General features: G+C 40.2%; 6 protein-coding genes and 1 long non-coding RNA gene across 17 annotated transcripts; 5 read left to right on the top strand and 2 right to left on the bottom strand.

The window, feature by feature from the left end:
- Positions 1-2,859: 2,859 nt before the first annotated feature.
- On the bottom strand, positions 2,860-23,473 carry LOC100706021 (NLR family CARD domain-containing protein 3). 4 transcript variants are annotated; one of them, XM_025903134.1, is made up of 13 exons: positions 23,110-23,473; positions 22,047-23,002; positions 21,269-21,849; positions 14,746-14,790; positions 14,103-14,180; positions 13,318-13,431; positions 11,097-11,175; positions 7,833-8,037; positions 5,871-7,650; positions 5,600-5,773; positions 5,265-5,420; positions 4,865-4,911; positions 2,860-4,341 (listed from the first exon to the last, which is right to left on the bottom strand). In XM_025903134.1, the coding sequence occupies exons 4-13, from the start codon at positions 14,751-14,753 to the stop codon at positions 3,785-3,787; spliced, it is 3,198 nt and encodes a 1,065-aa protein (XP_025758919.1). In that variant the 5' UTR covers positions 14,754-14,790; positions 21,269-21,849; positions 22,047-23,002; positions 23,110-23,473; the 3' UTR covers positions 2,860-3,784. The 4 variants fall into 4 exon arrangements, with proteins under 4 accessions (XP_025758919.1, XP_025758920.1, XP_019207670.1 ...); XM_025903135.1 differs by having other exon boundaries at positions 21,269-21,684; positions 21,799-21,849; positions 22,047-23,473; XM_019352125.2 differs by having other exon boundaries at positions 21,269-21,684; positions 21,791-21,849; positions 22,047-23,473.
- On the top strand, positions 16,375-17,345 carry LOC109197058 (uncharacterized). Its single transcript, XR_002058364.1, has 3 exons — positions 16,375-16,398; positions 16,806-16,871; positions 17,061-17,345. It is a non-coding gene; the product is annotated as an uncharacterized LOC109197058 (long non-coding RNA).
- A 202-nt stretch (positions 23,474-23,675) lies between the features above and the next one.
- On the top strand, positions 23,676-26,481 carry LOC100696093 (growth/differentiation factor 8). Its single transcript, XM_003446535.5, has 3 exons — positions 23,676-24,068; positions 24,918-25,285; positions 25,550-26,481. Exons 1-3 carry the CDS (start codon positions 23,729-23,731, stop codon positions 25,928-25,930), a joined length of 1,089 nt encoding a protein of 362 aa, XP_003446583.1. The 5' UTR covers positions 23,676-23,728; the 3' UTR covers positions 25,931-26,481.
- Positions 26,482-32,187: 5,706 nt separating this feature from the next.
- shroom2b (shroom family member 2b) lies at positions 32,188-69,280 on the top strand. Of its 7 annotated transcripts, none has more exons than XM_013272197.3 (11): positions 32,188-32,447; positions 34,753-35,009; positions 38,574-38,722; positions 54,953-55,069; positions 55,143-57,405; positions 57,711-57,766; positions 60,756-61,385; positions 64,552-65,043; positions 66,789-66,963; positions 67,061-67,333; positions 68,628-69,280. In XM_013272197.3, the coding sequence occupies exons 2-11, from the start codon at positions 34,794-34,796 to the stop codon at positions 68,898-68,900; spliced, it is 4,644 nt and encodes a 1,547-aa protein (XP_013127651.1). In that variant the 5' UTR covers positions 32,188-32,447; positions 34,753-34,793; the 3' UTR covers positions 68,901-69,280. The 7 variants fall into 7 exon arrangements, with proteins under 7 accessions (XP_013127651.1, XP_019207748.1, XP_019207750.1 ...); XM_019352203.2 differs by having other exon boundaries at positions 32,188-32,436; XM_019352205.2 differs by lacking the exon at positions 32,188-32,447 and having other exon boundaries at positions 34,889-35,009; positions 38,574-38,627.
- Positions 69,281-75,941: 6,661 nt separating this feature from the next.
- Positions 75,942-80,539, top strand: LOC102076489 (claudin-34). Of its 2 annotated transcripts, XM_025902680.1 has the most exons (3): positions 75,942-76,389; positions 76,918-77,562; positions 79,061-80,539. In XM_025902680.1, exon 3 carries the CDS (start codon positions 79,266-79,268, stop codon positions 79,965-79,967), a length of 702 nt encoding a protein of 233 aa, XP_025758465.1. In that variant the 5' UTR covers positions 75,942-76,389; positions 76,918-77,562; positions 79,061-79,265; the 3' UTR covers positions 79,968-80,539. The 2 variants fall into 2 exon arrangements, with proteins under 2 accessions (XP_025758465.1, XP_005452356.1); XM_005452299.4 differs by having other exon boundaries at positions 75,942-77,562.
- Positions 80,540-81,522: 983 nt separating this feature from the next.
- sumo1 (small ubiquitin like modifier 1) lies at positions 81,523-96,139 on the bottom strand. The gene is made up of 5 exons (XM_003446534.5): positions 95,993-96,139; positions 95,530-95,604; positions 85,895-85,972; positions 85,680-85,751; positions 81,523-83,872 (listed from the first exon to the last, which is right to left on the bottom strand). Exons 1-5 carry the CDS (start codon positions 96,002-96,004, stop codon positions 83,804-83,806), a joined length of 306 nt encoding a protein of 101 aa, XP_003446582.1. The 5' UTR covers positions 96,005-96,139; the 3' UTR covers positions 81,523-83,803.
- A 5,450-nt stretch (positions 96,140-101,589) lies between these two features.
- Positions 101,590-119,656, top strand: map3k2 (mitogen-activated protein kinase kinase kinase 2). The gene is made up of 17 exons (XM_005452298.4): positions 101,590-101,944; positions 104,959-105,031; positions 105,264-105,382; positions 105,465-105,505; positions 105,603-105,702; positions 107,659-107,772; positions 108,007-108,103; positions 109,560-109,690; positions 110,508-110,587; positions 110,678-110,742; positions 111,209-111,301; positions 111,394-111,633; positions 111,715-111,863; positions 112,247-112,378; positions 112,600-112,729; positions 112,823-113,000; positions 114,881-119,656. Exons 2-17 carry the CDS (start codon positions 104,977-104,979, stop codon positions 115,098-115,100), a joined length of 1,944 nt encoding a protein of 647 aa, XP_005452355.1. The 5' UTR covers positions 101,590-101,944; positions 104,959-104,976; the 3' UTR covers positions 115,101-119,656.
- Positions 119,657-121,455: the final 1,799 nt, after the last annotated feature.

Raw genomic sequence — 121,455 nt, forward strand, 5'->3', positions numbered from 1 at the left:
AGCCACCTCACTATCAGCCAAGCCTGGGTGGTTTTTCACGAAGGGGCGCTAGCTAGCTAAGCTAGCGGCGCTAGCTAGCTAGCCGGCTATCAGCAACACTTAAGAGAATTGTCGCTAATATGGGATGTCTTGATAAAATGAGCAGATATTTGAAGTTTACACACCTACATTCTCGCCTGAAAATATCTTAAAAGTGTATTTTGTGACCTAGAAACACGAATAAAAGACATATAAAACGAAGTGGTGTCCGCCATTGTTTGACTCGGTAGAGGCATGCTATGAATTGTGGGATATGTAGTTTTCACCAAGCATGGCACCCTTTAGGCCGTACTACTCCCGGTATACCACTAGAGAGAGCCAACACACCACAAATGAAGTCTGTTTCTATGGCGCCAAAAGCAGAATCTTTCTCAGGAGCCTAGAAATTGGCCTAAATTTGCACTAAAATCTAAATATTTCAAAAACTATAAAAGTTATAAACACCAAAAGTCACACCATACTAGCCCAGCTCCAGCCGCACAAAATGATGTAACATATGTACCCCTATTGTCAAAACTGTTTGGCAGAGGAGCGCGGGAAAATTTTCACTAAAATATTAATATTTAAAAAACTATAATATTCATAAACACCAAAAGTCATAGCACACCATTCCAGATCCAGCCGCACAAAATGAGGTAACATATATGAAGCTTGTCTCAAAACTGCGGGTCGAGATACACTGCAAAATTTCAGGCGGAAAAAGGAAAATAATAATAATAATAATAAGAATAATAAATCCGAGGAATAGTAATATGTGTGCCTCTTGGCATAGGCACACATAATAAATCCGAGGAATAGTAATATGTGTGCCTCTTGGCATAGGCACACATAATAAATCAACCACCTGTTTCTTATTATCCTAGTAGAAATAAGGGTTGGTACCTTGTTTCCTCGTTCTATGCTAGGAACCTTCTAGAGTAGGGGTGGGGAACTCCAGGCCTTAAGGGCCGGTGTCCTTTCTGTTGTGAAAGGGTCTTTATGCTGCGCAGTGTGACTCACAACACTGGTCCCTGGTCAGCCCTGACTTTGTATTAAAGTAATACTAAAGTAATAATGGTATTTCTGACCACTGATATACCCCAACTTTATCCTTTCAGCAGCTACAGAAAGTTAAGGGACCTAGCTTGTATGAGCCTTATGGGATATTCATATAGAGATCCTTCAGCTTCAAACTGTATTTCCCGTTCAGGACCTGAAGCTCAGTAAAGTGCCTCACCGACAGCCAAACAAAAAAAATTGTAACTTTTTGTACAAACACAAATCTTTTTTACACACACAAATTCTCATCTATACATGCACAAACATAAAATTTTCAGATATTATGGTTTACAAGGTTACAAAACTCAGTTCACAACTACACATTTGATTTACAAGTACAAAATATTTATGACCACAATTTGAGCCCATACCAGTTTTTCATCACATACTTTCATCACGACTGATATAAAAAATTATTGATGTGAACTAATTTACCTGCTCCTCACATTTACATTTCCACATTTATGTCCCAGGTGCAGTTTCAAAACACATGAAGGACTGAAAGTATTTTGTTAATTAATTATTGTGGAAAGTAAAAATCACAGCGATTTAGTGGTCATTAAAAGGTCTTCAGAATTTGCAAATTGATGATGATTCATCTCATAAGTCATGGCACATTGCTCTTCCCTACATAAGCTGCCTTTTCAGATTAAAAGTATTGGTATTAGTATTTTTATCAGCAATACTGGGCCTGTGTTTAATTCATGCACTAGTGCTGTTGCTTATTTAACACACTTTTAATATATTAAGAAATATTGTACCGGGCCATAGGTAGGAGCCACTAGCCCAAAGACTCATGGAATCAGACTTGATCTGACATTTACGTGTTAAATTACAGTGTTACAGCTATTCCAGTTATCTTGTGTTGATCTATAGTTGTTATTGTTGATTTATTGCGGCTGTTTGTTCTGTATTGAGTGTGGCTAGCAATGGCCACCATGACTGAGATTGCTGTGCCAGTTAATGACTTATGTTCTGTTTGGGATGTTATTCTAATAAAGCTGCATTACTGTAGTTGAGTGGTGTAAGGAACGGAGCACCACTGCCTCTACTTTCTCAGGAGACTGAGGCATGTTGGACTTGGCAGTTTAGTCCTGAACTTAATCTACAGATGTGTCATGGCAACTGTCCTGCATCACTATGTGGCATGGCAGCTGCTCTGTAGCAGAGAAGAAGAAAGCTCTGTTGAAGGTGAGGAATTGTAGGCAGCAGCTTCCCAGCCTTCATAGAAATCTACACCAGTAGATCCAGAAAAAGAGCCTCCTCCATCATGAAAGACCCTAGTCTTCCAGCAAATGCATCAATAGGAGCACCACCAGCCTGAAGAATAGCATCTTCATGGAGGATGCCAGACTGTTGAACACTGGTGATGCTCCGTAGGCTCTGCTGCTCCCAGACATAAAAAAAACTTTTACACTATCCACTGCACACAGTTCTGACATTTGGAAATTGACTTGTCATTACTTACTTACTGTAAATATGTTTTTTTTGTATATATTGTTCTTGATGTGTGATATTCTTGTTGGCCATAATTGGGCTCTGATTGCCAATATTTGTTTCACTTCATGTGGATATGTGTTATGGAGTCACAATAAAAACTTTTCAATACTTGAACAAATGACATTGTATGGTTCAGTCTTATAAATATCTCAATACAGCCTAAAACATTTGTCTGTGTTTTTTGTGTGTACACAGAATAAATCTGGTTGTCAGCCACTGCCCTTGTCTCTCATTGTGTTGCAGGTCAGACAGGGTAAAGAGAGACAACATACAGGCAGGCACTGCTCGTCTCATTTGGGATTTTATTGCTCAAAATCACAAATTACAGGAACAAAGGGCTTGTGTTGACAAATCAAAGAAAAGAATACAGATAAATGCCGACAAACATTTTCCATATTGACTTACAAAATTACATAAGAATTAAAAGTTACAACATCCCCCCCCCCCCCCCCCCCCCCCAGCTGACCGTGAGCCTCTTTGACTCACGGTCAGCTGTTTGGTCGGAAAACTTTGCTAATTGGAGTCATTATCTGAACCTCCACAATCCTGTTTGTGCTTCTGGAAATGTTTAGATCATTTTTAAGTGTATTTATTTGTTTATGTATGTATGTATGTATGTATGTATGTATGTATGTATGTATATATGTAAAATAATATAGGATTCTTTTAGGTACGTTGTACTAATTTGGAATCATATGTGTCTGCCCAATGCAACCATACAGTTTATAGAAGGGCACTGCTAACCAAGCTAACTATCCTTAGCTAATAACTTGGCACTCTACTCTCATCCAAATATGGTTATGTCTGGATCTGAAGAACAACCATGTCTGCAGCCAAAAAGCAGGACTGAAACCTTTAAAATGAGGAATCTGGGTGCCGGTTTTTGCTCAGTGTGTTGAGCGGGCGACCACATGCCATACGGCTGAGAGTGGCCGGCCCAAGTTCTGAGTCCGACCTGTGGCCCTTTGCCGCATGTCTTCCGCCTTCTCTCTCTGCCCCTGCTTTCCTGTCCTTTCCTCACTGAGTGTATCAAATAAAGCTCAAAAAGGCCAATAAAAAAAATATATATATATTTTAAAGTGGAATCCAAAACCAGTGAATTATAGGCTATCTTCTATATACAGTCTAATCTACACGTGCAATGGTGGGGCACATAGGTGCAAAAATGGCCAAAGCATTAGTACATTTTCTTTTTAACACTTTTAATCTATGCAAATGCTGGCTCTCTTTCTTCAAGCTCACATAAGTACAACGATGAACCGTAACCAAGCTTAAATGCTGGGAACACAGGTTTTTTGAATGAACACTGGAAACTGTGGAGGTGAATCAGATTGTCATTCGAGACACTATAAAAGGACAGAGTACCAGCAGGCCAGTCCACATACACTGCAACTTTGAAAGATTCAGTCTTTGGGGGTGCTGGCAAACGTTTTGCTTTATTATTGTGCCAGGCAAAACAACCTTGATTGGTGTATTCCAAACTCCAAGACTGATCATTTCCCCCCAACCAACAGTATAAACCAGCTCCTCTTCTTTCAATTTCTCTGTAAGTCACTGCTATCCCAAATGTTCCCTGACATTGAACCTCCCAGTAACAGTTACTAGTTATGCCATTTTTACACATTAGCTGGCACCAGCAGTCAAATCTTTCTGGATGGTTAGGATATCGCTCTTCCTCTCTGACCATGGTCACCTGTCTGTAGTTGTTTGATAGCTTTAACTTTCTGTGAGCTGAGTTTTGTTCCAGTGTGAGTTCACAAGCATCTGATGGGAAGAAATGACACAATGCAATAAATAGCTGACAACAGCTTTTTGACATTTTTGCATAAAAATAACTTAAAACACTGGCAGATTAAAGTGTATTGAAGTAGTAGTACAGTATTAAAGTAGAAAGAGAGAAGCCTAACAAAAAAATTAAATGAAACTAATTAAAAAAAAATCATCCATTATACATCAGTGAGAGAAAAAGTATGTGAATCTCAGGGATCAGAACAGTTTTTAACCATTCATGTTGTGGGTTGCCATATCTGTGCAGCTTCTATGGGTGTGCATGTAGCCCACAACTTTTGTCTATGAGGTGTGTCTTTGACAGGTTTAGACTCTGACAGAGTACAAATAGATTCAATTAGAGATCACAAAGGAACCCATATTAACTTAGTCTGTCTATGGTTAATATTTGGATTGACTGAAGTCTGAAATCTATGTATATAATCTATATATCATCTTAATAATTCTATCAACACTACTATGCTTCCATGTTATGAAACTAAATTAAAAATATTCTTACACTTTTTCACACCAGGTTTCAACCTCCAGGCTCCACAGTGCTCCGCTCTGGAGGAAGATATACATAAAGTCATCAGGATATCCTTTGGAGCATACTCTTTCAACTTTTCTTTAATAAAAAAGCTGAATAACATACCAAAGCAAACAGCAAAATTATTATGAGACTGGTAAACATGTTAAACATGGTAAACTCCTCTGAAGTTAAAATGTGGCATAATATACTTTCCTGTTTATGTCTTAGTTTTTTGTTTGTTTGTTTTGCCACCAAGGTAACTTGTTTTACAGGTATACATTTACCAAATAGATTGTTTGGAGCAGTTTGTCAACAGCTGGACAGCAAGATAGCAAAGCAATTCTACTGTAACTCTCCTATCTGATTTTGCCTTTAGCAAGCTTGGTACCTGAGTATTCGTTTTAAATCCTCAGAGAGATGCTTTAGTCCTTCCTCTCCTGGATGATTATAGCTCAGGTCAAGCTCTCTCAGATGGGTGGGGTTGTTGTTTAGAGCTGAAGCCAGAGCATCACAGCCAATCTCTGAGACCACACAGCCAGATAAACTACAAAGCCAAGCAACAACCCATATATCTTAGATATTTTTATTAGAACTGACATGAATTTGCTGAAATCATGAATCATAGATTGAAAAGAAAATTTTCAACAACAAAATATACAAGCAAAATACTAAATCAAATAACATTTTAATCTTCAAGTTTTCCTTAGACTGAGGAATCCTGACCTGAGAGTTTCCAATTTGCAATCCGGACTCTGCAGTCCTTCAGAAAGCAGCTTCACGCCTCTATCCTGCAGGTCATTGTTACTCAGATCCAACTCTCTCAGATTAGATGACGGAGAGCTAAGAACTGAGGCTAGGGCTTCACAGCTTTTATGTGACAGATTACAGCCACTCAACCTAAGGAAAACAACAAAGAACACAAGGAAATGTTATGCTTTAGCCTTTCCCCCATTTAATATATATCATAACTTCTTTGAGACTGCTATAGACCTACAATGTTTTCTTTGAAGCTTTGACCACTGGTAGTAGCCTCAGAAGAACATCCTCCGAAGCCGAGTACTTCTTCAGGTCAAACACATCTATCTCTTTTCCTGATGACAGTAAGATGAAGGCCAGGGCTGACCACTGATCAGGAGAAAGTTGATCTGGAGAAAATTTTGTGGAACTGACATACTGTTGGATCTCTTCTGCTATAGACCCATCCATCAGTTCATTCAAACAGTGAAAAAGATTAATGCTTCTGTCTGAAAACTGATTCTTTCTGATCTTCTCCTTTAGGTACTGCACAGTTTTCTCATTTGATTTTAAGATTCTCCCTGTCTTTGTCAACAGATCTTTCAGGAGGTTCTGATTGTTCGGCAGTGAAAGGCCAAGAAGAAACCGGAGGACCATGTCCAGGTGTCCATTTGGACTCTGTAAAGCTTTTTCCACAGCACTCTGGTAGAAGTTTACTTCAAAATGAAATTTTTTTTTATCCTTCTTAGTTTGTTGTTCTTCCAGCAGATTGACTCCAGAGCTGATAAATGTCTCATGTATATAAAGAGCAGCCAGAAACTCTTGGACACTCAGATGGACAAAGCAGAACACCCTGTCTTGATATAGCCCTTTCTCCTCTCTAAACACCTGTGTGAACACTCCTGAGTAAATTGAGGCTTCTCTGATTTCAATGCCACACTCTGTCAGATCTGAATCATAGAAGATCAAGTTACCTTTCTGCAGCTGCTGAAAAGCTAGTTTTCCCAGGGATTTAATCATCTCCATGCTCTCTGGACTCCAGTGCGGATCTGTCTCAGCACCCTTTTCATATTTGACCTTCTTCACTTTGGACTGAACAACCAGGAAATGGATGTATAACTCAGTTAAGGTTTTGGGAAGCTCTTCTCCCACTTTGGTTTTCAGAACTGTTGCAATGATCCAGCAGAAGACTGGGATGTAGCACATGTTGTGGAGGCTTCGTGAAGTCTTGATATGGGAGATGATCCTGTTGGCCTGCTCCTCATCTTGTATTCTCTTCTTGAAGTACTCGTCTTTCTGTGGGTCAGTGAACCCTCTGACCTCTGTCACCATGTCAACACACTCAGGAGGGATCTGACTGGCTGCTGCAGGTCTTGTGGTTATCCAGAGGCGAGCAGTAGGTAGTAGATTACCTCTGATGAGGTTTGTCAGCAGCACATGTACTGAGGTGGTCTCTGTAACGTCACTCAAGATGTCAGTATTGTGGAAGTCCAGAGGAAGTCGACACTCATCCAGACCATCAAAGATGAACACAACCTGGAAGTCTTCAAAGTTGTAGATTCCTGCTTCTTTGATTTCAGTAAAGAAGTGATGAACAAGTTCTACCAAGCTGAACTTTTTCTCTTTCAGCACATTTAGCTCTCTGAAAGTGAATGGAAACATGAACTGGATGTCTTGGTTGGGTTTATTTTCAGCCCAGTCTAGAGTGAGCTTCTGTGTTAATAGTGTTTTCCCAATTCCAGCAACACCTTTTGTCAGCACTGTTCTAACTGGTTTAGCGCTTCCAGGTGAGCCTTTAAAGATATCTTCTTGTTTGATTCTTATTTCTGGTCTGTGTGGTTTTCGGGAAGCTGCTTCAATTTGTCTGACTTCATGTTCAAAAATCACTTCTGGAGCTCCCCCCTCTGTGATGTAGAGGTCTGTGTAAATCTCATTGAGAAGGGTTGAATGTCCAGCTTTAGCAATTCCCTCAAACACACGCTGAAACCTGTTCTTCAGCTTTGATTTGAGTTTGTATTGGCACCTGAGAGCAAAGGATTCTAGATGGGAAATAAGAATTGAAATTGGTGAGTGGATCTTTTTGTTGACCTGTATCTCTCACTAGTTTAACAAAACACTGGCTATTTCTACATTTACAATAATTTAAAAATGCAAATATGCACAAATTTTCCCACTTTCTTTTGGGATATTTTCATCACATACAGCATTTAAAGCCTCTTACTGTTCTGCAGAAGGTCAGCCCATGTATTCAGCTGCATTCTCTTTAGGACGTGCACTGTCATCTTCAGAACTGCCTCTCTGTTGGTCCTGCTCTGCTCTTCATTCTCAATGTCTTTATCTTCCCTGTAATCATCTTGGCCCATCACAATATTCTTGAATGACTTTAGTTCATTCTTCACAAGTGTGTTGATTTCCTTTTCAATTTGCTGGAACAGAGAGCAGCAGTATTTCATAACAGGAGGTACAATGGATCTAACCAGTGGCGGTCCTAGCCTGTTTGGCGCCCTGGGCGAACACTCCCTCTGGCGCCCCCCCCCCCCCACACACACACACACAAAACATGTTAAGGATTGTACATTAACATAAAACTGTTGTCCACACACACATATGAAGAGAGAGAGAGAGAGTATGCATAGTATGCAAACGGCAACCAAACAGCCATCATAATTCGTCATACAATGAGAACAGGACAAATCAACAACTGACAATGACTAATTAATATTAAAATCTGTAACATAATGTATTGTTTGGAGTTTAGTCTGTTACTGTTACTATTTTTACCATTTCTTCTTGGGGCAACTGTAACCCACATTATTTCCTTAGGGATTAATAAAGTATTCTGATTCTGATTGTTTCAGGATGACCTGCCATTATCCAATGACACATCTGTTTACCTGTATCATTTGTTCGTTTCTTCTCCTCTTCTTTTCTCTTTTTTCTAAACTGAGCACCTGATGGCTTTGAACTTTTCTTGTCCATCTTCCATTGGTTTTAATTTTGCACTCCAGTATGAACACCCATCCCTCAACCAGAGGATCACCACAACATAACCTAATAGACCTACGCCTTAGTTCACAGATTAACTTTGTCTAGGGTGTATTTCTGGGATTTCACACAACCCAGGATTCAAATCATGAATACATAATGGGCTTGGATTTACAACATTATGAATGAAATGTGCTCTCTTTGGAAGCAGCAGGTCTCCCTCCCCTTTCGACGGGTTATGTGTGAGACTTTAAATCATCAAACTGTAAATTATAAATTTTAAATTGTTATTGATCCCGTTACCCCGAGTCCTAAAGTGTATATTTATTTTCTTACTCTACTATATTTATTGTTCGTTTATTTGCACTGCTGTAACTGGAGCCTCGTCGTCTCGTCTCTCTATATACTGGACTGTATTTAGCGGAGATGACAATAAAGTTTACTTTGACTTCAGCAGCGCGCAGGCGCACCGAGGGCTCTCGCACTCAGTTTTCATGTATAGAATTTCGAAAAAACATCGGTGCAAATTATAAGTCTGTATCATAATGTCCGGTGTTTTCGTGTTTGTTGTTTTGTTTTTATTTTGTTTTATTTTGCGAGTTGGTTATTAGATGCTGCTCCAGCCAGCCAGAGAATCCCCCGCCGCCCCGCCCTCTCCTCCCTGTGCCGCAAGCAGCAGGCGCACCTCGCAAACGGAGGGCGCCCTTACTCCCAGCAAATGGGCGATAGAAAACCGATCGGTGCCTATGACATTCCTAATATGCGCTGGCTGCCGTCGGGGCAGCATGAGTACGAGCATTTTTTTTTTTTTTTTTTTTTTTTGCCGATGCCACCCCCATCACGATGCCGCCCCGGGCAACCGCCCGTGTCGCCCGTATCTAAAACCGCTACTGGATCTAACAAAAAGTCACAATGGGACATTTTTTTTCTGAATTGCTTTTGTGCTGTTATGATCCATACAAGCTGTTTGCATGCTGGTCACTATGGATTTTATTTGCTGCCAGTCAAGAGAAAGACTCCACTGACACTTTTAAAGGGAGAAATGATGTTTAGAGATTTTGATTTATTCTCCATTACTATTTATTTTGTTTTTGTTTTGTTTTATTTTGTGCCTCAACCTAAATAAGTTGCTTCATTGGTAAGGCAATGGGTTAGAGAATGAGTTAGGTCTAAATCTAATTCAAGAGTTTTGTTCAATTTAGAAAAATAATGTATGTATAGGTCTAGAACTTTTGCAAGTACCAAGGCTACAATCATAATTATTGTGGCAGGTTTTTTGAGGAATTTTGGATCACTTTTGTTTAAAACGTTTCTTCAATGTGTTGACGTTTGAGGACATTTGTTTATGCACAGCTCTCTTAAGGTCCAATCACACATTTCAGTCGGGTTAAGGGCTTGACTTTGACTGGACAATTGCATCATAGACAAAACATATTCACTTTAGTTTGGTCTGTTCAAAGGACATTGTTCTGGAAATCTTGTGGTTTGTTCAGATGTAACTTCGCAAACCTAAGCAGTGGTGCTCTGTTCTTTTCAGAGAGAAAAGGCTATCCCCTGGAAACCTTTCCAAACAAGCCAAGTCTTTTTCAATGTGTTGTGTCTATGTGCTGTCATGAAATTGGCATTTAACAAACTAACTGAGAGCTGCAGACTCTGAGATGTAGCGCTTGTTTTTTTTGTGTGTGTGTTTACAGTTTCTCTGAGTATTTTACAGTCTGTCCTTGGAATGGTAAATGCACTGCATTTTAAAAAGTGCTTTTCTACTCACACTTAAAGCATTTTACATTCATATTCCAATGGTTGAATCAGAGAGCAACTTGGGGGTTAGTATCTTACTCAGAGATGTTTGGCATACAGACTGGAGCAGCCAGTAGATGACTTGCTCTACCTCCTGAGCTACAGGCATCCCAATATAGAGGAATTTACATTCATTTACATTTGAATGTACATTATTGGACAGATTGTTGTATTGTGTTAAAACACACCTGAATGCTCCAGACCAGATAAATGCCAAAACCTCTGCTTTTATAGAGGTGATCACATGTTTTGAGGATTAATTAGTCAAATGCATTTGATTAACTTTGATTAGTAACAGCTGGATGCTACTTATCCTTTTAATTCCTATGTTCCTATGTTTTTCACAAAACTGCTTAGGATTTTAGGTTAATCTTTGCTAAATACATAATGATATGATGTGTATATTTAAGTAATTTTAAAACCAGATAATGTTTTAATTATGTCCTTATATGTAAATCCTTTGAGTTGAAAGGCTGATTAGGGAGCTTATAACTTGTTCAGCACATGTTTTGATACACATATTGATGTTTATCTGTGGGCTTGCTTCATTACACAAAGTATGCAGTCATAATCACAGATAATCTTAATCTCAGGAATTTAGCTTTAGCACTTTACTATGTCATAGATATATCCCTGTAATAATACAACACTTCTGTTTTATATGTCAGAAAAAAAATCAAACAATTACTGTTCATATACAGACCTCAAATATGGAGTTCAGCTTTTGTTGATTCATTTGGCTTGGCTGAGGAGGCTTGACGAGCTTTAAATCACCTGGAAAACTGGGCAGAAAGAATTACGTTCTGTACCAAATAGATTAAATTTTATTTCCCAGCTCCCCTTTTTGCCACCCTTTTGTCATGGGCTTCACAAATTCTTCAGATTTCTCACTTTGTTTTTGAAATGTAATAAAACTTTCTTTTTAAAATGTGTCCTTCCTTGAGGTCATTTTTGTCTTACATAATTCTCTTAGATTGGATATAATCTAAACTAAGGAGGACCAGACGAAAATCATATTTGGCATGGTTGGATCTTAACAAGGTTCCAAGTAGAGCTTCAACATGCAACAAGAAGCAATGGGAGTGAGGCAAAACATTTTTTGAGCATGCAATTTATTGAAAACACCGCTTAAACTGAAACAGGCCATGTAAAATATGATTTTTTGTCATTTTTCAAGTGGTCTTAAACTTTTGATTGGGACTGTACACATATATACATAGACGTGTGTGTGTGTGTGCGCGCGTGCGCTTGCGTACCCTTAACCATGCAGTTTCAACGTTTTCTGTTGACTTACACAATAATTTTGTAAAGCCAATATTAAGTCTAATTCTAGATGCTAGACATGCACTGTAAATGTTGAAAACTTTGCTTTTTTTAAAATTAGTTTTTTTTAAATTAAAAATATTGGATCTATAGCAAATTGTTTTGCTAAATGTTGAACATACAATACAATACTCCCCTCATATGAGGAATATAGTACTATGAAAATGTCTTGAACCACATCTTGTTTATATTTTGGTGTGACCACCTTTATCCTTCAGCACAGTCTGAACTCTCTTATTCAACTTTCTCAACATTTCTTTAAGTAGTCTTCAGGAATAGTTCTCCAGGCTTCTTGAAGGACATTCAAAGCTCTTCTTTGGATGTTTCCATCTTTTGTTCTGTTCTCTGTCAACATGATCCCACACTGCTTCAATAATGTTGAGGTCCGGGCTCTGGGGAGGCCGATCCATGACTGATAGTGTTACACTGTGTGTTTTTCTATCCAGGTATGATTTTACTGCATTGGTAGTGTGTTTGGCATCCTTGTCATGAAAGATGAAGCTGTTACCAATCAGATGCTTTCCAGGTGGTATTACATGGTGGAACAAAATCTGATGGTACTTTTCTGTGTTGATAATTCATCAATTTTGACAAGATCTCCAACAGCATTGACTTAAATGCAGCTCAAACCATGACAGAGCCTCCACTGTGTTCTACAGGTAGCTGTAGAAAATCACTGCTGCACCTCTCTCCTGACCTTCTCCAAACACACTGATGATTTGAATGTAAAATGTCAGTGGATTTATCACTCCATCAGAGCTGTTGTCATTGATTTTCAGTCCAGTTCTTGTGTAATTTTCATACCTCAGCCTCTTCCCCTGTTTCCCTTCCTTAAGAGCGGCTTCTTGATAGCCACCCCTCCACTGAAACCATTTTTGATAAGGCTTCAATGAACAGTAGATGGATCAGCTGAAGGTATATAAGCATCTCTCAGGGCCTGTGTCAGGTCTTTGCTAGATTTTTTTTTCCTGGTTCTTAAGGTCTTGACTTTCAGATACTGTTCATCTATTGTAGATATTCTTTTAGGCCTTTTGTTCCCCACTTGTCCAGTTTCCTCACATTTGTACGAACACAGTGCACACCATGCTGAGATATGCCAAGCTATCAGTTAACAGCTATTTGGGAATCACATTCTTGGTCCAAAAATACTGTTTTGTGTCTGTCAAACCGTGTTTTCATTGACATTTTCTATTGATTCAATATAAGATATGTGAACAAATGATGTCATTTTGTGACAAGCTGCTCGTAACAAAGTACCTAAAAAATAAAATTAAAACAGCTTCTTTGGTAAGTTGTCTGTTTTGTGTAGTCATAACAGTGGTTCATCCCTTGAGTTAGGAGCCTTTTTTTTATGCTTGAATGATTCATGATTCATGTCCTCAGCATTCATCTGAAAATGAAAATGGTCAGGTCCAGTCCAAGGACTGGAATGAAAATGACTGAAAAAAAGCAATGGAACCTGCTTCATGCTAATAACAATTCATGGCACTGTTGAACATAAATGTGTTTAGTGTATAATGTGCTTAGGAGTTGTCCTGACCATTTCCCACCTAAAGAATTAGTGGGTGAGCATATTTAAAATAATCTTAGAATAACCTTACTTTGGTCCAGTGGAAGAATGATCTGTTTTGAAGTTAATAAGGCTTTGTTTAGATCCATCACTCTTCAGGGACACACTGCTGGGCTCAGAACAAGCAGACCTCTTGTTGTGGATCCTAGACAACAGTTATATACACATACACCATAAATGTCCAGTGTTATCACGCACTTCATGTATATAATAAAGATCAAAGGTTCTGTAAGTGAAATGATCTCAGTCATAAAATTAGTACCAAAGTCCACATTTAGCAAGACTAATTGCAAGTTTTATTACTTGTTCGTAAAATGTCGTCTAAAGTGCATCTGACACGTAATGGGCTTGTTTTTTCTTTTTCAACTACGTTGACTTTTAATTCTTTAAATGACCTCCTTTATTATATTTTAATTTATTTTTCCTATTTACCTGAGTTCTTTTGTGTAATTTTTCATTAATTCTTTAAATCTTACAAAACTATTATTTTTTGCCATCTTATGTTTTTTTTAAATTGAGCTTGGTTTAAAAAACAAACAAATAAACTAACAAACAAATAAACAAACATTGACTGACTTTGTAATAAAGTAAAAAAGTTATTACTACATTAGTTGATTATTATTTATTTTAAAACCTACAAAATAAGAAGTAACCAGTTTTAAAATAAAGTAAAAGTAAAATATTTGACTTCAGACTACAGTTAAGAAGACTTACAAAGCAACATAACATAGAATGCTTGTACTTTATGTAATTGTACATAAAACTGTACTTAAGGTCCACTTCTGGCATGAGTGTCATATTGAGGTGAAAGCTTACATTTTCTCAGGGGAAAGCTGATGCTCCTTGATGTCAACAAGACCTTGCTTTGGGGACTCTGATCCTTCATTCCATTCACTATGCAGACATTCATAGACACAGAGTTGTACAGGAAGATGTAGCATGTATCATAGCATGTGGAAAATTGAGAGAGAGCAAAATCAATTGACAGACAATTGACATTTGCTCTTGCAGAGACAATTTTAAAGAAACTCTTAAACACTTTGGCACTGTAGCAAAGTGCAAGGTTATTAAAACATTAAAAAAAAAGCTGTGCTACTAGTCTTTGATTTAAAATCTCAGATTTTTGTCAGAATTCTTCTGTCTGGATCCATTAGTACTGGTGTATAGTAGATCACTAGTTCACTAGACAAAAAAGAAACTGTGCCAGTAAATTATTGTATAACTTTTCCATAATTACAGGTGTTATAGACACTACTGACATTAACATTTTTCAGATCAAAGTGGGTTCCAGTGTTATAACTGAGATTTTAAATTATTTTTAAATGATACCAGATACAAGGGAGTCCCATGGTATCTGGTATATGTAATATAAATGTATAATTAATTATGATAATTGTTTAAGTGTAGATATAACTCTAGGGTGATAGTGAGCTATTACAAAAACCTTTGACCAGTGTACCTTTCCATTTTGTAGATACTCAGCAGCCACTGCAATCCGAGACAACTAGAGAGTGAAAATGGTTGGGTTAATGTGGTCATTACCAAGCACTTAACAAATGGTTATGATGAAAAATGCACACACACAAAACTACAGTCTAGACTTGCACCACACAATCTAGCTACAATCTAGCTGCTTGTAACTGAGTTGTGTATTATTAAATTTAAACCCACACACATTATTACACACATGCTTTCTGTCATGACTGCAAAGAGTTTGGATTAATACTGGAAAACAGTTTAATGTACCAAGTGTTCAGTAAGTCTGTGTGACTTTATTAAAGACAGCTAACTAAACTGCAGGGTTGCTGCAGTCTTTCTATTTATTTTTTTTAATAGTCCTTTATTTATCCAGGTAAGAAATCTCATTGAGATTAAAAATCTCATTTCCAAGAGAGACCTGGCAAAAGACTCCTGACTAGACTTCTAACAAAAGACGTACGCATACTTGACTAAGACATGCTAACACTTCATAATATCTTTTACAAAGGACATCTTATGACATGAACAGCCAAAATGAAACCCAGTAACTTTGGTTTCATCTGAGATCTACTCAGCTTGTTTTCATATGGATGCAAAGCATGAGACTAAAGATTTCGTAGAGAAATGTTGAGAAATGGTTTTTACAAATTGAGAAGTTAATTTTTGTGCCATTTTTTTCAGTAAAAGGACTAGATGTTAAAATCCCTGATAATGCATTGCTTCAAATGGAGAAAGTCTTGAGGGATGGCTGCTATGAATATAAATAGTATAAATATAAATATATAAATAGTGATTCCTCAAATAAAAGTGAAAGTAATATTGCTAAGCAACAATTGCTATTGTTATATATTAATAAAAGGGGGACAAAACTACCATGCCAGGTAGGTACTGTAAGAACAGGAAACTGCAGCTACAATTCACACAGGCTGATGAGTCTTAATTTTTGCTTTGAGATTTAGATGGTAGTTTCAGAATTTGACACAAAAGGATGGCTTCATCCTCCCTTGTGGTATAATAATGTGGAGAATATGTTTTTGGCACACTTTGGGCTCCTTAGCACCAAATGAGCATAATTTAAACACCACAGCCTACCTGAGTATTGTTGCTGACCACAACCATGCCTTTAGGACCACACTGTACCATCTTCTAATGGCTGCTTTGAGCAGGATAACACACCATGTCTCAAAGCTCAGATCATCTCACACTAGTTTCTTGAACATGAGAGTGAGTTCACTGTATTCAAATGACCTCCACAATCACCAGATTTCAATCCAGTAGAGCACCTTTGGGATTTGGTGGTACAGTAGATTCAGCAGCAACTGTTTGCTGTTTGATGCTGTCATATCAACAAGGTACAAAATCTCCGAGGAATTTTTCCCACATAAGTGTACTCATGCCAAACGCCTTTTTCCAAAAGGAAGTTAAGAAAAGCTAAATGTCTTTGTGGCTTAGTAGGATAACTGAAATTTGTGAAATAAAAGACAACGCCTCTTTCTTCACCTGCTGAATTCACCTTTTTCCTACTGATGCAGGAAAAAAAAAAAATGCAGCCGAACCAGCCCATGCCTATAAACCTCAGAGCATCTGCTGCACACACACAGAAAGTAGAGTTGGTGTCTCCCCTTCACATCAAGTAAGTAAACTCATTTATCTTCTTTCATTACGAGTTTGATATTTAAGGGAAGGTTTTGGAAGTTTTGCAGAGCTAGAGATCCAAGTTAAATTTATCTTGCAGAGGGAGCGAGACAGTTTTAGTTAGACCTGCTAAAAGTAATCTTGAACACAGCAGTGAGCTAAATGCAGCTATTTGTCATTATTCATCCTAAAGTGTATACTTTTTCTTTGACTGCTAAACTTAAAATAACTACAACATGAACGATCATACGATTGAAAAGTTCTTTTTCAAACTTAGATGAAAAAACTGTAAACAAAATCTCTTTTTGGTTAATACAAAGATTGACACTGTAATTACACAGCTATTCAGCCAAACTGGTTTAACTGAGAAGTGAACGGGTCCCCGCCCTGCTTTCTTTCATTTAGCACCATAATAAGCGGATCATCCGTCACAAAGTCTGACACTGACAAGCATGTTCAGCTCCAGTACAGGTAAGACACGCAGCTTATCCCCCATTTCCTGATCCTGTGCAGTGGGGCACAAATTAAAAGCCTCGCCTTTCCAGGTGAATGCATTAAACGTTTAAAAAGATCAAATCTGCTGGCTTGTTTTGTGAAAAAAAATATGTTGACATAGTTGATTTTTTAATTTTTAAAAATTATTTTCTGATGTTTGCACAGACAACCACCCCTCAGGATACAACCTGGGCCCACAGGCGGGTGACCAGGGGTCTCGTGGGGGCCACAAGCCTGAAGGAGACCACGGAAAAGAGGAGCGCTACAGCGGAGATGGTCACCATGGAGGGGATGATCGCCATGGAGATGATCACCATAGAGATGAGCCCCATGGAGGTGACTACCATAAAAGATCTTTTTTTCAGTAATCTGGGATAGTGAAAAGTGCTATATAAGAATCAGTCCATTCACTGTCTGAACAGAGTTTCGTCATGTTACTTTTGCACTATTATGCACATGTTGTTATTACATGGCTTGATTAAAGTACACATTAGGCTGACATCTGGGGCCAGAGCTGAAACTGTTCTGGGCCAGCAGTGTGTCTACAACTGGTCTTGTGCTGGCCCATGTGTTGGCCACCGCTGGCAAACCAGATCTGGGCCACCAAAGGCCCGTCATTCTTTGCGGTATGTGGGCCATGTGTAAGCACATTGTGTGGGCCAGATCTGATCCATACCAATTTTGCTATGTGGGATACAGTAGATTATCAGAATTCCTCTCGCTGAAAATGATCTTTGTAAAGATCAGATAATCAGATAATTACATAAAAAGCCACCAACAGTCAAAACCTGGTCCACCTACAATCGCCTCAACATCTGTCTTTTAAAGCAGCTTTGCTCCTAATGTTAAACCTCAGCAAAATCCAAATGTATGAGCTAAATTATTATGAAGGGTGAAACTATCCGTAGACACTGTAAACATGTTTATTTCTGCTGTAAAGTTGGACATTTTAACATAGGAGTGTATGGGAATTGACTCATGTTGCCATGTGGCCATTAGAGGAACTGAAGCTTTTGGTGCTCTAGCATTGGATTTAATTTTGAAGTCAAAATGTTTCCTGCTTGTTTCTTTCATTCAGTTTAGGGTGCGCAGGGCAAAATACCTTCTAGAAGCAGTTCTGAAATTTATTTTAAAGGATAATTTAAACTGACGTTAATTTAACTAAGTCTTAAAACCTTTTTTCTCCCCAAAAGTTACACTTCTACCACAATCTTCCCCCAACATATTTCCATTCAGGATTCTTTTCAATGCCACATCTCTTTTATGAATCGTCTGGCGCTGCTCAGTATGAAGATAATGTCATATTTCTTCAGGCCAACTGGTGGGTTGTTTAACTGTCAATAAAACCTATATACTTATATATATGATAAAATTAACCTAGTAGATGGGTTACTTTACATATGCCAAAGGTCTGCAAAAGTTTGCAAATTCAAGTCAAAACAGCAAATCAGTCAACAAAAATAATGGTTAAAAACATAGATTATCTTAATAGCTTAATAAAATGCAATATTATAAAACAAAAACAAAAAAATTTAAAAACTAAAAGAAAAAAATATAAAAGTGAAATAAAACAAACAAGCAAAATATTAGTTTACACTGAGAGAAAATTTTTAAAAAATCAATACAATAATAATAATAATAATAATAATGATAATAATAATAATAATAATGATAATAATGATAATAATAATATATTAAAATAAACTTAGAAATAAAATAATTTAGTATAATAAATTAATACATTTACATTAAATAAAAATAGAATAAAAATGATGCTGTATAGAGTACAATAAAATATAAAACAAGTCAAAGTTATAAATAGAATAACGAATAACTACTACAATTTTTAAAAAGTTGCTGGATTTTTCTTTATTGAATAAAATGTACAATAGTCAATCAACCCACATAGCAAAATTGGTATGGCCCGGATCTGGCCCACACAGTGTGGTTACACATGGCCCACACACTGCAAAGAATGACGGCCCTTTGGTGGCCCAGACCTGGTTTGCCAGAGGTGGCCTACACATGGGCCAGCACAAGGCCAGTTGCAGACATGCTGGTGGTCCAGCTTGATGCCAGATCCGGGCTAGACCTGTTTTCCATGAGCCTGGGCCACATAAACCAAACCACAATCGAGCCAGATATGGCATGCATCACATAGACAGTGCCATCTATGCCAGGCCTGGCCCATATCTGGATGACATACATCTTATCATGCCAGAAGTCAGCCAGCAGTGCCGACTTGATACCAGATCCGGGCCAGACCTGCTTGCTATGTGGGAATTAGCTCTAGTGACCTAAATTTAAAATGAAATAAAATAAAATTTAACCTCTTCCATGGCATGCATTTTTAATTTCTCTTTGATATTTGGGCATGTTGGGACCTGCTGAATGTAAAAACAATGAATTTCCAGATTTTGTTTTTTTTTACCTGTTTTTTGTTTCTGAGAAAAATTAGATTCACATATGAGGACATATGTTTAAATTTAGATGGAACAGTGGCAGTATGATGTCCTTGTAAGTGGATATCAGGCCCTTGTAGAGCAGAATTTATTATTTTGGTCTAGACATCCCAAAATGTGATGTCCGCATATGTGGATGCCAGGTCCTAGGAGGTTAAATAAAATAAAAACTAAAAAGCTTCAAAAGCCACATGGAAGAAAATGACAAGCTCCCTGGGGTAAGTAAAGAACAACAAAGAAAAGCCTGTGAAGCAAACTCAAAAATTTTTAAAAAGCATCTTTTCATGAATGTGTTCAAGAGTTCACTTTTCCCTGGATGTGGTCTCTCAGGCACAAACGATCAGGTCTGTCACTCCACCTCTGGGTGGAGCTGCAGGGTCAGTTAAGGTTACCTTGTGGATTTGGTTTGGCTCCGCCCACCAAACTGACGCAGGTGAGGCGACAGAGTGTGACAAAGTAAACAGAGATAATCACGTGTGGAAAAGAGAGTGTAACTATTTGTACTCTTATTTGCACTTATGTGTACAACTCAAACATTAAACTAACCATATTAAATACTGAAATACTTAACACATCCTCCTTTAAATCCACACTCTAAGTGCAGACGTGTGTCTCTCTGTGTATGTTCAAAGTCCAGGCTGCTGATATGAAACATGAAGTCAACCTGCGCTCAGCTCTCACTGGGCTTTCACATCCACAGAAACTCTGAGAAGGTTGAGCTGGTGAACGCACATATTTGTAGGTCAAAGGTCAACAATTTCAGTTCTCATGAAAGAAAACAAGAAAGAGGCGGATTTCTGAAATGAGCAGAAACCAACTTTTAAAACTTTGATGCTTTACTGACGGTGTGCATGCTAACATGCAGATACAGACTGCACATGTAGCTCTGATAGCTCTTTTATACATTACAGCTAGCAACATACTCCTGATCCTGGCCTCCAAGTCATCATTAATACCAGCCCAGCCTCTGGGGCTGTCCCAGCACACTGTGACCTCAGCCTTTATTTACAGTGTTTATTTAAAGGGTCCAGATAATTCAAATCCAGTCTGCTCAACTATTGCTCATTTCTAAAGTTCTAAAGCAAAATATAAAGAACTGGAGGATGGCTCAGGACTTTTGCACAATACTGAATATGAGATCGAGGAGAATCGATAAAAGGGTTTCTCTAAATTCTCTAAATACAATTTTGTTTTACAAAAAAGTAAAAAACAGTAGTAAAGCACATTATCGATTTTTCTTTTTAATTATTAAATGTCAAATTACAGTTATTTAAATGCATTCCCGAACAGAAAAATATAATAGTATTAAAATGTGAATTTGGTTTAACAAATTTTAAGTTTTAAACAATATAATTTGAGGGATTTTTAAAAAACAATTGTGTTTCCTGTTTTTATAACAGGCGGTTTTATAAATTACTTAAGTGGTGTTAGTGAATTTAAGTTTTCAGTGTATTCATGCACTGCAGAGTCTGAAATCATGCCTATTGTTAGCTAATTTTTAAAATCCTGTATTTATTTCCTGTTGAATCCTCTGATTTCACATGACCTGTTTTTTGTTCCTGGTTTCCCCTGTGCCACCGTGTTTCTGAATCTTGACATCGAAGCTGCTGTTTGTTGTCAAAACACATGTAAGAGATATAACAGGAGCCAGCATAAGGATGTCTCAAGGTGAGTTTAGTGTCAAAGTAAAAAGATTTAGTTCACCTGATGTTGGAATAAGGTGAAAAAAGGTCTAATTAAAAATGAAAGAAAGAAAAAATTGCTCTGCTGTTATCCCACAAACTGAATTCTACAAAATTTAAAAGAAAAAAAGGAAAACAGAAAAGTTATGAACAAATAAACAGCATAAAAAAATTTCCAATCCACACCTCAGATTTTTGCTGTGGACAGAAACTAAGATCTGAACTTCACCTGTTTCATGCAGTCTGGGTGGATGTTCAGGCAGATTTCAAGTAAAGAAATGTTGTGGTTCATTAACATAATCTGCGTCGCTGTCAATGAAAGGCAGCTCGTTGTATCGGATCGCCGCCTCCCAGCAGAGATGCAGAGCCTGGGCGACAATGTCCTCCGACATCCTCTGAGCAAAGTCCAACAGAGCTCTGCTGGCTGGAGAGGGATCCCGGAAGCTGCCGTCAGCTGAGCCTGCAACACCTTCAGAGTCGCTTGTATCCTTCAGAAACCCCTCAGCCTCGTCGGTGACGCCCTCAACCGGTTTGTCAGAACGGGCTCCAAACCAGCATCTTGACCTGTTACATCCCATTTCACAGAGACGCTGACGTAGCTGTTGAATCTTCAGCAGCACAAGTTTCTACTGGTGACCTTCATGTCTGCAGAAACAATCAGCAGAACAAAGACATGTTGGTTCTAAACACTTCCAGGTGGTGTTTGACCCAACAAGAGGTGTTTATCCTTTCTGGAGAAAGATATCATCACCTTCCGACCTCTGTTTATCCGACAACAGCAACACCAGAGACACCGGGCTCTACGAAACACTGGAGGAAACAAGCCTTTTTAAAATGGGAGAAATTTCATACACAGTCACATATAAAGTTTCTGTCAGACTCTGGACTAAATAAGGCATTTGAAGGCATTAAAAATACACACATGGGTGGCAAATCAAAATAAGAGCCTTCTACAACACACAGTGATATTACAAAATGTGAAAATTTAATTATTTTTTTCAAGTTACCCTCTCTCCTGTGCTGCAGTTCCTCTCCAACCTCCAGAGCTGCTGATAACCAGGCTGCTGAACCAGTTTCCACTTGCTGCTGGTTTGTGGGAGGAGCGAATCGCTGGACACCATCCAAAACAAACTGTTTACCCCCTGAAAGCCCTTAAAGTGCACCTATTCTGCTCATTACCAGCGCCATGCTTTTATTCTTGGACTCATAGTAGCTTTGCATGAATCAGTTGGTGAATGAATTCAGAATAATCCTTCTTTATCTTACGCTGGGCCTTGGTTCAGCTCTTCGGGCCATCCTCTGTTTGAAACACGCTGTTTCAGCTCCTCGTCCTTGAAACCAACTTTCTTAGCAGAGTGTGTGAGCAGCAGATGGAGCTTCTGTGCCTGAGATGACCATATTAGGAATACCTATGACATCATACAGAGCGGAGAGTAGAAAAAAACAGTATGAAACTGAGCATTTAGATCTGGATCTGTCACTGCCAGCTTGTTACTTTGGTGAATTGGTGTGTTTCATCCTAAATCATGACCTTTTAACACCTTTTTAAAAGGGACTGTTATTTTCTGGGTGGCTGATGCTGCCACTGCCAGTGCATCAATGGCAATGACGTTACAGGACACTTGGCTTCGATGCAGATGCAGGAGCTACCTGACAAAACAGGATTAGGATGTGAGTGCACTGGCTCTGGCTCTGTGTGAAACCTTCTGTTTGTGAGGGGCAGCCAATCAGAAGAAAGTCAGCTGCAGGCCAAAAACATAAAGAGAAACTAATGGGCCAGACCCTGCAGGCTTAAAGGGAGAGGAGCTACAAAGCTGGTTTCACACAGAGGATGAACTGAGGGGCAACACTGGGGCCCAATGCAAGAAAAAGAATGATTATTTTGAACTGTGATTCATGCAAAGCTACTATAGGAGAGTCCAAGAATAGAAACGTGTAGCTAGAAATGAGCAGGATAGATTCTCTTTAAAATAAAAACAACAACATAGTGTTATATCATTCTGCATGTGTCATCTAATAAACAACAAGCGCAAATTAAACTGTAGATTTAGCTTTCCAGTTAACACTTACAGCTGAGAGTGATTTTTAAGCCCCAGCAAACAGGAAGCAACAACTTCGAGTAAAATGTAAATGTGGGTCATGCGCAGGTGACGGTGCCTTCAGAGTCCTGCAGAGTGGGAGTTTGTGCAGCTCAGAATGTGGGCACAGAGTCAGCGGCGCTCTCTGGTGGCAAAACAAAATAAAATACAAACAAGAGGGTTTGGAGAGGAAAATGCAATGCGCAGCTGTCAATTCACCTTTTAAAACTCCCTCTGTGTTGATGTTACCAAAAACTAAGAAAAGAAAAGAAAGAAAAAGCTTATTCTAAGAGATCCAGCTAGCTGACTTACCCGTGTGCATGACTGAGACGTTTAGAGATGTTTATATCTCTGTGTTTAGGCTGTATCACACTGTAGTGTGGCATTGTTTCATTTGTCCCGCTTTGCCTTTTTAAACCTTGTTATAAACACACTTCAATCAAACGTATTTGATTATTTCACATCTGAAAAGTTCTCCTACCTCTTTAAATGTCACTTCTAAAAAAAAAAAAAAAAAAAAAAAAAAAAAAAAAAAATGCAGCCAATCATAAAGTCCTGGGGGGACAGGCTCACATCAGACGGCGTCACTGCGCTCACTTCTTCTCTCCAGCATGCTCCTCTCGCTCTGCCTGAGCGTCTCCGTTATCTTCTTTTCCTCATCGGGTTTTGCCATGGAGATGAACCAGACCTCCAAGCTGCTGGGGGAGAGCGGAGAGCAGTGTTCGGCCTGCGACTTCCGGGAGCACAGCAAGCAGATGAGGCTCCACAGCATCAAGTCGCAAATCCTCAGCATCCTGCGGCTGGAGCAGGCGCCCAACATCAGCCGCGATATGATCCGCCAGCTGATCCCCAAAGCGCCTCCTCTGACACAGCTGCTGGACCAGTATGATCCGCGGGTGGAGGACGAGGACCACGCAACCACGGAGACCATCATCACAATGGCAACAACGCGTAACTAAACAAACCACTAAGGGGTTTATACCTAAAATAAAAAAAATATTAAATACATGAATACATAAATAAATTGTTTTGCACTTTTTTGTGCGTAAATCCTGTGCGTAAAGAGGCGCAGTAAAATAGGATACTGCTGAGGCGCAAACGACCAAACAGACCTGAGTTACGACTTTAAGGCCGTAAATGTTTATATGATACGATGTTTATATTTACATTAGCCATGAAATCTTAATGGCAGGTGACCAACAGTTATCTTTAATGAGGATTTGTATTTGGTATTACTGGTGTTGAGCGTTTGAGGGAGCCTCCCAGCCTTCACATGCTCAATTGGGGTGGTTAGCACCAGATTTCTGTCGTTTTAATCTGGAGAATTTTAATCTTAGATTAAGTAGTTGATGAATTTAGAAGTTATGGTGATGCAAAATACCATTATTGAAGGACAAATGAAACATTTAAGGAGTTATCGTGCTAATACCACTCATATCTTAAATCACCATTAAAGTCTAGCGACAGAATTTCTCCAAATTTGTTAATTTAATTTTCCAAAAAGGAGACAAAACAGACAACTGACTGACAGCACTAACTGGAATAACGTCGTTCAAATGATCAGGGGCACCTCCAGAATTTTTTCATAGGGGTGGCCACATGGGGGGGGGGGCACTAAAAATATTGTAGTGGCACAGCAAAAACAGAATTTCCAGTTTTAATAAATATTTTTAATAATTATAATAATATCCTTTCGTGAATGTCTGCATGCATGACAACCAAAAGTTTATGTGAAAATGTTTTTAATGCAACAGCATAATGTTTTTGTTTTTGTTTTTTTATATGACTCACTTCTTCCAGACAATCCAATCGCCCAGGACGAATTGTCCTGTTGTCTGTTCAGTCTCAGTCCAAAGATTCAGCCCAAAAACATCCTGAGCGCTCAGCTGTGGGTTCACCTGCGGCCTGCCGACGTGGTTACCACCGTCTTCCTGCAGGTCTCCCGCCTCAAACCTGGCAAGGAGGGAAACAACACCCGCGTCCGGGTTCGCTCCCTGAAGATTGACACCGACGCTGGTGCTGGCTCCTGGCAGAGCATCGACATCAAGTCTCTGCTGCAGGCTTGGCTTCGTCAACCAGAAACCCACTACGGCATAGAAATCAACGCCTATGACTCCAAAGGAGAAGATCTGGCCGTTACTTCAGCAGAGCCTGGAGAGGAAGGACTGGTGAGTCTATTTCCTCTATGACTCTATAAGTATTGGTTTGTTGTAGCAGCTATTTTTATGCATTACACTTAAGCAATGGTTAATTATTGGCTAAATTTCAAGTGAACTCAGTACCTATGATCATTTTTATAATGAAACAAAATTATTACTTAATAAAGTGAGGCACCAAAAACTATGTGGTCAGGTATAGGCACTATAAACTATAAACCTTCCAGCCTGTCTTATGCATTACTGTTTAATTTTCCATTTACAACTCCTTCCTAGCAACCCTTCATCGAGGTCAAGATCCTCGACAACCTCAAGAGATCCCGTCGTGACTCGGGCCTCAACTGTGATGAAGAGTCTGTGGAGACACGCTGCTGTAGATACCCACTCACCGTTGACTTTGAGGAGTTCGGTTGGGACTGGATTATCGCGCCCAAACGCTACCGAGCAAACTACTGCTCGGGGGAGTGTGAGTTCCTGCACCTGCAGCAGTACCCACATGCACACCTGGTGAACAAGGCTAACCCACGGGGTACAGCTGGGCCCTGCTGCACGCCCACCAAGATGTCGCCCATTAACATGCTCTACTTCAACCGCAAAGAGCAGATCATCTATGGAAAGATCTCCTCCATGGTGGTTGACCACTGTGGCTGCTCTTGAGGATATCAGGCATCCTTGAGGATGAAATGTCTAACAGAAATGATGCAAAGATTTCAAATATTGCACTTTTTTTTTCAGTATGATTTAGTAGTTTAAGAAAAGCAGCCAATAAACAGGTTCCGAAGATGTTAAAAAACATCCAAAACTATGAAATAAGTCATTTCAGTTATTCAGTTTTGGTCTTTGTGTTCTAATCCAAACAAAAATTGACCAAACAGGACGCAAACACGCAACAAAAACAAAAAAATTTTAAAAATGTATTTCAACAGAAAGACAATTTCAAATGTGCAAAAAGAGCATTTAGACAAAAATCTAAATATATTAAATGCTAAGTATATCTCATATCTCATATATATAACGCATTTAGACAGGATTCAAAACTGAATACAAGAGTAAAAGTTAGTAAAAGTATAGTATTACAAGTGACTCTTTAGCACAGTTTTTGGTCTCCTCTGGGAAAATGTCTGTATTTTTAGCTGCTAAATGCTGCACTATGTTCTCTAACTGCGTGCGTGTGTGTCTGCTGTTAGCTTTGTAGAGCTGTTTTTCTCTTTAAACTGCTCCATGAGGAGTGCTAATCAAATAGTAAAGTTTAAACCATAACAGTTTTTACACAACCTTTACAAATAGTCATTGACTATATTGTTATACAAGACTTATTGAATATAAGTTATTGTTTTTAGTTTAATCTTTAAGGCTTTTGAGATAATCACTGTTAATATATTCACTTTTTCAGAAAATACCAGAAGATGCAGTCTTACACACATACGTCTTTTTTTTAATGGTGTGTTTACCCACTTTCAGGCCTTTTCGCACATTAAAGTGTAAGGCAATGTTTGAACATGAATATCTCAAAATATTAACAATAAAAGCCTAAAATATTCACTGGTATTTCTTACCATCAAAATAATTCAGGTAAATTGGGACAGAGTCATTAAAAAATGTCTGAGTATTGGCTGGCTAAAATGCAAAAAAATATTTGAGTGCACGCTATTAAAAAAACTTTACATTGCAAAAGAAAACTAGTGACAATTTTTGAATGATATATAGTTATATTTTACAATAATGAAAAGTAAAACGTAAAATATTCTTTAACATTAAATCGTTAGTCACAAAAATGAAGAAAATTCTTGTTTTTAAAAATTAGAATACCATCTGGAAGCACCAGAATTTTTGATGTATTCAAATTTTGATCTGGACTAGCTGCTGATATTTTTTTGTTTTTAGGGTACAACGTGTCATATTTGCTCGATTCAACATGGAATTTGAATGAAAAAAAAAAGGTTAAACAGGACTTTAAAAAAAAAGTAAATATCTAAAAGTAAGTATTTGCCATATAAAGATGAAATTTCACAACAGTCATTTTATATGTCCAAACGTTGGGCCATTAATTTATTATGCAATTTGAAGATGATAAAAATGAGTCATTTTTTAATGAATCTGTCCCAAATTAAAGATCCTGATTCATTTTCATGGTAAATGTGAAGCTGAAATTTAACAGCAGTCACAAACTCAAAGTCAAACTTTGGACCATAAAAGTTTTATTTAAAAGATGGTTGAGCAGATGAAGGACCCCTGTGTAACTCCCCGATGAAGGCGTCTTTGCTGAAATTAGTTTTGTAGGTTAAAACTAATTTCATCATGTTTAATTGTTATTTACAGAGTGCTTTGCAGAGCTTGGATTTGTAAGTAGTTTAACTAGCTGAAGCCAGAGAGTTTGGCTCTATGATTACATACATACTAACTGCATTAATTCAAACTTGGCCATGTTTAATATGAACATTCACCATTGAAATGGGCTAAATATAGCAGGAAATAAGAAAAAGCAGAATAGGCCGCCTTTGAAGAAAAACATGGCTTATCCAGCTGTTACTTTTCAGTTACAGTATTGTGCACAATCAGAAATCTGTATTATTGTTAATGTTACCTTCATATCTCCAGTGTTTGTTAAATGTTCTGTATGCACATAAAAATGCATTTTTAACTTAATCAGCACTTTGTACTTTGGTGGAATCACTATGGGGGTCTAAACACAGTAGTATCAGACAATCATATGTGAAAATGTCTGGAATTTTTATGCCATCCTAACTCAACTTTCACACAAAACACGACTTTCAGACTCAGTAGATGGACCCCTGCTGCTTCCCGTCCTCTTTTATGAAATCGTGTCCTGACATGAGCCTTGACCAGAGCAAACCCTGCAGGGCATCTTCCACGTGCGCCTTTATTTTGAAAAACATGAACTGAATGACTCTGATCTGACACTTTGTCCCTCTCCCTGTTCCAGCGCTCATTTGAGAGGAAAAGAGTTGCTCTTTTTTTCCCTTTTCTTTTTTTTGAGGACGTTGTTGCAGGTGTGTTATTCAATGTTGGAATTTTATACTGCTGTTGTATTTTTGTCGTGGTGGATTGTGTGCAGAGACTTACTCACGTGTTAACTGGAGGCAGGAGAAAAAGCTATTGTGGGGTAATTTGGGGCGAAGATTTGTCATAAATGAATATAGTCTCTTTATTCTGAGTCTAAACGTTGAATGTAATCACTGCCTCATAAAGTACTGTCACATTTTGGTACATAATTTCTTTGCCATGTTCTCTTCGCTGAGCTTTGTGACTTCAGTATTTATTTTTTATCAGCAGAATTAGCTTAGAGAAGTCCCAGTGTACTGTGCAAAAGTCTTGTGAAACTCATTTCCTTATATGGTAAAAGGGAAATATATCATTTCTTCAGGAATAGGAAAGTAGTCTTCAGGAATAGTTCTTCATGCTTCCTGAACGAGATTCAAAGCTCTTCTTTGGATATTTCTGCCTTTCGTTGGAATCTAGGATCTGTTTGGGATCTGTGTCAGGTCTTTGCTGGATTATGTTCCTTTTACTTGACATGAATATACATTGCTAGGCTTGATACTTCTGCTTTTGTCCTCCCCTTGTCCAGTTTCCTCAACTTTTTAGAGATACGCTGCACACCATCCTGAGATATGTTAAGTTTTCTGCTAACAGTAGTTTATTATAAGCAGCCTGTTAGAAAAACTTGAATCTATGAAAAATGCTAACAATAACACAGGTTGACAGAATTAAATGGCATTTTTATACCAACAAGGTGATTCCTAAACTACCAAAAGATTAGTTTAAATCAATTCTTTGTTGTCATCCTCTCAAAATGTCCAGGTAGAAGGAGTGAACTGAAAATGAGTGAAAAAGGAGCCAGTATCAAAAGAAACACTTTGAAAGACCTTCAGAAAGTCTGGAGAACTGTTGCTCAAGAGCACTTAAAAGAATTACAACAAAGTCTGTCTAACTGGAGGTAAAGCAGAAAGAAATGAGGGTTTTTGCACTTTTGCACAGTACTGTATACCACTACATCGTTGCAGTGATGTGAACCAACACTGTTGGTCAGGAAAAATAAGAAATTTAAAGGTGTGTTAAGTTCAGGAAGATCCATAAAAGGATCCATAAAAAATGAATCAGCTTCATTGTGTGACAGTTTGTAATGACTGCGGTGTCAAAGTACTTTATTATGTAAAATCTGAAAACTAAACCTATAACAGAACTCCTGCAGTATGTCAAACTCAATCTCATTAAGGACCTGACGTGTGAAATACTTTACTGGGATGCTTTTATTCAACAAGAAAACACCACAGGTTATTATATAGCATGCTCTTACAAACATTTTGATTCAAAAATTAACAAGCTGCCTATACATTACCATAAAGACCACAGTCATGCTTCTGAATATGACTGGTCATATGGAGCATTTGATAAAATCAAATACAATTTTCTGAACGACCTCTCGCCAAATGGAAGATCTGACCGAACGGTTTCCTCTGCTGTGAAGCATCTTGTCTTTGTGACTCCATCATTTACATGCATTTATGCTGTTCAGCGACTTTCTGAAGACTCTGTTCTCCTGTTCTTGTGTCAGATATATACTGTGAGTTTAAAAAAAATACTGTAAAAATTTAAAGCAAAACTGGGTTGTTATCTCACTGTAGACCTTAATGTAAAAAAGTCTCACACCTCCTAATTTTTAGTCTCCACCACCTCCTCGGGGAGATTTCTGTGTTTTTAGCTGCTAATCAGACGGTGAGCGTTGTTGTTTTTTAGAGCTTTGATCTGAAAACTGCTCGATGAAAGTTTGGTTGTAATACTTTTTTCAGTTTTGCAGATGAACAGTAAGAGGTGGAATTTATGATGTGAATGACGGTGGTGGAAAATCTGTTGTGCTTATTGCCAGCTCTATGTCCTTTCATTATTGGGCTCTTTTAGAGTAGCTCGAACTCTCCTCGGTCTGAAACAAGCAGTTTTGACTCCTACCCCTGAGTTTATTGTGCCTGAGCTGACAATATTAGGGATATCTCCCCCCTCTATGACATCACACAGAGCCAGTGTAGAAAAAACTCAAGCAGATTGAATTCTGGGTTTTGGCTCAGAGCGAGGACTTGTACATCCCCTGACCTCGTGGGTTGTTTTTTTTTTTAACTTTGCCCATGTTTAGCCTTAACAAGCATTCAAACAGTTTATATAAACAGAATAACTTTCAGCCTCCTTCCATGGAGGACAAATCGGGAGAAAGTCACTGACTGGTCCAATAGTGTGTAAATAATCAGGAAACTTTGGCTCTGTCAGCCAAAATTCAAGTGTGAGAACAGAAAGCGTGACTTAGCAGGGAGGTTTCAGCTCAATTTGAAGCCGCGTGCAGATGTCCTGACTGTTGTTGTGCTTCACGGGGGTTTCTGACCCAAACGTCTTTGTCCCGCTGTTGGAACAGAGCGTCCACGGGTGACACATATCCACGTGGGTGACTGTGCAGTGAACTGAAGTAAACTCATCACACTTATTTAGTCTCTTGTTAAAATTGCATATGCAGGTGGCAGGTGCATTTAACAAACAAAGATGGGTTTTTTCCCCCTGCAAAAAGGGTGCTAACTTCCAGCTCTGAGTTTCCCACTTTGAGGTCTAAACATCAGGCTGTGTTGCTGCATTTGAGGACCAGAAATGTGTGAAACTCTAACTGCTAGTTTTTGCGTAGTGTTGCTGATGAAGAGAGACACGCTGAGCTTTTCTTTCTGCCACACTTGGTCTGTAAATGTGGGTTCATTTGTCACCTTTATTGTAAATTATATCCAAAATGGAAGATAACCTTGAAAGAGTATAATAAAATAGAGTATCTTGAATAATGTAGAGTATTGTTATTAATCACAGATATTTTTTTTCCAAAATCATAAGAATAAAATTATGGAATCAGCTTTTTAAAACAAGTAGTCACAAACCTAAATATGCAGTTTGTCTGCAGTTAAAACCCTCAATGAGCTGTTGTACCTGGCTGATCGAAAGGAAGGATGGAGCTAATAAGAGAGTAATCACTAAAATATTTACTTCATGACTAAGGTTTAAGAACAGAAAAGGAAAGATGTAGATTTAAGTCTGTGAAGTTTCTCAGTCATCCAGGTCATCGTAGTCTAAGGAGCTTGGAAAGAAAAGCGTCTGGACTTCTTTGAGTTGCTTGAAGACGTTTCACCTCTCATCCAAGAAGCTTCTTCAGTTCTAGGGTCAATGGTGGAGAGTCCCAGATTTAAGCCCAGTGGGAGTTTCCCCCCAAAGAGGGACAAAGGACCCCCGGATGATCCTCTACCTAATCACATGAGCCAAGGTGTGAAAGTGGGTGTGGGTCCCAATCAGCCAGGGTTTCAGGTGAGCTCATTGTGAAACCTGGCAACACCCTATCATGTGATTTCCTGAGGTCAGATGGCCCAGGGTGTGAGTGGGCGTTAAGGCGTCTGGGAAGGGAACTCAAAACTGGATTATAGATGGCAGACAGTTGGTGTCGTAAACCACCGCCTCTGTTCAAAGATGGTCGCTCACAGTGGACGTAAATGGCTTCTTTCACTCCTCTTTCAAACCATCTGTCCTCTCTGTCCAAAATGTGAATGTTGGCATCCTCGAAAGAGTGACCTTTGTCCTTTAGATGCAGATGAACTACTGAGTCTTGTCCCGTGGAGGTGGCTCTTCTATGCGCTTGTGAAGTGGCTGTTTGGTCTCTCCGATGTAGAGGTCTGGGCATTCCTCGCTGCACTGTACAGCATACACCACATTGTTAAGTCTGTGTTTAGGAGTTTTGTCTTTCGCGTGAACCAGTTTCTGTCTGAGTGTGTTGCTGGGTCTGAAGTACACTGGGATGTTGTGTTTGGAGAAAACTCTCCTGAGTTTCTCTGATACACCTGCTACATAGGGGATGACAAATGTCAGTAAATGAAAGGTTCATTGGAGAATGAAGTTTATAGGAGCAAGTGAAGGCATCAAACGGTGAGACGCCGCCGCTAGGGGGCGTAGTGACATCATAAGACAGGTGTAAGAAGACCGAGGGAGAAACGATTGAGAGTCTCTGAGGAGGGTTGAAGTTTTCTGAAAAGCCGTTCAGGACGAGCAGCGGTTCGAGTTTCTTCAGGTTAAAAGAAAAGACCGGAGAAAGCAGAGCGAGACCATCACCTGCTGGAGGCTGTGGAGAGAAGGTTCGTTTACAGTAAGTCAAAGGTGTCGAAATTATATAAATCATAAAATAAGGGTTACATTTTCAACTTTCTTCGATTTTAGCTCATTTTAATTTCTAATACAATCATAATTGATTTTTATCTGCCGTAATATGGTTAGTGGTGTTTTCACATTTATATAGTGGTAAAATATGCGATATTTTGTATATCTAAAACATATTTAAAAACATAAAAGACATAAGGCTGATTGGGGCAGTTTATGTGACATGTATGTCAGCATTTGTAACACTGAAGGTGCTGCCTGTCAGTTTAACGTTGTATCATATTCTATGGGGGTGTGGCAAACTGACCACAACAAGCTTTGGTACGGTTGTGTGGTTGGAACAGCTTGTTTTATCACTGATTTAGGCTCTGGGTAAACATTTCTAATACACTTTAGTGTTAAAGGTTTAAAAACCATCACTGACCGGGGTTTTCAAACTGTTTGGAAATCGCTGGATGAAAACAGCCCTTTTTTTTCTTTTTTTTTAAACTAGATGCTTTAATGGTATTAACACTTCCCCCCAGTAATACATCACATTCACTCACTTTAAAAGGTTTTCAGTGTAAAACATTAGCCATTACAATTTTATGACCTTATCATAACACTATAGACTGTACATAAAAGATGGTAAGATGGTAATTATAATGTTAATGTTTACTTACTGCCATGTTGGAGCCAAAAGTCACCAAACCTCAACGAGTGGGTGATGGGCTAAATTATCAGCTAATGCTAGCTTGGTTAGCAGATTGCACCTATAAACAGTGTTGGTCAAGTTACTTGAAAAAAGTAATCAGTTACTAATTACTGATTGCTTCCCCCAAAAAGTAATCCCGTTACTTTACTGATTACTTATTTTCAAAAGTAATTAGTTACTTAGTTACTTTTTAAAAACACGATTTACAACCTGAATAGGTGATAAAGCGATAGATCTTTCAGCCCAATTCTACTTTTTCTGCATAATCCATCATACAAAATGTAATCAAATGGAAATGTCTCCTTTTAAAACTTGTTTTATTAGTTTTAATCTTTTAACTTTATGCATCAAGCAAAAATTAAATTATATGCAACATTCTCTGACTGGAAGAAATTTGTTTAACATTTAAACCTATTTTCTGCACATTCCAGCACATAAAATAAAATATTTTTTTGTGTTTACACTCAGTCTTTCAAATAGATGCAAGTAAAACACAGCAGAAAATAAATAAAGTCAAAGGCTAGTTGCTCTATTTTCACCTGTAAAGTAGGACGGGAGTAGGCGGAGGTTTAGCCTGGTGCAGGTGTGCCGCAGCGGTCAGTTGAAGACTCCGCGAGTTTCTCTGTGAGTTTCACATTACGTCGTAGCGCACTCGGCGCTTGCTTGGAAGTTAAGGGGGTTTTTTCGCTGTAAAAAGAAGTTTTCTTCCCACGCACAACGGACGCTAATGTTTTTGTCACTTTTTATGGAATCAAACTCAAAATAAGGTCAGTACTTCCACGCTTTAAACGCTGCATGCTACACTCTGTTGCGCACTCGATATATTATGATCTGCAGACAGCTGTTGTCATGAACGTCGCACTCGCTTACGTCACTGTCATGAGACGTTCTCGCAAAAAATCACGGTTTTAGTAACGCAGTAACGCAGCGTTCCTACGTGAAAGTAACAGTAATCTAATTACCGTTTTTGCAATAGTAATCCCTTACATTACTCGTTACTTTAAAAAAGTAATCAGATTACAGTAACGCGTTACAAGTAACGCGTTACTGCCCATCTCTGCCTATAAACTGTACAGGTATAAGACATAGACCCATTTACCTGCTAACCAGTTTCAGACATTCTCAAACTTCACAAATAAAATCCATATTATTTGTCAAATAACTTTATTAAAAATGCAACAAAGACACAAACAGAGTCCAGCGATCCTATTCAGTGGCTAGATGTAGCCTAGCAGACAGCTAACAGCTATTTAATTATTGCCGTTTGGCTCTGTAAACAGGAGCACCTCCAGAACGTTTTCATTGGGGTGGCCATATGGGGGCCAATAAAATACAGGGGAGCGGTGACGGGAAATTGTGAGGGAGATATAACGTGACACAATATGAATGACAGAAATTGTTTATGCAAAAATAAATAACAAGTTAAGGTTTCAACTCATTGTACAGTGTCTTCCTCTCACTTATCCTCACGTTTATCAAAATTATTACCAACATAGGACATTCTTGCCCAGAGGGAGCCAACAAACTTTGTGGGGGTGGCCCGTGCCCCCCCGGCCCCCTTGGTGGTGCCCCTGTCTTTAAATGCTCCGTCTTTCCTTAGAGTGAGCTGGTGTTGATGGAGCTCACTGAACCAGAGGCGTCATGCATGCTGTGGACTACAGAGATGACCTGAAGCTCTCAGCAGGGAAGATGAAGTGGTGGAGAGAGGTGGACAAATGGAGAGGTACAGTAAAGGAGAAGAACGTAGAGGAAGAGGAGGACAGGGAGCTGGTGGAGGTGCTGCTCCAAGGCAGAGCTCCGTGGGGCTTCACACTGAGGGGAGGCACTGAACACAGAGAACCCCTGATAATCACAAAGGTAACATGCAGAACTTTGTGCTTTTTGTACAGTGATTTAAAAGAACATGTAATCATTTTTTTACTCATTAACCTTATTTACCTGTGAAGGGCAGATTCAGTTGCCCGTCTCTTGGTGTTAAAGGACTGCCGTCAGGATTTAGTTAAACTAAGTAGTGTCCATTTTGAGCCAGAAAGGCATGGACTGATTGTGTATGTATTTGTCAGATACATTTTTAGGGAGGAGAGTATTTAAATGAATAATAAAAACACAACATAAAGTTAATTTATTGCAAATTGCACTGTAATGAATGCATTAAAATGTCTTTTTTTGTGCGTGATTACAATAGTTATTGCTAGGAGTGTTTATTCAAATGAAACAACAAAGGTCGATGGTGTTACCAGAAAGATTTGGGAGGACTGGCACTACAGATAATTGTTACACTGGGTTTAAGTGTTTCAGGTTTTTAATTATGTTTCTGCCCCCAAGCACATCTCCATATCCTTTCTCAGCAGTGCATACACACAGAGCTCTGCAACATCACAACTGGTAGTAGATCGGTTACATATCATATCACTATAGTTTTTAAAATACAGCTGTTGATGGGAGTCAGACACATCTGAAGTTTTTTTAATTAATGTCTGAAATGTTTAACTAGATGTTCAAACGTCTGGTTTGAACAATACATTCCCAATATACTAGCTAGTAAAACTAATTATTCTTATTTTATGAATGTGCAGTGCTTAAATAGGAAATGAATGGCTAAGCTGTATGTTGCGTTTGCCTTTAGGCTACGTTCACACTGCAGGTCTTAATGCTCAATTCCAATTTTTTTATCAAATCCGATTTTTTTGTCTGCTTGTTCACACTACACATAAAACGCGACAGCAAACGCGCTCTAGTGTGAACGCTCAAAGCGGCCCGCATGCGCAAAAGAAGACGTCACACACAACGCGCTCTGTTTAGACCCAGAGCAAACAATATTGTTTGACTGATGAGCCTTAATATAAAGACTTCGGACTTTACGTTTCCCAATTTTTGCTTTAAGTTATTTTGTTATTTACATAATAATGTAAATAACCTAATAATGATCCTTATTGCTGTTTTAGAGGAGCGGTGCTTCAAAGGATAGTTGCAGATTTCTGTCAGAATCTGCAGATTATACAGTACAAATAAAATGTTCACGTTGTCTTCCCAACAGTTTCACTGACATCTACACTGGATGGCCAGGAAGCGTTCGCGATGTCTTCTCGGGCGCTTCTCCGGCGCTGATAATTGGCGTCTGTCTTGTGTCAGTGACGTAAAAGACAGATTTAATGCGACATGACCGTTCAAACAGCAGTCGCTTTCTAAAACATCGGATATGTATCGGATTCAGTACCACATACGAAAGTGACCCAGATCGGATTTGAAAATATCGGATTTGTGCCGTTCACACTGTCATACCATGATCGGATATGGGTCGCATAGGGTCAAAAAAATCGGATTTGATGCGCTTTCGCCTGCAGTGTGAACGTAGCCTTAGCCTCACCCATTGTGGCTGCATTTAAAATATGATTTATGATATGATTAAGAAAATAATCTAATTAACAGTTTCGAATGCATAATTTGTACATCTGTAAAACTTGACTAAATGCTAACTGTTTTCCAAGAATTTTCAGATTTTTAGACTTGTTGGTTTTTAAGATTTTTTTTGTTATTCTGTTTAAATAATTAGTAACCTATTCAGCAGAAACATCCATTTTCTCTTCAGTATTTCATAGTTTGCAGTATTTACAGTAATAAACACCTGCAAGCCTCACAGGGCATGCAGAAAACACGTGCATGTGACACAGTAAGAGTGTTTTCACAGTAAGAGTGTTTTCTGATGGTCAATAATGCTTACATTCTTCAGTGCATCTTCTAAATGATTTCTGGTTTATTTGGTGTCAAAGTTTGTTTTTTAAACCTCATGTCTGCCACACTTAGTAACTCTGGCCCTTAATTTTTAAGAAATACTTTTGTATATTGGCTGTAGATATTCAACGCATTGGAGAATATGTCAAACTCTCGTGCCAGAGCACATTTTTTGCAGTTTCCTTACACTGTAACGGGTAATATTTGAGATTTGGAATGGGAAGGATGGACTGATGAACAGGAATCCCCTTGATCTGTTTCATTTCAGTTAGATGTCTGGTGCAGAATTTAAACCCTCTCTGTGCCTGAATCATTGGACTTTAATTAGAGCCGCTGAAAGCAGTGTGAGATGTTACACCTGAGGTTGAAATGTGCCCTCAGCGGTTGCAGAGTAACTTAACTTCAAATTACTTGGAAATTTAGGGTCATATTCCTGAGAGCGTTGAAGCTTTTGTCTGCCTGCTGATCAGCGGGGCAGCAGCAGCCTTTTCCGTCTGCTGCTGCATGAAGAGGTACATCTCAGGGTACCTCAGATTACAGGTGGCTCAGGGTTTTAATATTAATCAGAGCACTCGGGTTGCAGCCAACACAGGTTCTCCTGGATAATGAAACAGTTTACCGAGTGAACTATCCACCTAAAAAATAAAAGAAAATAAGAAAATATAATTTGGTGTGATGCCTTGTGTTTCTGGGATTTTTTTGCTGGTTGTATCAGGTGGTTTAATCATGCGTGTCTTTCTATTCTTGCCTATGAAATAATAATAAGTCTGTACTACAATGGTAAACTTTATCCAGGGGATGGTGCCAAAGGTGCAGCAATGTTCAACCAAACCATAGATGTATGTAAAAGATGGACGTTGCCAGTTGTAATGGAGAAAGGGAAGGTGGAGCAGTCGTCAGATACACAGATATTTGATACCTGAATATGAAGATGTTCTTTTGAGACAAAGTTTGAGTTCAGTTTGTCGCACTCTCTGTTTAGACAGCTTTGTGTGTCAGGTTTTGTGTTGGTGCTCTGATTGGTGTATTCGTGGAGGATTTTTTAGCCCTAATATACTGAAGATAACATACTGAAAATTTCAGTGCTGAGGCGTAGAGACTGGTCAGTGTATTGGCCACTGAGCTAACATGTATTGGCTGAGTGGTTGTTGAGTAGTTGCTGACTGTTGCCAAGTGAAATTGGTAACATAGAGAGTTGTTTGGCTTGGTTGCTAGCAGGTTGTCACTGCCACCCAGAGTTTACATAGTTTGAAAATTGAAAAAGTTTAACACATACCAAAAACAGAGATTATTCGCTTTCAGAGTAAAGGTAGTATGTTACTGTTGCAACCAATACATTACAAAAGAGGGGAACTTTTACTTTGAAGACAAACAGTTTCCAGTTTGGTTTATAAATTTCACAATTTTACTACCACTTAACTAAGTCACCGTCTTCCATGGAAGCTACTGCTGACTGAAGCAACCTACCAGCAACCAAAGAGGTATATTTAGGTGTGACTAGTTTCACCCAAGCGACTGCAACCTTTGCCAAATGTAATGATGGTGAAAACTAAAAGAGATTTTCTTGTATAGCAAATGATGCATTTAGTGATATTGTGATTCTGTGGAGCAGTATCCACACACAGGTTTGGGTCACAGAGTGGCCTGTTATGCAGTAACTTCCATGTGTGTTACCCTCGTGTTGCCCAGGTGGAGGATGGCAGCGTGGCTGCAGCAGTCCGTCTTCAGGCCGGCGATGAGATGGTGAGTGTGAACGCGGTTCCCCTTAGCGGCTCTCGGCAGGAGGCCATATGCCTGGTGAAGAGCTCCCACAAGACCCTGACCTTGGTGGTCCGAAGGTACCGCAACAGCGAAAATGACAGATACTTCTTTATATTTTTATTTTTATGGAACAAAAGAGGAACTTTCTTAGGATTTGGGGGGTTTGATACCAGTTTTTGCTATGTTTGACTGCTTTCTTGGCTCATGTGTAGCTTGTTGGGGCTGAGCAGCAGCCAGCCGGTCAGCAGGAGTTCAGCAGGAGGTCAGAGGTCAAAACCACAGTGCCGGAGTCTGACGGTATATATCAGAAAGAAAATGCAGACACAAGTAATATGTGGTTCAGAAGCACACGTTGTCCCCTGAAAATGCTAAAGCCCTGCAGTGTTTCTTCTACAAACACGAGCTTGTGGGATCGAGAGGAAGGTCGGCTGCAGCCTGACAGCCTCTTACGCGGGCCTCTCGCTGTTTGTTTGCTCCTGAGGCTTAAACAAAAGCTGGTATTGTGGAGGCAGCAGGGCTCCGGCCAGTGCTGTTATTCCAGAGCACAGATAACGACTTGTAAATTACACCGAGAGAACCACCAAACGCCCCCCCCCCCAAACTTCTGTCAAGGCAGCCTGACTGGGAGACGGTAAGTGACCAGTTTAACCTGCAGGTCAGCAGCTCATCAGATTTCTTTTATCTAACTTTTGAAAAGTCTGTAAATAATGCTAACAGTAAAATGCAGACATGATGTCAGAAATGAAAATTGTCTGAATGAAAAATCCAGGGATCCAAAAGCAACACTAGAAGAGTGAATCAGCGTAACAGGCTTCCAAACAGTAACATGAACTCCAACACAACAAGAACTAATGCTCAAGATGCTGAAATTATAAATCAAAAACTCGACCTAACAACAATCAAAAATGTTAAGCACGAGAGGAAGAGTGAAGCAAAGCAGAATAATAATATAATAAATGATCATATCAGCATAAATATATCAGCACAGACAAGGTCCAGAGGTCCAGCTCAGCAAGTCTTAGTAGTGACAACTGCTTGTCACAGCTGTCAATCAAACCAGTCATGCCAACTTAAAGCTTTTTTTTTTTTTAAATGACCTCCTGTACAGTTTGTGTGAAGGTGGAAAATATCCATAAAGACAAAGAATGCTTGTTGTATCAGGCTGTAAACATGTTTATTTCTGCTGTAAATTTGGACTTTTTAACATGGGAGTCTATAGGGACTGGCTCACTTTGGGGACAGCCTCTAGTGGACATCAGAGGAACTGCAGGTTTTCACCCTGGCAGTTGCTGCTTAATTTTTTGATGAGCATCTAAACTTTAATAAAGATGCGATATGCCTGTAGATATAAAAATGAGGACTCATTTACAGTTTTGGGTAAAAGTATCTGCCCCTTCTTGATTCCTTAATTTTTGCATATTTGTTACATTTGCATTTTATTAGCTTTAGGGGGCAATTTCTTTTTTACACAGGCCCAGGTTTTTAGGATTTTTTCCTAATAAATGAACTCATTTGCCAAATATTAAGATTTGTTTCATGACTTAAAACATGTAAGTGTATAAATATGCAAGAAAAAAAAACCCCTCTAAGAAATCAGGAATACAAATACATTCTCACAGCGCTATGGACCCGTACAGATAACCTTTTTGATTACATGTGTCATGATGTCCTGTCCTGTCAGAAGAACATGCTCGTCTCTTTGCTTGCAAATGGCAACAGAGTCTTAGAGCTTGAATCCAATTACTCCCTGCAAAGCCACAGCGTGGACCCAGCTTTGCAGAGTGGGTTGAGTCAACAGGAGGGAAAGGTGGACTGGTGGTGTTTCAACAAGCTGCTGATGGGAAGACCTTTAATCTGAGCAGGTTTAGAGAGCAAACGACGGGCTCAGAACAACAAGACGACATTTAAAGCTCTCTCTGAGACACCATTGAATTGCCGTGGGAGCTCCTTCAGTGCAGGCGTCCTCCCCTGTTTGCAGTAGGAGTGGTATAGTCCATGTTGCCTAGGTGAGTTGACACTGCTTAGTGGGATAGGCCGTATCAGCAGAGCCCATTGTTTTCAGGGGCTTTGGCTACTCAGACAAGAGTGGGCGCTCCTATGTGTGTGTGTAGGTTTCCAATCTCTGGACATGTGTGGTTTTTAGAAGATAAAGAGAAGATTTCCACTCCCAGGTACTTCCTCTTTTCCTCTCTCTCTGTTTCTGTCTTTTTTCTTTTTTTACTTCATCATCTCCTCTGATTCAATCAGTTGGTTTCCTCTCAAGTGGGATTAAATCAGGAAGCGGTGAATAACTTTGAGATAACGGCAGCTTTTCTCTGCCTAGATGATATATAAAGGTTGAGAAGCTGAGGCACATTTTACCAAAGCCTAACAAACAGCTTGAGGGGGATTTTTTCTGTTTTCCTTCATTTCCTGTGGATTCGCATTGAGGTGGAAAGAAGGTGGATGGCATTAATGCAGGTAAACCATATCTGTGTGGGTAACTGATTCTCCGCTTTAGCGGATATGCTCGGTGTGGATTTAAGAGGCAAGTAATGTGTGTGGAGTCTTAAACCTGTTGCTCTGTTACCACAAAGATAAGTAAGCTGTTTTTTTTGAGCCTGTGTTCACATTTGTTGGCAGGATTTTAGAGGAAAAAGGACATTTTTGATTTTACAGGGACTTTCCAAAAACCCCATCCCCTGACATTTATATAATTCAAAGTTAAACTGATGTGATGTTTTAAAGGCTTATCGTTAGCTTAAAATGTTCACAGGTTTGAGAGCCTGTTACACAGTTCTTAGATTTTAAAAGCTGCAATGATACAAAATGCTAAAAAAAGACACCCATAAAAAGAGAATGAAATCAAGCGCATCTTCAGGGATTGTTTCTTAGATGCTGTTGGAAATAAATAGTACATAAACATCATTTTTAGGAGACTGGTTTGCTGCTTAACAGCTGGAGTTTAATGGAAGCTTCTGAAAACAACTTCAGTTTCCTCTGCATCTAAATGCTAATTTCCTGGGGAAAGCTTCAGGTTTCAGAACATTTTTCTTCACTTTACACTAAAACAATATTTATGCCCAAAGTGCTGACTTTAAGTAATTTGATTACATATAGTGTGAAATGTTACATTTAATGGAAACTGGTCAGATGAAATTTACTTGATTGGTATACATTCAGTTTATAACAAGCACATGTTCCTTAATGATTCATTTTTTAATAAATAGCATTTTGATTTTATATATTAAGTTGTATAAAGTTATATTAATCAGAATTATTGCTTTGTGTTTCTTGAGACTGAATAAAGTAATGTTAGTGAGCACAGGATCACAGCGGTGTCCTGGATACAAACATATTGCAAACATCTTTGTGGACTTTGTTCGCTGCAGTTTGCTGTTGTCATTTCAGCCTCCTGGACTCTTTTGCTTTGCTTTTTTATCTGTATTCATATTAGACTTTAAAAAAAAGCAACAAAGTCCTGAGCAATAATAAAGGCAACAAACATGAAAACTTAAAATAGTAAAATGGAGTTAAAAGCAATTTCAGATTCAATGCAACGGGGAAAAAGAAGGAATAACTGGCACATATACACAAGTATAGTAGCAAGTATATAAAATAAAAAAAAATTACTATGTTAAGTAAAGTGATTAAGTGTTTTTCACAGACAGCCACAAAGCGCTGTACAAAAAAAGAGTAAAATAAATGAAAAAATTAAGTGTCATAGTAGCTAATGTACAGAGACAGTAAGACACAATAAAATAAACAGGTTTTTAAAAATACTACTACTAATAATAATAACAATAATAATAATGATGATAATGATAATAATAATAATAATCATAATAATAAACGTTAAAGAAAAATGCACAATAGAAATCCTGTTTAAACAAAACAGGAGTGCAGAAAGTCAGCTAAATGGTAGTAGCTAATGGTAGTGCTAGCCCGGGTTCCACACACTGAAAAGCTCTGTCCTGCCCAGTCTTTAATTGTGTACGAGGAACAACTAACAAATTCTTAGCCTGCAAATGAAGAGATTTCCCAACAGTTTAAAGGCTCTTCTAGCCACAAAGGCTCAATCACCTTTAGTGACTAGAAGAGCCTTTGGGACTAGTCCAAAGTCACGCCAGAAGATCTCAAGCAGCATCCGGGCTCAAGCTCAAACTAACAGGTAGCCAGTGAAGGCTGCAAGGCCTGGTGTGGTGTGGTTGTTCCTTTTGCTACATGTTAAAAGCCTGGCAGCAGCATTCTGTGTGCTTTAGGATAACTGATAACTGGATCCTGTTCGACATATTCAGGTTATCTTCCCTTTATCTGTTTTCACTTATCCTAACATTGGTAATCAGGCTCAGCGGTCACATGAAGATCATTATCAGCTCAATGATTGTGTTCACATGAAAGTGTTAAGTTCAGGTCTGCTGGCAGCCACATTTTAACTTTACGCCATAACAAAAAGATCTCATTTAGACCCACAAAACTTAATGTGCCACGGCGCCTGGCAATCACCTAAAAGCAGTAACAGCAGAACCTCAACATTGCACAGGACCCATCACAAAACTGGCTAATTATGATACTGAATCACATTTTGTCACTGCTATTAAGTATATCAGTTTGACAACAGCATGAAAACAAATAGAAAAATAAAGCTGTAGCATGGGTAGTAGAATTAAATTGTATATTTATTGTTAAAGCTCATAGTAAAGAGTATAAAGTTTATCTGATCTGCTGTTTTCTGGAGATTTGAGAGATCAGCAGGAGGTGATTTCATATTTACTAATGCCTAAATTTGATCAGGTTAAGACTAAAATTAGGTTGCTGGGGTTTTTGTAAAGATACTTGAGACTGTGACTCTGAATTAGTCAAAATTGAAGATGTTCCAGATGTTTGGTGATCCCATATTTAAACAAAGTTTTTGCACTTTTCTCGGCACTGCATTCGATTCCTCTTCTCTCCTCTTTGTTGTTCTTTTTAAAAAAAAAAACTATTTCTTTGTTTCGCGTGGTGGGCAGTGACACATCGATAAGCCCAGCTGTGATGACGCTGGCACTTTCTTTTGTGTGGGCAGCGTTCACAGCTCAACGGGGCGAGATCGGCCCCGCAGACGCCCGCTTGTTTGGGTTCCACTGTCAGCGAGATGGTGAATCAGCAGCATGTGAAAGGGTGAGGGAGGAATGGAGTGACACAGGGAGTGGTGATGTCATATGAGTGATAAATAATCAAACATTTCTTGCATATGTCAGTATCCTGCTGTGGGTCAGCTAATTAATTACAAATACAAAGGTTTGTTTGTTTTTTTGTTGGGAAAACAAAAATAAATTGGGTACTGAGCTGTCTCAGTTACAAAGTTGAACTTTTTAAAGAAGCTATTCAGAAGGTTCCCGGTGCAAATACTGACACTTCTGGGTATGATGCATCAGGGAAAAACATGTGAAAAAAATCTTCTGCCTTTTTATTCCCTGAGGACAAGATTATTATGAAACAGTCCTAAAAAGCAGAAACTGAGGTTTCAAAAATAGAAGAAACTGCAGTTCCTCTAGTGGCCACTTGGGGCTTGATTCAAGTCTCAAGAGTCTCCATAGTTAAAACGTCCATCTTTACAGCAAAAGTAAACGTGTTTCCATCCTACTACAAAAAAGATTTCAATCTCTAAGTTTCGCCTTTCATAACATCTCTGAGAAAGGTGAATTTTATTATAACTAATTAATTAACAAGAGTACTGAGAGCACACTCGCCCATAAAATAATTAACTGGAATTCAAATGTTTATTTTACCACTCTCTGCACTAAATCCCAAGACTCATGATTTTCTGGAGCATTAATCTTGCCTTTGCAACAGTGTTGTATTTTTATGTTCTTTATAGAGTTTTATCACCATTTTATCATCATTACACAATAATGTCTCTGATTGGAGTAGGTGGTGCTCATAGGGATCATTTATGCAGAAAAAAAGTCACATGACACGTGAAATCCCCGTTGTTATGTGAGCGTGCACAGAGCCTGACGTAGACAGCGTGGCTTAACAGAAAAAGTTGATAACCACCTTCATGATACTTGTTATCTCCAACTGTGGTTTTAGGATTTGCCAAAACTGCCTGGCTGTGTTGATCTTCCTAATGTGCACCTCGGATTTACCTCCAAACAACATCCATGCATGTCTGGTATTTGTGGGTTCAAACTAGAGATGGCACGATACCACTTTTTTATGTCCGATACCGATACCGATATCATAAATTTGGATATCTGCCGATACCGATATGAATCCGATATAGTGTGTTTTTTAATCAATAAAACTGTTTTTTTAATATCTTGCTGCATTTTGTATAAGTTCATACTCAAGTTTAAATAAACAATAACACTACAGCTATTCTGTTATACCTGTATGTAAAAAATACACTGCACCCAAAATATTTCATAGTTCACCAACACTGATCAATCTAATAAACTTAATTCTCCCTATTCTGGTATTTTAAAGAGTACTTAGCAGAAATATTAAGCAACCTAATTAATAGGGTTGCAAACTCCCAGCAAAAGAAAATAGGGAACCACCCCCCACCCTCCACCTCATGATGCTTAATCGATGTAATCAACTTTAATTTGATGCAGGGTGAGAAAAAAAATGCACAGAAATAAATTATTTTTCAAGAATAATTAAATAGATTCAACATCTTTCTTCAACAGAATTGCAGAATTCACAGATGGTACCTTCTCAAAGAAAAAAGTACTATAGCTTACTAGGGTATATAGACTTAACAGTTACTATATACAGTAATGGACTTCTATACATTTTACATCAGATTAAAACTTTGGGTGTAAGATTCAGATAATTATTTATTAAAAGCTCGACATTTGAAATGAGAAAAAGAAAGAAAAGTATGTCTTTGTGCCCTCTTTTCCCTGTTCATGCCCTATCGGCCCCCCTGGCTAAACTTTGCTAGATCCGCCCCTGCACAGTTACCAGCCGTCAGCTACGTAGAAAAGGATCCTGGTGTAGAAAGTAATATTAAATAAATTCTAACAACAGCTTATCAAGCTTAAACGTGCTGCTGTTGTTCAGCCGCTGGTTTCCTCTTTCTGGTGCAAAGTGGACCAAAAACAAAGAAGAGAGACGGACTCGCGACAGAAAAGCCGATCAGCTGATCATTAAGCAGTTTCACGATTGAAGTAGCAGCAGGAAGGTGAGGGAGAGAGAGAAGCAGTCGCTCCATGTATCGGTTGTTAAGCTTAACATGGGAACGCTTTACAAACATTCAGAGATGAACTTACACACTTGCTTTACTTCTCTCTGGGATAACTTCCTCGGAGAGGAAATGCTGGTTTGGTAGCAACGCTCCAACTACACACAGCCGCTCTATCACGTGATGCATACTGCTGCAACGTGCTACGGTTATGAGCCGAGTTACGCCGTGTCGCAAGTTTTGTGAGGTGTTTTTTTTTTTTATATTTAATGGATCGGATTACATTTTTTATTTCTCACCGATATCCGATCCAGTAATTTAGGTCAGTATCGGACCGATACCGATACATAATATCGGATCGGTCCATCTCTAGTTCAAACACTGCTATAATTGAAGGCTCACATGTGCTTTTGCCAGTTTTAAATGCAATGCAGTCTAACACATGTTGTGAATCAAATATAAAGATCAGACTTGGCTTTGCTTTTCTGACTTTTTAAATCATAAGTTGGACAATAGTAGATCGTCTGGGTCTGAATTAGCTGTGAAATTGTTTAAAGTTAAACTAACTGGACACATACATCAGTATTGGTCAACCTAGCAAATTAAATTAATGGTGCATTCATCAAAAGCTCCCATAAACACCTGAAACCTATCTTTACTGTTTTGCCTCGTTGGCCTAAAACAGCAAGAATTGGAGTAAAGATTGGCTCTTGGAATAAAAGCATATACTCACTGTATGGCTATAGCTAAGCAGACTCAGACCTTTGTGTGGTTCCTATGGTGTTTTAAAGTTGGCGTATCAAAACTGTCACCTGAACAGTAACGTGCCTTCACACACAGTTTTTAAACTGCTGCAGAGTTGGCAGCGTCTCCTCCCCCTCTCTGGAGGAGTTATCTCAGGGTGAGGCAGTCACTCAGCCTCTGCCCCCTCAGTCTGACATTTGCTGGTATCTCTCAAAACAGACGTGGACCTGAGCCAAACATTCCTGTCTGTGCAGCAGTTCCTGGGAAGGACACTGAAGGAGACAGTCAGCAGTGGGAAAAAACAAGGGTTGTGTGAGAAACAGAAAAACCTTTCACAGAAAAATGTGTTAGTTTTGGAGGTTAAAACTCAAGAATGTTTTTGAGAGGTTGACATGAGCCACTGATTTCTAGACTTTTTGACCACCATGTTTTATTTTATTGAGCCAGAAGTGATCGTTTTTGAATGATCACTGGCTCCTGTCCAGTTGGGCATTTTAGCTTCAGATACTACAGGGATTGACTCCTTTTTAAAGATGGCCTCAAGTGGCCACTAGAGGAACTGTGGATTTTGGCACTGAAGTTTTTCCTCTCAGCTAAAATTTAGTGGCATGTTTTCAAACCACATCATCCAGGTAGTGTCACATTTTATGACCTGAATGGCTTAATCCCGCCCTCCCATGATCGTGCTTGCTCTGTCTTCATTTACTTTCCCAGCAGCCTCAGTGGCTCTCTGCAGAGGCAGAAACTCCCAGACCAAACACTAGATTACAGCAAGGACGCCGGACAGGACAATAACTCCTCCTCCCCTCCATTTTCTCAAATCCCCCACTTTATAATCCTCAAGGAAATCTCCTCCCCCGAGGAGGAGTGTGTTTGTGTGTGTGTGTTCAGACTGGGAGCAGCAGGAGCAGGAGGAGGAGGAGGCAGTAGCTCTTGAGTCATGGAGTTGTCAGATTCCTCAGGGTGCTCGTCTCCATCAGGCTGGTGGGAGTAGTCATGTTTAAGTGCGTCTTTTTTTGTCCTCAAGTGTTTTTTAAAAAGAAGCGGGTGTGGAGAAATGGAGGGAAAGTGTGCACTGTGAACCAAAACTATCAGCTTACACGTACACATGACACAACCTGTTTCATGTAGCTGGTAAGTTACAATGTTTAGTCATTCATTAATATCATTGTTTAGTTAAAATAATAGTCCTAATTTCTGCACTGTGTCAGACAGATCTGAAGACTTGCTGCTGTCTGGAGCAGGTGTGTTTTAGATATTTATAAGTTTTTGACCTTCTAAGCCTCTCTCGACAGATACTTGGGGATTTTATTGTAAGTTTGAGCATTTCTTTCAGATGCAAGCTCCCTTTTAGGTCATTGAAAGCTGACCGCCTGCAAAAAAAACCCCAAATAAAATCCCTCCAGGGTACACAGACTTTTGGAAACAGTGACAGAGATACCTGTGTTTGCTTCCTGATGTCATCACACTGTGTCCTCCCCTGGCTCCAACTAAGCAACCAACCCTCTGCTTCCTCTGTACATCATGTGATGATGCAGAGATTATTACTGAAACTCGATGAAATGCTGCTCGGCTCTGAAAGGTGCTGGAGAGAGGATTCAAATGCGGGTTACAACTGTGAGCAGAGTAGTAGAATTAGCACTGAATTAGTGGTGGGGACAATTTTGAGCAATCAGAAAAAGGATATAAATTATGACCATAGTGGGTTGCAAAGCAGCTTGCAGAGGCAGCAGAAATGGTTTTCACACTGAAGCAACTTAAAACTATGAGATATACCAACTGAATATAAAGAAGAAGACAAGTACTGGCACTGAGATCAGCTGAAGCGTGCTCCATACTAGGATAAAGGTAATGGTAAAGTTCAGAGTTAACAGCAGATACACGTTATTAATAATTGAGGAGATCAGAAATAAATCGCTGAATCTGTTTCAATCATTTTTAATTAATTAACAACATGTTATTACAGGAAAGCTTTAACACAGTGCTGTGCAAAAGTCTTGAGCCACTCATCTTTTCTTTATATTTTGCTTCCAAGGAGCCAGACTTTCTTCTTTTTTTAAAGTCCCCTTGAGGAGTGTTTCTTGGGACATTGGCTGCTTTTTCACTCATTTTCATTCCAGTCCTCACACCTGACCATTTTCATAGGAATATTTTTTGTTTGTAAAGCCACTTAACTCTGACCTATGAATCAACACGACAATGATCACAGACACGCGTCAATGCTCGGATAGAAAAACACACAGTGGAACACTAGCAGTCATGGATTTTGCTTTTCCTAGCAAATATAAAGAAATGAAGGCTGGTTCGAGACATATGCACAGCACGGTCTCTAATGATTAACATATGGTCATAATGTGGAGTCGTGGTTATCGTCGTGACTCTATTATTTGCAATAGAAGTGACAGTATCAGAGCATCACAGCTGGTTACTAAGGGACTGAACTCTTTGTTTGTGTAACTGTTGTAGCACCTTTATTGCACCCTGTAAAAATCTTATCTTAAAGCATCAGCTGTTCTGTTTCTACACTGACTGCTAACTTTTGCAGATAGTGTAGCCTTAGTTCATCCTCAATACTCAAACGTTAATCTACAAAAACTCTGCATTTTCTTATTTATTTATTTTTTTACCAAAGATTTACATTAGAAGATTCTGCTCCATGATTGGCACGGATTGGCTTTAACTCAGTAACCAATCAGGTGGGAATATTATCAGTTCTTCCTTTGACTGTAACTTCCATCTCTTTCACATGGTCCAACAAAGCTCTCGCTGTGTTTTTTTTTCAGATCCAGATTTTATTTACAGTAGTCAAATATTCACTAAGAAATCAAGACGAGTAGCTTCTAAAGATCACTTGTTACTTTTCATGTGGTTCAAATGATAATGCTTGCTTGCATCCCAGGGTACATCTGCACTGTAGCTGGGTCGGAGAGCCAAATCATTTTATTATTAATCGTTTGGTAATCGGGCTGGTTCTTACTGTATTTACTTTTCCATTCTAATTGTCCTCTTGGAGCACTTTACACAACATGCCTCATTTAAGGCAAGCATTTTTTTTTAGCATTTGCCCTCTGATGAACATGAATGCATGGGAAGCAACTTTAAGTCCAGTATCTTGCCCAAGAGCACGTTAGCATGCAGACTGGAGCAGCCAGGGATCGTCCCACCAACCTCCCGAGTAGTAGAACACCTGCTGTTCCTCCTGAGCTACACCCTTTTACAAAAATGCTTAATATCAGCCATCCACTGCAAGTGACTGGGAGCCAGCAGCTTCTGTTCTGCTTCAGCAATAGGCCCAACTGGAAGCTGGCTGTATCGCTCTCGCAGCCATGTGGGTCAGCCACGTTTCAGTTTCAGGTTCAGTTCTTCCTGAATGAACGCAGTGTGGCTCGTATTTCCTGGAAGCAATATCTGTGACAGCACAGCTGCGCCCCCCTGACAATAGACCCTCAGCGCTTTAGAAAGGGGGATATTTGCATTTTCTTTGTGCAGCAGCTTGTTTGGAGCTCTCAGTTTTTGTGTCGCATGGAGGCGAGGCAGTGTTGGTGATTAAATACAGATATCGACTCTGTAGAAACAGCAAATGATTGTGCAGATTTGGAAAAACGTAAAGAAATATGGGAGGCTAATATTAAAATAAATTCACCCAGGCCCAACACTAGTCACTCATATCTCAGCTGTATTTATTTTGATCCTCTGTTTTCTAATTTATGTTCTGTTACAATGTAAAAACAGAATTTCTGCATTCCCATCACGGTGCTCCATGGCTCAACTCTACTGCACTACAGGCTCAGCTCAGGTTGAAAGTATGAAACCTTCAGCAGAGAATATCACACTTAGTGTTGCCAGACCCAAAATGTTTGACGCTGATCTTCAGGAAATGATGTGAAGCAAACAGGGAAAGTGTCGATTGTTGATTAGATACCAGTGAAACCAGTGAAGATAAGACAGGGAGCAGGACTTAAAACAAGTTATAATGTTAATATAGCCAGGCAACAAAATACCTCGCTATCCCATTAATCTGGCTTCATAGTGCACTCCTCAGATCTTAAGAAAGCTGCTTATAAACTCCAAACACTCCATTTTTACCAAACTGTACAATAAATAAAGTTTACCAGATTTGTAGTAGGAAAGATTTTTGAACCTCCAAATCACAAAAAAACACAGCAAAGGGCACCAAAGACCAAAAACCAAAACTTTAGATGAATCAATCGAACCTTTGGATGCTTATAAACACATAAAAAAACATAAGTAAGTTTTAAAAATTAATACAATTTGAAAAAAAAATCTCATTATTATCTGAAAAATTTTGACTTACTAAACTTCTGAGAAAATAATAAGAAAAGTCTGAATATTGAGATAATGCTCTAAAATTTGTTCCATCACAGTGAATCATGGAAGACGGCCAGTATCGCTGTCCCACTTGAAGCGAGGGAAAATACCTCCCTGCATTCCTTTGCTGAAAGAATGTGGCGTCTACATCGCAGCCTGGCAGGGTTAATGTTTGGCTCAGGGCAGGTAAAAGTCTGTTCTGGTCCAGATATTTAGTTCCTGGACAAATAAACAGCACTGCGTGTTTTAAAGCACCAGCTAAGATGAAAAAGAAAGCTAGTTTGATATCAAGGAGTGTTATCAAAGAGAGGTTTGGGGGTGTCCAACTCAGATCTGATTTTTCTAAGCTGCTAAGCTCCATCGCGACCATATGTCTCTGACAGATCCGTCTCTTAATTTGAAAGTCCTTCACAGTAAGAGACGGATCAAGTCCAGGAGCCAGTAAACCTGCTCGCTTGACCTTTAGACATCATTCTGGATTAAATGTTCCTCACAAGTTAACAGCTTACACTTGAAAACAATGACAAGACGGCTCAGTTAAATGTCACACATCACAGTCCAACTTGTTTCTCACAAAGACTGCAAATAAACGACAGCTGTAGCTTTAAACTTGCATTATTTTTAAGGACCAGCAGGGGCCAACTGCGAGCTAGACAAGTAAAATATAAAAGTGCACAATTTTATTATAGCCTTTCATTTATATTTATTATCAAACATATTTTGGCTAAAAATAAAAGAAAGAAAAATCCCCAAATTTTCTTAATCCTTTTGTGTATTTTGTGTAAATTGGTATGAACCAATTAAAAAAAAAAAAAAAAAAAATCTAACGCAGATAGCGGAAAAAACTTTTTTCACTAGGTGTAGCATGAGTGACTGTGAGTCATGTTTGACTCTGTAAAAGTTATGAAAATACAGTTTATGCTGTCCTTCACATTTTCCAAAGTTGTAGAAGATTGGAGTCTCTGCCAGGCCGATTCTGGCCTCCAGGCCTCATGTTTGACACCTGTGTCCTAGAGCAGCAGTCCCCAACCGGACGGACTGGTTTAATGTCAGACAATATTTTTACAGACCGGCCTTTAAGGTGTACAACAAAATAAAATGATACGACCAAGACAAAAACTGTGTTATTTTGTAAATATAATAATAAAAGTGAATTCACTGTGTAATTGTGTAACTTTATTAGCAGCGTCCTCCTGAAATGCGCCAACAACATTGACAGGAACATCCTCCTCTCTGCCCCTTAATGCTCTCTGGTCGCTATGGTAACGTGTAAATATTTCTTTCAAAATAAGACACACAACTACAACACGGGAAAAGACCCAGGGAAACCGAGTTAATGATAAAATCCCTGAAAAACATAAATTTCACACCCGAGCCTCAACTCTCGTGGCTCGGTACCAAACGACTCACGGACTGGTACTGGTCTGTTGCCCGGGGGTTGGGGACCGCTGTCCTAGAGTATTGGTCAGATGTTGGTGGAAGTTGCACACTGTGAGCTCATTGTATTATTTTACGGGCAATAACCTGTGAATCGTGAAGAATCGTGTGCCGGATCAGAGTCACTGACATTCTGGTTAAAAGCTGCTGTATAACTAATATTATCCTTATATGCTGAGGTTAGTTATTAGCCAGCTAGAAACTGATGAGAGCGGGGTAGTCACAGTGAAGAAATAAAACTAAAAGGAATCCACGAGAACCAGTGATTACCAAATAAAACAGGAAATAGATTTAAGCATAACTATCCAGAACCAGTTAGAGGTTTATGGGAAAACCGTCCTCAGCACCCTCACTCTGTCACCTCAGTGAACACTTTCCAGATGACTTCATGAGCTCAACTGCTAGTTTCAGATCATTCTGGGGAAAAATGTGAAGCTTATTTTGTAAATTAAGGTCACGTGTAGACTGAAAAAGGAAAGGAGGTGTACGTGTCTTCGAACTGTGGGAAAAACCAGAGCATCTGGAAATTAATAAGTAAAAAACTACATTTGATTGACATCTTTTATTCTAACTTTTGACTTTTCCTCCACCTTTTCTTCTTCCTGCTTCTCTTCTTCGCCCACTGCCCATCAGGGTTAAAATGGTAGATGTTGTGTCACCAAGTACAATGCCGTCAGAAAATGAGGTGCATGTGGCGAGGAGCTTTCTCACCAAGATTTTGCGAAGTTCTATGAGGTACCATCCAGTTAGCTTGTGTCTGGCTGTGTTTGCTGGTAGTTTTTTGGTGGACCTACATGGCGTCAGATCATTGAGCTTTGTGCTTTGTGTTCTTTTGTGGTATTTTAATGTGTATGGTGCTAGCTGTCCAAGTATCTTTAGTTTACTTGCACATTTGTGTCTGTCATCAGTTCTGTGATGTGGGATTTACTAGATTTTACACGTACAGCGCATTAACATGACTTGCTTGCATGGTTTTCTTGTGGTTTGATATGTTGTGGAAAAATTAATGTCTATGATCCTTTTTCAACATGCTCTCCAGGAAGAACCGCTTCAAGGGGTACGTGCATGTTTGGTGTGAGCAAAATGAAACTGTGAAGCTGTCAATTTACCTTTGTGGGGTCTTACCTATCAAGGTACTGATGATGTTTGCAGGCCTGAGGCACACAGTGAGACCCCCCCCCCCCCCCCCCCCAAAAAAAAACCCAAAACAAATAATACCCATATAATAATCATTTGTTATTCGAGATCACAAATGTGTTACTAAAAATAATACATTTTTTCATCTGCAAAAGTTGCTTTAGCTGTCTACAGTTTAAACAAACAGCATATCTGAATATTAGGAATGATCATGATTTTTAATTATTCAAATATTCATTAAACTTCAAGTCACCGAGTGCCCTGTCATTCTAGGTGTTGTTGTGATATTGTTAATTATAAAAATGTTTCCTATCATGTGTTTATGAATCTGCTTCTACTTTTCATAGCTTTTCCCATTAATTAGTATGGACAATAGAAATGAAACATGGCAGGTTTTTTTATTTTATTGTAGAAAATGTATTTTAGGAAAAATATTAGCTCGTACTGAATCTGATGGCAGCGACACGTTTCAAAAAAGTTGGGATGGGGTCATGTTTACCACTGTGTAGCATCCCCTCTTTTTTAACAAGTCTACAAACATCTGGGAATTGAGGAGACCTTCTTCTGGACTTTTGTCCTTGATATGCAAGGCCTTCCCTGAAAGAGACGTCAGGCATATGTTGCTCTAAAACATGTAGATACCTTTCAGCACTGCTGGTGGCTTTCCAGATGTGCAAGCTGCCAGTTTTCATTTAAAAGTATAGTTAATAACATTAAATTTTTGAATATCTCTCATAGAGATATGAGAAAGACAACAGAGCTATTAAAATATTAAGACCCCACTCAGTCATTTTAGTCAACACAATAGCTTGGTCACTTCAGTGTTAAGTTATAGCAAATACTAAACAATATGTAAGTATATTTTCTCCAGAAATATATATTTTCCCCTGGTTTTGCTATTGCCTGTTAAGATGTAAAATGCTAGTACTTCCAGAGTGTGCAACTACAACCAACAAAACGGGCCATCATTGAATAACATCCCACTACTTGCTATCAGGCATCAGACCGCTAAATCATATATGGTGCTGTGAGATTAGATTCTGCTGACGATTTTAGCTGTCAAAAAGTGTCACTGAAAGAGGAACTCATTCAAAAAATGATTAAAACGTGGGTCCAGAGCAAACGCTGCCAGGTCACAAGTCTGCTACAACTATAGTTATTAATTTTAGTGTTTTTGGACAGTGTAGCTATATAATTCTTACCAGTTCTTTGTAAATATCTGTGTTTGTAATGGTGCCATAAATTTTATCTAATGATCATGGGTTGTTTTTTTTTTTTTAAATTTTCCTTGCATTTCTGTGGAATTGGAGTAATAAGACTATTTACGCTGTTTAAAATACTCATTGTCCTGAATCGATTGAATACACAGTGGTATCAGGGGGAAGGATTTGAATGGTGGTGGCCTGCAAAGCCCATGAAGAAATGTTAACTCTGTGAACTCTTGTCTTCTATGAAAGAATTTGAGAAAGAGTATTGAGAAATTGTTTGCTGTGCTTCTGCTTTGCAGGAAGAATGACCCAGGCTCACGTCCTCATTCCTGGTACGCCTCGAAGCTGACAGAGGAGGAGCCTCCTGAGAGAGAGGCTACCCAAGCCCCAGTCTGGCAGCCAAAGCATGAAGCAAGGTGAGCTTTTTTGGTGGTTTATCTTGTCTTTAGTAGACAGATCACAATATTTTTTTCTTATCATCCTCTCCAGGCCCAAAGAGTCGTCCACTCAAGGAGATCAGAACATTCAGCTTCAGCAAACCAGTCAGATCAGCTCAGTGAAAAACATGGAGAAACTTGAGCGTCCCTCACATCCCTACCCAGCAGGTCGTCTTTCCCCAAATAAATACACCAGCAGTGCTGAGCCAATCTGTGGACCGGGACCAGGCAAGAGGGACTCTGGGTTCAGCTGTTTCTCAAGTGGCTCCAGCCCCCCTGTTCATGACCTTAATGCATCTGGTAGAAAGGGAACAAGCACTGAAAGCTTTTTCTTCAAGGGTGTTCACAATGAAGGACCTCAGCCGAATGAGCGGCCCAGATATCTGCAGCCAGCACTGGGGAACGGAGGCTGGAAGGAGCAGCCAGCATCTCGTGTTTCCATTGCAGGGAGACCCAACGTAGGCCCAGTGTGGCAGGTACCAGACAGGAAAAAGTCTCAGTCTCCTCCTCCGCCACCTCCTCCCCTGCGTAGTGACAGTTTTGCAGCTACAAAGGTGTTTCCATACTCTGAAGGTCCAGCAAAAAGCCAAGGCACATCATTTGAAAAGCTGCCAGAAAGTAACCACCACAATGGCATCAGATCCCATCAGGAGAAATCCTCAGAAACCAGACGTAGCTTCAACCCAATGCCTGCCAAAGACTTCCTCCATCCAAACATGCCGGCTGATTACAACCACAACCAGCTCAACCCCAACAAACACTTCTCTTTGTCCAGCAGTGATGTCAGACAGTTTCATTACACCCAACCACCTGCCCACCAGAGGCAGTTCAGTGATGAAAGTCCCTTCTACTTCCTGCAGACTAGAAAGGCTCCTCCCACCAAGACTCAAAGTGTAGGAAGCTACTACCGCAGCCTCCAGGATCTGCCCACAAATGCTTTCAGCCGCAGGCAGATGCCGCACTCTGCAGCATCCATGGTAAGCACTGCTGCAAACCCAAACCTGGAGAGTGGAGGGCATAAGAGATACTACGGTCTTGCAAGTAAGACTGCGGAGTACAAGGCTAGGCAGGGCAAAACTGAAAGCCGGATGACAGAAACAGGGTACCCAAGTTCTCTGAAGACTAACACTAAGGCAAAGTACTCACTGCCTCAGTCCCAAATGCCTTATATTGAAAATAAGGAATGCCATACCCATTCCCACTTTGGGAATGGACTTCACTACAACCACCAGACCTCTGAAATTTCTGTTCAAAGACGTAGTCCAGAGGATACTGCAAAGAGAGGCGAAGGTCACACTAATGACATGAAAATACAGTTTCCAGTACATCAAGTCAAAGATCACAAGGCTAGTCTTCCAAGACATCAAGACCCATGGGTCCCTCAAGAAGACCAACGAATAACCGCCCTGAAAACTCCACTCCTCCACTCCCTGACTCTGGAAAACAAGACCCTGGCAGCAACAACTACAACTGTCTTGTCCACCCAGGACACCAGTGACACCATGGCTGCTAGCAGTGGAAAAGCAAATCGCCGCAGTGACCGTTATGCCACCACTCTTCGGAAAGAGATCCAGCAGAAGCGAGCCCAGCTGCAAAAGAGCCGCAGTGCTGCAACTCTGACTTGTGATGCAGAGGATGAGGATGCAGAGGAATGGAGATCTACGGAAGCTTCTGCATCTTCTGCTGCTTCCTATTCAAATACTTACAAGGACCACCTGAAAGAGGCGCAGGCCAGGGTCCTCCAGGCCACTTCATTCCAGAGACGAGACCTAGAACCCCAGGGACCAGAGGCCTCTGTGCTTAAAACCTCAAATGGGCGCGCTAGAGGACGTAAGCGATGTCAACTGGCAAAGAGGACGCACTCGTTTTCAGAGCCTGACAAAATGGACAAAGTGGGAGTGGAAAGAGAATCCCAAACAGGCTCATTTGGGGAGCGGAGGAAGTTCTTTGAGGCGAAACCAGCCTTTTCCAGGCCTGTACTGAAGTCAAGTCAGAGTGCAAACTTGAACACAGACCTGGATGAGTTGGGCAAACCCAAAGAGAGAGCACCTTCTATAGGGTCTGTTGAGCCTCATCCATCCACAGACTCCAACCACCTCAACCCTGGACATAACGAAGTCTTACTAGAGCAGCAGAGGCTCGGAACATTTGCTGAGTATCAGGCCACATGGAACAAGCAGAAGAAGTCATCGGAAGGCAAGACACAAGGGCGGTATCACTCAGCGGAGAATATCTTAGATGCAGGTGCAGAAGAGAAGGCCATCTGCATCCATGAGAGATCCAGATCTTCGCCTTCTGCAGACTTCTATACACAGGTGAACAAGATTAGGATGATTTTATATTCTAGACCTCCAAACAACAAAAAAGTACAAAAGTCAGTTGGAAGATAACCTTAAGTTGTAAAGCATATTTGGCTGTTGGTTAGGTTTGGGCAACTAAAAAGTCCTATTTAAGATAAGGGGAAAATGGAGTCACAGTTATAAGAAGCCTTTATGACACTACTCTTGAGAAGTAAAAATATGCACAACAAATACCTTAAAGTGTACTAAGTATTCAAATGAGCAAACTGATGCTGATGTTTTCTATGAATGGCACACTAAACCTCACCTTCTTATTGCAGAAAATTCCTTCTTCTTGGAGAGACACTCAGGCCCAAAAGGGCAGTTTAGCTACCAGGTAAGATTAATTTTTGATTGTACTACTAATATACAGATTAATATACTAATGTACCACTAATATACAGAAAGAGAAAAACAGCACTGGGTTTTGATTCACGAAAACTGATACTAAGTGCATCTACAGTTAGAGTACTGTGCAGGTCTTGAGACACCTCTCATTTCTTTATATTTTGCCAGAAAAATGGAAGCTATGTGCAGCAATTTAGTGAAGCACGTGTAAACATACATGAAAATGCCTTATATTAAGCCAAAACAAAATATTCTTTTCATTTCTTTAAGTAGTCTTCAGGAATAGTTCTCCAGGCTTCTTGAAGGACATTCAAAGCTCTTCTTTGGATGTTTCTGCCTTTTGTTCTGTTCTCTGTCAACATGATCCCACACTGCTTCAATAATGTTGAGGTCCGGGCTCTGGGGAGGCCAATCCATGATTGATAGTGTTTCACTGCGTATTTTTCTATCCACGTATGCTTTTACTGCATTGGCAGTGTGTTTGGGATTATTCGCATGCTTGAAAATAAAGCTGTTGTTAATCAGATGTTTTCCAGATGGTATTGCATGGTGGCTCAAAATGTGATGGTACTTTTCTGTGTTCATAATTCATCAAACTTGCCAAGTTCTCCAACAATAGTGAGTAGAGACTGTTGTACATATGTCCTGACCTCCTCTGTACATACTGATGACATTTGGAGCAAAAAATTTGGATTCATCACTCCATTAGACCTGTTCCGACTGATTTTCAGTGCAGTTCTTGAGCAATTGTGCATACCTCAGCTTTTTCTCCCCGTTTCCTTTTTTTGAGAAAGCCAATGTCCAAAGAAACTTTGACTGACCTTCAGACCACCAAAAGACCACTTTTAAAAATCACAAAAAGCCTGGCTCATTTAAATCAAAATGCAAATAAGTAAGGGGTGGCTTCAGACTTTTCTGAACATTTCTTTTATGCTCACCAAAACCTACATGTGTTTAGAGGAATGCTCATCACTTTGCAGTGGGACATTTTACAGGAAGAAATATCTGTTTGGTTTCATATAAATGTGGAATTTATCCAGTCTGTGACATTTCAGTGCAGAAAGAACTACTCTCAGTTTCTCCTCTCAGGCTTCCTGAGCTGAAGTGATCACTTTCAGTCACACTAGAACCCATTTTTTCTAACTTTATCTTTTGCTATTGAAGCTCAGGTTTGGGTGAATAGATTCTCCTCAGACTCCAGTCGTCAACTACACCCTTATTTACAAAAAGTGTCTGAAGCTACTGTGGATTTACAGTGGGTGGAGAGTGTATCAGTTTATCCGTAAGCTGCTGCTGACAAAGAACACTTATCTGCTGCATACATGATCAGTAATCCTCAGCATTCACTCCTTTTGTTGATGTGCTGCCTGGTATGCAAGGTGGGATATAAACACCTTTTAGAAAACAGGGAAATTCAAACTCATCTTTCAGCATAACTTTCACTGAGAGGTGTAAGCCAAAGTGATGCTCAAATTCTTTCTTTCTAGTGTTATAATATGCACTTTTTTCTTTTGTTGTATTGGATTTTTCCACATTTACTCTTTTATTTATCCCATCTAACTGTATATATTAAATGGAAAAAGCAACAAAACATCCTAAATTTTTAAAATTAATGTGTTAGATATCTAATAATACCATATTTTTCTAAACATGTTTAGATATTTTAGCCTGTTATGTGAATAATGTTCCTCAAAACTGTCAATCCCTGAAAATATATCTGCAAATATAAAAAGCATGCAATGCAGTCTAACAGCATATGCATCAGAGCTCTTTTTAAGCTCAGTGATGAGCTGCAGGATGCTGGTTTTGATATGTGAAAGATGGGAAGAACAGGTTTTGGAGGGTCCGAGTCATATAAAAGCTTTAAGATTTGGTGCTGGAGCCCTGGAAACCTTTAAGTGGTTATTGTAATTATACACTGCCCCTAACTGTGGACTGGCTCCCTTGTAATCCAAGCTCTGTGTTTGGTTTTCACACTCGTGGTTCGGGTGTTGGGAACTGTAATAGACTCACTCAAACCACACTTGTGAACCTCAAAGTCATCAGTAATATTACTCAAATGCAGCAGGTGAACAGGTTCTTCTGAACTTTGTATCCATGTAACCTGATGTAAACCTGCCCCAGGGTCTCGTCCCAGTCAGATATCCCAGAAAGACCTCACCCAAGACGGATGAATTTTGCACACGTTGCTCCATATAAGATCAACAAGATTTGATGAATTGTTTAACCAGCTGAGAACTTTAGAATTTTTATAGAATATTTAATGACGAAATATTGTGAATACTTTCCCAGTGATCAGCCCTTTAAGTACAAAATCTACATGATGTTTTCCAGCATAATTTCATAAGTACAGGAGAAATCCATGTGAAATTATGAAGGCAATTTTACACCCACTCCAAGTGTCACAATCTAAAGATAAAATCTGTTTTTTCCATATCTCCATATGTAGTTTCATTAGCACAACTGCAGCACTTTAATGTCTGTGAAGTGTTTGTTCCCTTTTTTTTACTTGTTTTCTCATAATTCAGTGGAGAAAACTTCAAAAGGTGTGTTTTGGTTAAACTTTCAAGGCTCATATCACCATGTGGGAGAGGTGTCTGCTCATAACAAGACGGGGGGAGACAGTTCATGATTATTAATTTAGAAAATGAGCTGTGTTAGGCATTTATCTAGCTATCCAACTAAAAATAGAGGAATAAATTGTATTAAACTCTATTTTTTAAATTATTGTTGCAGACTTGTTTTTTGCTCAGACATGTGGTTCAATCATCCTGAAAAACTTCATATTGATGCCCAGTTTCTTCCCAGAACTGACTCAAAAGGAGGCAGCACATATTTTAACATTCCTGAGAAATGTGAACTGAAAATGTCTGAATCATCGTGTTGGAGATGAAATGAATTGATGTATTTTTAAGTCATGTGATGACTGATCTTCCTCAGGTGCTTATGATGAGGTTTGTATTCATTTTGACCTCTAGAGTGAAGTCGGAGAGTCGGAGTTACGAGCCTGACCACAGCCCACAGCTGGTCGAGGGCCCCTCCCCAGGGCTCCCTGACCACAGGACAAATCCCGCTGCCATTCCCGCCCACACCACGCTGTCCTCCGGCCCTCGGAGCCTCAGCCCCAGCCCTGGTTCCAAGCACCCAGCCCAGCCGCCACAAACCCAGAGCCTCCTGCCGCCACCCAGGCCCCATTTAGGCCTAGAAACCACATCCTCCTCCCAGGAATTCCTCGCTGGCGCCCAGGCAGACCCGGCTGGAGTCCAGCCTCTGTCCAGCTCTGCCTCTGACACCCAGCACCATGCTGCCACCTCCACCTCCACTGCCGCTGCTGATCAGGTCTCCTCTGCTGGCCCCGCCTCGGCCAGCTCCCCTCGCCTCAGAGAGATGTCCTGTGCAGATGCGAGCAAAGCAGCTGAAGGACATGAGGTGAAGGAACAGTCACCTTCTCCTTCCTCATCCCCACTCTCCTCCTCCTCCACCTCCTGCACGGCCCCTCTGCCTCTTCCCGGGCCCGATGGAGCACGGTCCCCCTCGCCACAGTTTGCGCCACCGAGGCTGACCGACAGACCGCCCGCCGCGTCTGTGCAGAATGACTCACTGCTCAGGTAAGCAGCTTAACCTCTCTGCCTCCTTGTTACGTAAAGTTCCTCCTTCCCTGTTCCCAGAGGAAGAGGCTTTGAGGAGCAGCTTTAGGTAAACAAGTCCAGGAGGGAACGTGAGATTGAAAACACGACAACAGCGCACCAACAAAAGATAAATAACGACCGAAGCGGTGACGTAGCCGCTCTGCCAGCAGCTGTGGATGCAAAAAAGTGCTCACAGAATCAGACCGGAGGCTGTAATTTTCTCAAAGCCACATGAAGGCTGTGACCTTTGATTTCCACTCAAGTTCTGCTGAGCGATTCTTCCTCCAGTTAGAAACTCGCTTTATATAAATCTCTCCCTCATGTTTCAGCCTCTTTTAATCAGTTTAATATTATTTGTTGTCATCCATCTTATCTAGAAAATTTACCTTGTAATGAGAAATGTGATCATCTTGTTGCAAATTGTGTCATAATGTTGTAATTATCCCCCACATCATTTGTTCTCTTTAAATGATGCTGTTAAAGACCAGCCTCAGGATTAATACCAGAAACTGTTCTGAGAGCTGTAATTATTGAACTACATCTCCTATAGTAATTGTAGGACTGAGGATGCACTTTTAAAACAGGAACCTGAAAATAGTGGAAAAAAACAAAAGGTTTTAAGCTCTGCGTATTATTCAGCAGAGGTTTGATCAAACCTTGTGCCATTTTTCTTTTACAGCTGGTCTTCGTCTGAATAGATATTTCCAGATTGTCGTTGTACTTCTTTGACTGCCTGCAAAGCTAAAAACAATCTGAATCAGAATACTGTATTAATCCTTAAAGGAAATTATGTGGCTACAGTGGCTCCAAGACAATAACATTAACAGACTGAACTAAATTAAATAATACAATATATTACAAAGTTTACAAAATATAAGAAATAGCTCTAATATATATACAAATAGCTCAGTTATAAATATTCTGAATATTACAGAGATCCTGTGTTGTTCAGTGGTGAATTATGGGTAATCTCAGTCTTGTACTGAGCGTGATCATGTGACTGGCCAGCATGTCATGGAGGGGTTGGGAGGTATTGTCCTTATCTTGGACAACATCCGCCTCTCCGACACCATCTTAAGGGAGTCTAGCTCCATCCCCACAACATTACTGGCCTTGCATCCGTGACCCTCAACCTGCTGCCACAGCATGCAACAGCACAGAGGATGGCACTGACCACAACAGACTCATAAACAGACTCACAGTTCCTTGTTATAAAGCACTGCGCCCCCTCATTTCTTTATATTTTGCTTCCAAACAGCCAGACTTTCCTGTTATTTTTTTAAAGTGGTTTTGAGTAATAGTTCTCAAGGCTTTCTGAAAGTAATTGGCTGCTTTTTTTCCACTCATTTTCAGTCCAGTTCTTGTACCTGACCATTTTCAGAGTTATATTGGTCAAGCTCTTTAAGGCTGACCTAAAAATCATTTCTTTATTCAATTATGAAAAATGTCAAACATAACACAGTTTGACAGATATAAAATACTATTTTATGTGATTCCCAAAGAAATATTAACACAAATCTTGGCATGTCTTAGCATGATGTGCAGTGAGTCCTTGAACAAAATGAGAAAACTGGACAAATGGAGGACAAAATTCAGAAGCGTCAGGCCTAAAAACTATCTACAGCAGATGAACAGTATCTGAAAGTCATGTCTATAAGAAGCCTGGAGAACTATTCCTGAAGACTACTTAAAGAAATGACAAGAAAGCTGCCTAAGAGAGCTCAGACTGTGCTGAAGAATAAAGGTGGTCACACCAAATATTGAGGTTTGCACAGTGCTGTACCTTCAGACTTGAACTTCTGTGTGTGTTGTTGTTGTGTTTCTTGATGGTTGACCACCTCGTGTGTGACTTTCTGTTTTGTTTACGGGCTGTGTCTTTTGGTTTATTCGCTTCACCTGGTGTTTAAAGTTTGTATCTCAGCCTCTGTGAACTTTATTTTGAAAGACTTAAAAGTAATCTCGCTGAGCAGACACATTTAAGCTGATCAAAGGAGGTGGAAAAAGAAGAAACACCAGGCACCACCTTTTTCTTCCTCATCCCAGTCCTCCTCGTAGATGGACGCTCTGTTTCTTTCCACAGGAGATTTAGTTTGGTCTCCTTCACTGTTTGACAGTCGTGCTCAATGTGAGGTTTCTCAGAGGTCCGTCAGCTCGCTCGTGTTTGCTATAGTCGAGCATTGACTGGAGACCAAAACCACCTCCAGGCCACCAGGAAATCAGTCTCTGAGGCCTGGGATGGAATCAAATTTCTGGCCTGAAATATTGTTTCAGTCTACCCTGGAGCCATGTCTTCTCACATGGAAGATTTGTAACATCAGATTTCTTTTTAGTCTTTGGGAATAAAAGTCAAACTAATTTAAAGGTGCCAGCGAGGAAACCAAACAAAAAGGTAGAGTCAGTAAACAAATTCGAATTTGGAAGTAAAACACAAGGAAATGTCTGGAAAGCTAAAAATAAAGAAGTGTAATAAAGGATCTGGTAACTGGCGTGGGGAGGGGGTACACAGGGGAAGAAAGAAAGACGGAAGTAGCCACCCAAACCCCAAACCCATTTGTCTGTACAGGCCTTGAGCTCAGCGCTTGACCGTCTGTCACCAGCTAACGACTGAGCATGCTCTATTTTATCACAACAGTAATAATGATTTACAAAATAAACTCGGTGTCTGTATTACCTGAAACCAGGAACTGAGTCCCAAAAAGTCTCCAGTAAAGTCTTTAGTGACATCAGAGGCACACAGACTTCTATACAACCAGAAGTCTTTTTGCAACCAGAGGAGTCGCCACCTGCTGGCTGTTAGAAAACATGCAGTTTTAAGGCCCTTCCAGACTGACCTGATCTGTGCATGTAAATTTGGTTACTGGCCACTTGGGCACAGGTCCAAGAGGAGGAACAGAGCAAAGGGATGAAGTAAAAGTGACAGGAATGATAAGGAAAACTACATACCACACTGTGTCACACTAGACTCTCTAAATAAAGGTCGTGACAGTCAATTTTAATAATTACAGGTACTCTAAAGTTAATATTAAGACTGGTGGATGAATGATGTGGGGGATTTAGTGCTTAAAACATTATCAAACTAAAAATTTAAAAAGGGATGCAGATACTTAAATTTTCCAGCGCTGATTCTATTGTGATTCTTTTTCAGGTCAGAAAGTGAATCAAAGCGCCCCGCAGTGATGGACGTTAGCGGTCAGGTGAGGAAAGTCCCCGTGAGGATCGTCCACGCTGAGAGCAGCACAGGACGCGAGGGTCGAGCCTACCTGCCTCAGAACAGCGGGTCCTGCAGCCTGCCCGAGCTGCCACCATGCATCCCTTCCCTGGGCGCCGCGGAGCGTTTGTCCTCATCTCGGTTCAGCACCTACAACCGCCAGGCGGCACAGGAGTCAGCCCCTGAGCCCAGTTCACCTGGGCCCCAACATTCAGAGGAGGATGCCAAGAGAGAGGAGCTGGTGAGGGACATTATGGGTAAAGACAAGTCTCTGGTGGAGATACTGGACCAGAGTGGCAGGAAGACCACCATGGACCTGATGGAGGGGCTCTTCCCACCAGAGGAGGAGATCCTGGAGGGGGCCCAGCAGCGCAGGAAGGCCCCAGCTGGATCCAGACTGCTCACATCGTCCCCCAGGAGCACAGACAGGTGGGACACTGCAGCAGGAAACATTTAAAATGAAACCTTACTCTTCAAAATGTGCATTTTGTGATTCGAGTAACAGTAAGTGGATCTAGAAAGGCTGATTTTACACACAAGATAACAGCTGTTTCAACAAGCTTATTGAAGTCTGGGGAGGAAATTAAACAGTGTTTCAGACAGATTATAACCTGAGTCCAACTTTTAGATAAATTACAATTATTTCTAACTGTAATCATGCAAAGCTACTCTAGTAAAGTCCAGGTATAAAAGTGAACTGCTGGAGAAGGAAGCGTCCACTGCAAGGCTGATTTTCCATTTGCCAGACTAGCCTGCCCTCTGGTGGACAAGTGTTGCAATTTCGATTCATCCACTTTCCTCGACATCATAATAATAATAACTTTATTTTTACAGCACTCTTCAAAACAAGGTTACAAAGAGCTTCACAGTTAAAATAAAAGCTGCACATTGTAGATAAGTGTACATGTTAAAACATACAGACACATGCATACATACATGCATGGTTTCAAACTATGGCAACAAATGAAGGAGAACAGATTAAGAAAACACTAACCTATAAAAATGAGTTTTTAGCATTGACTTAAAACAAATAACAGTGTCAGCCAACATAATTGAAGGCTGTTGTACAAAATCACATTTAGTGGACAAAAACACATTTGTCTTGACTATTACTGGCTACTTTTTAATGCTAATTGTGGCAAAAAGCCTTTCCTATACTAATAAAATGCAGTTATGGTTGTCCCTGGATCAAATGCTTTAGGTAGGCATCTGTAAGGTTCTGGTATAATTCTGGCTGATATTCAATCACTCTTCTTGTCAGAATTTGTAGAGTTCATTTAAATTGGTTTATTTCCCAGCACAGATAAAGCTTTTAAGTATAGTCCAGAAATTGGGTTGGGGTCAGGGCTTTATGAAGGCTGTTCCAGAAGCTTAATGTTAGCCTGCTTTATCCATCCAAAACCAGTTTTGATGTGTTTGGGATCATTGTCCTGTTGGAACAACTGTCTCCAAGTTTCAACCATCTAGCTGTTGATTTGAGATAAAGTTGAAGAATGTGGAGGTAGTCCTCCTCCTCCTTCATTATTCCATCCACTCTGTGCAACGTACCAGCACCACTGGCAACAACACAGCACCAGAGCATGATGCTACCACCACCATGCTTGACAGCTGGTACAGTGCTCTTAAGTTTGAAAGCCTCAGCTTTACTCCTCCAAACATACCTTTTGTATTTGTGGACAAACAGCTCAAACTTTGTCTTGTTTGACTATAAAACATTTCTCTAGAAGACATTTGGGTTGGCAAGATTTAATTCGAGCTTAAAGGTATTAATTTGTCAGATTTCTTGGTCAGCACCCTCTTGAATCTTGAATCTCAATCCATGATGATGTAAAACTGGCTTTATTGTGGACAGTAATGCTGGTTTCCAGTTCATGGTAGGATTGAGCCTCGGTGGTTTCTGGGTTGTTCCTGAATATCCTAACCGATTTCCTCTCATCTGAGGGTGACAGCTTGTGTCTTTGTCCACACCTTTGCAACGTTGTGACACATCTAAATAACTTTTACTTACGTTCAATTGTTTGAACTGATGATCGCTTGAACATACCGAATGTTTTTATATTTTGGTGTCATCACCAAAAGAGTTCCAGTTGAGAACTTCGAAGATTTTAGGTGCAGACATGCAGTGTCAGTAAAAGTTGCGTCATAGTATTTGTGTTTGTCCTTGTGCGTTTCAGAAGGGAGGAGGAGGAAGTGTCTGTATCAGCAGCCGCCTCACTAGTCCCCAGCTCCTCCTACTATAACACGTCAGCTCCTAAAGCTGAGCTCCTCATCAAGATGAAGGACATGCAGGAGCAGCTGGAGGAGCAAGACTCAGAGGATGAGCTGGATGTTGATCTGGTCAATAAAAAGGTAAAATATGCCCACTTTATGTTTTATTATGTATGCCATTCTGCCATCCTAAAGTAGTAAACGGATTGTTTTTATGTGTCTACTTCATCAACTCCAGCAAGAGCTGATCTCCAGCCTTGCGAAGAAGCTGGAGGTGCTGCGGGAGGCAAGGCAGAGCCTGCAGGAGGATGTGGAGGACAACGAGGCTCTGGGCCGTGAGGTGGAGGCCATCGTGCAGCGCGTCTGTCAGCCCAACCAGCTCGACAAGTTCCGCATGTTCGTGGGAGACCTGGACAAGGTGGTGAGCCTGCTGCTGTCACTGTCGGGCCGGCTTGCCCGGGTGGAGAACGCCCTCAACAGCCTGGAGGATGAAGCACCGCCAGAGGAGAAGGTAACCCCGGACACTGTCCACCAAATCGACTGCTTTCCTCAGCTTTATGGAAGTTTTACACCAAGTTTTAGGCCATTGTTTAGCTCTTAATTTTATAGTTTTGTTTATGTGTATTTCACAGCATATTTATTGTTTGTAGTTTACAAATCTGAACACGTCTGAAAAAGATGAAAAGCTTTGTGCTAATCTATTTAATCATCCCTCCTGAAGCCCAGTGACAGAACAGCAGCTGCAATAACAACAGTACAGTAAAAACAATCTTTACCTTCTGTTTATGCTCATAAAAATGCTAATTGAATTCACATAACATACAAAACACTGTATTTGTCCATTGATGCCAAACGTGTAATTTAATAATGTATGTATGTTTACCTTAATAGTGTGTGAACATTTTAGTTCACAGTACTGTGCAAAAGTCTTGAGCCACCCCACATTTCTTTACATTTTGTTTCCAGGGATCCAGACTTTCTCTGAAGGGTTTAGCAGGCTTTCTGAAGGTCATACAAAGGAAGGTCTTCTGGATATTGGCTTCACTCATTTTTACTTAGTCCTTTACTTTAGTCCTTGTACCTGACCACGGACGTCAAAAAAAACCTAAAACAAAAAAAGAAAAAACAGAACAAAAGGCAGAAACAAAGAAGAGCTTTGAATGTCTTTCAAGAAGCCTGGAGAACTATTCCTGAAGACTACTTAAAGACATGACAAGAAAGCTGCCTAAGAGAGTTCAGACTGTGCTGAAGAATAAAGGTGGTCACACCAAATATTGACTTTCAAGCTCTTAGTATTGCACAAAAACTCTGTTTTTGCCTTATCTGCTGTATTTACATGTATGTTTGCACATGTGTCAGTAAACCACTGCATATATTTCCTATTTTTCTAATAAATGTAAAGAAATTAGGGCTGGCTTAAGACTTTTGCACAGTAGTGTACCTCTCTGCTGTTATGAAATGAGCTCTCTGCAGTAAAAACAAATGCAAAAGAATAATCCTACCACAGTTGTTGGCAGCTTAAATCATAACTGGAATTAAATTCAGGTAATGAATCTACAGTGCAGCAGATATGGCACATATTTCCCTCAGGAGCTGGCTTTAACTGTGTTTGTCTCCACCAACTTACCTCTAGGACTCTAAATGAAGAATAATCTAGCTTAATGAATGTTGGATTGTGTGAATATGTAACTGCTTCCTAAGACATTTTCTGTTTTACTGTTTTTGCTGCACTAAGCTGGTTTAACGTGGTTACATGATCCATAGATGATGTTCTAGATTAATAACTCATATCTGTCCTCTATCAGCGAACCCTGACTGAGAAACGGAAGCTGCTGATGCGGCAGCACGAAGACGCCAAGGAGCTGAAGGAGAACCTGGACCGTCGGGAACGGCTGGTGTCCAGCATCATGGAGACCCACCTGGACATGGAGAGCCTGGACGACTACAGGCACTTTGTGAAGATGAAGTCTGCGCTCATCATCGAGCAACGCAAGCTGGAAGATAAGATCAAGCTGGGCGAGGAGCAGCTGAAGTGCCTGATGGACAGTCTGCCACTAGAGCAGAGACCACTGCTCTGAATCAGTCAAGAGGATGAACCATGTGGCATTTTTATATGAACATCTTTGAATTGTGTGTGAGTTTGTGACCTCAGCCTGGATTTGATGCTGGTGGAGTTGCTGTTTGTTAAAACCAAACTGAGGAGCCTCAGAAACCAAATCAGACACCAGGATTAGTCAGTTACACCTTAAACAGCTTAGAGTGGACCACCACTGCTCATTTCCAGCTCTTATTGTGGTTCTTGGACTCTCCTAGAGTAGCTTCACATGACTCACAGGTTAAAATTGTTCTTTTTTTTTCTTTTTTCTGGGCCCTGGTGCAGCGCGACAACAGCTGTTTTACCTTCTATATGTCTGATTGGTTGCCCCTCGTAAACAGTGTGTGGGTGGGACTTCTCCACGACATAATTTAAAGCAAAGACTAGAAAAAAAATATATCCAAAACCGAGTGTTTGGATCTTTTGGGCCACAGGGATGGCCATGCGTAGTATGAACATAAACATAGAGCAAATATAACAGGTCCACTTTAAAACTGTGGGGTGTTTTTGATGGTCAGTTTTTACTAAGAAGGATTCGACAAGAACACAATTGTGTTGTCATTTGATTAGTAGAATCGTGCCAGGCATGTTTGTCTTGGACATACAGGGCGGCAAGACACCTCTCTGCTTTGGTCTATTTTTCACATTATTTTGCTGCTTAACAGACTTAATTAAAGTCGGTAATAGATAAAACCATTATTGCGTGCAGGTGCTGTATCAGAACTCCCCTTTTGGCAAAATGGGCTCATAGTGTCAGAACATTGCTCATTACCCAAGCAGAGGATGACAAATACAGATGAAACCAGAAACCATAGACTGTATATAAAAGATGGAGGACCACAATGTCACCATTAGGTTAGTGAATTAGTGGCGACTGTGGCTCAGGGGGTTGGGAAGCTCATCTGTTGCCGGTTCGATCCCCCCGCTCTCTCTGTCCTGGTCGTTGTGTCCTTGGGCAAGACACTTCACCTACCGCCTACTGGTGTTGGCCAGAGGGGCCGATGGCGTGATATGGCAGCCTCGCTTCTGTCAGTCTGGCCCAGGGCAGCTGTGGCTACAACTGTAGCTTGCCTCCACCAGTGTGTGAATGTGAGAGTGAATGAATAGTGGAATTGTAAAGCACTTTGAGGGTCTGGAAAAGCGCTATATAAATGCAATCCATTATTATTATTATTGTTAATTTCGCTTATGAAGCCTTAGCCTGAGATTTTTTGGTGTCTTTGTGCGTCAAAAGCAGACATGTTGACAGAGGGTTGGACTTGACAGAGGAATCAAAGACACTGTACACCCATTGGCTAATGACTCATGATTGACAAGTTGTTAGCCAATGGTATACTCGCACTAAACTCATGTGACTACAGACAGGAAGAGGAGTGCAATCAATAGCTGGGCCCAAGTTACAGAGACATAGTTGCAGAATTTGTATGATTTCTCTCAGTTTTTTCCCTAGCCCTCCCTTTTTTTCTGTCTTTATATTAAGCCAACACTTCTTTATATTAAAATAGAAGCCCCAGTGGCCCACAAAATGGTGACCGTAAGCATGTCTTCTTCTGATTGTCATTGGTGTCAGTAGACTGTCCTCTCAGTAGACAGGCTTTGTGACCCAGAGTGAAATACTGGTATCTTGGAATATATTTATCAAGCTGCACAGAAAACTTTGTGGCTTCATGTGAATAGGTCTTTGGCAATTGATTTGATTGGTTGCCATGTGTGTCACGTTTCCTTCAAAAAGACTTGAAAACAGTATCTGAATAATTAGGTAAAAATAAAAACGTTTACTTAGGTCACAGAGATCTCTTTACTATTAGCCCCCTATACAACTGGGAATCTTTTTAAACTAAAGGTATCGCCCCCTGATGGCCTAAAAAAAAAATGCAAGTTTAAGGTATTGCAGTGACGGCTTCATGTTCCAACTTTTATATACAGTCTATGCAAGGAACTCAAAGATACTGCTTTTTGTGGAAGAGCTGCGCCCCCTGTCTGTTTTGTGGAGTAAAGCAAACCAGCACAAAGTGAACCAACTCTATGATTTTATCACACTATTTAAACACCTATTAGCATGCCAAGGTCAATATATTTATCAAGTAATATTACAGTAAGGGTGAGTTTTAATACATACATATTTCTACACAGTGTGTTAAATGCTGATAGTGCTGCTCGCTGTGTGAAGCCTTTTTAAACTATGAAGCTGAGCCTTTATCTAGACCCTTGTGAAGTTTAATACATAGAACTGCTACCACATATCAATTATGATATTTTCCTGATTCCCCGTATGAAAGCTGCGTTTCTTTTGCACCTCATAAAACCAAAGCTCATAAAACCAAATGACGCTGTTACTTTGCTCACCCTGCAGTGTTTCCAGTCCCCTCTAATGTTGTTTTTATTTAACTTGCTGAAAGTGGCTGGGTCACGTATGTTTTATGTTTTTAAGGTAATATTTCGTAGTAATTTATTGTAAAGCTTTGTCTGGAAATGTATGTAAAGAAACACTTAACTGCTCAGCAAACATTTCAACTTGGATTACCCAGTGAAAATCATTTCTTAAAAACAAGAAAGAAGTTTTTAATTTTAATTTTTTTTTCATGACATACTTTTTTTTGTTGTCTAATAAGATTAGAAAGAACAAGTTTGAATCCAAAATGGTAAAAAGAGTTACGATCTGTTGAGGAAAATATTCTTCTATTACAAACTGTTGCTTTCCAGATGTTATTTTTACATGTGATGCACATCTCATTTTAGAGTGAAGCTATTTTGTTTATGCCAGAATAAAGGGTGAATTTGATAAAAACTGGACTATCTTCTCATGAAACAGTGCTAATGTTCCCCCTGCTTGTTTTCTACAGGGAGTGCAGAATTATTAGGCAAGTTGTATTTTTGAGGAATAATTTTATTATTGAACAACAACCATGTTCTCAATGAACCCAAAAAACACATTAATATCAAAGCTGAATGTTTTTGGAAGTAGTTTTTAGTTTGTTTTTAGTTTTAGCTATTTTAGGGGGATATCTGTGTGTGCAGGTGACTATTACTGTGCATAATTATTAGGCAACTTAACAAAAAACAAATATATACCCATTTCAATTATTTATTTTTACCAGTGAAACCAATATAACATCTCCACATTCACAAATATACATTTCTGACATTCAAAAACAAAACAAAAACAAATCAGCGACCAATATAGCCACCTTTCTTTGCAAGGACACTCAAAAGCCTGCCATCCATGGATTCTGTCAGTGTTTTGATCTGTTCACCATCAACATTGCGTGCAGCAGCAACCACAGCCTCCCAGACACTGTTCAGAGAGGTGTACTGTTTTCCCTCCTTGTAAATCTCACATTTGATGATGGACCACAGGTTCTCAATGGGGTTCAGATCAGGTGAACAAGGAGGCCATGTCATTAGTTTTTCTTCTTTTAAACCCTTTCTTGCCAGCCACGCTGTGGAGTACTTGGACGCGTGTGATGGAGCATTGTCCTGCATGAAAATCATGTTTTTCTTGAAGGATGCAGACTTCTTCCTGTACCACTGCTTGAAGAAGGTGTCTTCCAGAAACTGGCAGTAGGACTGGGAGTTGAGCTTGACTCCATCCTCAACCCGAAAAGGCCCCACAAGCTCATCTTTGATGATACCAGCCCAAACCAGTACTCCACCTCCACCTTGCTGGCGTCTGAGTCGGACTGGAGCTCTCTGCCCTTTACCAATCCAGCCACGGGCCCATCCATCTGGCCCATCAAGACTCACTCTCATTTCATCAGTCCATAAAACCTTAGAAAAATCAGTCTTGAGATATTTCTTGGCCCAGTCTTGACGTTTCAGCTTGTGTGTCTTGTTCAGTGGTGGTCGTCTTTCAGCCTTTCTTACCTTGGCCATGTCTCTGAGTATTGCACACCTTGTGCTTTTGGGCACTCCAGTGATGTTGCAGCTCTGAAATATGGCCAAACTGGTGGCAAGTGGCATCTTGGCAGCTGCACGCTTGACTTTTCTCAGTTCATGGGCAGTTATTTTGCGCCTTGGTTTTTCCACACGCTTCTTGCGACCCTGTTGACTATTTTGAATGAAACGCTTGATTGTTCGATGATCACGCTTCAGAAGCTTTGCAATTTTAAGACTGCTGCATCCCTCTGCAAGATATCGCACTATTTTTGACTTTTCTGAGCCTGTCAAGTCCTTCTTTTGACCCATTTTGCCAAAGGAAAGGAAGTTGCCTAATAATTATGCACACCTGATATAGGGTGTTGATGTCATTAGACCACACCCCTTCTCATTACAGAGATGCACATCACCTAATATGCTTAATTGGTAGTGGGCTTTCGAGCCTATACAGCTTGGAGTAAGACAACATGCATGAAGAGGATGAAGTGGACAAAATACTCATTTGCCTAATAATTCTGCACTCTCTGTATATTTGTGAATGTGGAGATGTTATATTGGTTTCACTGGTAAAAATAAATAATTGAAATGGGTATATATTTGTTTTTTGTTAAGTTGCCTAATAATTATGCACAGTAATAGTCACCTGCACACACAGATATCCCCCTAAAATAGCTAAAACTAAAAACAAACTAAAAACTACTTCCAAAAACATTCAGCTTTGATATTAATGAGTTTTTTGGGTTCATTGAGAACATGGTTGTTGTTCAATAATAAAATTATTCCTCAAAAATACAACTTGCCTAATAATTCTGCACTCCCTGTATACAGCAATGCTTAAATAGTGACTGATCTTTTGCTCTCTCGAGTAAAAGGACTGAGACACTGCTGGTGTTTCTGTGGAGGCTGATGTAAGAAGTAAGCATGTGAAGATATGCCTGCTGTAGCCTCATGTACAGCCCACACTTCATGTTTGCAGAAAGCAATAAAGGGATTGCTCTGAGGGACCTGGTGACACAGGCAGCATTTGTCTTCTTTTATATAGACATAAATATTCCATTTTTAGTCTTTTTATGTGAGTTGTTAAGGGTTACATGAGCCAAGGCAGGGGCCCGCCCTGCCGTCATGTGAGTCATTGAGGTCACACGGGTTGACGCATGAATGGCAGGTAAATTACTGGGAAGTGATCCCAGGACTGTACTACAGGTGGCTGATAGTTGGTGTCATAGGCCACCACGTCTGTTCAATGATCGTTATTTGCAGATGGCCTCCTTAACGCCTCTCTCAAACTTTAATATCAGACAAAGATAACCCGAATAAATGAAAAATGCAGTTTTTAAATGATCATTTCATTTATTAAGGGGAAAAAAGCCTAACCTACTTGGCTCTGTGTGGAAAAAGTAAGTGCGTCACAAACCTAATAACTGGTTGTGCCACATTGGCAGCAAGAACTGCAATCCAGTGATTGTGATACCTGTCAATAAACCTTTGACATCACTGCAGAGGAATTTTGGCCCTGTCCTCTTTGTAGAATTGCTTTAATTCACTCACGTCAGAGGGTTTTCCATTTGAACTGCCTTTTTAACACCATACCAAAGCATCTTAATCTGATTTAAGTCCAGAGTTTGACTCGGTCACTCCAAAAACCTTCAGGTCTTGAACTGATGGTCGGACATCCTCCTTCAGAGCAGAATTCATGATTCCATCAGTTACAGCAAGTCGTCCTGAAGCAGCAAAGCAACTCCAGACCATCACACTACCACCACCATGTTTGACTGCTGCTGTGATGTTCTTTGTTTGAAACGCTGTTGGTTTTATGTCAGATGTAACAGGACTCAATTGTTCCAGAAGGTTCAGTTTTTGTCTCGTCAGTCCACAGAATATTTTCTTGTGGATCATCAAGATGTTTTTGGTAAATGTGAGACGAGCCTTTAGTCAGCAGTGGTTTTCTCCTTGAACTCTCTCATGGACGCCATTTTTGCCCAGTCTCTGTCTTATTGTTGAATCATGAACTCTGACCTTGACTGAGACAAGTGAGGCCTGCAGTTCTTTCAGTGTTGTTTTGGTTCTTATGTGACCTCCTTGAGTAATTTTGGAAGGTCGCTCGCTGCTGGGAAGGTTCACCACTGTTCCAAGTCTTCTCCATGTGTGGATAATGTCTCTCACTGTGTTTCACTGGAGACCCAAAACCTTAGAAATGGCTTTGTAACCTGTTCCAGAGTGATAGATGTCGCTGACTTTGTTTCTTTAAATTGTGGTTGGTGGGTCAGACAGGTTCTGTTTAAGTGATTTCTAACTTAAGCAGGTCTGGCAGTAACCAGGCCTGAGTGTGTTTAGTGAGACTGAACTCAGTTTTGGTTAATCACAATTAAATTCAAGATTTTCCCACAGGGCCAGAAAGGTTTGAATAAATTTTTTTTCCCTTAAGAAATGAAATCATCATTTGAAAACTGCATTTTGTGTTTACTCGGGGTACCTTTGTTTAATATTAAATTTGTATGATGATCTGAAACATGTAATTGTGACAAATATGCACAAAAAAACAGGAGGAAATCAGAAATGAGGAAGGGGGGAATACTTTATCACAGCACAGTATGTTAGGAATGGTTGTTTGGCCTTTCCTATGTAAAGATCTGAACACTCATCGCATATGTGCACAAATATGAACATTATCATTAAATTTAAGCACTTAGAAGATCTATGGGCATGAAAATTGGGAAAAATGTAAATTAAAATAACTGGATTTAACTATTACTGTAGCAAGCAATCGACAATTACATCTTGTACTTAAACATACCTTAAACTTAACTTGATGGCACTAGAGGAAACAGGCATGTTTTATCATCGGCTGTGTGCATGAGTAATGATGTCTGCACACGCCTGAGTACAGGAAAAAAACAAGTGACTCACTTAAAGCAGCATTTTGGGCTTCTGTTACAGGTTTTAAAGCAGCATCTGATAGCTGTGTCAGATTACCTGTGAATAAAAAGATTAGTTAGGGACCGATAATATTTAAATAACAAAGATATTTGGTTTTGACCTTTGAAACAGTCGCATGTTGTTTCTGTTTGTTTTGGTTGGGCTGAGGTAAAGCAGAGGTGAAGAGAAGTCTGTCATTCAGGAACCATAACCAGCCAAAAAAAAAAGGTGTCTTTATCTGTTGTTTACTCAGTGTTTCAAATATTATATATTATCCATTTTTATAGCTTTGCACCGTGACGTTTCACAGCCACTCCTGTCTGTTATCGTCTCTAAGGGATCAGAGCTTTTTTCTCCTTCCCAGACCCCTTCACCTTAGTTCACTTTTATTTATAGCGCATTGCACAAGCTTCATATTGTAAGGTACATATGAGAAGGAAACCTCAATAATCAGCAGCACTTGGTGACAGCAGGGACTAAGAACCCCTTTTTAACAGAACAGAAGCAGTCACAGGGAGAGGCAGCCATCTGAGAGATCACCAACAAAAAACAGGTCAAAGCACTCTGGAGAGAGTGGGCTAAAGTTAATGACCTGCAGTAAAGGAGTGGAGGAAAATATCTCAGTGCATCATGGGAAGTCAGCCTGAGTGTAAGGCAGCACAGCCAGGGGATGGTTCAAGGTCAGTAATGTTGCTGTGAATGAGTCACTGCTATAGTCAAGCCTAGAGATTCGACTTTACTGTAAGTCCTCTGCTGTTGCTCTGATCTTTCTCTTCTTATTGGGAAAGAGAAAGAGAAACCTCCCCTCCATCAAACAGAAGAAATCATCATCTTCATCACGTTTCCATGTCATTAAATTGTATTTAAAGGGAAGAGAAGAGAATAATAATGTTCAAGTAGTGGTACTGATTAGTGTGGTGCTATGCTTAAGAGATACAGTAATGTGCAAAATTCTTGAACCATCCCTCGTTTCTTTATATGTTGCAAGGAAAATTGGAAATAAGTGCAGGATTTATTGAAACGTGCAAACATACATGTAAATACAGTATATGGGTCAAAAACAGAGTTTGTACAATTCTATAGTCAATATTTGGTATGTTGACCATTATTTTTCACAAAGTCTGAGCTTCAAAGCTCTTCTTTGGATGTTTCTGCCTTTTGTTCTCTTCTCTGTCCACATGATCCCACACTGCTTCAATAATGTTGAGGTCCGGGCTTTGGGGAGGCCAATCCATGTGTCATGATGTGCGTGAGTAGAGGACACCTAAATGCAGACTGAAATTACTGGTAGGTCAAATGAAAAACTTTAAGCATACCTTTGATAAACAACCGAGGAAACAGTCCAAAAGAAAAACATGTATGAAAAAGTGGCAAAATCCAAGGAGTTAAGAAAAACCACAAGAGCAGGAAACCAGATACAAAAATAACTAAGAATATCATGGGGAGGAAAACCAAACGTACTGACAAAGAATAAGTTCAAACTGAAGCTAACAAGAAGTGACTGTCAAAATAAAGCAGGAAGTGAGAAGAGAGAATAAAACGGGGAAATGCAGATAGTTTCATTTACATTTCAAAAAAACAAAAAAGCCCCAACAAAGAGCTGTGAAGTGATCTGAAAGAACATAAAGACTAAAATGACTTGACCAGTAGCAGCGTCTACATCTAAACTTTTATCCTGTCAATCATTTACAGCTTCGCAATCGTGACCAGAAGCTGTATCCAGGTTACCGGTGCACGATGAGGAAGTGCTGCAGGGTACCTGTGAATGAAAAAGCCTTCCTGTTCGGCAGTTTTAGTCTGGTTTTCCTTCCCTGAAGGCGACTTGGGAGGTGTTCCACGAAAGCACCACTCAGGTATGTAACAAAACCAAGAGTTTATCTTTAAACGCTGCAGTTTTTTAACGGATTTCAATGACCTGATGTCTTCAAAACCTGCTTTCATCACATGCTGTGTATAATAGATGTGAGGAACAAGTGTCGGTAACATAAGTGAGGGTAATTTGCAGGGCTTTAACTGTTGAATGTTCATTTCATCAATACTGAGAGAAAATGGTGTGTGTTTTCTTTCTTTACCATCATGTAGAAAGTTCCTTTAGTTTTAGTTTAAATATTACAAAAAGCGAGATACACATAATGTTTGTTCATGGTGTTGTATTTAAAGCCTTTAAGCATTATCTAAAACTCTTTTAGTTGTTAGAGGAGAAACAGAAACACAGTTAAATCTTTAAAAAGTGGAAGCTAAACAAGGAAATTATAGCAGTTTAGTTGGTGTCAAGAAACCAGACAGAGATGACATAGGTCATTATGTACATTTGACTGTGTGCTTAGCTTCATTGTCAAATTCATTTATGGAAGTCAAACAACTCTGTGAATAATCATAAAACAGCACCTGGACACTATAAAGCGGTTTCTCACCGTGTAAGCTCATAAGACTGCATATCACAAGGTTACAGTGGGCTTAAATGGGGCCCAGTGAAATTCAAAGGTACTTATCGGTGTCTATAGTTTATAAATTAACTAAAGCTACCAAAAGAACAGCTATGATTTTATGTATCTACAGCAGATGAACAGTATCTGAAAGTGACGTCTTTAGAAACAGGAAAAAGCTGCATTTCAGTGGTGTTGGAGACCTTGTTAATGACGTGACAATGATCGCAAACACACTGCCAATGCAGTAAAATCATACCTGGATAGACAAAAACACAGTGGAACACTATCAGTCATAGATCGGCCTCCCCAGAGCCCGGACCTCAACATTATTGAAGCAGTGTGGGATCATGTTGACAGAGAACAGAACAAAAGGCAGAAACATCCAAAGAAGAGCTTTGAATGTCCTTCAAGAAGCCTGGAGAACTATTCCTGAAGACTACTTAAAGACATGACAAGAAAGCTGCCTAAGAGAGTTCAGACTGTGCTGAAGAATAAAGGTGGTCACGCCAAATAATGACTTTCAGGCTTGTTAGAATTGTACAAACTCTGTTTTTAACTTATATACTGTATTTACATGCATGTATGGGCATTTTTCAGTAAATCTGTGTCCATTTCCCATTTTTCTAACAACATATGTCCAGGCAATTTAACATTTCAGGAAATCTTTCTTGAAATAAAAGTGAAAGATACAAAACTAACAGTCTTATATATTAAGATAACTTTGAAGAATTTTCACACAGAGATACTAAATAAAAATGCCTACAGGGTACTTAAAAAGGAAGCACATATGGTATTTATAGGAAGTATGTCTGCACTGAGATGGTGAAGAGGAAGATAATCCAATTGAAATGCTGCCCTTTAGTCTTTGTTGGTGGTGCTTTGTTGCTCACTAACAGCTGTGCTTGTGTTTCTTTCCTCTCAGAGGGAGCTGCAGGTGCTTGTTCAGGAGGTAACCCAGGACACGAAGGAGGAGAAAACCCTGACGACTTGTGAGACGAGAACAGAAACAACAGCAAGACTGTGCTGGAGCACAGAAGAGTGAAACATGACAGAGGTGACATCGCCCACCTTCCACCTGTGTTCGGTCCCCTGTTGACACCTTCTGTAGGATCAGGAAATCCAGAGCTATGACCTACCTGGCTCACACAGGCCACGCCCAGTTTGGTGCTCTCGGGCTGGCCTGTTTGGGATGGATGCTCACCGGCGTGGCTCTTGGACTGATCCAGTGGAGGGTGTGGCAGGTATCGGACAGGACGGTGATCACCTCCGGTGTGGCATGGGTCGGACTCTGGAGGGTCTGCTTCGCCAGCCACACCGTGGTGAGCGAGGGCTTCAAGGTTATGTACTGCAGGTACATCATCCTCACCGATTCCTTCACACCACCTGAGATTGCTGCAGGTCAGGTCCTCATGCTCCTGTCTCTGCTGGTGGGGCTTTGTGGGAACGCTAGTGGTGTTTACTCCATGAGGATCGTCTACTTTGGGATAGGTAACAACTCTGCGGTCCGCCGCGGCTTCATCCTCACGGGAGTGCTGTGCCTCCTCGCTGCTGCGATATCACTCGTGCCTCTCCTCTGGAATCTGAGCGCTGTGGTGACCAATCAGACCATCGAGTTCCCGCCCGAGTTTAAACTCCCCCCAGCACCTGAATCTCAGCACGTGGGAGGCGGCATTGGTGTCGGGATGGCAGGATCGGTCCTGATGATTGTCTCTGGGATTATTTTCTGCACATACCGATTACCAGAAAGGCCTCTGAGAGAGCAGGTGCACCAGGAAAATGACACCCGGGGGGAAGATAACCCCACATTTGAGCTTCAGGAACACTTATGAGGAGTTTGTGTGTGATAAAATAGACAAAAAAAGGTTTTTGCACAGACTTTACACTCGTTTCTTCCTTTTTAACTCCTCGAATGTTTACAGTGACTCATCTAGTTTTATAATCTAAAGGAGGATGACTCATCTGCTGACAGCAAACACCCATAACGTCCTCACCTTCATGCCCGAGAAGGAGGCAAATGAAGATAACATGTTTCTTACAAAACAGACAACTCTTTAACTTATGGTTTAAAATTGGAGCCAAAGAAATTCATGTTCATGTTCACTGTATATACAAAAGCTGTTAAGCTACTTTAAAAACTGCATTGATGCGTTAATAACGCTCATCTGCTAAATCGCTGAATGTAAATGTTACACAGTGTGCTGAACAAATTATTGTGTGCTGAAATTATTTTATTACACTTCCTTTTCAGATTACGTCACATTTTCAGTGTTTTATTGCACCTCAACTGAAGTAAATGTGAAAGTGAGAACACTGACGGGGGTGTGTACAGCGATACCTTTAATCTGCGGATTTCTGAAAACAGCTCATCAATAAATTAAACACAAACATGAGTCACAAGAAAGGCACTAAGTGTCCCATCTGTAAGCTGTGCTATCGATGAATGTGGTTGTTTTGTCTCAAACGGGAAAATTCCCACCGCTGCTCTTCAAAGGTCTAAAACAGTTTGCTATTTAACCCTCTTAATATTTTATTCTTGACTGTAAATACAAATGATTTTTACTGGTTTCCTTCTGCTCAGTCAGTATCTGACGTTTTCTACTTCCCTTCATGCTTTTGTCATGTAAGCTATTGTTCCTAATTTTATTCTTAAAACAAAGAACATGGTACAGTACATGGTAAATTACAACAATAAACAATATAAAAGAAAATGTTTTTTAAAAATTGGGAAATTATAAAGTATGTGATAAAATGCAAAAAAATTATAAATAATAAATAAGTAAAAAACTAAACTAGAAAAGTATAAACAAAATGAAATGCAAAAATATAAAAAAATATTGCCTACATTTTTAAATATTTTTACTAAAGATATAAAGAAAATAGCAATTACAAAAATTTAAAGCAGAATATAAAATTTATAAATTCCTAAAATTAAAAAGTCTAAAACTAAAATGCTAAATTACAATAAATACATAATAAATAAAAATATCATGTATGATGCAAAATGCAAACTATTTTAAAAGTGTAAATTATAAATATAAAAGAAAATTAATTTTTTTTAATTTTTTTATATAGTTTTCTAATGGGCTCGCTCAATTTGTGTCTGGCTCTTAAAGCATGTAGTGAGTTCACTGATCCACTGCTCAGTATGAACATCCACCACTGGAACAGGACAAATATTATATGAACAGCATAACAGGACCACTTTAAATTATTGGACTACAACAAGTGCATAAAGCAGGCACACACACACCAAAGTTTTGTTTTTAAATATTTTATTCAAAAAAAGCCAAAAGCTCATCTCCAGAATTTCAAACCATCTGTATCAATGTTCCTCGAGTGGCGGACAGTCCCGTCACTTCACCGAGATCGGCGTTATGGCTCAAATCACAGCCCTGTACGTCTGGGTGGAGTTTGGGTGGAGCAGATATATCACCAATGCACAAAAAGGACAAATTTCAAACAGCCGGCCAGGTTGAGAAAATCTCATCTACCTATTTTTTTTTTATGCACACACCTCTGGGGAATGACAGCCACTGATCATTACTTTATTTAACGTTGTTTTTCTACTATGAACTCTGAGGTGCTGCTTTAACCTGATTTAAATGTGAGCCAGAGCTCTGGGGCTGCGTTTACCTTCAGGAGGAACTTCATACAGTACACAGATTAAGAGTTTCATTCCAAAACCAGGAAAGAAAAGCTTTAAAAACACGCGCCGACACCACAGCAGAAGACCTTTCTTTGCACAAAACTGCCAGAGGACTTCAAAAATCTCTGTGACTGTCAGCGAGTAAAACGTGTCTATAACAGGTTTATATTTTCATACATAATTACAGAATGAAACCCTTGAACATATTAAAATAAAGACACTGGAGATATACATGGCATATCATTCACACACACTAATACTGAATACAACATATACACGTAAAAGTCATTTAAAAATGGGTTCAAATCTGAAGTAGTTTCATTTCAGGTTGGTTATTATCATCTTACAACATGGTGCAGTTTAAGAAACATGGCACACGGAGGATGATCAACACAAACTCTTATGTTGTCCACTTCTTATGGTGGACTGTCCACTAATCCAGCTGTTTATGAGCCCTGAATGTCACACAAAACATGTGGAATGAAACATCTAACCTGTTTCTTTTCTCCCCAAACATGAAAATGAAAGCTTAAAAGGAACAGTTCATCCAGAAATCCCTGACTATCACCACGCTTTTTTTTGTGCGTTTCTCAGATGCTTCACACGTACTGAATCATCCAACAGATGCTGAACATCATGTCTCAGTTTTCCATACAGTGAAAGATCCCAAAAAAATGTGGCCTGCTTCATAAGCCTCATAATTTCCCTTTAAAGGTGGTTAATTTAAATTATTCTGTTTAAAATGACCCAAAAGCTCCCTCAGAATGTAAAGAAACAAGTCCTGCGTGTTGTGTTTATAAGATGTCAACTGAGGCTGAACTAGGGCTGAGCTGTACTTTGACATTATACCAGTTTCTACCACAATATGGGTGCAGTGAGTCAGTGTGGCCTTTGTTTAGTCAGATAAATTATTAAGAAAACTTTTTTCTTAACAAACAGAGAAAGCCTCTGAGGAAATGGTGACAGGACTAAAAAGAAATAAAACACTGCCCCCTGGTGATGAAAACTAAATTCTGCATGTTTGAATTTGACTTGAATTTGACTGAAATAGATGAGATTTGTCTTAAAAGTAAAACAAATAGATGATGTTTCTAAAGCTGGGGTACTGTAATAAATGATCATGATTATAATTCAATCATAAATTGAGCCGTTGTGAGTGACAGCAACCAGATGTGGGTCGCATGTTAACGCCAGGTGTTAATACAGCATGTGTTTCAGCTTCCTAACCAAACTGAGGATATGGTACTCCACCCCACTGACCAAATATGGTGATCCCATGGTGGCTACAACCCCAATATTTAGTTTCTTTTCCAATATAACCCAAGTAAACTGCTTGTGTATGTACTGTGTAATGTACAAATATAAAGGATATAGGCAAATTTTTTACTCCAAAGATCCATGTTTACTGGATTATAGAAGGCAAATAGCATAAGACCTCAAATCGGGCATTCTCAGCACGATCAGAAACAATCCAACCTGCTAAACTTGACAGCTTGCTCCAACCTTTTGTCAGGAGGAGTTACATTTAATCTATCTTGGTAAAGAGGTGGGGCACATTCAAAAGAAGATGATCAACTCAAACCTTCAAACTATCAAATCCCATACCGAACAAAAAACAGCGAGTACTCAAAATAGAGATTAACAAGGAAACCTGAAACTCGAGGGGTGAACTGAAACAGAGCAAACCTTTTCATTCTGCGTGAACTATTCCTTTTTCTGCAGCTGCTTATTATAGGATCATTTATTTCTTCTGATATAACTACAAGGATGATTAAAAACAGGAAGGAAAAAGAACGTTTTTCTTGGTAAATGTGGGCTGAATTCATCCCTGCACTTCAGAGAACCGGTGGTCCATGTCCTCAGCCTGTTTGCCAGCCTGCCCACACACGCGGAAGCCCTAATTGAGTCCATTTTGATCCAGATGGTTTGAAACTGAACAAAAATACGTACATACATAAAAAATAAAATACAAAATAAGTAAAAGAGAAAGAAATAAAAGGATTTAGAAATGTGGGAGGTTTAATCGTTCCAAAGTCCGCCAGTCTGTTCTTGATACACCTCGATGACGTCCTCGTCCTCCATTCCCAGCTAGCATTAACACACAGCACAGAGACACGTTTTAGTACAACAGTAATTCACTTCCTGTTATTTGCAGCTCACCAAATCCTGCTTCACATCCAACCCCAACCCCTTCTTCACTACGTCCATGAACCTTCTCCCTGAGACTCGCCCCCACCCACTCCTTTGATTTAGATGATTGACCCCAGGTATTTAAATTCATCTACCTTCACCTTTCCACTTGGCTCTTTCTCTAATTCAAACACACGTATTCTGTCTTGCTTGTACTGATTTTATTTCCTCATCTCTCCAGAGCACACCTCCACCTGTCTGGGCTCTCTTCCATCTGCTCCCTACTCTCACTACAGGTCACAGTGTCATTTGCAAACAAACTGACCTCATCTGTCAACACGTCCATCAACCCTACAAACATGGTTCTCAGAGCTAATGCCTGATGTTATTCTACTTGATGTAATCTGTTAGTGCAGTGGATAAATGCATAGCCGCATTAATACATCAGAATGTTTTACTAACATAAAAAAAAAAAAAAAAATCATTCAAATATGTGCTTAAAGTATTCATAATAAAGTTTAAGGGCCATGCAAACAAGTTTTACACAAGTTTCCAAGGGAAAAAACAAATAAAAACAAAAATAGGAAATCATGAAATGGATTTAAGATATGAGAGAAACCTGGAAAGAACTGGAGCGTTCACAGGGCTGCAAATTCAAACAATTACCACAGTGTAACACAAAGTCAGTTAAACTTCAGGGATATCAGTGTGTCCAGTTAGGAAGCAGAAACCACCCTGAATCCATTTCAGCTGCTTTAATGTAACTGTTTAGCAGACTGATTTCTCTCTAGTTTAGCTTTGTGTTAGTGTCCTTGTCACTGCTGGTAGCAGTGCTGGAGACCTGCAGCCCATTCAGAATGATCAGGTAGTCCAGCTCCTCCAGGACAAGACAAAACAGTTTGTTGTGTCTTACAGCACAGTTTCAAGAGTGGAGGAGATAATCAGGGGATGGGCTGTCACACAAGCAGAGGTGGACAGTTCAGTAGAAGAAGACCAATCCAGCAGCAAGACGACCTCCAGCGAGCTGTTGGTGAGCATGTTTCTGACCAACAATCAGAAACCAACTTCATGAGGATGATATGAGGGCCATGCACTCACAGCGGCATGCAGTACTTGCTAGAAAACACCAGAACTGGCAGGTCCTCCTACTGGTGCCCCGTTGCCTTCACAGACAAGAGCAGATTCACAGTGAACACAGGTTACAGATGTGAAAGTGTCTGGAGAAGCCGTGGAGAGTGTTATGTTGTCTGTGGCACTGTTATCCTGCCACTGTTTGGCAGTGGGTCAGTGATGGTTTGGGAAGGCAACTCCCTGGTGAAAAAAAAAAAAAATCATCTTGCGACGTCCCATCCTGGAGAAGCTGGACTACCTGTGCAACCTGAGGCCTGCCACCATCTCATGCTACCAGCAGTGATGAGGCCAGTAAAAAATCTAAACTATAGAAAAATCATTCAGGAGGAATAAGGAGAGAGTACTGGTCTGTGTCCATCATGTGCTAAACTGTCTTGTTGTTTGCTCCCCAGTGTACCTGTTGTCATTTTGATTTTACTATGTTACACTGTGATGATTCTTTGTTTTTTTTTTAACAGTGAATAACAGGGTATTAAAACACACATCAGGAATCCAGATCCAGGACAGGTTTATGGAAACTTCAGTAATTTAACAGAAAGGATGAAGGAACATGCATCTCTACAGAAAGGAGGGACTCTGGATAAATGTGGGGAAGAGCTTAAGAGGACAGTAAAGCCTAAAGATGAAAGGTTACCTCTTTGGGAGTCTGGTTGTCTGCGATTCTCTGTCCTTCAAACAAAAACCTTAGCGTGCTCGCTGGGACGCCCTGGAGGGAAAACACAAATGCACAGAGGTTGGGTTTTTTTTGTTTGTTTTTTTAAAGTGACTTACTCCTGAGCTCTCAGCCCTCTCTGTGTGTGGCCTGGAGTCAAACCTGTGTCACTGAGTAACTGGGAGTGACTGATTTACCTGTCTCTGGCTGTATGACTCCTTCAGCTTCTTTAGATGTGTTGTCATTTTCACCTTAAAGTGGATTTCACTGCTGTCCTGTGGAGGCAAGCAAGGCAGTGATAAGAAACACAATCCCAGGAACTTTATTGTGTTTATGAACCGCCGCTTGCCTGAAAATAACCTTCACTTTATATTGTGTTAAGTCAGATTCCACAGCGCAGGCGGACTGTAACACTTAATAACTTGACTCCGTGTCATACACTTCTTTGTGCTTTTCATTGTAAAAGCGTTTCCTAGCATGAATTTTGCTACAATGTCTCAAAGTTTTTACAGGATTTGGTTCACTGGTGTGTCAAAGACAAGAGACTTTATTGAAATTTTCCACTTCTAATTAATACTTTGTTAAATTTTTCAACTCTTTTTTTCCAGTTATTTCAGAAATCTAAATGTTTTGAGAGTCTGACACAGTTTAAAATATTCCACATCTCCACAGGGTCAGCAGCCTGAACAGAGAAACCCAGCCCTCCCTCTCCCCAGCCACCTTCTCCAGTTTATCAGAGGGAACACGTGAAAATCCCACTCTAGCGGACAACAGTGCCTTTTATATGTACGCAAACGCGCGTTGCAACTTTTTATCTGGTGCGCGTCTTTTATTTTGACAGCGAATGCGCACCTGCGGACCACTTATGTGAACCCCTGGATATAATCGTTTCAACGAGTCCTGGGTTTGTCCCTGGGCCTCCTCCTGGTAGGACTTGACTGGAACATCTCACCTGGCTCCTTTGGGCCAGGCACGCACCTCTTGATTTTTGTAACCTCACATGTTGTGCTGTTTCCACCACAGCCGGGTTGAAGCCACAATTGTGCAGTCGTGTTAGTTTTTACCACTGATAACCTCAGAGACACCCAAACTACTATTGAAACATCAGAAATCACAATCAAGTTGAAGCCTTGATTGTCAAGTCAAAGTTTAAAAACACAGACTTACATTTTTCCATCCATTGGGCAGTAGTAGGGGAGGCATATTTGAACTATTCATGGCAGGAAACATTTTTATGACTAAAAATATCACAACACCACATAGAAATGTACAGCACTCGCTCACTTGAAAGGTGATGTGCCGACGCTGCCTAACAGAGTCTGTGAAGAGATGGGAATAAAAACTATCCGAGTTTCCCTGAACCACTCGTGTAGTTAGCTTCTAGCTTCTAAGCCCCAGCAGTCATACTATTCTTACAAGTAGAGCTGGGCGATATAAGATTTTTTCATATCACGATATGTTTTTTTTATTTCAGGCGATAACGATATATATCACGATATAAGCCAAGTAACTATATTTGTAAGATTTAAATGTGCCGTTGCTCACAAGTAAAATGTGAAATAATCAGCAGCTTGTTTTGATTTAAATATTTATTTCCCATAATAAGTTCAACAGGGTAGATGTACTTAAGGAACATGAGACTTCAGTTTCAGATAAATAAAGGCAAATACTGCAAACTACACAAAAGGCAGCCGCTAAAGCGTTTAAGTTTCAAAATAGAACAAACAAAACAGACCACTAAATTGTCAATTTCACTTAGAAACAAAATTTTAATTCTAAAAATAAATCTTAGTTTGTTTTACAGAAGAACAGACAAAATTGACTAACTTTTGTCAATATCAAATAAACTGAGAAACTAAAAGGAAATTCTCAATCTCTCCTTGTTGTATAGCTTAGCTTTTCAAACACTTTTAACAGTTACTTTAGTCTGACAAAAGCCGAATGACGAATTAGCGCTTTCAGTCAGAGATTGAGCATGCACCGCTTTATTGTATTTCCAGACTTGCTTTCGGCACAATTTACAGTGCGCTACTCTGTTTTTTGTCAGACTTGAAATAGCCGAAATACTTTCACACTACGGAACTTCTGTGGCCCTTCCATTCGACAATCTCTCCGGCATTGGAACCATCATCGGTTTTCTTTTCGGTAACCTTCCGTCACGCTGTCGGTTGATTTTTCTCTAGTCGGCATCTCATTTCCTTCATTACCCGGGCAGCCCGGCTGCAAAAACAAATAGACGTGTGCCTTTGCACTTGTGCTGTACGTCACGTGACGTGACGCTGCGGCTGTGATTGGTTCGGCTCTGCGCTACTTAATTTGGATTGGCTGTTCTTTTTTTTTTTTAAGAGGACAAGGGAGATGAGGTCTATCGCAATAGTTTAATTTTTCTATCGAGAAAAAATTATTTCGCAATACATATCGTTATCGTTCTATCGCCCAGCTCTACTTACAAGCATCAGCTTGTATTCTCGCTTGTCTGGAAACCGGTTTCATTAAACATGCATATTAATCACCCACTATTGTCCTTTCCATTTTTGGTGTGGCGTAGGACCTGGGTCATGCCAGTGACAGTAATATTTATCTTTAACTTTGTCTATTCTGTCCTTTGATGAAATTGTTGCCAAGTATGACTTAGCCCGCAGCCAGTTCTTTAGATATTTACAACTGAGAGATATTATTAGAACATAGCAAATCAGTCCTTGTCCATTCCTGGCGTATCAACACTCGAAGAAATGATGGTGAAAGATTGCCAGGGAAGGGGCTTGACTTCTAAAGTGTATAATGAACTGGTGGCTGCCTCGCCAGAAACATCAGTAAAAAAGCTTGAGTCCTGGGCCGTTTATCAATGCCCAAGTACGCGAGTACGTACTCGCGTTCTCGGTGAGTACGTACCCGCCGAGAACGCACGGGAGTACGTACCCGCCGAGAACGCACGGGAGTACGTACCCGCCGAGAACGCACGGGAGTACGTACCCGCCGAGAACGCACGGGAGTACGTACCCGCCGAGAACGCACGGGAGTACGTACCCGCCGAGAACGCACGGGAGTACGTACCCGCCGAGAACACGAGCACGGACTCGCGATATGTACAATTGGAACACCTGTGTACGTGATGATGTCACAGGTCCGGAGTTTTTACTGCCGTCCCCTCCTAATTTAACTGTGAGTAACATGTTATGAAGCTTAACTTTAATCACAGCCAAACCGGTTTACTCAGGAACAAATAAAACACTGAAATAAACCAAACATTAACATTTAGAAGTGATCTAAGTGACTTATATATCATTTTCAACCTCAGTAGTGAAACCTCTATTAATAAAAATAGTGTACATGTACATACGTGTACATACCTTAATAAAAAGAAGCAGGTGAGATGTTAGAACGCTTTTATTTCTATTGTAGTGGACACTCAATACTATAGACAGCTGCTGGAGTTTCTTTAACCTGAGTAGTGAGAAGTCCGCGAGCGGGGGGGGGGGGGGTTGAAAACGATGTGCCGGGAGTCCGCTGTTGAGTTTTGGACGAAATGCATTCTGGGATATGTAGCTGTCCCAAGTCCACACCGATGCATGCTCGATAAAACGGGCGGATCGAGAACACATCCGGGACTTTTTCGCGTTCTCGGCTTGATGCGTACTTCGAATTGGAACAGTACTTGGTCTCCGACTGATGACGTATCACGAGTACACGAGAACGCAAGTACGCACAAGTACGCATATTGATAAACGCCCCTGGAGAGAGGACTTACAGGAGAACATCTCCATTGAAGAGTGTGAGAGGGCTTGTGCCAAGGTACAATCTTAAACAGTGAACACTCATTTAAATTTCTTGCAGTACAACTGGTTAAAGCGTACTTATATGACTCCAGTCAAACTTTACGCTTTCTACAGTACCATCCTGGATGTTTGCATAAAATGTGACGAGGAAAAGTGCACGATTTTCCCCTGTTTGTGGCAGTGTCCTGAAATTAGGAAATTCTGTGAAGAAGTAAAACAATGCACTGAAGAAATATTAGAAATAAAAATACATTTAGAACCTAAACTTTTTCTGCTGGGTATTTACCCAGCTAATTGTAACATAACAAGGAAGCATCGGCTATTTTTAGACATAAGGCTGCTGATGGCCAAGAGAATGTCTGCAATTGCTTGGAAAGAGGTGGATAGACCATCCATCCATCCATCCATCCATTCACTTCCGCTTATCCTTTTCAGGGTCGCGGGGGGCGCTGGAGCCTATCCCAGCTGTCATAGGGCGAGAGGCGGGGTACGCCCTGGACAGGTCGCCAGTCTGTCGCAGGGCCAACACACAGGGACAGACAACCATTCGCACTCACATTCACACCTAGTGGCAATTTGGATTATCCAATTAACCTATCCCCACAAGCTGCATGTCTTTGGACGGTGGGAGGAAGCCGGAGTACCCGGAGAGAACCCACGCAAACACGGGGAGAACATGCAAACTCCACACAGAAAGAACCCGGCCTGATGGTGGAATTGAACTCAGGACCTTCTTGCTGTGCGGCAACAGTGCTAACCACCGCGCCACCGTGCTGCCCGTGGATAGACCAAGGATGGGTAAATTGATTTCAGAATTAACATCAACTCTGCCCTTAGAAAAGATCACCTACGCAATCAGGGGTAAACAACAAAGCTCTGATAGCATCTTCAAAAAACTTTCTTGCAAATAAAGGCTTGCCCGTTTGGTGGAAGCTTTTGGAGATGACTCATAAGTGGCCCTCTGCAGTCCATTTGGGAATATGTTTATTGCTTGGCATTGAACGACTACTTTGTAATTTACGTGTAACGTATACCTGCGACTGTGAGTAATGTATGGTGGGAGTCCCACACAGTTACCCCCCGCCTTTTCTTTCATTTTTATGGTGATATATGTACTACTGCAGTATGTGTAGTTTGTAGTGTATGTAAGTTTAGTTACTTGTTTTGTTATGTTTTAGTGGTTGTGTACAGGTGTTATGTTTGAAAATAAATAAAGACACTGTCAGAAAAAAACCCATTGTCTTATTGTGCATTTTGTCTCATTTTGGGAAATACATTATACTCATAATACATGAAAAGCAAGGTGGAGGAAGTCTAAAACTATAGAAAAAGAATAATTCCATTATTATTTAAGATGTTTGATTTCACAGTTACTGTCATTATGGTGTACAGCATCGAGCCTAGCCCTTAAATAGACTGTGATCAGATCTCAGCAGCCTGAACACAAAGTTTTCAATATGCTGAAGGCTAAAAAAACACACTTTTACAAACAGAGACAGAGTGTAAAAAATATAGAGGAAATGTCTTTAGCCATTAGGGTCAAAGGACTGGGATAGAAACATGACTGACTGTCATTGTTTATGTTGTAATCCATTAAGTGCCAATCATCCCTACATTATAGTTGTTAAAGCTTGTAGTGAAACTTATAAAATCCTAAAATAACTGAACATTTTCAGACAAAACTAAGCAGCAAAAAATAGAACACGTTATGGAAACCAATTGAAACTAATTTCAAAGCAAAAAAAAAAACATGATGTGAAAATGATGTGCTCACTGAGTGGCTAAACTTCTTTGTGAGGAGGATTCATGGGATTTATCGAGCCTGGAAAAAATTTGAGCTAAAACAAACAGATGCTCAGCTGCTGTAGGAAACTGTGTGGTTATTAAAATCCACTGTGAAAGAGAGGAGGATGACCTTCCTCAGGGTGATTTAAATGCACCTATACGTGCGGCTCTTTCCACCCAGAAAAATTCACAGTTGACAGCAGAGATGCGAATCCAAAGAAAATAAAACTACGAGGATACATATCCAAGTAGGGCTGTTCGATATAACGATATATATCAGATGACGATATAAAAACGCCTATCGTTTCATTTTACGCTATCGTTTGTTTCGTGGTGTCGCAAAATAAACTGTTTACGGCAATATTTTTTCATTATTTTGATGGTCACTGTAGTGGCTATATTAATTTCCTAAAGTTCTCTCTTTCTCTTATATTTAATACAACCACACTACAGACGGACAAGTGCTTGTTTTTATGCGTTGTCGTTAGCAACAACGACGGTAAAACCACCTCGTGTCCGCTTGTTTATTTTCCACATAAACCTTTCACAATAAAGCTCAAGATCCTGTTGAGACTTTTCAAAATAAACTGAATCACGTGAAAGATGCAGAGTATTTACGGATGAGAAGCAAAAAAGAGCCGTCAGGTGCTAAAAAATAAATCTTAGACTCAAACGTTAGAACAGGCTTTTCTCCGCAGCACGCTGTGTAATAAATACTCACAAAGAAAACGGCGGCCGTTACAACCTATGTCTAAAAATGTATCGTTTCATGCATCAGTTAAAACACTTGACTCCAGGTACGCGACGCCCAGCTGGAAACACTTCACGCAAGTCGAGCTGCCCGACATTCACAGAATTTACAGAAAATGTTACATTTTTGTGATTTATATTGTTATTGGACGATAGATGTCTTAATATCGGGATATGAGATTTTGGTCATATCGCACGGCCCTATATCCAAGCTTGCTTTGTGTTAGCGGGCTTGACAAAGCCTAAACGCTCTTCCAGAGATAGTGGGTGTCATGACACTATCATCTTTCTCCATTAACTCAGGCTTTCTGCTTCACCCTCCTCGCATGTTAACATAAAAGGGACTGTTCATTGTGTCATTTCACGCTTCCTCCTCACAAAATGGATCAACTGAGCACCGTCCACTCCAATCAGAGACGTCATCACTGAGATCTTTTCATTAATTAGTGAGTTCATGAGTTACTTTATGAATAAATATATCCATTTTACCACCCAGTGTGCTTTCAGTCAGCATATTAACTGCACATTAGAGCTCTGATACTCAAGACTGCTCAGTATGTTCACATCTGACTGTCTCCAATAACGTAATAAAGGAGGAAATCTCTGCTTTGTTGCCAGGCCAAAGTTAAATTATCTGTATTGATTGAACAGAACTATGTGAGCAGCAACCTCCCAATGTAACCGCTCAGTTTTCTAATCCATGCCATTAACTGCAAATCCAGCAGTGTAGAGCAGATTCAGCAGCATTACGGCCTAACAAAAAGACATACAGAGTCTCTGCATCACCGACTGAATTCATTTAAATTTCAGAATTAAAGCGATGCACAGTTTGCACGGCTGTAACCTTTTATGAAGGCTTCACAGAACAGAATTGCTACTTTCTTGTCAATCAGAACATAGACCAGTTTGCACACATCAGAATGAAACTTAGGTGCATTTACTCACAATGAGACTGTAAGGTATAAAGCATTACAAAAAAAAAAAAAAAGAAGGATATTTACATGTAATAATAGAGGAAAAATCTGTCTATATAAATATTCATAGTAAAAAAAAAACCCCACCCCAAACTGAATAGGATCTTAAAAATATACTGCACAGCAATACAGCAGCCAAACAAAGCAGCGCACATTCACCATTCCAGACATACTGGACTGTCCTACATATAAGGTCAATTTCAGAAATTTGCCTCATGCGTATATGGAGAAGGGCAGGGGTTACTGTGAGGGGTCACATCTCAAGGTGCATGGCAGACCATCTTTGATGGCTTTGTGGCCAGCATCTGTGACATTCAGTGGTCTTTTTTGTTTTGTTAATGCCACACAAAGCAAAACAAACATAAAAACTTCGACACTACACACTAACGGTTCACTACAAACACGCTAAATATCTCAAATCTCTCAACTTGCCGTTTTCTTTTTCAGCACCATCACTCCCACAACTTCCCCCTGTTCCTCAGCAACCAAATGCCATGTGTTACCATATAACTTTTTCAGGAAAGTCATGTTTTGTTTTGTTTTCATCTCAAGCACTTTCTGCGTGCGAGCGCTGAATATCTAAGAAAAAGCATGGCATCAATTATTTATCACAGCTCTGGTTTTATCAACTCAAAGTCTGTTTTCCCTTTCAGAAACACAACAGAGAAACAGATTTCCCTGACGTTTGTGACATACAGGTGTATATCGTAGGGCTGCAACTAAAGGACTATTTTGGTAGACAACTAATCTGCCAATTTTTCTTTGATTAGTCAGTTGATCAATGACTATTTTAATAACTCTTATCTCCACTTCCTTTGGGCAAACCTCCTGTTCTAGGCTCCAGTACTTCAGCTGCTCAAGCCTGCCCACCTGTGAATATCACCCTGCTGTCTTGTCCCACAGCAAATTAAAATAATGACCCAGGAAACATTTGTTCACATAAACAAGCTCATCTATACGTGCTCAATGCCAGTTAAACTGTTTGACTATATACATAATTAATTACTGATATGGGCAAAACCACAAATTAACTACCTAACATTAGGTGGGAGAGGTTTACTATTCACAGGGGTGCACGTAAGTGGTCCGCAGGTGCGCACTCGCTGTCAAAATAAAAGACGCGCACCAGATAAGACGTTGCAACGCGCGTTTGCGTACATATGATTTTCTGGAGGACAGACATTTGTTTAGAACTCTTAAAGATGTCGAAGAAGCAAGCTCCTTTAAGCAATTACTTTGGTGTTCCTCCACCTCCAAAGAAATGTCAGGAGTCCGAATCGCAAAAGAAGCGCGTATTCTTGGAAAAGTGGTTGAAGGAGGTGAGCTGGCTTCAAACAAATGATGAACGCACAGAGATGTGGTGCAGAATATGCTGTGAAAATCCCACTCTAGCGGACAAAAACAGTGCCTTTTATATGTACGCAAACGCGCGTTGCAACTTCTTATCTGGTGCGCGTCTTTTATTTTGACAGTGAATGTGCACCTGCGGACCACTTTTGTGCACCCCTGACTATTCAGAATAAACACTAATATTAATGTGAGAAGAAAAAAGACAAACTAGGAGACAGTGTAGCTACTCCTGTTTAAAGGTTTACTATCGCATTTCACTCATTGGCTAACAAAACATGTTTGCTTAGCTAGCATCACCCTAAGAAGTTTCCAACAGGTAAGCTAACATAAATATTAGTGTACAAACACTAACATAAACAAGGTAACAATGCGACACACTAACTTAGGTCCCTAAAACTGTCCCAGTCAAGAGTTGAGGTCACAGCTCCAGGGTGCCGGCATTTTAAATCCTCATGCACTGCAAGTGCTGTCATGTCTTTGCACAGTCTGCATTTAAATTTGTCTGTTTTCTGCGTAATGCTTCCACATTGTTTACAATAGTATATTGTCTCATTAATGCTCTGCCTAACTATAAAACTATGTTGTAACAACCCTTAAAACATGGTTGAAGATTGTTTCCCCCATCTCTCGTTTGCTTTTAAACTTTGCCTTATCACTCGTTAAACACAGCGATACCAAAAGATAATAAATAGCCAATAATAGCCGATAACCTCAATTTGCTGATAAATCAGTCAGGTTCTAAGGGTAAGTGAATAAAACAGAAAGACACCCCCCATGTATGTCAAACTTGCTTCGTAATAAAGGAACCAACTTAAAGGACCACCACCTTTGAGATATTGCAGCATCAATCAAGATAAAGCCAAATATTATATTTTTGTTAAAAGAGCCACTGAGTAGATTTATGGTTGTGGATCTGTAGTTTCAGTTTATGTACACTTTATTTACTTATTAAAGTATAAGAATCCTACGAATGCAAATATGCAAATGTTTGGTCATGGAGTGTAGCAGGATTTTGATAACAAAAAAAACTGGTTATGTCTGATAAGACAGTGTAAAGTGACAGCCTTTACTCTAACAGTCTCTCCCTCCTCCCTGGAGCTGACTCTACACTGACACTGGTACAAAAAGAAAATATAACAAAAATAACACTAAAAATATGTAAGAAAGCATCATTAATATCATCTAACACATACACACCTGACCAATCACTTTTAATTTGATGTACTCTCCATCTTTTTTATCCCCTCCGTCTTGGCTGGATGGTTTTGTCTCCTAAAAATAAACAAACAAACCGTAAATAAACAAAACACCTCCAAGCACGACACACACACTCATATATATAAATATTTATTTAATTCCAAGCCGGGCCGACACCCGAGTGTCACTGCTTTGGAAAACCATGTCACTCTGTTTTGTAACAGTTTCTGTTTCGTATTACTGCCAACAACCATTGCTCCACAGCAGAACTTTAAATAAGAAACCAGAGCTAGCCGCTAGCGGCTAAATAAGCTGTGACTTCAGGCCCGAAGCTACACGAGCTAACAGCTAGCATATTAGATAACTCGATACGAGGCAGCGGGCATAAATAAACAGCAAGCAGCCTTTTTCCGTTTTCTGCTGGTGATAAAACAACACAGAGCCTTCGGAGCGCATTTCTTACCGTATCTGACATGCTTTTTCTCTGTGTGTGCCGAGGAAAATACACTGACAATAGATGAAGCGTTAGCTCACAGGCGCAGCTCCGGGTTGATGTTATTCGACAACCGGAATTGACGCATGGGGTTGCTTCTTTCAAAAATAAGAGTCTCTCCAAAGTGAAGCACAGACATGATCGTTTAATTTTGAAAAATATAGTTGGGGTCGCTAATCTTTACTCTCAAAAGAGCTAATTTTACCCTATTTTGACTGTAAAAAAACCAAAAACAAAACAACAACAAAAAACACACTTGAGCCCTACAATAAAGCCTATTACATATAAATTACCTTGTATCAATGTTACTAATAGGTGTAAATGATTAAAATGTATTCCTATCTTCTTTATTACCAAATAAACTGAATAATTGTGGTACAAAATATCCAGTAAAATGCTCTGCAAACCACTTTGAGCCCTACTTGTGATTTTACAAATATATAAAATTTGACATAGGCTACTTTTACAAAAGAAAAAAAATAATTTTAATTTCAATTTAAACAAAAAAATTTTTTTTTTTTAAATGCCAGTTTTGATGTAATTTTGACTAAAGTACAGATGTAGATAAACCTTGCTGGAAGTGAAAGAAGCCAAATTTGTCCACATACTTAGTTACCATTTTTCTTTCTTTAACCTTATGGATCTTGAATTGTTAGCTGAGAAGACCCAAGGCTTGAGAATTCAGCGAACAGGCTGCACATTTTTACAATCATAGAATATGAAGAGTTCCTTACACTAGTGCTGAATAAAGTTCCAAAAATGAATATCCACTGATCACATTTATATAGTGTTTTGTTGTTATTTTAAAAGAAGAGGAAGCCATCGGAGATGGGTAAAAAAAGAAAAAAGAAAAAAAAAGCCATATGTAGCGCAGGTTTGTGACCCTGAAACTGTGGCCTGTTGTTATGAGGCCAGGCTATGGTTTTTCTGTCCAAGAAGGCTGACCAAGATAAAGCCAGCAAAGGTCCACATATTGGACAGCTGTATTATAACCAGTGTTGGGACTAACGCGTTATTAAGTAACGCGTTACAGTAACTACGTTATTATTGTGGTAACGAGCACGGTAACTAGTTATTATGCCAAAACCAGGAACGCGTTACTCGTTACTGGGATTTAGATAGGCTCGTTACTCGTTACTTCGTGTGGTGGCTATCGGAGCTTCCACAGATTCAATAACATTAGCAAGTGGTGGAAGCCAGCAGGTGGATGAAGGAAAAGGGAGGCAAGAGGAGAGACCCGAAGCGGCCGCCGGTCCGCGTGTCAGGTGAACTGAACTTCAGGTAAGAAGTTATGACCTGCAGTCTATCTGAGTCAGATATAAACCAAGTTTAGGTGGAGTTTATTTTCGGTATGCTGACATTTTCGTACTGCGTGCTAGCTAGCATGACGGAGTTTCTATACAGCTGTGTGGGTGCTATGTTACTGATGTTGAACTTTATTTTGTTCATACGGTTAATTATTAGAGTTTCCAACCGTCCCCTAAAAAACAGAATCGTCTGGTATTCAGAGAAAATATTACGCGTTTCGTACTGAGGTGAAAAGGAACACAGTTTGTCCCGGACTTCAGCTACAATGAAAAAGACACAAAGCTGAAGCTGCACAGCTGCCTCTTCTTCTCTCATTCTCTCCCGTTTCTACTTCAATCACGAAACTGATCAATGATCAGCTGATCGGCTTTTCTCTCTTGTTTATTTATCGCCCACTTTGCGCCAGAAAGAGGAAACCAGCGGATGTCGCGTTAAACAACAGCAGCACGTTTAAGCTTGATCAGCTGTTGTTAGAATTTATTTAATATTAATTTCTAGTATCAGCTGATGTTTGCTGGAGCCACAGCTGTAAAGCTGCTGGTCATGATATCGGTTTGGTTATCTGGTGAGAGGGAAACATGCAGATGAAACCAGGAGATGTCCTTACTGAATCATCAGAGCTGAACAGGTGATGGAGAAACAGGTTTACCTTTTAGGTGACATGAACGAGTTGAAGGGAAGTTATGAACTGTTTCTGAGAGACAAATAACACCAGGATCCTTTTCTAAGTAGCTGACAGCTGGTAACTGTGCAGGGGCGGGTCTAGCAAAGTGTTGCCAGGGGGCCAGGTAGGGCATTAACAGGGAAAGGGGGACACAAGGAAATAGTTTTCTTTATTATTCTCATTTAAAATGTCTCGCTTTTAAAAAAATAATTATCTGAGTCTTACAACAAACAATTGATAGATTGATACATATATACCATCAGAACAGTGTACATCACTGTCACAACAGTGTTTATTTTCATTCAAAGGCTTTATGATTTTTCCTATAATGGTGGGCCGGTCTCTAGTCAAAATGCCCGGGACGATTTTTTTGTCCCAGTCCAGCTCTGTATGCAGCTCATCTGCAGTCTGGTGTTACCTACATCTTCCTATTCAGAAGGCAGAATTTCCAAGTTCTGAGTACAATCAAAAGCACCACGACTGCAGTTTTTGTGTTGGATGTAAAAAGCAGGCTAGAATCATGGCGGCGGTCAACGACGGTCCAGGCGTGGGATTTCTCTCGTGGAAATGTGCACATTATTTTTTCCTTTCTATTGGTAGGTGGCACAGTGCACTTGTGGCAAGTAAGCAAGCTAGAAGACTGGCAGTCTGGCTGGGTATCCAGTTACGGAAGCAACACATTAACAAGAGAATTCTGAGTAAAACCAAAGTTACTTTCCCTAGTAACTAGTTACTCTGAAAGTAACGAGTAACTTGAAGTAACTGAGTTACTTTTGATAGAAGTAACTAGTAATGTAACTAAGTTACTAATTTAAAGTAACTTACCCAACACTGATTATAACATATCACATGAAGAACTATATAAATTTTTGTAACTTCATAAATTTGAATTTCCCCATAACAGGTTATTTTTACAACAAGTGGCTCTGTGGTGTAGTGGTCAAAAAATTTGAGAGGGTGGAGACACAAACTCAGTCTCCACTCAGTGTCCTTAGTGTACGTGCTGGTCCCAAGCCTGGATAAATGGGAGGGTTGTGTCAGTAAGGACATCTGGTGTGAACTCTGTGCCAAGGCAACAACTTTTGCACATCTATCGGCTGTGGCACACCCTTGGGAAAATAAAGGCACAGCCAAAAGTGTTGTTTCGAAAATGTTTTGATTATTCTAAATCTACAAATTGTTACAACACTGAGTGAAACCCCCCATATCAGACAGCCCCGTATGAGCAAGCACTTGGTGACAGTGGGGAGGAAGAACTGCCTTTTAATAGGAAATGAACTTCCAACACAAGCAGATTGAGGGAGGGTCGGCCATCTGCCCGACTGGTCACCAAGGCAGACTATTTTACAATATAATATATGTATAATGTAATGTTTGACCATTAGAGTGTGATATAAATCTTTGCTGATAGTAAATGCAAGTTTATGGACACGGTAAATAATTAAACCCGGTATTTATTTAAAAAGTATGGAAAAATATCTATAAAACATTTAAATGGAAAATTCCTTTATTTTAAAATGGTACATTGTACTTTTTTATGGACTCTTCCCCCTTTTCAGTGTACTTTTATAGCACAGAAAAAACTTTTTTTTTGAAAACGGACTAATAATGTGGTGAATATGCAGCACAGAGTACAGACGTTTTATGTTTTTTAAAGAACAATGTTTATATTTTTATGGAAGGAATGCTTGCAGTCTCTGTATTTGACTTTTATCAAGCTGGGTGTAACAATCCAAAGACCAAAACCATAAACCACAATCTAGATAACACTGGGTCTAAATGCAATAATAAACTTAGACAACATGAACAAAACTGACACTAAAATATAATATAGAAACTCTTAGATGGAGAAATGTATTATAATGGGGCCCTTTCCATATCATACAAGTTGTAGGCACATTGCAGAAAACATAGGGCTGTTTTTGTTTTTTAAATTTTGATAATGTCAGGATGTGACACACACACACACACACACACACACACACACACACACACACACACACACACAGACACACAGACACACACGCACACACAGACACACACACACACACACAATGACACTGTGTTTTATTGCAGGATCATTTTAAAGCTCTAAAATATGTTTGTTTTTTGTTTTTTTTATTAACAAATTCATTTTATCTGGCTAATAAGAATGAATATAAACTAGATAAACACTGGCTTATTTGGAGTTTGAGGTTTTTAAAATCAGTTTTGTCTCACCTGAGTGATATCAGAATTTCCATTTGTGCTTGGTCTAAACTGCCCCTATATATGTTTCACATTATTTTTAAGCACCCAGACAAGTTGATTAAAGAGTTTGGCTTTTAATTAAAATTAAAATTCACATTTTAAATTATAAATACAGATCAATACAATACATATTGATCAGTCCATTAGTGACATCAAGTTATTGGCCTTTTAAATGCTGGTGATGTGGATATATAACAAAATACTTTTATAATACATTAAACATTTTGTTAAATTTTATTTAAAAAAATAAACAACCTAGAGCTGTATAGGAAAGAAAAAAAAATTAAAATCATATTATGCATTTGCAAAACTAATTTAAACAGAATTAAAATATCAATTGCTTCAAATTTACTCTTTTTCAGTTTAGTCCAGTTTCAGCAACACGTCAGCCTCAGGTGTTAATTATAATAATAGCAGTAAATACCACCATTACCTGACAATACCAACAAATAGCACCCATTACATAACAAAGAAACCTCCAAACTAATACTAAAAATAATAAAAAACTAAACTAAAATGAAAGAAGCAAATCCGCAGAAGCAAAAGATTTAAATTTATATTTACTTTATTTAAATGGGACAATGCACATTAATTTACATGAGCGCTCAGGTTTATGATGTAAATGTGCCAGAGTAGTCATGCAGGCTCATTTTAATCTCCAAGCCAAATATGCAAAGGCATCTACAGTCATGTAGATGTCAAAGTGTATATAGATATATACCAGCTGTAAATAACTCATGTTCAATTCTAATGTGCAATATTTTGATGTCCAGTCTCATTATTTACTTCCTTCAAAACTACGTATGGTGATATATTATTTATGCATTTGTAGGCATGGCCCTGTGTGTATGTATATACATATATATATATATATATATATATATATATATATGTATATATATATATATATATATATATATATATATATATATGCATATTTTAATTTTATGCACCCCTGAGAGAGTGTAGCTATAATTTTGTGCTTGCATAATTAATAATAATGAATTTAATCAATAGAAACTCTTAAATCTCTAAATATGTTGAACAATTATATTAAATTGTAATAAAATCTATAAAACTATTAAAAAAAAATAAAACTACAATAACTCAGTGATTAAACACCAATCAAATGTATTTACTCTTTGACAGGAAACTCATAAATTTCTCTGACGTGACAGGTCGTGTTTTTATTGGACTCTTCCGACAAGGTTGGGGTTAAGACCTTTCAAGTTTCCGTAAATGAAATATGATATCCTGGCACTGGTTGTCAAAATAAAACACATAATAGTTACTTGAATGTATCTTCTTTTATTCTCTGTCTCTACTTCCGGTTAAATTATTTTTAATAAGTGACAGCTTGATGGCGTCGTGGGGTCAGCAGCGAGCGGAGCTACCGTTAACCAGGGTGTAAAGTACAGCTAAAAGAGCGCCTCTGATTAAGTTAGCCTTTTAACCACTGCACAGACAAGGAGCTACTTAGTCAGACGAGCCGCCGTTTTGTCGTCTTGTGGTCGAAAAGCTTCAGCTGGCTCCTCTGACAGTCGTCAGGCCTCGTCGTCGTCGTGGTCCGGCAGCACTCGAGTGAAGTTGGGAGCGGACTGCCAAACTTCTGCTTCCTCCAGCGGCTCTCCGCGGGGCCCGGGGCTCCTGTCACCGGCCCTGTGGATGAGGAAGTGACTACACATCTAATTAGCGCCCAGGTACGATACTAAAGAAGTATTGGATCCATTTGAAGGGTTTATTTATTCCTTTAAGGGCTGTTTGTTTTTATTATAGTCGTGCAGCGCAGGTGAACGCTGATTAGCTGTGCGGTTGGCTGTTAGCATTAGCTCAGCTTGACAACTTCCCTGGCCTGACAGCTAGTTGCACACGTCTAGCTTAGCTTCACATATCGGCTCTCTGATTAGATAACAAACAGTATTTTGGGCGTAAGTGTCAAAAGTGTCTTATAATTATTCATCAAAGCGGCTGTAAATGCTAAAAATATGCTAGCATCAGTTGCTATGTTGCTACTCGGCTAACGCTAGCAGGAGAATCTAAAGCGAGCTAATTATCTACCAAAGGAGGCCATAATTGTGCTGTTGATATCAACTTTGTTGTGAGCACTGAGCAAGAGTCGGCACAGAAGATGATGCTCATCAGGAGGATGATGTATGTAAGGGTAAAAGAGAGAAGAAAAAACGCTAAGCTAAAGCTAGCACCAATGCTGCAGCTCTCTCATCAATCAGTGATGATCACAGACTATCATCACCAATTTCCAATCAACTCCTCGTCAGCAGAGGCCATCTTGACTTAAATTTCCACTCTTTTGCAATAACAATAAGATGAGGGCTAATTATGTTTGTACAGATTAAATTCTGGAGGTTATGTTCAATAATATTAATTGATAACTGAACAATAAACTACTTTTATTCCACACTCAAGCGTATGCTGCAACCTTTATAGCGCCTTTATTGGACACTCATAGCTACAGTCATTGCATATTTCACTATACATGGCAATGCAATAGTATAATATACAGTTTAGTGACAAATTCAAAAGCTAAATGCTTGACCTCCTATAGTGTGGGTATCCGGAGCCCAGTTAAACATAATCAGTGATCAGTAGAAAGGTATGGTCTGGAAACTGACTCATCTGAATGGAACCACATTAACCAATATTTTCACATTAAATTGGCAATAAAATATCCACCAGTGTGGGTAGTTTAAATGTGAAGAAAAGGGCTCTTAAAGTAGGGTCAGCATTTACTCCACTACACTTGTATTAAAGATTTTGTCGCTGCTGTTTTCTCATGTGATTTTTTTTTTTTTTTTTCCCCTTATAAAATCACAAATATACTATTTATCTTTGTAGGGAACACAGCAATTTAAGGGCTCCCATTCCAGAAGTGAGTTCCTTGTTCATTCTCTCTATTGATGTTTCAGAAAATCCTTATATAAAGAGTTTTAATCCTCAGACCAAACCAACCAGCTATGAGGTGAATCATGGCCATTAAAAAGATTTGATTTGGATCAAAAAAAGAAGGCAAAGGTACGAGGCTGTGTACAGGAACTGCTCATCCCCATAATGCGCTGCAAATCCTAGATTTCACAGTGAATGAATTCCAGCCTCCTTCAATGTAATCCTTTGGGTTGTTTTAGTGTTGCGTAATAACAGTTTTGACTATATGTTGTAATTCATGGTGTGTGTGTAGTAAAGTTTAGCCTCGCTGCAATCATTGCTCGCTTGTTTTTCTGAAGTTTTGTGCTGATGTTCCTACATTTAAAGAATTTCAACAGTAACAGCGACCTCCACCGATTGGAGGCATTGCTGTTTCAGTTCAGGATTGTGGGTAGAGTAGTTCTTGTAAGCAGTGTCATAAGTAAAACAGGTTTTTGTTAAACCAGGGTTGTATGTAAATAATATTTAGTAAGCCTGCTTAAGGTGTTTAGATTATGGCTGATATTCAGAATACGTGTGGGATTTTTACTTAAGCAACCTCACAGTTGAGCTCGATATTCTTATGGTTTAAGTCTGTAGTGTGCAGAATAATCAGACACAAAAAGAATAATTGTTTTTACTTGCATTGGCAGTGTGTTTGGGATTATTGTCATGCTGAAAAAACAAGGCGTTGGCAATTAGATGTGTTCCAGATGGTATTGCATGGTGGATTGCATGGTACTTTTTCTGTGTTCATTATTCATTGATTTTAATCTCTGACACCACTGGCTGAAATACAAAAACAGATGATGTTTTGTGACAGGCTTCTACTAAGAAATTGGTTCTTTACTCAAGGCCACTTTAAAAAATGACAGTGTGGCTTCTTGGAAGCAAAATGTAAAGAAACAAGAGCTGACTCAAGACTTTTGCACAGCACTGTATATTGATATCAAGTACCGGGTTTGGGTTTCAGTGTTAATTTAATCATATGTGCTCCTCACTGTGAGGAAGATACTGAGAATCTTTTTTGCTGATCAAAACGTTGCGTTTGACTCAAACATTATTTTACTTATTTTAAGAAATGTGGTGAATACATCCAAGAATATAAACTTATTGAAGTTTATTAGTGAAAAAGACAGATGATTGGCCAGCACAAGTAAAATGAATCAAATGTGTCTGAATTCCTCACCCTAGTTTATTTGCACTATTCTTCTTTCAACTCGCTGGGAGCACTCCTGACTCACACATGCACTTTGTGTGGGGCGTGAAGTGAAGAAATATTGATGACGACATGTTATGTTACCATAAAAATGCAATAAATGCTTCCTAACAAGTTTTACACCTTACACATACTGAGAGTGAGAATGAGAAGCTGACAGGGAAGCTCACAGTTAAGTCAAAAACTTCTGCAAACATACAGAGAAAAGCTGCTGGTGTAGCAGTACTCAAACCCCTGACCCTCGTTGCTGCTGGTGTCCTCCAGGCTATGTTGGAGCAACTGCTGCTGATATGTAACATAGTAGACATAGAACAGCATAGATGATTTGTATCTGATCCAAATGCTGGATTGGTGCATCGGGAAATAGAACTATCATGTAGACATAACACTCTTAAAATATGTATAAAGCCTCCAGATGCTTGTTTTGACATTGAAAAAAATAAATAAAGGCGAGTTACAATAAATTTGCATTTTTCAGACAATTTCAGTTAACAGAAATGTTTTTATTCACACACTATGTGTAATGATCCCTTTTAACTGCATGTAAGGATTTATGATGATGTTTTTGTGTTTCAGGAGAAAGGAATCCCTTTGATGGGAGAATCCTCTTTCCTGGCCTCCTGGGTCAATCGCCGTGCCATTAAGATGGGTAGGTACATGCTGTGAGACAGTGTTACTCATTGGCAGCGAGTCAGCTTCATCTTTTGACAGACCTATAATTTGAGGAATGGTTTTTTTTTTTTTTTTTTTCTCCCCCCCGAACAATGGCTCTTTGACATCTTGCCTGACAATAGTCCTTGTTGTGCGGCTAAGTGGAAGCGCAAGTTGAGTTTTTCAATGATAAAACCTGTTGAATAAGCAGAAGTCGTGCTGTCTCGCAGATGAGCAGGAGGCGCTGAACTCCATCATGCAGGACTTGGCCGAACTGCACCGCTCCAGCCGTCCTGCCGCGTTCCTGTCAGACCTGTGCAAACCCAAAGCCTCGTCGCCCAAGAACCAGGTAACCCAAGTGAAAGCACAAAGGCTCAGCCTGGCTCATCTTTGCTCTGGCTGTCTTTAACTCTGTGCTCTGTCTCCAACAGAATGATGTGAGAGTGAAGTTCGAGTTCAAAGGGGAGAAGAGGTGAGGTTTCCACTGCTGTGTTTCTCCCTCCAGTGCTGTCAGTGCAGACCAGCAGCAGTGCCCGTCTCTGACCGCTCACCTGTCTTCTTCTCTGCAGGATTTTGCAGTTCCCTCGACCTATCAAGCTGGAGGACCTGAGGTCGAAAGCTAAAGTGGCTTTTGGTCAGACAATGGACCTCCACTACACAAACAATGAGGTACGAAACTTGAAATGTAATTTTCCTCTGCTTCCTGTAGTAAATGGACTGGTTCTTATATAGCGCCTTTCTACTCTACCTAAGCGCTCAAAGCACTTTATACAACATGCCTCAGTCACCCATTCACAGCCACTCATACAGGGACTTTTTTCTATGCTGAAGTGCTTCCTATCTAACATTCACACACAGTCATGGATGCATTAGAGCAGCGGTCCCAACCCCCCCGGGCACTGCGCTGTGAGTCGTTTGGTACTGGGGCGCGAGAGTTGAGGTTCGGGTTTTCAGGGTTTTTATTGTTAACTCAGTTTCCCTGGGTCTTTTCCCGTGTTGTAGTTGTGTCTTATTTAAAAAGAAATATTTACGTGTTAGCATAGCGACCACAGAGCATGAAGGGGCAGAGAGGAGGATGTTACTCTCAATGTTGTTGGCGCATTTCAGGAGGACGCTGCTAATAAAGTTACACAATTACACAGTGAATTCGCGTTTATTATTATATTCACCAAAGACCACAGTTTTTGTCTTGGTTGTATCATTTTATTTTGTTGTATTTATCTGCGACACCTTAAATGTCGGTCCATGAAAACATTGTCTGACATTAAACCGGTCCGTGTCCAAAAAAGGTTGGGGACCGCTGCATTAGAGAGCAACTTGGGGTCCAGTAGCTTACCCAAGCATGCAGACTGCATTGTACCACCAACCGTCCGATTAGTAGATGACCTGCTCCATCTCCTGAGCTACAGCCAGCCCCACCTTTAGGGCAGCCTTCTAAGCAAGAAACGTTCTCCAGCTCCACACAGACTGGATCCCTTTCATGTGGAGGCTCTGTAGCTGTGCTATGATCCCCCTCCTGCCATCCTAAACCTGTCCCTTCAACTGCCCTCGGTGCCCCTCTGTGATGTTGTTCTTCCCTCTGTGCAGAGTTTTTAAGAACACCCAGTGTGTTTCAGAGGCAGTGTGTCTCACTCTTTGCAGACTGACACAACTTTTCTGCTGTTTTCTTTGGTTATTTTGGAGCAAAGATCCACCTCTGGGTCTGGTGGTGGATCATTGTGATTCATCAGCCAGATGTTTAAATGTTGCTGAATCGCTAGTCTGCAACAGAAATACTAGTAGGTTCAATGAATATTTAAATAATGTACACGACCAGCTACCTGTTGGCTCTAAGATGCCTGTTGGCAGGGGCGAGTGGGATCGTGGTCTGTGGTCTGTTTCAAGAAAGCAGACCACAGTTGTGCTACCAGTGCCATCCTGCCGGCTTTGATGTAGAAAATGAGCGATTGTACGAAAGCTGCATTAGGGGAATAAAAACAGAACTGAGTGAATGTGTGAGCGTGTGACCACATCCTGCACAGGCGTGTGGATGTTAACCTGCTGCTGCTCCACAAGGTTAGGCACGTTCTGCAAACTAACATGACACTGTTAACCACAGAGCTGTGCATGACAGCAACCTGTAACTCTGTTTTACCTACCACAGAACAGGCCCACCAGAGCTTAGCTTTACAGGTTTGCATGCTTTAGCTTTTTCTTCCTATACACAATAGATAAATAATGACTCACAACTGAATTGAAAATCATGAAGTGTTTGAAATGGTGCAGTCACAGTTCTACGCGTCCCAGGAACTTATACAGAAAGGCACAAAGTGAAACATCACTTTCTAATAGCACCAGTGGAGCAGTGTTCTTGAGAAAATGATGGCACTTCCTGTTGCATCTAGTGGAATGCATGAAACCCCATGATGGTACAGCATGACAGACACTGGAGTGTAGGAAGTGCTGTGAACAGCTGATTGGATCAATGAAGCACCTGTGTGTGGATTATGTTTTTGTTGTTGTGCGCTTTGATTTCCACAAGTGGTCAAAAAGAATCACACAATTTTTAAAAGGTTATGTATTCAAGTCATTCTATTTCCTTTGGGTTTTTTTTTTTTTCTTCTTTTTTTTTTTCTCCTCTTGCAGTTGGTGATTCCATTGACAACTCAGGACGACCTGGACAAAGCTGTAGAGCTGCTGGATCGCAGTGTTCACATGAAGAGTCTGAAGATTCTCCTCGTGCTGCAGGTCTCCTCTGAGGTGGGTTATACTACACTGACTTTAATGGTAGTTTCTGCCGGCTTTGTTTTTCTGTGCTGTAACCCCTCGACAGTTTTTACCCCTCAGCTGTAAAAGGCTGATTGGGGTGTTTTTATAGCAATGTTTTTAATCTTTATGTTATAGCAGTGTTACCATAGGATTAGCTGGAAAACAAAGGAGTTGTTAAACTTGTCCAGAATTTCTTTTTAATGTTATTTTGTGTTGTGTCTGCAGAACTCGTCATCCAACATGGACCTCCTGCCGTCCCACGAGGAGCTGGACAACACGGGGTTCCGGGTCACAGACAAGAAGAGCATGCTGGCGTTGATAGGTAAATGTTTGCTAAACAGTGATGCAGACTCAAAGCTTGCAGGGACGGGTGCTAGTGACCACCACAGTGTGGTAGTAGGTAAGCGGTGAACATGCTCCTGGCCCAGTACTGCAACAACAGTAGTAATGGCAAGTGAATAATTACTTGAACAAGTTAAGTTTTTATTTTCATCCAGTTTTAAGTAAAATTTGAAAAGGCTAACCATTCAATGATTTGGATCATTTCAAGTTAAAATACAAATAAAAAATAAAGTCATAAACCGTTCAAAAGTTAAAAATAAATTTTGCATAATGTGGTATTAGCACTAAAATAAATATTCGATATTTGATGAATAAGCTATTGTAGGAAAAGTCGTGGCGATGAGATGATCGATTTATTTATTTTTTTAATTTTGGAATTTTAAATTGACTGTCTCAGTGGTTCCAGTGTTAAGAAAAATATATGAATGCATGAAACTCTGAATCTTTTGTGCGAAAATAAGAGTCACCTAGGTAGGGCTGCACAATTAATCGTTAGAAAATCGCAATCTCAATTCATACTTATGTGCGATCTCATTTCCAAATGACAACGATTTTTAAAAAAAAGAAAGAAAAAAAAAAAAAAAAAAAAGATGACGATTGTACCGCATTTTGATCCGGGACATAATCTGCATGAAAACAAGCGCTCACTCTTCCTGCTCAACAAATGACAAGGGCGGAGCCTTATACACGTGATACAGAAGCCAGCTGGCAGGGAAAAAACAACGGAGAGCACGTGAGAGAAACTGTCTGAGGGGAGAAAACACAATGAGCGCAGAGGAAAAGCTCGCTGATGGCGGTGAGAATGACAACCGCACTGTAACATTAATTCCAAGAAAAGGTTCTCATTCCTCCGTGTGGAAGTTTTTTTTTGGTTTAAAAGAAGACGCTGAGAGGCAAAAAGATATCATTTGCAAGCTGTGTTTTGCCATCGTAGCAGCACCGCAAGCTAACACTACGAATTTGTATAACCACCTTAAACGTCACCATAAAGTGCAATATGACGAAGCTGTAAAGGCCAAGAAAGTGACAGGACAAATCCGTCCTGGTCAACCACCCAAGCATCAATAACGGGAACCTTATACAGCGCTTCCCCATACCCGTCGAACTCCCGCAAGCACAAAGAAATTACAGAGGCTATCACTTACCCCTCTCATCACCTTACACACGGAAAGAATACTGTTCAAAATGTTATTGTTAAAAGTATTTTAAGGTTTTGTGCGTAAGAGTAGACAAGTGAGACATTTATGTGCAGTTAATAAGTGCAATAAATATTTATATTGGAAAAGAAAATCGGGAGAGAATCGGGATCTCAATTCTAAGCAAAAAAATCGTGATTCTCATTTTATGCAAAATCGTGCAGCCCTACACCTAGGTTAACTGTGACTGTGGCGCACACAGGACAATTTTCTCACTCTCTTTGACCGCCGTCCTGTCAGGTTCCCACTCAACAGACCGCAGCTCTCCTCCTCCAGGATACATTCCCGACGCTCTGCAGCAGGTGGCGAGGAACGGCTCCTTCACCAGCATCAACAGCGAGGGGGAGTTCATTCCTGAGAGCATGGACCAGGTACTGATGCTCAGTAGAGTCCACTTTAGTGTTTTCTACATGAAAAGGAGCTGCTCTAATGTAACAAAGCGGACTGCAAATCTAGTATTTAAATGTAAACTCTTGGACATTTTAAATGTAAAATTAATTTCCACCAGCTGCTTTATCATAAAGCCAATATTTTAAGAGTTTTTTTTTTTTTTTTTTGTAAGTTGCCACGCTGGACTTTACAGTAGCCATTAAAGCAGAACCTTCTGGCCTTTTAGTATTTTATTAAAGTTGATCTTTTCTTCCTCTTCTCCCTGCTGTGACTACTGAGTTTTGTGGTGTACCTGCCACTGTGGAGGACAGGTTAAGTCCCTGATATACTCCCAAACGGACCTGGGCGCACACAGCAGGGCAGATGGTGGATGCGTATCTGGGTTCTTTTCATACCACATCGAGTTCTGGGTACATGGACGTGTTTCGCACACGTGCAGTCGGCACACTTGTAGGTGAGGTCGTAGAGGCGTGAATAGCGGAGGTCAGCGTGCTCCCTCGCAGGGACGGGCAGTTTGTGTTACATCACAAACAGCCCTCGTTAAAGTGTCACGTGCTTCAGTGTAAGTGGCATATAACTTGTGACTACTGCAGGTCTGGAGAGATGAGGGAAGGATTTATTTTTCTGTTTTGGAGGTTGTAAAAAGCTTAAATTTAATGTATTTATTATTGAGTTTTCTGAAGTTGCTCTGAGCATCAGTTTGTCAAATTAAATTCACCTGTTAGCTAATGAGATTAAATTTGATTAGTTTTGAGAGGATGTGAGTTTCTCTCTCTCATTTCTCTTGTTTTACTTCAGATGTTGGATCCATTGTCCATGAGCAGTCCGGAGAACTCAGCTTCTGGAAGTTGTCCCTCCTTAGACAGCCCACTGGACAGGTCTGCGTCACAGAATAAAACAGGAAACCACCAAAAACTGCCGTGGAGAAAATCCCTCTGATTTGTTGCTGTTGTCTTTGTGTTGTGCAGTGATTACCCAAAGTCCAGGATGCCCAGGGCTCAGAGCTACCCAGACAACCACCAGGACTTTCCAGGTGAGAGCAGATCTTAGTTCACGGGTGTTAGACTGTTTAAGGGTTTAAAAAAAAAAAACAACAACAACAACAATCTGATCTACCAGGCAGTGAAGAGTTTAACAGGCTAAAACTTAAACCAGACTAAGAGACAAACCTTTAACCCTCTATAGTTGATGTACTAGCATGTCCAAATCGCACGACTGGTTTTAAGCTCATGTAACAGCAAGATGCAGGTTTTAAATCGTGTTGCTGGACCAAGTAGAACTAGACTTATGATCACTAACCTACACCATGCTTTGCTCGTCACGTTGAGGCCAGGAAGAAATGGTAAAAATGGGATTTTCCAAGGAAAGCGAGCACTCTCAATTTATAGATTGCAGTTAAAAGGCCCAAAACATTCTTATGTCGAGGTCGCCATCTTTGAAAGCTGTTTTGAGGCCATGGCCTGTAAATTTCATCTTTTTGTATCCTCCTCCCTCTGCAGAGTACGATATTCCGGTGTTTGAGAAGTCGGGAAAAGGAGGGACGTATCCTCGCCGGTACGGCATTCCTTTTGGCCTTCAGGATTACAGTGATGGTGGGTTATTTATTTATTCCTACTGATGCCTTAGACAAATTGACTTTAAACAGGGATTTAAAAATGATCACTCTCCTTCATCCTCTGAACAGGGAGGAAGACTTTCCCTCGGGCTCGGCGGACGCAGGTTCACGGTTTCCGCTCTCCAATCAGCTTCAGCTCGACCGAGCAGTCGCCTAGCACAAGCAGTGGCAGCAGCGTCTTCACGCCTGACCTGGAGGAGGCCCCCGGCCCCGCCAGGAGGCCGCGGAGGGGGAGCGACATCGAGCCAAACCCCAATCCGGCCGTGGCTCCGACGCTCTCCGTCATGGACGTCAGTCCACCCAGCCGCTGTGAGTCCTCGCAACACAACACATCCTCAGGATGTTTGTTTTTCTGCGTTTTTAGCAAACCTGATGTGTCTTTGTGCACAGCCCCGCGAGCGCCAACCAACTGGCGGCTGGGGAAGCTTCTGGGTCAGGGAGCTTTCGGGCGGGTCTTCCTGTGTTACGATGCCGATACTGGACGGGAACTGGCAGTTAAACAAGTCCAGTTTGATCCAGAGAGTCCCGAGACCAGCAAGGTACGTACACAGCACCATAGAATATATTAAATACAGTGGTAGGAAAATGGAAAGACAAGGCAAAAAAAAGACCTTAAATAATTCCATGAATCATTGCTTTGGGTGGAAGTGTGGATCTAGATGCTGTGTCAACGCCTTGTTGATTTTTAAAAAGCCAGGGAGGAGAAAAAAAGAAAATCATACAATGTTAATTTGAAAAACAGGGCTGTAAATAAGGATACAACGCAGTAAATTCAAACTAGAGACACTTCGGTCCCAGTTGAGAAAGATCTTTCCAGTCCTCTCGTGTATCTGCTGTTAGAACCTCTAATTTGTTCTATGTAGAGGTGAAATCGGTTTAAATTTATTCTGCTTGAATATGTGCCCTTCTGTTTCTGCTGCAGGAGGTGAGCGCACTGGAATGTGAAATCCAGCTCCTGAAGAACTTGTGCCATGAGCAGATCGTCCAATATTACGGCTGTCTGCGAGACACGATGGAGCGAACGCTCTCCATCTTTATGGAGTACATGCCTGGAGTGAGTGCACACAAACAGTTTACTTTTTCCAGTTACGTGGGTGTGTGAAGCTAAAAATCTCATGCTCCATGGCATCCATGAGTGTAGATGGATTTCCACTTGAATAAAGTTCCCTTTGTTTGAGTGGAAATGAAAGATGTTTCTCTTTAGAAATGCTAAATTTTAATGTGAGGAACAGCAGGGATATTTCTGATGATTCCTTCCTTTCTGGTGACCCTCAGGGATCCATTAAAGACCAGCTGAAGTCGTACGGAGCGCTCACGGAAAATGTGACGCGCCGCTACACCAGGCAGATCCTGGAGGGGGTTTCCTACCTGCACAGCAACATGATCGTCCACAGGGACATCAAAGGTGAGCTGAGGTTTTCGCTCCCGCTGGGGAAATACTTGGGACCATACGTCGTCTATGAAAAGTAGAGCATGAAACTGTGCAATCGTCCTTCAGGTGCAAACATCCTCAGAGACTCGGTGGGTAACGTGAAGCTGGGAGACTTCGGGGCCAGCAGGCGGCTGCAGACCATCTGTCTGTCAGGAACAGGCATGAAGTCGGTGACCGGTACCCCGTACTGGATGAGCCCAGAGGTGATCAGCGGAGAGGGGTACGGCAGGAAGGCAGACATCTGGTAAGACCACCCACAAAAGTCTTTACTACATTATTCAGTGCAGGATGCATGAAAGTGACGTAAAAAGTCATTTAAGTGGTACCAATTCAGATGAATTTTTACAAACTGACTTTACAAAGTGATGCTTCTGTACCTCAGTCTTGAGCAGACGCAGCAGTGAACTTCCATGTCCCAACAGCTTCCCTCATCAACACTAACATCCATTAGTGTTGCTTCCAGTGTGGGGGTTTTAGTCCCAAAAATCAGGACACCAACCAAAGATGTTTTGGCCAAATATAAAACACACTTTTATTTACTAAAAGGTCAGAAATACCAGGAAAAAGTCAGGTAACACAAACTCTTTTCCTTTAAGTCTTTAGACCAATCCTGCTTATGTGTGCACTTAACCTCCAAAGCCTAATTTGACTGAGGAAAATCTGTGGTTTTCTATTGTGTTGCTTCTGGTATGCATTCTTGATTGAGGCATTGTCGTTACCCTGCCAAGTACGTGGGCGGTCGGTTGGGCTGGCAGTGTGTACACCCAAGTTTGTGAAAATGTAACCTTTAAAGGTGCAGTCAGTTTTGAGGTTATTTAATATAAAGGAATATTCTGCTCATAAATGTACATCAGTGTTTAATTACGTCTTCAGAGAAATTAAAAGGTTTTCATGAACCTAGAATTAAACCATTAAAAGTTCATGGGAACAATACTGGTTTGTGAGACCGGCCACATGCACCGTACACCAAAGGTGGAGGAGAAGAGAACTCGTTGGTCTCCGTCACCAAAGGAAGGAAAACATGAAGGAAAGGGATAATGAGATTGACATCTTAATAAAATGTCCTCCGCTTCCTCTTCATCTTAAGCCTCATCTCCTGATCTGAAGTCAGGGCTCAGATCAGGAGACACTTTATTATTGTCAGCAGATTAGACATGTGACCTTCCTATCTCGGGACAGCTGGCCACAAACCAGCAAAACGGCAGCAGCTGTTAGTTATGCTGACTAATGCTGGACTCAAACATTCCGATTACATGCTCACTTTGTACAAGAGTTTGTTTGCTAAAGGCTCAGTCCAGCAATGTTAGATGCACTTCAAGTATGACTTGAAAGTATTACTAACACCAGCTAACAGAGGCTAATAGTAGCTAACACTGTCAAAAATGGCAGCACTTCCTAACAGAAAAGTTGATGTCTTCAACAAATCACCTCAGTTTTTGTCATGTTACAAAATAACACCGAACTGCTGCAGATCTAACAGATATGACTGGCAAAAAAGAAAAGACATTGAGGGATTTTTGGTAGTTTTTATGGTGGTAACACAATGAGTCCGAAGTGGGTCTTCAGCCTAAATTTAAATAAAATAACAGAACACATTGTGAAGAGAAAGTTGTCATGAATATCTCTCTATACCACTCAGTTTAGATGCACCTAAAGGAGTAGGATGAAGATCACACGTGCTTACCCCTTTTAATACGATTTAATAATTTACAGAGTTCAGTGTTGGTTCTATAGAGCTCCTTCTATCCTGTGTGTGAAATGCTCTGTTTGTTAGAGAATCTGCAAACGAGACCATGTTGGTCACGTATGTAACCAGCGCAAACCTCTGAAGACGCTTCGTTGTAGCCACTAACAGGAAGCTTTGGCCACATGTGGCTTCAAAGATGAAAGACAATGTTGTTGAATGGCTTTTTATAAAATCGTGACTTTAACTGTGGAAAGAAGCAGGTAGGAAAGTAAAGACTGGGTTGCCTTTTAATGTTATTGTGCCACAGAAAGGTGGAAGCTGTAGCTGAGAGCATTTCCTGTGCTGTGAGGCAATGTTATTTGGTCAAAACCAAATAAAGCTAATAAAATGACCCGTCAGTTCTTTCTTGGGCTTAACATTTGTTTCGTCATCTTCAGGAGTGTCGGCTGCACTGTCGTGGAGATGCTGACTCAGCGACCTCCGTGGGCAGAGTTCGAGGCCATGGCGGCCATCTTTAAGATCGCCACGCAGCCCACTAACCCCGTCCTGCCCGCCCACGTGTCGGACCACTGCCGGGAGTTCCTCAAACGGATCTTCGTGGAGACCAAGCAGCGGCCGTCTGCAGAAGAGCTGCTCAGGCACATCTTTGTACATTAACCCCTCCCGCCCCCTCCTCAAATCTTGAACCCCCGCCTGCCTGCCGAACTGCCAAATACGGCCTTATCTGACCCCGCCCCCTCCACCTTTACACTGAGACCACGTTGGACCAGGAAAGACTGGCTGGAAGAAGGTGGGGGCGCTCCTCCTGTCTCTGTTTGTATGAGACTGCCATAAAGGACACAATTTCTTATTTTATTTTTCTCCGCAAGTTGCACCTTAACGTCTCCAATGCGGAGGAAGAGGTTGAGCACTTCCTCCTCTCTGAAAAACTGTTTTGTTTTTTAAAATGTTTGTACGGTTTCTCGCTCTGAGCGTTTTGAAGCGGGATGGTGTCGGTGTTGTGGACCTAACAGGAGCTGATGCCTGACTCTGGAGTAAACCCCACCCTGCCCCCTTCTCATCCTCCTCCAATGTCTTGCTGACCCGACCCCAGAATGTAGTCTCCTGCCAAAACCCAGAGTGACGGGCGCGCTGCTATAGACAAACCTGAATCCCAGATCCAGAGAACACTCCCCCGAGAATTTTCCACCCACCTGCCCTCATCCCTCGCCGAAGTCCACTCCGTTTTTCTGAACGAAGTGCAGATGAAATGTTCTGATTCGTCGTCCCCGTCTCTGTGCCTTTTTATGTTTGAGAATGAGTCTCAGCTTTTTGTTCTCACAGTTTTGTTTTGTGTTTTGTTTTGTTTGTTTGTTTTGATTTTTGCCTCCTGGATAAACTGCCTTCACACCAGCTGATCCCAGTTCAGCCGTTTCTGCCTTTCTGCGACGGGGACTCGCTGTGCTGATCATTTCGGTTTGTTCGTTCGCCTGCTGTACCAGCGCCGCCGGCTGGAAACCAAATATCCTCCGTTTAGAAAAGTCGTCGTGCTGGTGTAGAAGTGAAGCGCCGCATCGGTACCTGTGCTCGCTTTCCTCCTGATTCTCTGATCTGATTGGATGCCTCTTCAGCATGGCATATTTGCAGCAGATTCATGAATTTACTGCTGGTAAAGCCACAGAAAGCAACAGGGACGACTCTCATGACCAGACTTGAAAGGTGCAGCGTGCAGGATTGTTGATTCAAAACATTTAAAAACTCAACTAAAACACACTCGTATCCTCTTCAGACCACCATAGCTAATTCTGGAACGTGACTGATTTGGATGTCTAGTTTAAGGAGAGCAAGTCGATAAATGAAACTGAAGTCGTTGGTAAGCGAAAGTTGGCCGGGCAGGGTTTGTTTTAACCTGTAGAGCTTACACCATCCCATGGACAGGTCAGGTCCTCGCAGGGAGACGAGATCGTGTAACTTCACCAGCAGTTCATCTTTTCTGGTGAATACGTCCGTGTCAGAGAGAGGGAAAGAACTAGTTTAAACCGTTTCAAACCGTGCAGTATATTCAGGACTAACCTCGTGTTGTGGATGGATTGTGGAAGTTTTTACATTTCTGGTATCTTCTTCCTCAGCATGAACTTCCATGTAGAGCATGGAAGTTCATCTAACATCTCATCTAACATCTAAATTTGGACCTTTTTAAATGTTCAGATCAAGCCAGCCTGAGTATTTTGATAAGACAGAAGCTGCTAATTTGGTGCTTTCATCTGTTCACAGTGAGTCTCTGCCATCAGATCGGAGAAGCAGTGGGGGGAAACTTGAAGATCTTGCTCTGTTGTCCGTTTCATTTCAAACTAAACGTTTTTAGCTGCTCATCATTTAACTGAAGGGTACACGCAGCCTCTCCTGGAGCTCTGCCGCTGCAGTCGGTATGTTTGTCGCCGTTTTCAGACACTCGCAGAGCTTCATTCTCGTGTTTATTGCTTGGTACTGCAGTCGCTGTCACCACCGAATCAAATGCATCAAAGCAGACTCGTCACTTTAACCACAAACGCTCCGTTCAGCACGTTTGATTTTAAAGCATTGACTATGCACACGCTGGATAGCAGGTGGCACCTCAGCTTGTGCTGACGACTTCTTCTTCTTCTTCTTCTTCTTCTTTTAATTCACTTTTTGATTAGTAATGGTGACGTTTCTGAGCAGCTCTGCCAGCAGCCAATCAAATAGTTATTTAGGGCTCAAATTATGCCTTAAATATTGGCCATTTGCAGCAGGTGGATTATCAAGCAGTCCATGTAGAAAGCTTCTAAATGCTTAAACAATGATGTGAATTAGAGTCCTGGTGGGAGTTACTGTTGTGCTGCTAAGATTGAAATGTTTCTAGGTTCAAAGACACGATATGCAAACCTTTTATTATCATCAGAGCCGGTTTCTGCAGAGCAGGGGAGGAAGCGTTTCTGGTGCATTCAGCAACATTTGACCAGCAGAGAAAAGTGATGGTGACTCTCTAAAATTAAACTCCTCAGATCCCCACCTTTCGCTCTCCTACACACATCTAAAGCACCTCTCCTGGTCGTCTTTACTGCTCAGTGAGCCATGACCAGGTTTTTTTTTACCAAGCTTTTTTGTGGTGGATAGATTATTGGGTCTGTGATAGTAAATAAACTTAGATTTTAGCTTAGAGAGTCACATGTTTGTGTGTTTCTGGCACTTGTTAATGAATTAATATGCAGAAATGATCCAAACATTGTTTGTAGCACTTGGAGGCCTTTGAAGCTTCATTGTCCAGATATTTGATTGTGAAGTTCATATTTTCTGTTATATATGCAAATCCAAAAACTGTCAAATGGTTATCCACTTGTTTTGATTACACCCAATATTAATAAGTGTTCCTAAATTGGGATGTTAAATAGTCTCTCAGTGATGTGGTAACTTGTAGCACGATTACGGGTGGCGACATGTTAGCAAGCTGCGTTCATGACGTATTGTTGCAGAATGCTAATTGGAGCCAAAAATGAACAGCAAACTTCTCAGACGAGCTGTAGCTCAGATTGTTTTGTTTATTAAATAACCACATTTAAAAATGCTCCAACAGCACAAACGGCAGTTGAGATGTTCAGCTTGCAGCTGCCTGTGTGGCCACTCCCCTTTCTTTAAATCTGATTGGTGAAGTTGTAACAAATGCCACCTGCTGTACACATTTTATACCATTAGAGGCCACCCCCCCCCCCCCCCCCCTTTTTCTTTTTTGTTGTATCAGGCTGTGAACATGTTTATTTGTGCTGTAAAGGGATTTTTGAAGCAGCCTCAAGTGGCCACTGGAGGAACCGCAGTTTTTGAAACATACCTGAAGGTTGTTGCTTCAGTCTGTAGTCTGGACTAATATCACATTGTTTACTTGGCCTTCTCATTTATACAGTATGATGGCTCTTTAAACACCGTAGCTAAAGAAAAGCTCTAAATAATTACAAATAATCCTTGCTGAAGCTTCAAAGACTCGGATCAGCTTCTTAGGGCCAACCCTAGTAGTATTAAAAAAAAACAAACATTATGCACTTCTGATGTCTCGTAGTGACGTTTAGGTGTTACTACAGAGTCGGATTTTCCTGACTGCACCTTTGTAAAAACAGGCAGGGAACAGTCTCTTTGACCTCTGTCGCCCCGACTTCCTGTGAAGTCACTTTCAAGCCTTTCTTGCTCTGTGGAAACTCAGTTTTACACTCACATTATGCATCTTCTCAGTGGTACGTTCCTTTGGCTCTTCAGGCGGCTTACGGCAAGCCATCTGGTACTGATGGAGATCGCCAGCACTGGTCATCATAGATACGCACTACCATTATGCACTATCGGTTCTTCGCTGATGCCCTCCCCCTCCCCCCTTACAGTTCCTGACGCTCGTGCAGCTCGGCTCGGCGACTTTTTCTTTGCACATTTTTAAAGACTGTTTTTCGTTTTGTTTTGTTTGTTGTTGTTGTTGTTGTTGTTTTTTGTTTTTTTTACTTTGTGTATGAGTGCGAGAGAGATGGATGATGATGATGATGATTATGATGGCGGTTCAGTTAACCTTGACATGAATGTAACGTCTCATTCTTGGCCTCGTTCACCACAGTGGATTAACTCTTCGGTACCAGTATTTGTCACCTGTGGAGCGCCAAGATACACCTGTAGTTCTCGTTTAAAGCCACTGCTGCCATTCCTGAATGAATGAGTGAATGAATAAACGCGTGTGAGTGTGTTAATGTGCATTTACTGCAGATGTTGCTCATTGGACACTGCGCCTGAAATGCCTTGAGCATTCTGACTGTAGGGGGTGAGAGCGTTAAAATAAAAAAATAAAAATCATGTACAAATGTATAAAAATGAAATTGTACTACTTTTTTTTCTTTTCTTTTGTCTTTTTTTTTTTTTTTTTTTAAAAGGAAGCTTGTATCCCACATGTTTGGTCTGTGTATTGTAAAAGAAGCCATGTTTATAATTCTAATTGGTTTGTGACCAATATGCCTGTTTATATCAGATCTGTATATCAGTGGTACGCATAATTTTTTAATATATTTTTTATTTTTCCTTTTTTTTTCTCTTTTAAATGGGAGATTGTATGCATGGTTGGGTCCTGAGAGACGCAGCGGTGCCGTTGAATGGTTGCTGTTTTTGGGCAAAATTTCTGGAGTATTGCAACAGCTCGGTGTTCATAATTAAAACAATTATGACGATGACAACAATAAAAGATATTTATTTCACATCGCGGGTTTGCTGGAGTTTTTTGTAAGTTGGCATTGCATTTTTACATCTGTTACACTTCTACAGATGTACAGTACTGTGCAAAATTATGATTCCTTTATATGTTAGGACAACGTAAAATAGGAAAAGTTACTTATTGAAATGTGTCAACATACATGTAAATGCAGCATAGAAGGCAAACACAGTTTGTACAATTCTAACGAGCTTGAAAGTCAACATTTGGCGTGACCGCTTTTATTCTTCAGCACAGTCTGAACTCTCAGGCAGCTTTCTTGTCATGTCTTTAAGTAGTCTTCAGGAATAGTTCTCCAGGCTTCTTGAAGGACATTCAAAGCTCTTCTTTGGATGTTTCTGCCTTTTGTTCTGTTCTCTGTCAACATGATCTCACACTGCCTCAATAATGCTGAGGTCCAGGCTCTGGGGAGGCCGATCCATGACTGATAGTGTTTTTCTATCTGGGTATGATTTTACTGCATTGGCAGTGTGTTTGGGATCGTTTTTTCCAATTAAGGGCACGCTGCACATCATGAGTTTTCAGGTAGTATTGTTTTAGAATCACTTTAATGGTGTAAGAATGCTTAAAAAAAACATAGATAATGTTTGTATGTTGGTTTATGTCACTGAAGGTTCTCAGTCATCCAGGTCATCGTAGTCTAAGGAGCTTGGAAAGAAAAGCGTCAAGAATCCTTTAAGTTGCTTGAAGGCGTTTCACCTCTCATCCGAGAAGCTTCTTCAGTTCTAGGGTCAAATGGTGGAGAGCCCCAGATTTAAACCCTATGGTAGTGCCCGCCCCCCCCCAAAGAGGGACAATGGACCCTAACTAATCATACAAGCCAAGGTGTGAAAATGGGTGTAGCTCACAATCAGCCAGGGTTTTGGGTGGGCTCATTGTGAAACCTAACCCCACCCTATCATGTGATGTCCTGAGGTCAGAAGGCCCAGGATGTGCATGGGTGTTAAGGTGTCTGGGACGGGATCTCAGAACTGGATTATAGATGGCAGACAGTTGGTGTTGTAAACCACCGCCTCTGTTCAAAGATGGTCGTTCACAGTGGACAGAGATGGCTTCTTTCAGTCGTCTTTCAAACCATCTGTCCTCTCTGTCCAAAATGTGAACATTGGCGTCCTCAAAAGAGTGACCTTTGTCCTTTAGATGCAGATGGATCGCTGAGTCTTGTCCCGTGGAGGTGGCTCTTCTATGCGCTTGTGAAGTGGCTGTTTGGTCTCTCCAATGTAGAGGTCTGGGCATTCCTCGCTGCACTGTACAGCATATACTAGGTTGCTAAGTTTGTGTTTAGGAGTTTTGTCTTTGGGATGAACCAGTTTTTGTCTGAGAGTGCGGCTGGGTCTGATACTATATATACTGGGATGTATACTGGGATGTTGTGCTTGGAGAAGACTCTCCTGAGTTTTTCTGATAAACCGGCAAAATAGGAGATGACACTGTTGTTGCGTTTATCTTTCTGATCCTCCCTAGTTTGGTGTCTGATCTTCTTTTCTGTGCCTCTTTGCTGACTTGATGAAGTGTTGCAAGGTCCTGATTACTCCAGGTTTGTGTTCCAGAGGGTGGGGAGAGTCAAAGATGAGGTACTGGTCCGTGGGGTTTCGGTAAACTTCAATGTTGAGGTTCCTATTCGCTTCAATGCCTATGGCACAGTCCAGGAATGGCAAACAGTTAACCTTTGTGTCCTACCTGGTGAACTTTGTTTTTATCCACAGCATTAATGTGAGCAGTGAAGGGGGGGACACTCCCATAGGGCTTAAATCTGGGACTCTCCACCATTTGACCTTAGAACTG

The sequence above is a fragment of the Oreochromis niloticus genome, linkage group LG23 (genome assembly GCF_001858045.2).
Source record: "Oreochromis niloticus isolate F11D_XX linkage group LG23, O_niloticus_UMD_NMBU, whole genome shotgun sequence".
NCBI classification, from domain to species: Eukaryota; Metazoa; Chordata; class Actinopteri; order Cichliformes; family Cichlidae; genus Oreochromis; species Oreochromis niloticus.

What these genes read in the sequence shown, in the direction of transcription:
- map3k2 (XM_005452298.4), top strand. Translation starts at nt 104,977, where the DNA reads ATGGGAGAATCCTCTTTCCTGGCCTCCTGGGTCAATCGCCGTGCCATT. An exon ending in GAGTTCAAAGGGGAGAAGAG is followed by an intron (nt 105,506 to 105,602) that starts GTGAGGTTTCCA and finishes TCTTCTCTGCAG; the next exon opens with GATTTTGCAGTTCCCTCGAC. An exon ending in TCCACTACACAAACAATGAG is followed by an intron (nt 105,703 to 107,658) that starts GTACGAAACTTG and finishes CTCCTCTTGCAG; the next exon opens with TTGGTGATTCCATTGACAAC.
- LOC100706021 (XM_025903134.1), bottom strand. An exon ending in GGCTGACCTTCTGCAGAACA is followed by an intron (nt 7,651 to 7,832) that starts GTAAGAGGCTTT and finishes TTTCCCATCTAG; the next exon opens with AATCCTTTGCTCTCAGGTGC. An exon ending in GAAACCTGGTGTGAAAAAGT is followed by an intron (nt 4,342 to 4,864) that starts GTAAGAATATTT and finishes TCTTCCCATCAG; the next exon opens with ATGCTTGTGAACTCACACTG.
- sumo1 (XM_003446534.5), bottom strand. An exon ending in AATTAAAAGTGATTGGTCAG is followed by an intron (nt 85,973 to 95,529) that starts GTGTGTATGTGT and finishes TTGCCTCCACAG; the next exon opens with GACAGCAGTGAAATCCACTT. An exon ending in AGTCATACAGCCAGAGACAG is followed by an intron (nt 85,752 to 85,894) that starts GTAAATCAGTCA and finishes TTTTCCCTCCAG; the next exon opens with GGCGTCCCAGCGAGCACGCT.
- shroom2b (XM_013272197.3), top strand. Translation starts at nt 34,794, where the DNA reads ATGCATGCTGTGGACTACAGAGATGACCTGAAGCTCTCAGCAGGGAAG. An exon ending in CTGCAGACTTCTATACACAG is followed by an intron (nt 57,406 to 57,710) that starts GTGAACAAGATT and finishes TTCTTATTGCAG; the next exon opens with AAAATTCCTTCTTCTTGGAG. An exon ending in TTGATCTGGTCAATAAAAAG is followed by an intron (nt 66,964 to 67,060) that starts GTAAAATATGCC and finishes CATCAACTCCAG; the next exon opens with CAAGAGCTGATCTCCAGCCT.
- LOC100696093 (XM_003446535.5), top strand. Translation starts at nt 23,729, where the DNA reads ATGCTCCTCTCGCTCTGCCTGAGCGTCTCCGTTATCTTCTTTTCCTCA. An exon ending in CATCACAATGGCAACAACGC is followed by an intron (nt 24,069 to 24,917) that starts GTAACTAAACAA and finishes CACTTCTTCCAG; the next exon opens with ACAATCCAATCGCCCAGGAC. An exon ending in AGCCTGGAGAGGAAGGACTG is followed by an intron (nt 25,286 to 25,549) that starts GTGAGTCTATTT and finishes ACTCCTTCCTAG; the next exon opens with CAACCCTTCATCGAGGTCAA.
- LOC102076489 (XM_005452299.4), top strand. Translation starts at nt 79,266, where the DNA reads ATGACCTACCTGGCTCACACAGGCCACGCCCAGTTTGGTGCTCTCGGG.